General features: G+C 46.1%; 1 protein-coding gene across 1 annotated transcript; it reads left to right on the top strand.

Moving 5' to 3' along the window:
* Positions 1-18,452: 18,452 nt before the first annotated feature.
* GALNT16 (polypeptide N-acetylgalactosaminyltransferase 16) lies at positions 18,453-95,598 on the top strand. Its single transcript, XM_055716791.1, has 15 exons — positions 18,453-19,084; positions 55,727-55,899; positions 58,852-58,950; positions 66,043-66,110; positions 68,616-68,681; positions 69,739-69,860; positions 71,900-71,987; positions 72,896-72,980; positions 74,028-74,131; positions 78,375-78,501; positions 79,457-79,549; positions 81,738-81,821; positions 82,851-82,992; positions 84,373-84,489; positions 91,789-95,598. The coding sequence occupies exons 1-15, from the start codon at positions 18,884-18,886 to the stop codon at positions 91,924-91,926; spliced, it is 1,707 nt and encodes a 568-aa protein (XP_055572766.1). The 5' UTR covers positions 18,453-18,883; the 3' UTR covers positions 91,927-95,598.
* Positions 95,599-110,985: the final 15,387 nt, after the last annotated feature.

The following is a 110,985-nucleotide window of genomic DNA, read 5'->3' as shown; positions in this document are numbered from 1 at the left end:
GTTTCTGCCTTGAACTAGCCAGCATGATACTTCTTGGGGTCTCAGTGGTGTTGGTCGCCAGGAAACAGAGCAAAACCATCTTTCTTTTATTATTCTTCTTTGCAAGCTTTTGGATAAAGTAGTTTCTGAGATGGGAGGAGTAAAGAGAACTGGAAAAAAAAAAGGATGGAAGCTTTTACTGTAGAATAGAGATGTGATCTTCAGATAAGAAACCATTTTATTGTACAGGAAAGATGCCAACTTCGGCTATAGATGATATAAAATATGGCTTCTATCTTTCTTTCCTTAAAAAATGGAAAGACTGTGCAGTGGTTAAGGAGCAAAAAAGAGAAGACATTTATATATCTCAGCACAAATGTGACAAATCTGGGAAAAAGGTACTAGACAGCTGTCAGAAATACAGAGAAAGACATAAGAAAAAAACTTCCTGTCCAAACTCTCTGCAAAAAACCTGCTGCTCTAAGAGCTTTGGAAAAAAATGCAAAAAACCTGCTTTGCATTGTAGTGTGCTCTGTGGGGTTCTGACATGTATCTGTTTCACATGGATTCACAGCAAGTCCTTTCCAATTGATTGTCCTTTGAAAAATGCCAAACAGTACTTTGCATCTGCTGAGCTGTGCCAGTTGCTCTATCCTTTTTCCTCTGTGCCCCAACTCTGTCCAGGACTTCTAACCATAAATAAAAGCAGAGAGACTGACTGCCGGTGGCATGTGAAAATGAGAGTGGGACCCCCTTTCAATGTGCTGTGAATAAAAAAATATCATTATCCCTACTTGTCCAGCAAGGGCTATGGAGAACCCAAATCTGAGCTATGACCGTGTGTATATAGTCAGATTTTTGCTATTCAGGTAATGTTTTCCATATGTTTTAAAAGCATTACATCATCTTTTGTCTCTCTCTTGGTTCTGTGACATGGGTAGAGATACTAGATGTTGTTCAGCTGCGTGTCTCAAATCACTGTGCTGATGTCTTAAAGACCAGCTCTATTTTACAGATATTTTCCTCACACTAGAAGGGGAAGTCATGCCAAGCAGTAAAATTGGAACCTAAGAAATCCTTACAGAGCTCTGGAAAATATGACTGGACTGACCATCTCTTGACAAATCAGTTACGGGGGAGAAAACTGCCTTCAAGTGCATGTTCTGTGGCAACAGCCATAGGTGGTGCTGAATTAGGCTCTCAAGAACACACAAGTGCCTTTTTCTCCCTTTGTTTTGCAAATGGGTATTAGGACTCTTAATGCCACTGGGCTCTGGCCCCATTAACTCCATGTCCCCAGTTCTGCTCTACCATTTTCAAGTTTTCCAGTGTGTAGTGAAATACTGGAGGGTGCTCTTTCTACCAGCAGTGTGGGAGCCCTGCTGCAACATTGGACAAAGAAGCCACGAGGTGAGATAAATACAGGTAGATAGATGTAAGAACCAGAAAAAGTGGGTTATCTTTATTTCACTCAATTGGAATAATCACCAGTTAAAACCAGAAAGACTTCCTCCTTTAGTTGGATGTGTTTCACCACCAACTGTGGCTAGTCAGTGGGTTCATAGCAAAAGCTTATTTCTCCTGATGTGCTGCAGCAGGGGACAAGGAAGAGAAATTGCTGTCTCTAGCAGGTTTGCACCTGGGTGATAACCCCAACCATCTCTTAGCCTGCCTTGCCCTAACCTTGGAGAGAAAGGAGCTGAGGGAAGCCCAGACGGGTCCTTGTCCTCCTCGCTGCCTCTTTTGCTCAGGACCTGTCACTCTGGAAGGTGAGTCTTGTGCTCTGCAGGGGACACCAGCGTGGAAATGTGGCTTATGGGCAAATGCCAGAACTGAGTTTGTCTAGCTCGGGGGAAACAGAGGGACGAGGAGATAGATAAGGAAAATATTGTGGTGAAGAGGAGGGGGATTTTTGTGGTCCTATCTAGACTAGAAAGCAGGCAGGAGGTTATGGACGTAAATGTCAGCAAAGGAGGTTTGGGCTAATCATGAAGAAAAACTTCCTTATGGTACACATTGGTTCATGACACAGGTCACATTGCTTCCTTACAAGCACACGGGCTGGCTCACCAGCTGTAAACCATCTGGGCTGGCCACTGACAAACCTGGAGGTGATAAAACCTAAAATGTTTTAGCTAACTGTCCACGGGCGTCCTGCTCCCATGCGCACTACATGCCCTTCAGTCACCTGCTGCCAAGACTGACACGCAGCACTTCTCTCTGAACTGCTTTAATTAATGTGTGCCTGCTCTGGATTTTTATAGCTCTTAAAAAGTGGCTGTGAGTGGTATCTTATATCAGAGGGAAGTTTTATAGCACTGCTGTGAAGCTTGCCATTGCTACTGCTGAGGAGGTGACCTTGGCACGTGTTCCCTCCCCTTCGCTCCTCTCACTATGTGTTAGCACCATGCTTTGCTCTTCCAGTCAAATACTTCAAAAAAGGGACACATGAGCCAAGTGAGGATTTTCTTGAAAAATTCAACTTAGTCGCTTTCCAAAAATCCCTGCTCCCTCGAGAAGAAATACAAGAGCAGACCTCCAGACCTAAAATAACTTCCTCTTGCTAAATGGGTGCTCATTTTTAAAAATCTCAGAACTTCATTTAGGAGAGAGGATGGAGTCAGTAACCTCACCAGCCTTATTTTTCTGTAAATCCCTGTGAGTGAGTTTGGGGAATTTTTTTGGTGTTTGTTTTTGGATTTTCCCCGGGAAGTTAAATGGAACTGCTGTACAAAGAAGCAAATGGTGCTGGAATCAAGATGGAAAACACATGCTGGTAAAACCAGTGTGGTTTTCTCACTTCTATCTTACAGAACTATACTTGCATCTTGAACAAAGGGTGAAGGTGAACAGGTGAAGCCTGGAAAACACAGTCAACTTGAAGGGGATTCCAAAAGCCACGGGGTGCTGTGTGTTAGGTACACTGCAATAAAATATCCAAATACCCCAAATAATCCATGATGGTGAGGATGGGTGTGTAGGAGTTGCTGTGCTGAACCAAAGCCAAAGTCTAGTTAGTTCAAGACAGTTTCTGTGACTTTAGTGTTCAGTAGTGAGAGCTTGGTTCTCCCTAGATAGTTTGTTTTTTGCACTTCGTATTTTCAGGATGAAAATTTCAGGGTGATTGATATTTCTTGTGGTAGTCTGAGAAGAGCTAGGCAGAGTTTTTCTAGCAAGTCTCCTGTCACCAAGACATGGCAGTGCCTGCCTTGCTGGGGGTGAGCTGTATCATCATCAGGATTTCATGTCACCTTCCCTTCTCTAAATACCCAACAGTGAGTAGACTCTCAATGAGTTGGCTGTCTGAAAAATGTCAGCTAAAGTGGCTGCATGTGTTTCTACCAACAAAAATTTCCAAACTGCATTTCGGGTTTGAGGAGTGGGGAGAAAGACCCTGATTGATATGACACTGCTTTGGTTTGCTTCAGAAAGGCTGCGCAGAGGGGCTGTTTGTTAGGTAACAACACATTTTATAGGGAAGAAATTCCAAGGCTTCACATGGATTGATCTTTGGAGTACTCTGTTCCCTAGATGGCTCTTCGTTTCTTCTAAGGATGGGAGATGCAGGGAGTGATGTTAAACACAGTAAGGGTGTCTGTGGAATGAAGTGCTGGTGTTCAGGCAGATTGGTGCTAAGCTGCACAAGCTATTTTGTATGTTTTAAGCCCAAAGACTTCAATGCTCTAGGTGTGCTGGTTTGATAAGGCAAAAAGAGCTTCCCCACCCTCCTTCCTGTATCTGTCGGTGGATTGTGGTGATAGTGACATAAAAAGGTGTTGGGAAACAGTGTCAGAGTCACATAACCTGACTTCCCAATTACGTGTGGCACAGGAGCAGAATGCTCCCTCTACATGTGTGCTAGCCTTGCTGCTCTGCAAATCTGACGTGGAGAAGACAAGGAATTCAAGCTGCTTTTGCGGTCCTCATTGCTTCTGCTGAAACCATGCCTGCCCATCAACAGCTGCACTGTGCAAACAGAACCCTTGTAAGGTAACTTGATGAGCCAGCTGGGGAGATGGACAATAGTGGTAAGGAGAAAGATGAGCAGATATCATCTGTTGAGGCTTAAGGAACACCATGGATGTGTCTTCAGCAGTGAAGTACTTAAATGTCAGCGGTCCTTACTAGCTATGCCTATTAATGCCTACTGAGATGTATCAAATGACCTATTTTCTAAGCTACTACAGACTGTCTGAAGAGGGCTCTCTGGATGCATGTGTCTCTGCCATCAACAGCCAGAAACTGAGACCTCGCTTATGTGGTGTTAACTATTATTTTGACTGGGGGTGGATTTTTGGATGGTCTTTTTGTTTGTCTAACCGAGATTTGATCTGATGCTGTCAAGGGGAGTGTGAAGATCTGTTCTGTGGCTATAGCTCATTCCCCTGGCAATGCAGGGCTATAAACACCTCGAATCCGGCAGCTGTGTCCATCCTGAGGGAGCTGCACTGGTTTAACACTGTCAGTGTATTAAAGCAGTACTACTTGTATATCAACAAGCTCCTCTTCCTTTGAAGAGTGAAAATGTGTGGTAAGTAAATTACTTTTTTCTGACAACAGAGAATAAAAGGCATTAAATCTGTGTGCCTCCACCTCAGGGTCAGGGCTTGGTGCATTTATGCACTGCTGGCAGCCTGGGCCCCTGCTGTGACCCAGCAGGCTTGTACAACGGACCCTGCTGAGGAGCTGGGCACTGGAGTGTCACTACACTGAGGTGGGATGTTGTTGAAGCCTGGGGGCCGGCCTGCCTCAGGGGCAAAGAAGTAAAAGGTATAAAAGGTAGTCCTGGGGAACAGAGTGCCTCTGATTCCCATTTCAGCCGTTACGACCTCACAATTTCACCTTTGGCACCGGTTTCCTGTTAATTTCACATCAAGGAGACCCAAAACACACATGATGAATGTAGGAAACGTGTCACTGCTCCTTCAGACAGGTCCCATGGGGAAGCTTGTTCTTGTCATTTCTAAAACCTCAAGTCCCTAGAAAGGGCTGCTGGTCCCCAGTAGCTGAGCTCCTGCTCCTGCAGGCTGCTGGTGGTAGGGCATTGCACCTCAAGCACAGCATAGCTGGAAATGGTGTAATGGTGCTGGAAAAAATGGTTCCCAAATGCAGTTTGGTGGATGTGCAGAAATAGAGTGAGAAAGAGAGGGACATTTTTAGGGCACCAAGCTGCTGAACGGGTTTTTCAGAGCTGCAGCTGATCAGTCTTCAGAGAGGGGAGGAAAGTGCTTTTCTGAAGGTGTGTCTGTCCCAGTTCTGGATTTCTGACCTCCCTGGCATCCATAATATATGTTCTGAATCTCACTCAAAGCTGTGAACTCCTGACTTCAATAAATCCACAGCAAAGCATGACATGTGGGCTGAGGTCGAGAAATGACAAAATCATCCGAGGCACAAAATCAGAAGTACCTGCAAACCCTTCCAAATCTCAGTGTGCTGGCTGTAGCTCATTTATTGACTTCTGCTCAGTCTGGGGGCAAAAAAAAAAGGGCACCTGGATGAATGTGCACAGTCTGCCTCAGTTCAGTCCATGGAAGGCAGTGCCAGATCACTGATTCCAGTGTTTTATTAGTGAAATAAATGTATCAAAATGAACTGCAAGTTTTGTTATTTATACTGCAGTGGCTGGTGGCCTAACTATGCATGGAAATTTGGGTGAGCCCCAATTCATGATGAATGCATGGTGACCTAATGGTCTGATGCCATCACAAATAATTTCTGTTGCAGCTGATTTAAAACAACTTCGGATTTAGATGGATATGGTGCTAGCTGCACCCCAGATAACAGCCAGATCTTCTGCCATCCTTACTCCTCTCCCATGGTACCCCAGATTTGCCTGCCCTCAGTTTTGTCCTGCCTTATCTGCAGTAGAGGCTATCCACCGTCTGTTCTCCCTCTTCTTGCTTACCATACACCTAATGTTTGCTTGCTCTGGTAATCAGACTCATTCCTCTTTCCAGCAGGCTTGTCCCAAAGCAGCCAGGGCGGTGCTGAGTGTGCCCGTAAGAGGAACAGCCTCCTGGCTTTTCCTTGCAATGCATGGGACACCTGGCTGAGGAGTTCCTGGCTTTCCCAAAAATCACCCTTCTGGTGGTCTCTTTTGGCTCCCCATGAGGCTCCAGGAGCTTGGACTTGAATTTCCAGATACACTGGATATTTTTCAATGTGATTTCCATTTGTCACTCTCAGCTTTACTGGCTCAGGTCTTTCATTTCTCACTCCTCACATCACAGAAGGCTGTCAAACTGTGATATTTAATGACAGGGCTAGTTTTCTGCTAGCAAGCAGAAAACGCTTCTCTTCCTTCACTGTTGATTACACTTTCACATTGCTGTTAGCTTTTTTTCTTGATCCAGACACTACAAAGAACCACAAAGGACGAGGCAAGAGGAGGGAGATGGGAAGAAGTGGGGTGTTTGCTTCTCCTTGCCCATTAAGGATTGGGGGTTTTTTCTTACCCCAGTGTGGTGATTGTCCTCTGTCTTGTTCTGCAAATCTCCATCCTTCTCCATCTGTTTCTTTTTAACTCAGTTCATCTTCCCCTGCTGTGTTTCACTCCCTCCTCACTGCTCTTCTGCCTCTGGTGCACATATAAGCCACTGAAGAAAACCCGTGTGTTTCTGACAGCATCTCACCTCTGCTCTGCAGGGGGATGCACAAGAGGGATTTGTCCCATAGCCGTCATATCATTTTGCACTTCACCACCATGTGAGCTGGTCACAGATTAGCAAAGGACACCTCCAGGTTCAGGTGAACACTAAGGCTGCAAGGGCAAAGGTGAGATCATGGCTGCACATCTGTACTCAATTCAGTCATGGGGCAGCATTTAAGCTGGTTTCATCTGGTGCTTTCAAATCAATTTAAGACATAGGTCAAAGCAAGAGGCTTGAACTCGCTTAAATTATCCTTGAAACTGCTGTGGGAACCACAGCACTCAGCCTAGGTCTGGAGGAACAAAGTCAGATGCCCAGAAGATGACATGGCTGCCCTGGAGCAGGTCACTGGCTGTAGGTAAGGGGCCTCCAGCAGCCATCACCAGCCTGCCCACGCTGCCCTCCAGCTCCAGTGTTCTACTTGGTGGGCCATTTGCAGTGAGGTGTCCTCAGAGACAGGCAGCTGAAGCCAGGGCATTTCTTGGTGCACCGTGCAGGTTCCATCTCCTGAAGGGCCAGCAGGACAGATAAAAACCATTTTGGGATGCTCCTGGTGGAGCACCTAGCTGGGAGCTGCAAAGAAGGCAGCCCTGACCCAGGCCAGGCTGAGAACTGCTGCCCCTGTCCTTCAAAGCAAGCCTTTGCACCATGCCGTGCAAGGCTCACCTTGCCTCAGGTGATGGAGCCCCCGGGCTGCTCGCGGGGGGCTGTTTGTGATAATGAGACGGCTTTCACCTGTAGGTGGCTGGCAGCATCCTTGCAAATAAATCCATTTTATTTATTTATACGTTTATTTATATGTATTTATATATTTATTTAAAGGGAGCATTTGCCTGTTTGAAGGCTGATGTCTTCAGTGAAAAGAAAGAGTGAGGAGGCTGAGGCTGGCCAAGGACCAAGCCTAGATTTTCAAGCTGGCTTTCACCTGCTGTATTGCAGTAATGCATGGTCCTTCCCCGATCCGTCATTGTGCAAGCTTTTCCCATCCCTTTGGATATGTAAAGAGCCATGCCTGAGAGAGTTCGTAATAAACTTGCGTATGGGATGTGATGAATAGACTAAAAGATTGGGATAGGTCTGCTATGGATGAAACACATAGCCCTCCCCAGGTACAGCTGTCTGAGCTTCTCCTTTCCAGTGAATTAAAATCCATGGGAAAGGCGCAGGTACGCTCCCAAGCCAGGGGGACTCGTGGGTGCTGACACCTCACGTTTGACCCATGGACTCCACATCCCTCACATGAAAGAAAGCTTTGACTCTTTGAAATCTCAGTTCTACCCTCACATCTGACCCCTGCTTCTGTACTGAGTGCAACCATACCCTCCTCAGTCCCAAATCCAAACCCCTGCAATGCCCTGGTGAGCTCATACCTAGCAGGCCCAGCTTTAGTGTATTAGCTCCTCTGCAAGAAAAAGAAAAGCTGGCAAAGGAGGGGAGAGTAGGTGACTTTCTGATTTGCAGATGCTTTTGTTGTAAAGCATGTCAAAAATGACAATTTACAAGGGTAGTTTCTGAGAAACAGAACAAGCCTTTCCCATGCACTGGAAACGTCCATGTTTCATTTTTTTACCATCTCTTCCCATTTTCCCTTTTTGACAAACATTGATATTTATATCCTGTAAGAATAAGCAGCAGGTTTTTCCTTACAAATACCAGAAGGGTTTGATCTCAGGCCGTTCCTTGAAAATGATTAGCTGCAGCACGCTGTGCCCCTGCTGAAAGGTATGAAATGTGGCTCCTCTCCTCGGCACCCCTGCGCAGAGCAGAGCCTAATGAAATGGGATCTTTGCTCTTGAACAACAAGCCATCTTAAATCCGGATCTTGGTCTCGCTGTGAACACTGTCAGAGAAAGAAATGCCCTGGGAAATGCTGTAAAGCCTAGATGTGGGAACTGAATTTTGAAGTTATGCTGCAAAGCTGGCTTTGGCAAGAGTGGCCTTGGGTGGGCCAGAGCTGACGCCGAGGTCTGAGCAGCCACCCATCTTGGGACAGAGCAAATCCCAAACAGAATGAGGCTGCTTGTACAACAGCCTTCAAAGATGTGATGTTTGGAGAGCAGAAGAAAGAAAATGAAAAACAAACCAGATAAAATCTATTTAAAATCTATTTTATCCTGGATTATCTTGGAGAGGTTGCAGAAGTCTCTGAAGGTTGGAAACCTGTCCCAGCAAACCTGCCCTTCAGAGACTGGCAGGGACCAGATGTCCCTATGAGACACAGCTGTCCTCCCACGAGAACCTGGTGCCTCCTTCCTTCTGTGCCTGCTGCCCCGGGAGTGCCAGGTAGGGAAAAAGCTGTCTCCCATCACTGGAGGCATAGGTACAGAGACTGCTGCCACCCAGCCAGGGCAGAAGCATGGCATGTGAGAGCCCAGTGCATGTTTGAGATGATGGGGCCTGGGCTTGCTCTGTGCTGGAGCTGGGACAGAGCCTGCCTGCTGAGCCAGCTGCTTGGAGCAGGAAAGGGCAGTATATGCTTACGCATGGTAGCATAACTGTCTGCAGGCTCAGCCTGCACAGAGCCGTACATGGGTCTTGAAAACTTGGGCTTATCAACATCGTCATTTTTGTCTACGCGGATTTCACTGTGCTAAAATAACCTGTAAGTGGTTTTCGGTATGCTATTAAGCGATACGGTGATAATTGTTGCACAGAGCCTTTTTCGTCCTCTTTTTGTGAGGAAAGGTATGTTGCAGCAGACACATTTGTAGAGGAATTGTATGTGCAAGTAGTTGTATATTTGCTAGAGATGGCACCCTCTTTGACCTTGCTGGGACCTTCAAACAGAAATGGTGAGGCTTGTGATGGCTGTCAGCTCCAGTGGGAGATATTTTCTTCATCTTCAGCCAGCACCAGAGAAAGTAATATCAGCTGCAAACTTGAGTTAGACTTGAAAGTAGCCTAAGAGTGTGAAACACATGTGCACACATGTATGTACATGTAACAATATCTCTGCAGCCGAAAAGGCTGCAGTGATGTGCTGAGCATCTCTGCAGACATGCAAGCATTCAAATGAAAGAGCACCACTTCCACTTGCAGTAGCTTAAGCAGTTTCTCTCATTTCTCAGTCCTTTTTCTGGCTGCTGTGCTCCCACAGTGACAGCGCTTCATTGCCAAGCTGTGCCTTCAGGTACTGGTGACAATTACAAGCAAAAACGAGGGGTCATTTTTTAAATAGTGAAATTTCTTACTTCGTAATTCCTATCCCCACTCCTATGTGAAAGTGGCGGAGGTCATTTTGTTCAGCACTTCCAAAGCATTCACACTTAGGGGGGAAAAAGTGTTTGTCCTAAAATATGAATATCTAAAGAATATGAATCTGACCTTCTATATCATTGTTACAAATGTAATCTATTATGCTTCTCTTTATACAGTGCATGTTATAAAAATGGCTTCGTAATGATGAAACAGCTTGCCTTTCAAGGAGGGACAAGAAGCTTGAGACTCCTCTGTTTGGGGAAGGGAAGGCTGGCTGAGAGGGAGCAGAGGCATCATGGAGGCGGTGGATAGGGTGGATAGAGAAGTGCCATGCACAAACCCCACTGTTCAGGGACGAGGGGGCACTTGGTGACATGTGTAGGAGGTTCTTCTACAACATATAAAAGATAAAGTGTTGTTGTGCAAATGGTCCTATCAAATGGTCTCCAGCAGCAGCCGCAAGAGGTGCTGGGAGAGCTCATAAACCTGGCCCCTTCTTGCAGTCCATGCCTCTGATATTCCCCTGGGATACTTGCCCCTCTTGTACGGGATGCAGTCTTGCTATTCCCTATAGTATCCGTTTATGGCAAGAGAGCCTATACATTTACATAATCACCTTCTTAACCTCTTAATAGGAACTGCTTCAACCACCTCCTGTGACTGCTGCTGGAGACCATTTGATAGGGAAAAATGAACCATTGGTTTCACTCAGTAAAGTGTAACTTTATATTCTTGCCAGCTGTGTCCTAACTGCTAAATTTTCTAGCAGTCCTTTGGGATGTTTTGTAATTGATGGCCCCTGGTGCCAGGTGTGTTCATGGAGAGGCTGTCAGCTCGGGCACGCACACTAGGGAATTTTGGAGGAAAATTCTGTCCTCAGGTTTGCACCCCTGAATCTCCTTTCATGCTGTGGGACCCAATCTGCAGATCAGGGAGCTCCGCGTGCCTGCTGCCTCAGGACTGGAAAGGGCCTGCAAGCACGGGGGTACCAAACATGGATGATGTGACAAACATGGATGATGTGAAGTCAGTTCCCTAAAGCAAATACCCTCAAATCCTCATCACCTTCAGCTGAAGCCAAGTGCTCCCAGCACCTCGCAACATCAGTCTGCCTGGCCTGCTGCCAAGGAGGTTACATGTACCTGCGATGAGATCCCAACTGCCTTCAGCAAGGTGGTTCTTGCCAGTTTTTCTCTCGCCACCCTGACTTTGTCGTACTTCTTGTCCTTCATTAATTTTGGGTTGCGATACAGCACAGGTCAGCCTGGCTTTCTTATCCTCCCGCACTGCCTTGGTGCTTAACCTCAACCGAGGAGAGAAACAATGAATTCTGATGCTGAGATCCTGACAAAATGAATGAGAAGGGCTGAGCCAGGAGGGGTAAGTATGCTGCATGCAGGCTGCTGACCTGCCCCACTGCTGGCAGAGGCTGGGGGCTGGAGCTGTGCGGGCGTTTCATCGACAAGTTTTGCCAGGCAGAGCTGTCACCGCTGGGGGTTTCTCATCCAAAATGGCAGATCTACATGATCCCAGTGCAAGAGGCTCCCACGCTGGATGACTTTTTAAGTCATAAGAGGTGCTCTGTTTCTGCAAAAGCTTCAAAAGAAGTCAGCGGCACGTTGGTGGAAGCTTAGCCATACCTGGATGGTTGCTTAAAGTGATCGCCACGGAAAGGGATGCTGCCAGGGTCAGGCTGTGTACCTTCTTAAATCAGAAATGGTGTCGTATTGATGGAGCTGTCTGCGTGTTGCCCCGTGGAACGCCCTGGTGTCTTCCAGATTGATGTAACCATTTGCTGGCCTGCTGCAGGTCAGCAGTTTTTATTGGTTGCAATTCCACCAGGGCTATCATTCCAGTAAATATCCTTGCCGTCCTTGAAGTCCCTCTTGCCCACCCCCCTAGGAGTAAAGATGTTCCAAGATAACGCTGATGGAAAAGGTACAAAACCGATAAAGCTTTATCACTGTGTTGATCTGCCTGGATCTTGCTCCTGGCGTTATTGGGATGCCTGATGTCCTCTGAACTCCAGCCGCTTCTCTGGCTTTTTTAGCCTCCAGTTGCCACCTAGAGATGGATCTTGATCTTGGCAGCTCACTGCAGGGGCATTGCTGAGCCTCGGCTTGACTGATCCATGGCTCCTATTTCTGGCCTCTCCTCAGCCTGGTGTTTCTCACGCTTAGTGCCAGGGCTGGAATGTTTTGGAAAGTTTTCCATTAATTATCTAGGCTATTTTGAGTGATAAAGCTTCAAAAATAAATACATTGCTGTGACTTTTAGAGAAGTTAAGCATTTTTCATTGCACTCGGCTCAAACCCAGTCTGCTGTGCAGGGTGCAATCCCCTTTTATGGGATGCATGAGAAACTGGGTAGGATATTTTTCACAGGTTTTCCCAGATTGTCGTGTTTTCACATGGAATTCCTCTGTAGTAGTAGACAGGAGTTTCATCATTTTGCCAGATGAGCATTTCAAGCTGCTTCTGCTTTGCAGCCAAGAGGACTGTTATGAGCACTAACCTGGTAGCTACATTGAGCTGTAAAAGCTTTGAATTTCTATGAGGATTAAATTGCAGTTCAGGTCACAGTCGGTGCTGTGATGGGCTGCCAATAAAGGAGAGCAAATTTTCATCAGATTGTAATAAAAAGATTTTATTGTTAATTAATTCTAAGCACCAGGAAAAGTGCTACGTGCTTTATCATAAAGGTGGGAAATAAATCCGTGTCCTAGAAAATATGCAGCAAGGAAGAGAAGCAAATGATTTGGGGTGAGAAAAGGCGGTAAGAAAAGTGGTAAGAGGGAGAGTGAAAACTTATATTAGGATTATAGAGTGAATCAGGTTGATTATAAGTGGATCTTCTAGTTAATAAGTTGTATTAATATGTAATTATTACTACTTAAATATTTGTTCTATTGCTATTGTTCTATTTCTATACTTTTGAAAGAATGTATGATGGGTGTATGAATTTACAGCATTATTTTGTTGCTGTTGATAGCTCCTGCCTGGTTCTGCCATAATTCCAGTCCCCACTAAGGCTGCATCTAGCCTTGTGGTGGCAGGCAGGTGGGTTATCTGGCTCAGAGAGGGTTAATGGCACCGTCTCCTGGGGGGAGAGGAGGTGTCCTGAATCCCTGCTAACCATCTCTGAAGATTTTCCTGGTTCCTCCACACTGTCAAAGGAGATTCAGCTTGCCACTGTTAGCCTTTCAGCAGATGGCTTTCTCTTTGAAGAGCACAAGTGCAGTGTGGAACTGTTAATTACAGCTTATTGGGAATTCTTCTCTATGCTCTCATTTTCATTAAGAAACATGCTCATGAAAATAATGGTAAGGTTACAGTGACCTTAAATAGCATTTAAGACTATGTTTGACTCTACAGTTTAAAGCAACTGAAATCCTGGTTCCCAGTTAACTATATGCTATTTGCCTTAACTTGGCCCTGAGTCACTCCCCTCCGCTACCTTACTGTTTGCACGCTGGCCAGAAACAATGACCCAGAAGGTATTTCTGTCCTGGTCAGCATGCATGCCATCCTAGGCAGTCTTTCTTCTGCTAAATGCAGGACTAATTGGCATCCACCCTCTGTACCTATTCCAATTGGGCATCAGGATATATTAAGGATGGAGCCACTCCTCAGGGGGTGATTTGTCTGTCTGGCCTTTTTACAGTGCCTGTGGCCATGGCGTTGCTGCCAAGGGGCTGGAGACTGCCCGAATGGTATCTGGCTCTAGGCAGGGCATGATCAAGGCAAGCTGTTGGACTTCTGGTGCACCTTGTAGTTTCCCAGTGGTGACTGAGGCCACGGATGTGGTGGGTGATATATGACCTGCGGCACAGCAACATGGATTTTCAGAGACCCCCACCCTCTGACCAGCGTGAGAAAGCTTCTTCAGACAAGGACAGTATTGCAGGCAGTTTAGGAATTTGGCCAGTGTAGATGAGTAATGCAGATAACACTTCTCTTTTCAACAGTCACATGGTGGAGGATGATGGCACACACTTTGCCATCTTGGTGTTATTGTATGGGTAAACATGTCTCAGACGTTTACAGGGGTACGATTCGGATCTGGATGACGAGCACAGTGAGGTGCTGTGGCCAGACCATTAGAGGGGTCTTTCATCCATTATGGATGAATCTCCTGCAGCTGGAGGGACCTAAGGCATGCGCATGTCCTTGTCCTTTTTGGCTTCAAAATATGTGATTTTCTGGATCTTGAGTCCATAGCACTTGCAGTGAGCAGGCAGGAGCCCAGCAGGGTGCATTGGCACTTTCATGCAAGGTGGAGCTCACCTCCCAGCTGGCTGCAGGCAAGCAGAGCTACATTGCCCTGAGCAAGTCCTCTCATCCCAGCAGGATAACATGGTACTGTCGTTTCTCTCTGGAGCATAACCTGCTCCAGTCCCTGAACCCTAATGCTAATTTTCTTTAACTGTTTTTAGCTAAACTCTGGATGACTTCATTCAAACTGTTTCTAGAGTCTAGACAGACCTTATGTTCGTGTTTCAGATGGCACTTCCGTGCCTGAAGGCCGCAAATAAAGCGGACCTGATTTCTCAGATCAGAGTAGTGCTAAGAAAACCCTTTCAGCATTCTCCAGATGTTTCATAGTTGAAATCTCAGCTACATTTTATGTCAGACAACTGCAAAAACATGCACTATGTCTCACCATAAGTATAAAGCAGCCACCCTTCATCTTTTCTAAGACAAATCTGGATGATGCTTGTCTTTTCCTCTGCAACAAAGATCTTCTCAGTTTTATCTGGGCAATTTGGGGCCCCAGACCTGTTCTAGATGTTGTTACCAAGGCTGTCAGCCAAAGCTACAAAAATGGCTTCTCCAGAGCACTTTTTAATATTCATGGTCCTAAGAGATCTCTTTCCATTGAAGGTAATGCTGAATAGGGCCTTACAGATTATAAATAAAAGGAAGTTCTCGGACCCTACATACATGTCCTCTGTGTAGCTGGCCATATTCCTCCCTCCCCATCCTATATCCTAGATTACTCGCCAAATACTTTGTCTATGCTCATGCTAAAGAATCAGCCACCTGGATCGTCAAAGGGGTCCCTTATATTATTCCACTGTACAAAGTTTGTCACAAAATAAGAAAAGACTTACCATGTTTAACATGGAACAGCTGTAGAGGAAACTGAAAAAGAACAAGTGGTAGTAAGGCCCCAGAATTCTGTTGTGAGGTTTGCATAATTTTCATTTGTTTAGTTTATTATGTTTCTCAGGTCACTTCTCTTACAGCATTCGTTGAATTAGCTGATGCTTTTGCAGAGATCAGCGCTGAAGTATTACCACCGTTAATATTCCTCATATGTCTACGTTGCAGGTTGTGTCAAGTAGAAAACTCCATGCCAGACTGCTTCTGGTACTCTTGTTATCTCTGATGGGGCTGGCTCTAATATCTGCATGCAACATTGCAGATTACGGTATAGCTATACTTGAACAACTTTTATTGTCAGAGATCGCTGTAGAAACATCAGGTTAGAAGTGTATCTTTTTTGAAAGGGAGATGAGGTTCTAGAGCAAAGCTCTGCGGTCAGAGGTGAAATCATTGCAAATTCTGGCTGCAGAACATGGGACCTTGGGTACCAATAGCTTGGACCTGGGAGCCAGTCATCCTGCAGTGAGGTATTTGGGCCCTGAAGACGAAACATCACTGTGGAGACACTTTCAAAGCATGTGGAAGCCTGGTGCTGCAGAAGTACATGGCTTTTCTGCTGGAGCTGTGCTGAAGGTCCAGTGTCCTTCAGGTCAGCTGTCTCTAGTGCAACTTGTGTAAGTGGTCAGCAGGCCATGTTACGCAGGTGGTACAAGTAAAATCAGAGTTTCTGGGGTTTCTGTGCTGTTTTCTGAACTGCTGGCAACGCTCTGGGAATAACAGGATGCGATGGGGCCAGAATAGCAAAGAGGGCTTGGCAGCATGTTTTGCAGGCATGAGAAAGTACTGCTGCGAGCTCGGGAGCCTCCTCTCCAGGAGCACGAGCTTGTTAATGGTAAAGAGCACCCACTGGCACGTGGTCGGCTTTCAAGGCTTGTGCTTGGAAGCTTCCAGCGATGAGATGCAGGCGGCTGCCTGCTGACCTCTGTGGCAGGCAGCGCTGCCCTGCCCAGAACAGCCTCTTGCACGTGTGCACAGAGGTGAAGTGCCAACACAGCCCGAGCTCTCCACCGCCACATTCCCCTGGGCAGCGACGGCCACTTTGAAACAGTGGGACCAGATGATTGTGCTCCCTTGCTCATCTGGCAGTGCTTTGCACCCGCTTAGCATAGGGTTTGATGGCTGCTCCAGGCAGGTGGAGGCTTGGGGCCAGCCCTGAGCGTGTGAGCTGGTACTGTGGTATGGACAAGGTGCTGGGACTTACTAGCAGATGGCAAATGTTAGACTTGCAAAAGTGATAATGCCGTGAGAATATAGGGCTCCTCCGGCCCTTGTCCTGCATAGGGAATAAAGTGCAAGGTGTCTTTGCCCAGAAAGTGGTATCTGCTCTAGAAAGGAAAGAGTGCTCAAAACGGTATCTCTGGAGGTTCTGAATCTGAAGATGGGTTTCTTCTGAGCAGAAAAGAGGAGATGCTGGGCTGACCTTGCAGGGGACTCCTAGACTGTTAGAAGCTTGGCTGAGGCTGAGATGCTTATGGGGTGGGAATCATCATCAGGATGATTGGAAGTGGTGAAATGTGGTGTGGGGAGGCAATGGTGACAGTGTGGCAGCTTACAGGGTGTTCTAGCAGGGTGGGCAACCGAAGAAGAAAATGAATGGCTGCAGGGGAAAGGGGAAGCTTGGAAAGGCAGGAGAAGGCGGTCTATTTAGTTCAAGTGTTGGGACAGAGGGTTTCCTCCTGTTTCACACGCATTTCTCCATCACTGTTTGAGTGATTTGTTGTTCTATAGTGAGTCTCACAGGATGGTGAGAAGACTGACTGAGGGAACTGGAGTTGTTTAGTCCAGAGAAAAGGAGTCTCAGGGGAGACATCATTGCTCTCTACAACTACCTGAAAGGAGGCTGTAGTGAGGTGGGGGTCAGTCTCTTCTCCCAGATAACAAGGGACAGGACAAGAGGAAATGGCCTCAGGTTGCACCAGAGGGGCATTTAGATTGGATATTAGGAAAAATTTCTTTACCAAAAAGTTTGTCAAGCGTTGGAACAGGCTGCCCAGGGAAGTGGTTGAGTCACCATTCCTGGAGGCATTTAAAAGGCCTGTAGATGCAATGCTTAGGGACATGGTTTACTGGTGGACTTGGCAGCGTTAGGTTACTAATGGCTGGACTTGATCTCAAAGGTCTTTTCCAACCTGAACAAGCCTATGACTAAGAAGGAATCGAGCAAAGTCTGGTATGATCTGCAGAGTGGTGAAAGAGGAGACAGAGTATGAGACCGGCTCTGCTGTCACAGGGACATGAACACAGCTTTCTCCTGCGCCTTTCCCTTTTCTGAATCGTGGATACAGCTCCGCTGCCTCTCTTCATGTCCCTCTGGAACCCAGGCAGTTGCTGGATCCAAACCCACATAGGAGAGCAGCTGCCCTTTTCCTGTAGGACTGTGAAAGAGACTGAGAGCAGGGAGAGCCCAGCTTGCACAGGTTACTTGTACCACCGGGACAGGTGTGGGCTGGGCAGCTTGGACTGATCATGTTTTTGTTGATCCCTTGGGGGACTTTGGTTTTGCTTTGAATGTCTCAAACTTCCCCTCGCCACAGGCTATGATCAGCTGGCCTGGGAAGCTGCATGTGGTTGATGGGTTATTGGGAAAGGTACCTGGGAGGATGCAAGATGCTTTGTAACACCATTCTACATCAGGAGTGCTGTGTGCTTTGCAGGGAGTTTGGTGTGAAGCCATGCTGCAGCCCCGGGAGGTGGTGGTCCTAGCAATAGCTTTCTACCCCCAGTGCTAGCGCAGTACAGGTCTGGCAGATGAATTTTGCACTGTGCTGTGCTTGAAACAAGTGATGTGCAGGGAAACCTGAAAGGGCCGTTTAGCAGGGCAGGTTGTAATTACATTTAGAGGGATTTGGCTAGGAGGAAGGTGGGCAAAAAGTAATTTAGAAGCCCTGTTGCCATTTTCTGTACTGTAATTCAAATCCTCTAATCCCTTCATCAGGTGCCTTGGAGGCACCCGCCTGCTCTAAGCATGCATCTTCACCGGTAGAGTTTTCTCAGTAGCTCCTCTGCTCTCCCAAACCCTTAAGCCCTCGCTGCACAGCAGCTGCACTGTGCCTAGCTGCAGCTTGCTTGGTTTTACGAGCTGGCTGGTCTGTTGCCTAAGCTGCCCGCAGGGCTGGATTCCGTGAACTTTTTACCACTACAGCTTTGGCAATGCCCTGTAATGTGGGATTGTCATGGTTGCCCCTCCACTGCCAAGCGTCCCCTCCCGCTGGGCCCGAAAGACCTGGTGGCTGCACCGGTGCCCGCATATGCCCGCTGGGATGGGAGCGGGCCCTTGGGCAGCTCCGCTGCCAGCCCCAGAGCCTTGCGCCGGCGGGACGGGCTTCAGTGCGAGATGCTCCCGGCTCCAAGGAGCGGGTGCCTGGATCCCGTGTGTCAGGGGGTGCCAGGGGGCACTCGCCGGCCACCTGCCCTATGACAAAGGGCACCGTGCGGTGCTGGGGCCACCGAGGGCAGGGACGTGGGCTGGCAGCGCAGGAGGGCAGGCTGCTGTCACCCGCGCCCCAGCAGCTGCCCCGCGGGGCTGGGCCCGTGTCACCCGCTCTCCGCCGCGGGGCCCTGCCGCCACACCGGAGCGCCCGTATCTCGGGGCTGCCACCCCCCCTCTTCAGCCGGAGCGCCCAGCGCATCCTCGGCGGCGCCCACGCAGACACCGGCCGGCGCCCAGCCCCGGCCGGCCGCTCCCCGGGCCGGGGGGAGGGGGAGGTGGCGCGGAGCCCTCCGCCCCCTGCGGCGGGGCGGGGGGCCGAGGCGTTAGGACCCGGCGGCGGCTGGGCGGTGCGGGGCCGGAGCGGAGCGGGGGGAGCCGCCGCCTCTCCCCTCCTTCCTCCCGCGGCCGCCCCAGCGCGCCAGGCAGCGCTCCCAGGCTCCCCCGGGGCGCTCGGCATGAGGAGGATCAGGGCCAATGCCATCGCCATCCTGACGGTCGCCTGGATCCTGGGCACTTTCTACTACTTATGGCAGGACAGCAAGCCCCGCTCGGCGGCCGCCGGCAGGTCGGGCGGCAGCGGCGGCGGTAGCGGCGGCGGGCGGAGGGCGGCCGGCAGGCTGGAGCCGCGCCGGGAGCAGCGCACCGTGCCCCGCAGCGTGAGTGAGCCGCGCCGCCCCGCAGCGCCCTGCGGCCGGGGGTCTCGGGGAGCCGGGGGTGCTCAGCGGGCCCGGGGGCTGAGCGGGCCGGGGGGGCTCGGGGAGCCGTGAGCTGAGCGGGCCGGGGGGGCTCGGGGGGCCGGGGGGGCGCGGAGGGCTCCGCGTTGCCTCCGGGTTGCTTTGTGTTTATTTTAGCGTGCGTGCTTGTCGCCATGGCAGCCGGTACGGCCGGGGCGCGGGGTGGGCAGACCCCGGGGACGGGGTAACGCCGTGGGTAAAGTACTTGCGAGCTGCCCCCGCCGGCTCGCCCGGCTGCGCGCCTCCGGCTGCGAGCGGCTGCCCTTGGCCCGGGAAAAGGCGGGGGGGAACAGCTGGAGGGGGCTTGGCTCACCTTCAAGAGGCGCGTAGATAGACGTAACTGTACACACACACGTATGTACGATCACAGTTTTTCCCGATCAGGACGAGATAAGAGCCGTGAGCCCTCACAAGCCCTTCCTCCGCCGGCTGGGCTCTGGGCATCGCGCTGGGGAGGGCTGGGCGGCTGGTACCAGATGGGGGACCTGGGCACAGCTCCTGAGTGTTGCCTGTTTTAAGCCAGAGACGGCAGTCTGCGAGGCAGGCTCCGGCTGGGGTTTGGGCAGGTGGGAGAGGGGGGAGTCCTGGGCTCTCCTTCCTGACCTGAGGGATGGTAGCAGTGCCCTGATGCGCTACTTCAAATCTGCTCTGAAAGCCCCGCACACTGCCCTCCCTGAGTATTTGCAGGCTCAGCAGGGTGATAAAATCGAGCTCCTGGCTTAAGAATGATGAATACTTTTCTGCCCTGCCCATGAAGGAGGTTTGTCCTTCTTCAGCCTGTATAATAGCATCAGTAAAGCTCTCCCAAAGTCTAGGCAGTAGCTTCATAAAAAATAAACCAGCCCCTGGAGCAAAAGTGGCCCAGCAATACCGTTCTCAGGAGTGATCCAGCTGAAGCAGTTCGGGAACTGCACTGCGTGTCACTCTTTGGCTGCAAATCCATATACCAGCCAGTTACGCGCACATGGAAGCTAACAAAAGCAGCTGCCTGATCGGAGTCGGAGCAGGGGCTGGGTGCTGGGGCTCTCCGCTTCCTTCCTTGACTGGCACTGGGATTTTTGGCCTGTCTCTCTTTTCCCCATCTGTAAATTTGGGATAGCGAGCGTGGATGTGGGTGTTTGGAAAGCCTCGTGAATGTTTGGAAAATGCTGTTAGAGCAGCCCCAGCCTTTGGGAAGCAGGGTGGAAGCCCTTCAGCTGAGACCCTCAGCCATTGCTTGCAGCTGCTGAAACTCAAAAGTGAAAACTGAGGCTCCTGGGCAGAGCAAGGATGTTATTTGCTGCTCATTAGGGCCAGTCATCAGGTTGCTCTGCTGTGAGACCCTCTACGGAGCAGGACTGTGGAAATTAATACGGTGCTTCCTGGGGCAAGGAGTTCTGTGCGAGTGCTGTTCTTGCTGTAGCCCTTCATGCGTGCTGGGAAATGCTCTCAGGCTGGCCAGGGCCGAGTTGAACAAACAGAGGATTTAGAGCGCTGCTGCCTGTCAGATTCCACTGTAGTGGTGGGGGAAGCTGCCTCTGAGCCCCTGATTTCTTGCATGTTGTGGGAACATGCTGCTCTGGCAGTTTTCTTTCTCCATTCACCAGTTTATCCCTCCCATTTTTTTATTGCATTTACTTTACTCCCTCTCAGAGGGCTTGTGAGGTTACATGAATCCATATCGTCTGCCAAGCACCTTAAAATCCTCGGGAGAAGGATGCTGTGGCAGTGCCGCACATTGTTATATTGCTGCTGTTTGGAGGGAGGCGGTACGTGCTCGTGGCTAACCACAAAGCTGCTCGTTACAAGCTATAGCGCCGTGCAACAGCAGCTCCAAATCTGGTCCTGCTCACAGAACGACATAAAGCATCCCAGCTCTGCTCCATGCCTGAAATCCCTTAGCAGGGAAAAATGATTACCCTTTGCCTCTCCCGTCCCTCAGCGCCCCTGCCCCTGGGTAAATCCCTGCCCCCCTGGCAGGCAGCAGCTGGGACAAAGGAGAACCCTCTCCAGATGCATCTGACAGTGGGGCACGGTGGAAATACCACATCCTGACCTACCCAAATCGGCTTGCATAGAGAAGGGAAACAGGAGTTAGTGGTGTTTGGGCTTCCCCCTGTGCATGCGGAGCACTTTCCCAAGGGTTTGGTGGGTTGCTGAGGGGCAAGCTGGTAAAACATGATACCTGTGTTGCTGTAACTATGCAGTGGCATGGCTGTTGGAGAGCCTAACGGGCTTCCCTGCAATGGAAGGTGAATAATGAGCTGTCCCAGCCATGGTCTCTGCCTGTGCTGCTGGGGCAGAAGCAGGGAAGCGACTGCAGGTGTGCATGGGGCGGGAAGGTTGGCGAGGGCCTGGGGACAACACCCCTGTGCAGTGGGTGGCATCTAGCTGGGGTCCGAGCAGTTGGTCTCGTGGGCTGAGCCGACCATGTGAGCCCGCGGGGCCGGTTACAGAGGCGCTGTGGCTGAGCAAGCGGTCCTGAGCATGCATCCTTCTCCAGCTCCTGGGTGCACAGTGTGTGGGCTGCAGCACTGCCCACCGCCTTCCCCCAGCCAGCACAGAAAATGTGCCATTTCAGCCACCCCGCTGGAGAAATGATGAATCTAGAGAATCGGCTGTCCTTCTGCAGTGCAGAGCCCTCAACCTCATGAAAATGAGCTCAGGTTCATTTTCCCGGGAAGTCAGATTTCTTGACTTACTATATAGTGGCAGTCTTGCGTAAGAGGGGGCATGCTGGTGCCCCGCCTGCTCCTCGTCCCTTAGCCTTCTGCGGAGCCACTGAAACAAGCTGCCCGTCTTGATCCAGCTGTTGGTTTCCTCTGCTCTGCATGAGTGATGGTGTTGGAGTTCAAGCTGGGGCTCATCCACAAATAAGTGTGACTCATGTGACTTACGGGTCTCTGGAAAACATTTTTTTTTTTTCAGTTTTCTAAAACTGGCTGTTTTTCTGTCTGGGAAAAAGAAAAAAATCTTGGGTTTTGGGTGAGCGAGTCCAAGAGTTCTGCTTTTGCGCCTGTGCTGTGGCATTTCAAATCCTCATCAAATGGAGGTGCATTGCATGGGTCTTAAAAATTGAAGTGCTTTCTGGGCTTATGGTTTTCTTTATTCTCTCCCAATGTGAAGAATAAAAATCACCTCAGGTGAAAACTGTGGTCGATTGCAAGTTTCAGCTTGAAACTGGTTTGTTATTTGTTGACTTCATGTTTATTAACAGAACTTTAAACTTCAAACTCCTGGAGTCAGAAAGGGAAATCTTTGAACATTAAAGTTGGGGGGGGCTGTCAGAGATCAGTGTCCCAGAAATAGCTTGTACATTAATAGCGATCCTCCAGATCCCTGCTTTACATCCAGAAATCTTGGTGTGGGGGCTCTCTGTAATAACCTCTCCCCAAACAGATCCTACAAATGCTTGAAATAAAAATGCAGAAATTGGTAAAGGGCGGGGCTGACTTGGTGGCATGATGAGCCCCTCTGTGTTTCCCCTTCCACCCACCATGGAGGGTGGAAACACAAGTGAGTGCCACAGTCCTAGGAATGTGTTTTTTCTCTGGAGCACAGCATAATTTTGTATCTGTTAGGAGGAGCCCTGGGACCTCTGGCAGCTGGTTTGTGTGTTGGGTGTTTCTGGAGGATGGACATCTTCCCTGGGCTCTTTTCTGTTGTCTCCTGCTCCTTGGAAATTTCCTGGAGGCAGCAGCTGTGCAATGTGCCTTTTGAAAGGGCTTTGGCATCTTTGGAATTATTTCCACACTACATAGGGGCAGTTAATCATTCACCGCATGCTGCTTGTCTGCTTTAGCACAGCGCTGGTGGGCAGAGCCCAGGACTGTTCTCCCACCTCTAAAGATTGCAGCCTGGGAAGCTTGCCCAGCATACCTGTGTCCCACTGAAGGGAGCAAGGCCATTGCTGTCATGTGGGCAAAGCTTGTTAGTCAGAGGGGTGGCGGGTAGGTAGGTTTGAAACAGTTTTGCTGTTGGCTGACTGAGCTGAGGATGCTGCCGTTTCACAGTCAAAACCTGGATGTGAAGCTGCTTGTAGACTTCTCCAGCTTGCTGACTTCTCTGGGGTGGCAGGGAAGCAGCAATGTGCCTGAAAGATGGAGACAGAAGAGTATCATTAGTTAAATGCTCTGAATCATGTTAGGCTGGTGCCCATTTGCTCTCTGGAGCAAGTTTTTTATCTCTAATCTTTGTCCTGCCAACCTGTGACCTGTGTAGCTCCTCTGTGACCCCGCTAGACCCTGTTTGGCAGCTGAGAAAACCCTACATTGTAATAACTGGCTCTGTTGCCTGGCTCAGCTCTCCTGGCTGCCACCTGCCTCTGTGCTCATCCATGTAAAATAACCACCAAGGAGATGAGATCAAGGCATCCTTTTCCCATGTAGCAAAGGGTTTCCAAATGCTTTGCAAATGTTGGTGAACTGGTGTCACCTTCCTGTGGTGAGACAGTGAGCAGGAGACTCCTCTGGGATGCACTGCTGAGAATGGGAGGTGTCTGTAGGTGTTGAGCAAGTTGGTGAGGAAAGATGGCAATTGTTTGATTTCCCTGTCTTGTTTAGCCAGCAGATAGGCAGTGGATGGTGTTTACCTACTTCCCTGAGTAGCCAACTGGCAAGTTTAGCCACGCTTGTATTTGCCACTGTGTAAGACCACCTTGATGGATGCTCTTCAGACCCAGGTAGACTTAACTAACTTGGCCAAACAGTGCACTCTGCTGCATTTGTTTTCTGTTGCCTTTGGCTGTGGGTATCTGGATCCTGTGAAGCAGGTGCTGGCTGATGTTCACTGTTCGTGAATGTTTTTATTCCCATCCCTTCATCACATTCCTTCTGTGTGCATCATTTAGGGGATACTTTCCCTCGTAAGTGGGATAAGCTGCAGCTTTCACAGAATCATAGACTCATTTAGCTTGGAAAAGAACTTTCAGATCATCAAGTCCAACTGTTAACCCAGGACTGCCAAGTCCACCACTAAACCTTGTCCCTAAGCACTGCATCTTGGCACTTTTTAAACACCTCCAGGAATGGTGATTCCACCACCTCCCTGGGCAGCCTGTTCCAATGCTTGACCACCCTTTCAGTGAAGAAATTTTTCCTAATATCCAATGTAAACCTCCCCTGGCACAACTTGAGATGGTTTCTTCTTGTCCTGTTGCTAGTTACCTGGGAGAAGAGTAATGGATCAATAAGTAATACCATTTTTCAGGGACTTGTATACTCTGGGGCTCTGCTCTTCCGAGGTTATTTTGGTGGTGGGGACATGGTGCTTAACACTTGTGGTTTTGTGGCAGCCATTCCTGCTGTGACCAGACCCCTGCAACACTAATTTTTTTTTAATCTGTGGGATCTCTCTTATGGCATATGAGAGGCCTGTGCCAGCTCCCTGGGAAAAGATGACTTGGTAACTCTTTCTTGGGGGGTATTACTGCAAGAGGAAGATTCAATGACAGTTTGACAGCTTCATATTTTTTATTTACTGTGTTTATTTTTTAAGAATGTGGGAATGAATGCTGTTTGCCTAAATGGTAGAAAATTTTTTTATATTTAATTTTTCCCAGTGGCCCATGTGATACATTTAAAAAATAAAACAAAAAGAAGAGAAATGAGTCACAATAATAATATTCATAAAATCCAGTTGGCAGCACGGGCCTTAATTGTTAATGAAGGTGATGAGGTAGCTGCAGTGAAGTAGCTGGGGCTCAGGGAATGTTGGTGGTGGTCTGGGCAGCCTGGGACAGTGTATAGGGGGGGGGTTGTGTGTGTGAAAGTGTAATGGACCTGAAGATGATATTTTTTTACCAGAGCCTTTCCATTAAATTAGTGGGTAAGGCAGCTGCAAGTTGTAGCGAGTGGAAGCGTTCCTTCAGTGTGCAGCTGATTCCCCGGTTAGATTTGTCTTTGCATGTACAAAACTGCCCTAATATTTAAAAGCTAAAAATTTAGCGGTGTTTCTTGGAAAGAGAAGCCTTGGAGAGGCGTCTCAGGTCACTGCCGTGGTGAAACTTGGCCCAGGTGCTTCATCCCGAGGTGGGCAAGTTGGGAGTCCCTTGAAAGGCAAGGGGAGAAGATGTGGTTTTGTTTCAGTGGCACTACCCATGCTGGAGTGCTAAAAATCGACTTAATTTTTCCTGTTAGGAAAACATGCAGCGTAGCACAAAGTCAATGAAATAAGCAGAGGCGAAGGTGCTGGGAATGAAGCCCGTGGGTCAGCAGGGGACTCGGGCTTGCCTGTGTGTCATCTCCCTTCTGCAGGGAAAGCCCCAGGGCAGAGCATGGTGGGGCTCTTGCTCCTCCTCGGCTCTCCCCAGGATGCCTGCTGGTTGTTTCTGTCCCATGGCATTTCAGTGACAGTCCCAGGACCTGGTTCTCTCCTGTTCTGGTGGTGTACTCTGTTCCCTTGTGTTCCTCCAGCTCCTGTAGTAGGGCTGTAGGCTCTTTGGGGTCAGTTGTCAGTTGTCGCTGCTGTTCTGTCTGCGCAGTGCCTAGCACAGAGGCAGTGACCCACAGCATATCCTGTACTATCACATTAAGGTAAAGACATAACTGAAGTGAGACCCGTGGGCTGGGAGTCAAGCTGGCATACTGACTGAGCTGCAAACTCATCCTCTTCAGATTGCTCTGCCTCACAGGCCTTTTGGGAGGCTTAGCTTGCAAGTTGGGTAAAGGGCTGGAGCTAGGTAACAGTAGCAAAACATCTGAGTTGAGTTCACCCTTCGCATACCTTTGAACCAAGAACGCAGATCAGGGATCATCAGCTGCAGGAGGAAGACGTTAAAGGCGCAGCATGAGCTGGCTCTGTGCACTGAGCAACGGGATCTATGAGGAAAGGCTGCTCCTACCTGCTGCTGGCCTTCACTGGATTTTGGTAAGCATGTATTTTTGCAACAAATAAAAGTGATAAAGGACAGGAGGTGGGCTGTCCTCATCAAATTTCCAGGTCCCAGTTGTGCTTGTGGAGACAGTGAGATACATAGGACTACATTAACAAAAAAAAGGTGTGTGTGTGTGTGGTTAAAAAAGAAAAGTGGCCTCTGGGGCCCCGTCTTTGTAGAGAAATTACCTGTGTGGTGATGTGCTTTGAGCATGTGGGTAGTTCCTCGGTGTCGGTAGAGCCTGTGTTTTTGACAGGCAGCTGCGTGCTCCCTTTGGAGCTGCCTTCTTTTGGCTACTTCAGGGCCATGGTCTCTGCAGAGACCTGGCTGAGCTCCTCCTGCAGTGGCAATGCGGGTCCTGCAGCACTGCTGGTTTCCAAGCCCTGGGCAGGGGAGCTGTTTTGGCTGGTCAGATGGTGCTTGGATGCTAGTCCTGCCATGATGGAGCTGTAGGGTTGAATTTGCAGTTCAAGCTTCAAGGCTCCACGGTCAGGCTGGGGTAGTGCTCTAACTTCTGACTCTGTTACAGCCTGGGCATGGATGACATTCAGCTAAAGCTGCAGAAAAAGCAGAAAACTTTAACCTCTTGTTTTCATTCTCCCACTTTCCAAATTTTTTGTCTTGTAAGCTGGAACGTGGTCCTTGTGAGGAGGCTTTGTTTCAAAGTAGCAGGGAGAGAGAGAGCAACTGCATTGAAACCTGCATCAGCTATTTTGTGGGGCTGAGAGGGAAAAAAAAAAAAAAAGAATATTTTTCTTGCCTTTTTATTTTGAATAGGCTGAATCCTGAAACAGCCAGGGCTCAGCTGGAAAAGTGCTCCTACCCAATGAATTTGTCTTCAGAGGTTCTCTGAAAAAGTCTTCCTGCAGGACAAAATGGAAAACACAGATGCTTTCCATCTGCTCACATGCTGAGAGCCCTGGTATTTGGTGCCAGAGAGCGTCATGTTCAGTAATGCCATGCTGTACCTTTGTGCCTTTTGGTATCAAGTATGCAGTAAAAAGCCTAATAAATAAGGAAGAGCATGTAATTGCTGCAAAAAGCAGTGCAGCTCCTTGTGTTTCAGGTGAGTTAGTCTCCAAGTGTGGGAATGGGGATGCAGTGGCAGTGCAAATGGCAGCCATCACATCCACACAATGAAGTGTGCTCTTGATGTAGTTTCCCAAAGTAATTTTAAATTGTAAATGTTAACAGTAACATCAGAGTAACTAATCAGAGTTAGTAAATGTGCATGTTGCAAGCGCACACTGCAGACTCCTTGTGCTCAGTGATGTGGTCATGCTGTATTCCCAAGTGCTATAGCATGCATGTGATGTTTTATTATTTGTTTTTTCCTTTATACCTTTCTGGGAGATTTTCCAGATTGAGTTGTGTGGTAGGAATTACCAGCTATACCAGGCTGCTGATGGAGTAGGCTGTATGTGTTTCCTAACCTTCTGAGATGTCGCAGTTTGGCTGAAGTACCTGTTTTGTGCCTAAAGGTAGGGCACAGCCTCTCAAAGTGATCTCTGGGGAGGGTTGATAGGGACGGTGGCAAACAGGTTGGGTATAACCCTATCCCCAGCATAGGGACACTGAAGCTGCCACATCCACGCTGGTGCTACACCTACTTTTGTAACGCTAAGGTTCTTGGTTTTGTGTTTGGGAACAGCAGAGCTGGCTGCCCGGCAGTGCAAGGTGTAGGCTGGTGTGAGCACAGTCAATGTTTCTCCCATTGCTCGGAGTGCAATGTGATGTTTGTACTGGACTTGGGTTGGCAGCAGAAGGATGTATGCTCTGCAATGAGGTAACCCTTTCAAAAAAATCTGTTGGAGCAAGTCTGAGCGAACTTGGCAGCTGTTTGCATCCTGTCTGCGTTTGGGTGGTCTAAGTCTGGTTGTGCCATGCCCTGGAATGCTGGATTGCAGTGCTGTGCCCGCTAGCTGTGTGGCCCTGTGGGGCATTGCCAATCTGTGCTGAGAAAACTGGACCACACTGGCTGGGCACTCCCAAAGAAATTTAGGAAGGGCTGGGAAATCAGTGTTCCTTCAGGAGCAGCTGTGGATCCATTGGGTCAGGTGATGAAGAGATGCAGTCAAGTGAGATGTAGCCTTGGAGAGGCTGCCCAAGCACCTATCAAAAGCTCCCTTTGGCTGAGTGTGAAGGGGTGTTAAGGCAGCAGGTGGGCAGCTGGCTCAGGTCAGGTTCTTGAACAGAAACTGCTCTCATGCTACACATTAGGTGAGCCATGAGGAGATGGTTTACAGTGAAAGTAAGCGCTGTCCTTATGGTGCAGGTTACAGATTGAGTCACATTGGTTAGCAGGAAGAATCTGCTTATCTGCTTGCATAACTTAGCTTACACCGTTATTAAAAATAATTATTAATTGTAAATTATTTACTCATTAATTTTTTGGGGCCCACAGCCTCACCTCCAGGAAAAATGTGCTGGAGTTGAAGGGAAACATGATGGAATGATACAAAGGACCTTGTGTGGTTGGTACCACTCTGACCTTCGCTGCTCCTTGTACTTGTGAATCAAGGGGGCTGTCCGAGTGCTTCTGCCACTCCCATGGTTTTGGATGCATTGGTCTTGGCATGGCAATGCCAATGGCAGTGGAGTCCTCTTGCCCACTGCTGGCATCCTGGGGGCAGTGGGTGTCACCAGCTCTTGCCTGCACTGAGGAAATGGCAGGGACAGTGTACTGTGGGAACCTTGTTACAGGCATGTGATGTGTGCAAAGCTGAGCCCTTTAAATCTTGGTGCCCTAGTTAACAGGCATTTAGTCTTCCCAACCTGTCACAGCCCATCTTGTTTTTCCTCCTCTTTCATTTTAGTTAGAGGATTATAATTGTCCCTTTGAGCTTAAAGGGGATTGGAATGCTCTGTATCTTTCTTCTGCTTTTCCCCGATAACTCCTAAGAGATGACATAAAGAAGGGCCAGGAATGGATAAATGGGTGTTAGCATCACTACAAGCGCTGAATGAAGGGTGAGAAGACTCCCCCTAACCTGTTGTGCCTGTGTTCTTGCAGGGTCTGCACAAGATACTCTGTGACCTCTGGAGTTACAGCAGCCCCCCCACACACTGGCATCAGTCCATGGCCCCCAGTTGCCTGGTATGCAGGGGCAGGGACTTCTGGCAGTCAGTTGGGCAGGACCAGCAGCTACAGGAGGGGAGAATGCTGATGGGAACTGAGTGCATGAAGGAATCCCCTTCTTATTCTTCTGCACCTCCTGTACCTTAGGAGCGTTGTAAGGGGTTACTGTAGTTCACCAGCTCATGAGTGCACAGAAGGAACTTGCTGCTGCCAGTGGGTTGTACGATCAGGAAACCCGGTATGCAGTTCCTTCAGCTGGGCTTCAGCAGAATCCAGAATGGTAACGTCTAAACTTTAAATGAAATATCTTGAGTTTTTTTGGAGGGGGGCAATGTGGTGCTATTAACCATGCAAGAATCCTTAGAAGTTAGAAAGCAGAAACGCAGGGTAACTGAACTCCCTCATTTATGTAGCAGTGAATCTGAGAAATTAGGAAATAATGCCTTGCATGGCATTTATTAAATGTCCAGGAATTTGCTAAACTGAGTCTTGTGACAGATAGATGAAGACTAAGGAAATTTTGAGGGCTACATGACATCATCAATTTTCTTGTCTAGCTATCTGTTAATGCTTTTATAATTCCACTAGAAATACATTTCCCACTACTATATTTAACTTGCTGTCCCTGTGTGAAGCTTTAATTGTGGTCCTTACCATTCTTTGTGGCAAGGACAGCCATGAAGCCTGTTGCCAGAATGTTATTTTGAATCATTATAGGCAATTCATATCTTTCCAGTCTTAGGTGGGTGAGTTGAATTTGAATAGGAAGATATTTATATTGAGATCAGCATTTGCTCTGAGTTATTGGTTCAATAATTTTCTTCCCAAGGTAAATTCCCATTTCATTGCCCCATATCTGATAGGGGTAAATTTAGACATATTTTGGTCACTGCCTGCCAGTTGGGGACACTTTTGAGAGTCAGATGCTGCTTAGCCTGGAGTAGGCTCAGCACCCCTGCAGCGCAGGGCTCAGGTCTGCACCGGGTTGCAGTCAGGGTGACTCCAGCCATTAGCTGGGTCTGCTTGGCAAGAGCTGGGTGAGTCTTGGCAGTGTGCTGAGGGTTCAGATGCAAAAGGAATGAAGTGGAGAGAAGCTGTTCTGTATGAAAACTCAGCTGGCTCCAGCAGCTGCCAGCCTTTCCCCTGCTCTGGCTGTAACTCTGTATGGCAGGGAACTGCGTAGCCCGGCTCGCAGCCAGATGTGTATCTCCATAGCAGAGTCTGTATGTGAGGGACTTGTTTTGGGGCTCCTCTGGGATGAGAGAGTGAGGCAGGGAGACTTGTTGAGTAATAAATTGTTAGGGACTGCCAGGAGCCTGCCTGGAGTTACCAGTTGCCTTGCCATCCTTTCCTGAGGAATTTGCACATCAAAGTTACGAAGCCTGAGATCTCCCTAACATCTTGCTCCTCCCTCAGACCTCGCATACAGCCTGTGCTGCTGGGTCCCTCCTGGTTGTCTGCAGATCCCTCCTTGTAGGGTGTTTGGGTATCCAGACAGGTATCCTGCTCTTCTGTGCAAGGTGAAATGTGAACAGAAAAGATAGCCTCTGTCCTGGGGAGTTTATAACTGCTGTAGATAAGTAAGATAAAGGGTTGGTAATAGGAAGCATTGTTCCCCCCATTTCCTTCATGTAGAGCTGAGAGTAAGCCTCAGTCTCTGCTGAAAGGAAGAAAAGAAGGCGGGGGGGGGGGGGGGGAATGAAACTGTGTTTGTTATTCAGATCTGCTAACCTCTGGTTATTAACTCTGATTAAAATGCCAGTGAAGCCAAGACAGCTTGGGTATTAACTGTGACCAACATGAACTTAAAGAACTTGGTACTGGATTCCAGCTACTGCCCAGAGATGATTAAAACTCACTTTGTCCCGTGATAGCTGCTGTTGTAACTGGCTGTACCTCATTCTTGTTAGGGTTTTACTCTTCACCTTGGTCATTTATTTGGACCACCTCCCCTCTCCTTGTAATTCCTGCGGTCAGTGATGGGTTGGCCACCTAAAACCACTTTGGCACTTAGTGTAACCTGAGGGGGCTGGGACAGCTTGGGGGGAATAAATTTGTCTTGTGGTTGAGGGGATGTGTTGAGAAATTCTGGCCCACCTTGGTTACTCCAGTTGCCAACTCAGGTTTTGGTGTGCGTTTCTTTCTTCTGTGTGTTCATTTGGGGCATAAGCAGCATTCAAAAATAAGCCGCTGGGAGCAGGAGTGGAGAGACAGGTCAGAAAAAGCTTCTAAATGATTCCTGTGTGTGCAAATGTTAATCATTAAACCTGTTACCGCTTAACAGCATGACTTCGTCATGATAAGCTGCCCCTCCAGGCTGGACAGGAATAAGTCTCAGGGTGTTTGCTGAGCTCTGAGAGCTGGACTTCAGCCTCTCCCACCTCAGCCCTAATACGGAATGGTGTTTAAACACTCCGTAGCAGGCTGTGGTGATGGCTTGCAGGGCAGTGGGGCTCCTTGGGGCTGCTGCTGCTTCTTCAGTCTTAATTCTGCCTTCAGAGAGTTAAATTCTCAACTTAATCAGGGTAAAGTGAGGTTCCCCGTGTTATGTTGTTCTCGATGCTGAGTGACATCCGTAACCAGTGTCTGGATGCTAGTTCTGTGCTCAGACCAGTAGCCTATGTGATTTGCTCTTCTGGGGAAAAAATACACTGTAGGCTCCTTAATCATTCTCTCTGCAGAAGAAGAGCATTTTCATCTGGGAATACGCTCTTGGGGTTTGTAGTATGTACTTGGTTTTTGTCTTGCTACCAAGTTCTTTAAACAGATAGACAACAGCAACGTGAGTGCCGGCATGCTGAAATGCTTATATGCCTGTCCATGGCACGTGGCACAAGTTGTAATGGGCAATACCATCTGACCGGGCAGATGGCCTTTTTGCCACAAGTTATAAATAGTCAAATACAAGCACAAAGAGCAGCATCTACTTTTGTAGGAGCAGAATTTTACAAGGGTGAATTCAGCCAGTTGTACTCATTTCCCTGCAAACAGGAGTCTGAATGTAGGACATCTGCTGCTACTGCACACCCCAGTTTTGTGTCAGGAGTGTTTGTGGGGCAGCAGCAGTATGTCACCTCAAGCTCCTAACAGCCACAAGCAGCTTTAAGTCCCTAGGGAAGTCTGTTCCGTTTGACATAGATTTGCTAATTGCTTCTTGAGCATCTCCGTACAGCGCTATCGGATTGGGGCAGAATTGGTTCTTCAGAATGGATCTGCACTGTAAGCAGAAATGGGCTCTTTGGAGTTACTTAACAGGGAAAAAAATGGCTGAAATAGACTGAAAACGGTGATGATCTGAAGGAAATACCTTTGCTTCTGAGAAGGATGAGTGGAAACTCCCAACTGTTTGGTAGGGCCACTCAGGCTCCCAATAGGCTGAGCTTCTGTAAGAACTATTTGCAATTCTGCTGCCAGTTCAGTACCTCCAGCATTACCAAAGCATGTATGAAAAATAACTGCATGGAAATGTCTTCGATGACATCTAGAAGGCAGCTCAGCTATCTGTCCACCGGACAGACACCAAATCTGGCAAGGAGAAAGGTATGCTGTGCTTTAGTAAGTGTTGACCTAAAAGAACTTGTCACTGCACATTTCTCAAAAAACTGATAGTTTAAAAAGAAATGCCTCTTAGCTTTTAATTAAATACATCTGGTGCATTCCTGAGAGCATGATGGTGATGGGCAATATTCTCCTTGTTTTTTTGAACTAGATTACGTGAACTTCAGGGAGCTTCCTTGGTGCTCCCCATGTGTGAAGAAGCACGAGGTGCAAGGACTTTTGTCTTTAGTGTGTGCTCCTAGTGTAGGGCAGGTGTGGAAGTATTAAAATATGTTTAAAACGTTTGAATGTTTGCTGATATGTAGGCTCTTAATGTTTTATTTCTTATCTTGTCTCTTCAGCTATTTGAGTTTATTAGGAAAGAAGGGTGGTGGTTTTTTGTATTTCCTCTTTACACACATGGTGTTGTTTGCATCAGTCACAGAAAGCAGAGGTGTTAAAATTAACTGTATCATCTAGGCAGCCTTGCTGCAGATAGTGTGGGCTGTTCCCACAGGAGGCACGCAATCTCTTCAGGCCTCTTGCTTGTTTGGGGAGGTACGGAGACCATCCGATAGCTTCCTCCTTCCCTCTGTCCTGTTAAATAGGTTGACAATGTAATATACAGGATGCATAATGCTGTGGTTTTAGTCTGTATTGAGCCAGATTGAATGCTCAGGGTCTGAAACCAGAAGGAGAGATTATTTGAGGATTCTGGGATTATAGAGCAGGATTTAATATCACTGGGCTGGAGGTGGCTGTTCCTTGCTGTAGAGGGAGCTCAGCCACAATACCTCCTTTGAAGATGTGTGGTTTGGGAGGAGGGGACTGCTGTTAGAAAGGCCTGTCTGCTGCTCCAGAGCTAATTTAAGAGCCTGCCTCCCATTCAGGTAAGGGAAATCCCATCAGTGGATTTTTTTCTGTTATGTTAAATGACCTGGCTATATGTCATGGCCTAATAGTGTTACTGCAGAGAGCAGCAGATAGACAATGATTTTCCTTGGACGTTTTCTTTGCTGCATGGGAAAGGGGCTACTTCTATCTGATTCAGCTGCTAGGCAGCCAGATTTCTCTCCACTGGTCAATAAACAGAAACTGCTGTTTTATGCACCAGAAACTGGTGTACTGGCTGCTACAGTTATGACTGAGTTTGTAGTGTCAGATCAGCTGGGACTTGGATGTTGCACCAAGCCAAGGATCTATCTTCTAAAGATGTACAGGCTGAAAGTGGATCTGTATTTCTACGTTGAGCAGATTAGTAGTGACATCTGTTCTGCCCAATCGTTTCTACAGTGAAAACAGCCCATAGACAGTAAGACTGAGACACTTTGATTGGTACTTTTGGTAATAAACACTTTCTGCATTGACATGTCTGGTGCCCTTGACTCCTCAGAAACATGGTAAGTGCCTAGGCATCTTCTTTTTCAGATGAAGAGTCTGAGGGAGACTCAAAAAGGTTAAAGTCTTGATTTACACTGATTGCTCAGGCTCCATTGACTTTCTTTTTGAGCGTCTTTCCCACCGGGCATTTGACTGACATCCTCTTCCCTAGAGCTTCGGTGCATGTGCAAATAGTCATGGTGTTTGAAGCAGGGGAAAGCAATGTATTTTTATGGCCTTTAAAGGGGAGGGGAGGTGGATAAAGGAAAAGCGATGTGAATATACCCCACTAATGCACAGTGCCAGCATACTTTGTCCCCCCAGGATGACGCTTCTCCTCTTGGGGTGTCTTTGGGATGCAGCATTGAGAGTGCTCGGGTCTCAGTTTGCACATGAGATGTCCTGCAGTGCTGCGGGGTGAAGGCTCTTGTAATGAGTGGCTCAAATGAGGCAAACAGTTAACGAGTTGTCCAGGAATGGTTCATTGGCTCCTGCCTAGCAGAAGGAAAAGTGTCACTGTGATTTGTGCTTACCTAGCTATGCAACTGAATTTTATCCTTGAACTGGGTTCCTGGTTTAGACAAAACCCCTCGAGTGAGATGCATGCCATTTGCACAGGGTTCTTAATTAGAAGAATTCATCATAAACATGGGCATCTTTCTCTCATTAATATGGCAGGGGATAGAGATTAATTACATCAGCAGGAATGTGTCTGTTGTTGTTTACTATTTCTATGAAATGTGGCAGTCCTTGGTGTCTGCAGACAGAGATGAGATTCCATATGATATTGCTGTGCTGCCACTGTTATACTTGTAATTATTTAACAAATTACTGACTTTTGAGTTGAGGTAGCTCCACAAGGCTTGCTATCTGCTGATCAGGAGATACTTAAAACTTGCATATGCAAGAATTTCTAGATCTGCAGTGATAAAGGAGGAAAATCATGGCACATTTGAATTTTTTATGGTGCCCTCTCCTAAAATATCTGTTCTCCGCTCTCATACTGCCACTAGCAAAGAAAGGGATGGAGTGGAAGAAGATAATTTACTATGATAACTTTAAAATGAATGGCTTAGTTTGGGGCACAAGTAGATCTTGCATCTCTCTTCTCTCCCCTCTGTCCTCCCTCAGCTGGCCAAGGGATGCCGTTTTGAAAGTGTCCAAAGGTGAGAAAGTCTGTTGGCTATGCGAAGCTCAAGAATCAGAGATTAAAATTGATTATCGTGTTCTTCTATGTGAAGCCTAGCTTCCAGCACCAAAGATTAATTGCTTACATTCAGGTTTTGAAGGGTCTGTATCTTTTGCAGAGAATAATGCAAGAACATCTTGCTGGCTCCAAATCATGTCAGCATTATTGGAAATGCTTGCCAGCGAGGTGCGGCAGGGCTCTCCTCTGAAGCTATGGGAACAATTAGACCACTGGAGAGTTGGTTTTGGTGGGGTTTTTTTGGCCAATAACCTCCATCCAGCTCCTCAGTGAAATTTTCTTTTAGCTGGTTTGTCTTCTTTCTCCCTCTCCAGACAGATGTCATGGTATAAACAGATTACTAAGGAGAACTGTTTCCCCCCACCTAGAAAGGAAGTGACTGAATGGAAGCTGTCACACAGAGACAAGGTTTGACTTTCTTTAACTTGGCAAAGACTTTGCTCTCACCCCAGGAGCCCTGAGGAGCAATGCCAGCGTGGAAGGCAGAGGCAGAAAGGCAAGCCCATGTAGATGGCTTACAAGAAGAATGGACAAAGTGTGTTTTGACGAGATCAGTGTTGTAGCAATTGGGTACCGTAGTGGGCCAAATCCCACTCTGGTTCTCACAGTATGTAAAAGTTGTGACTTTCAGCAGCTTCTGTCCTCTAAGCTCAAAAGCTAGGTGATCAGCGGTATGACTAGAGAGGAGGCAGTGTTTGTGTGTTTAATTAAGATCTGCTCTTCGGTGAGTGCTTTACTGCAGATGCTCTCTGCACGCTTCTTGCGCTTTTCTTTTGGGATTAAAGTGTTAAGCAATTTTCTTTATCCCCTTGTCGTTTGTGCTCTCCTGTCACGAGTTAGGGATGAAAGTGCCTCCTCTGCCAAATATAATTGATAGAAGGTCTTGCCTGGAAGATGTATTTATTTGAGTATGAGGTTTTTCAAGTTTAAGTGGACATTAAGTTGGCATTTGAAGAAATATCTCAAAATGAAGGAGGATAGAACAAGCATTTCTGCCAGCCCTTGTTCTCAAGTGTGCAGCGTCTCACTCCCGGTAGAGGAGGAGACTGCTGTGTAGTTGTTAAGATTCTTGAAGAATCTGTAGGCTATGGTGCCTTCTCTGTCCAGAAAAAAAAAATAAAATCCCAGAATAGTTTCTGTGCAGTTTCTTAAATGTCTAGCTTGCCATCTGGGGGCTCAGACATGAATGATTTTAAGATCTGTCACATGTCTGAGGACAAGAGTTACAGACCCTTAGAACAGATCAGAATTTAGTTAGAATCGGTAGGAATTTACTGACAATCCATAGCTTATTGGATTGCTCTGTGTAAAATCTCATGTAAAGCACCGAGGATTAATTGATTAAACTCTTATCTAGAAAAATTTATTTTTTAAGATGTGAGTAATGTAAAATTGCCTCACTGGCTCACAAAAGAATAAAAATAGAAATTTAAAGTGGCTGTTGCCAGGCAGAGAATACTGTTAATCTGCTTTTAATTGTAGGACAGTATTTTTCTAAAAAAAAAAAAAAAAAGTTAATCCAAGTCTTTTGTATCCTTATGGTGAGTGGAAGCAGTTAAATAAAATAAATGCTTTGGGTTTGAGATTTGCAAGGTCTTTCAGATGAAGGACTTAGGTGGACCTGGAAGTAGGTGTTTTATGAAGCTGTTTCCTGCTTTGCAGCTCTCCCTTTGAGCTGAGATGGAAAGGTGGTGTTAACCACTTCTCAAGGGCTCTGCAATACATTGCTGTGGTCTTGTGATCATCACTGATTGTGTCCTCCAAAAGATCTTGCTGGGGCCATGCAGCTGGAAGAAGAGATGGACAGCTGTGCTAGATCACTGAAAGAAGCCAGAATAATTGATTTGAGACCCTGCAGGCACTTATGACTGCACCTCTTGCTCTGTTAAGTTGTTAATCTTGCATTTTGCTCTGGGAGGTTACCATGAACAACTATGCCATTCCTCCAGATTTTGCCAGCTGCCAGTAGGGACACTGCTTGGCAGGTCAAGAAACACAGGAGAAAGTAGTCTTACCAAGATGTCCCTCCATCTGCAAACAATGCTTGGATTTCCTTGTCCCTGGGTACTGCCTCCGTTTTGGTCTGTGAAAGAGGCAGTGTCTGAGCCAGTACAGCCCTGTACCAGCAGAAGATGGGGGCTCTGCTAGGTCATGAGAGGGCTGGGGGCAGAGGGGTCATCTTCCAGCGACTGGACTGGGAAGACTCTGAAGGATGTGAGGTGTATTTGGAAGGAGTGTAGAGGGAAACAGGAGGAATGAAAGCCAAGCTGGTCTCTGCTGGATGCTGGCTGTGGTCCCTGAGGAAAAGCATTTTTGCTCTGTTGCCACTGTTGTTTGCACTCGAGATTAAAGCGCTTGGGTGGAGGTGAAGACACCATTCTCTAATGTTTTGCTTCAGATGACTTGACTGCAAAGACAGTTCTTGTTGTTAACCTGGTATTAACGAAGGCTTATGAGAAGGATGATTACTTTTCACTTGCCTGGAAGTGGTACATGGAAGTGTGCAGTGAAGGATGGACGACATGATGTCGTTATCAACTAAAAGAAGCTGAGGAGGTTCCTTTCCCTCTTGGTTTCAAACTTGTTGCTTCACACAGGTTAAAGGGGTGAATGCGTGTAGGAAAATGGAGGATGGGGATGGGTGTTCTATATATGCTTTTCTCACTTGCTGCTTCCCTCCAAAATTTATCAGTCATTTGGGAATTGGTTCTGGCATATTGCCCTTTAGGTTATAATAGAAGTCTGTTAAAGGCATACCCAATGGGTGATGAAGTACTTGTATGAGCTTTCATCTGTTAAGATATTACCAGGTTAAAAATGATAGTTTGCTGGAATGGTTGCTGCATCACCAGCTCCAGTTTAGCATTGAGTGGAGGGACTGGGTGGAAAGTTGTTACGGGACCAACTTGTTGTTTCCTTATGCTTTTTCCTCTGTCCTGCAGAGAACAGCAGCTATTTAAACATCCCTGTAGACTTTCCTAAACCGATGTTTTAGGAAACCTGAGGTGTGGCTATGTGCACAGTTTCTGAACTCAGTTGTCTGGGAGATGTGTATGTGTTTGTGTGGGTGTATACTGGCAGCCTTGAGGTTCATGTAGCAGCCCAGCTATGAGTACATGCTGTAATGATATTTTAATTGTGATAATTTCTGGAGACTTTTTTTTTTTTCAGTACAGAGGATTTTCATCATCTTTGTAGTTATATTCATGTTTTATTTGAAGTAGTAATTCAGATCTAGTGTTTCTCCTGCTGCGTTGTGTGGTACAAATGAAATAGTGACAAGCTGTTTCATCTCCTGAATAAAATCACTGGAGGTCAGAGAGAGACCTCCCTGTATCTACCAAGGGAACTGACATACCTACCTAATAAGAGATCAAACCTGATCAGTTTGGCTGGTGCACCTCTGTCCTCACCAAGCAGAGGTCCATCTTGGACGCCTTTAGTTTAAAAGCCCCAGAGCCATCCTGCAGAAAGAGCTGGTGGCTGGTGGCTCCAGGACCCAGCTGCCTGCCTTCCTCTCCAGTTCCTCTTGTCTGGGACATCCTTAAGCAGGCCTTGGGGCATCCAAGAGCTGGGGACAGGCTGGGTAAAAGTCCCCTCCTGTGTGAGGGTGGGCTTGCCCAAGATGGGATGACCCATGCATGTACCCTCTGATGAAGTCACCAGGGCAGCAGTGACTTGCAGCAGGTAGAGCTCTCTTTAGCTGGAGGTGATCTCAGAACCTTGCAGCAGAGGCTCCATCTGCAAGAACTAGTGAACCACTTTCAACTCCGTTGATCAGAACCACGATAAATGAACATTTGCTTGCGACGGCTAAGTGAAGTTGTAGTACCTCGACCCTTGAGATTTTGTTAGAGGTTTCCATGTTCCCAAGTTAATCAGCCTTCTTGAGATAAGTGTCAAGAGAAAAGAGATGCCTATGATTTTATCTCAGACCTGGCACAGTAGGATTTGAACTGTGTGACACTGGTTAATGCAGAGATATAAATTGCTATTGCATTACCTTCACCATGGTGCATGGTCTGTCAGTTGTTCAAGGCAGCTTTTTTTGAAGCGGTTTGTCACATGCTATAATTTCGCTATTGGTGAGGAAGGTCAGGAAGATCATTTACTTTCCTGCAAAGAGAAACATGATTTCTTTCCTAATCTGTGATTAAAGATCAGTGGCCTTTTGAAAGATACCTTTCTATCTTCCTTTAACAAAATCATTCATTCTGTTGTTCCGCATGACTGACAGATGTGTATCAACTCTTGGCCTTCAGCGCTGCAGTACAAACCTTTACTACCTGTGTTTAAGGACTGATCCTTCCTTTGCAGGAACAGTACCAGGCAGTTATCCTCTGTGAACTGGCATATGGAAATGGATAGCATGCATTCCTGGCAAATCAGGAGGATAGATGTGCAAAAATTGCTCTGTTTTATGATGGATATACTCTATAAAGATTTGATGCTGTGAACAGTTTTCTATTCTTTAACTTAACTGCTGGTTTCTAATGAAGAGTGTGCTGCTGTGCTCTTCTCCACCTGGTTGGGATATTGGTTGCTGAAGGGTCGGCTTTCCCAAACTACCCAAATGTACCAAGTGTTTGGCTCTTAAAGTAAAAAAAAAAAAAAAAAAAAGAAAAAGAAAGAAAGAAAAAAAAAGGCTTCTTGCAGAAGGATACCTTTCTTTCTGCTTCTGGAAGGACCCTCCCTTGGGGATCCTTGACTCTGAACGTGCCCTCAGTTAGTTACATTTGAGGGGGTAAATACCTGGCAATCAAGTTGTTTCATCTTTTTCAGATGCTTTGGAGTAGCCCATGAATGGCATGCTGAAAACCAAACTGTTGACCAATGTATGTTGATATGGCAGGTCTGGAAAAGAGTCTTGTGATAGTTTTTTCAAGGTTTCTGTAGATTACCAGGCCCTGGAAGTAGACTTCAGCACTGAAGGAAAAATTGACTTTACATTATTTGCATTGGTCTTGTAAGCTCCTTTTGGCTGAGCTGTTTAGGGCAGAAGCTGGAAGTGGATGCTCATAAACAAGCCGATGATTGTTCTGAGAAAAGTTAATGACAAGAGCTCCCCGAGAAGGTAAGGAGGCGCAGTAGCATGATACTCATCAGCGTGGGTAGGTAGCAACACTGTGCTGGTTGTAGGCATCTGAAATGGCTTTGGTGAATGCAGTGGGCAGAGTCCTGCAATCGCAGTGGGGCATGAGGCAGGAGCTGAGCATCTCCTCTCAGCACCCTGCTCCCAGGTAGCAGGCTCTGCCGTGTCCTGAGTATTAATTTCCTTCTCACATAACTGGGAACTGGCTCTGTTTGCACTGGATAAGAACCTAGCTTTAAAAAACCAAAAGCAACAAAAAACCCTAAAAATTACTGTGGTATTGCTACAGTAACAAACATCTAGAAATGCAGACAGATCTCTGTATCAATTGCAGGCTTAGGCTTTATAGCCTGTGCCCTGGTGGTTGCATATGCAATCACAGATGGAAATGATGCTGTAAAGGGAAACAGCAGTGGGTTTATGATACCTTGGGATCTTTCAAAATATGAGACCTACTGCTCCCTCTGCTTGAGGCATGCTAGGAACAGTTGCAGGCTGTTGGTGCGTATCTGTCATTGCCTGTTTGCTGCCCACCCAGGCAATGAAAGATGAGGGGCCAAATGCACTTCACAGCTGAGCAGAAATGGCTGATATGCGCTGGCATATCCTGTGTTTTGAGTTTAAGAACACCTTGACTTCTCATGGGGTTTTTGAGGGGCTCTGACTAGTTGGAGAAGACAAGTTCATTTTGCATATAGCGTACCATTTGCAGCTTCCAGCAGCACATTCAACGGCAGGCCTGGGAGAAGGCAAATGGAGGCAGCTTCTTCTCTGGCATGGTGTTTAGTTGTGTGTGCAGTGGTTCTGGGTTTTGCTCTGCTTTTTTACTTGTTTTCCATTTTCACTCTGTTACGGGCAGCGTTGATATCAGTGAAGTAGGAGGGGAGAGCTTTCCATCATCATCAGCATAGATTGGAGTTTCTGGCTGAGATGGAGCTGGTTCTTCCAAAGTACCCCTAAAACATCGGGTGTCTTCATAACTCAGATAGCCATCTTACCCTTCACAAGCATCTCCCAAGAAATATGGCAGGACTGCATAACAGGACAGGAGAAGAAGGGGGAAAAAACTTCCACCAGGGCAGTTACGGAGGTGTAGGGGACCCCACTGTAATCATGAAGGCTGATGTTAGAAGAGAAAATGACCTGTCCTGAGAAGGCCTGGTTTTGAAATGGAAACAAGACCTCAAAATGTTGCCTCCTAAAAGAGGTCTTGTTTCCCTGCAGCCCTCCCTGAGGGGTGATCCTGAAAGGACCCCAGCATGTGAAAAGCTGCCTCTTGTAATGCAAGGACTCCTCTGGCTTGCTGCTGCTCTGGCTTCCCTCGGGACCATGTCGCAGGTTGATTCTTCCTGACTGTCATTTCAGGTTTCAAATTTGTTGAAGCTACTGAGTGTGCGATATCACTGGGGACTTGATCTGGATGCTTTTAGCATTCTGCTTGTTTCTGTTCTGCTTTGCATGTGATTGTAGGGAAGCAGGGGAAGAACTCCAGGGAGCTCAGTCTCCTGCGTCAGGGCACATGTTGGCATGTAATTATGTGCTGTCATGCCAATTAATGCTTGTAGTGGACATGCATGGTAGAACTAGCTTTGTGCTGGCACTTGTAGTTCAGGATTGCCCTTTGTGCTGAGCACTCAACTCCACAACTTTAAATACGCATTTTAATATTAGTTTGAGGAGGAAGGGGCAAGGAGGAGAGCTGTATAAAGTAGTATATGTATTGACAGACAGTTAAGAGCCCTTTATCAGCTCATGTTGCTTAAACATCTGTTAATTAGGGAGAAAGATTGAAACATGCTGTCCTGGCAACTGGCTGGATCCTGGGCAGTGAACATTACTCAATGGCTTGCTATGAGAACGTTACTATGAGAGCTGCTGTGCATGCTCTGGCTTTACACCCTGCAGCTGCAGAGATCTTCCTGTCTGCTGCCTTTATGCTAATAAAAAATAAGATTTGAACTGTTAAACCCATTTTATTCAGTATGACCTGCTGCTCTGAAGAGTGTTGCTTTTTATTGATGTTGGGTGTGTTGCTGGTCAGACCACCTCCAGCAGTGGCAGGGATAGACTGTCTGAAATAGGGCATGCAGGTGAATACACTGCCTGCGTGCTGTCAGTCCATAGTTTCATGCCATGTTCAGGCTCATTATATACCTTTTATATTATTCTATATATATGTATATATACACATTATATACCTTTTACATCCAACCACCTACAAAAGGAAATGTTTATTCCAGACTGTGTAATGCAGAATTACAAGCTAATTCCTCCTTCACATTCACCTTTTGTCATTTAAGGATGGGCCTCCCACATCTTGTTCCTTGTCTATAACAGTTCTTTCAAGTTTTTGGGTGGTTTGTTTCTTCTAAGTTTATTTTGTGATATCTTTGGTGCTATCTGTCCCCCACACTTGCAACCACATCTCTGCTTTTGGTTTTATGAATTTTTTTAAACCTACTTTGAACAAACCTGTCAGCACACTTCCTTTGTTCATGTTTGTTCATCTCCATGTTCCCTTCTGGAGCCAGAAATGTTAAAACTCAGCAAGAGCAAGCCAGAAATGTGAAGAATGTCTCAACATCTTTTTCTATTTGGGAGAAAATAAATTGTGTTACAGACTCCGTGTCTCTAACAAGCTGTATTACATTTAACCTTTACCTCGCCACCATAACCTTTCAGCTAGAAATTTATAAATTATTTGTCTTCTGGGTAATTAAGGCTGTTTAGAAATATATTAGTTAAAGTAGTTTCTAGACATAAGCAATTTTCCAGGGCAAATAAAGCTTTGGAAGAAGGGGAATTGCAGTGTGTTAAGCAGTTTGATTTTTCCAATAGATTGTAATAAAATTGCAAGTGCGAATGACTGGAAGGTAGTGGAAAACTGGGGCCTTGATGACTATTCTCTCTGTGTGTGTTTCTCTCTGTTTATATTTTTGTTGTGGCTGAAATCCTGTCCTGTTGATGTCACTGGGAATTTTGCCACTGGATTTCACTACTAATTTACAGCACACTCAGACTTTTACATTGTGTTCTTCAGAACACAAGCCTCTGTGCTTCATGCTGCTTTCTGCGGAGAAGAGGAAGCAGAGCTCGTCCTCGTGAGCAACCCTGTGGTTTTCATGGAGCTGTGACAGGACTGAATGTATCTAGGTTTATTCATCATTCATATTTAGGAAGGCTGGTGAAGGCCCAGGCCAGATTCTTTACCATCACAGGACCAGCATCTTTTTGGAGCTGTGTTCTCTCTTTGGTGAAATAAATGTGTGGGGTGGAAAATGCACCTGGCTGGTGCTCCTAGGCAGTAGGAGGTAGCGAGGCTGTTACGTTGCCCTGAGCCATGAATGGAGGTCACTCAGTCCAACTGGTTATACTCACCTGCCATACTTTGGAAGAGGAAGATTTTTTAAAAAAGTATCCAATGGATCTTGAGATGGGAAAATTATCTTCCTTGACAGCATTGGTTATACTTGCACAACACTCCTCTGGGAAGTAAAAGGTTAGGATCACAGCCTCAGCTATCAGAAACAGACACCCACGTTTTTGTTATGACCCATGCATGAACTTTGAGTTTGAAAACTTTCTCACTGTGGAAACTGCTGAGCTGGTGGCTGGGTTGTGAGCCAGCCAGCTGTGGCGGGGGCAGGCTGTCAGGAGTGCAGTCTTTGTGTGACGTGAGGGAAGCGGGACTGGGCTGCAGGGCTCTGGCAGCTTTCTAAAAAAGAAATTTGGGAAAAAACTCACTAGTTTAATATGTGGAGGAAAATGTCAGACATATCTTTTAATAAACAGTTTAGCCAGACCAAAACCCAGCTAATTGCCCGAGGTTTCTGTAGCAGTGTTATTGCTGACCACAAACATTCAAATATTACTTGATTGGAAAATCAAGTTTTGTGTTCTTTATCTTCACCTTCTGAGTTTTGAATTTTTAGGTATCCACCTTTTTTTCTTCTGCAACTATTAGGGCAAGAAATTATCCTTTCAAAAGAAAAGCCGTGAGCTCCCCTAATATAACCCATGAGTTGCATCTTTATGAAAGGATCTCATGAGACTTGCAACAGAACTGTGAGCACTGTGACAGGAGTCAGGTGGTGGCTGTCCTTTGTACTGGATGGGAATTGATAGAGTAATGGATTTTAAAGATCCTTGCTGGTCTTTGCAATAATTGGCTTTATTTTGCTGCAGTTTGCACCTGCAGAATGAGACAAGTGGCTGTGTGAGGGACTGCAGTGCTTTGTGCAAGGGGAGAACTGTGTTCCCATGAGCAGTGGTTTTAGCCACACTTGTTCTGAGTGTAGTTTTGTGATGCCTGCTTCAATGGTTCCGCTCTTCCTTATATGCCCAGCTCTTTCCTGGCTGTCAGTGGTTAAAGGGCAGAGCAGAGAGGCTGTTGAGGAGGCATCTATTAATAATGTGATTAAAGTCTAGAATGACAGGCCTGCATAGCATAGCACAGGGGTTTTTCATATTTGACAGGCATATATGAGCCCATTGCATGATTCTTCCTTGGTATGCATCCTTGATTAAATTTGCTATTGGGGAGGTGAATTTAATGACTTTGCAAGTGGAGACCCAAGCAGGAGAAGAGCACGGCTCTGAGGGTCTTGTCAGTTCAAATGGATTGCACAGTCCTAGAATTGGAGCAATGCAGTAACTGAAAAATTGATCAGTTAAAATGGAATATCATTTGGCTCCTAAAACAAAACACCAACGACCTGATTTTCTCAAATTTTTCCACTACTAGAAGACAATGCTGCATGCTGCAGGGCTGAATTTGCGGCAGAGAACATATCTGAGTGAACAAAGCCTTGCATGGAAGAACTAATTTTTGTAATAAGTCATGGATGCAAATACACCATCACTATTGTCGCTGCAGAGAGAGTACCAGTACAGACCCTGGGGGTAGATCTTCTGGCTTCGAACCTCCAAAATACAAGTCTGCGTTGTGAGCTGAAGGTCATTCTTGAACTTCTCAAGGAAGCCAGGTCATGGTTCAATGGCAACATGAGGAGTTATGCTAAGTCACTCTGTTAAATGCCAGTTTGTTGGTTGGTTTACAGACAAGTTGCATTTTCATATTGGCCCTGCCTAACTCCCAAACAACAGGGCCTGCCAAGAGCCTTTCTGTGTGATGTTCAAAAGCTAATGTGAGGGAGAATGGTGTGGAGCATCAAGGTAAATTGTCTGACTTGTCAAGGTTGTGTCCTACCCGTGTGTTCTTTCCTGGTAAGACAAGCTCTGTGCAGGCTGTGGGGCTGTGGGCCAGCCTGCAGGAGCAGCATGGTACCCCAGCTAGCCCAAAGGCAGGAGTGTGGCTCCCTGAGGCCAGTCTGCCACTTGACTCGCTCTGCAGGATGTGCCGTGCTTCCCACCTGTGTGGTGCAGCGATCTGTGAGAGGCTGTAACAGGATCTATCTGGTCATTAACATAGGGAAAGAGGAGAGAGGTAGTGTGGAATTGGATAATATTCAGACATGACCCAGTAACAAAAACAAGTTAGGGAAAAATCTTTGCATGCTGGAAGATGGGGAGAAATTCCCATCTCCTGCTGTGGGGCTGGGTTTGTCCCTGGCAGGGGTGTGAAACGTCCCCTTGTCTTTGTGGCTTAGCTCTGCATGTGCACAGTATTTGTGCATTGTGAGTGTTGGCTAGTTGCAAACCCACGCTATTTTGTTCTTAATCTTCTAGTCTCCATTTAAAGCTCTAACTCTTGAGGGTGAATGATTTAAAAGGTACTTCAACATCCTTTCTCTAGCCTTAGCAAAAAGCCCTTACAGCATGATCTTGAAGGCAAAGAAAATGAGCTCCAAGTTTAATACAATAAAATATTGTAATGCTTTGGGTGAGCGGTGCCCACTCCTCAGTGCTAGCTGACCTCTGCTCATCTCTTAGGTAACTAGCTCACTGCTGACTACATTAGCGGCTTATGAAGTCTAAAGTTGCTTTCTCCTTATCTGTGAAAATGTCTGTGGTAGCATCCGTCACCCTAGACAGTTGTGATTAACTGGGAGGAAAAGGCTGTATGTAGGTCGCTTGAGTTCAAAGGGAATAGATTAATACCTCAGCAGGGGAGGCACATAGACATGTTGTGGCTGTGCAGACAGCGTTGGGGGGGGAGTAGGCATAGAGTGATGTGATTTATGTGGCTAATATGTTTAACGAAGACCTAGACCACCCTCATTTGAACTGTTTTATTGGCTTCATGGGTGCTACCAGGTAATCATGAAGATATCATCTGTCTTGATACAGAACGATATATGTCAGTCTGTCATGATACAGATGCTGTAAATCAGGGTTCAGGTAATGCCTAAATGGCCACTGAGTATCTAATACTTCAAAGACAAGTAACAAAGCATTGTTACTTTTTCTTCTTTAATAATTCACAATCACTTGGAAACCCGGGGATGCTCTTTACGTATTTGAATGTCTGTGAAGACTGGGATATTTCTCCAAAAGAAAAAATGCAGCTTCCTATAATGCCTTTTTTACTCTGAAGGACCTCAAAACACATTTTCACGAACTGTGTATGTATAAACTTTAGCAGAGCAATATTCTTATATATAGTAATTAACCTAGATGGCTTTTGCTAAGGAGGTTTGCTGTGTGATGCTGAACAGATGTCTGCGTGCATGTCATGTCCACGTGACCATAATTTCTCTGTACAAAGCCTTCATTCCCAGAGGTACTGTGTCCCCAGCTACCCATTGGGATATCTTCCTGACAATGCTGCTGTTCTGGTGCGGGTGCAATCATAAACTGCCTAGTCCCTTAGGTATTCAAATAGTGTACTGTCATGTCTGTCTTCTCCCTGACAGCACATGTTGTCATGGATATTTACAGATAGAGAGGCGCTTGGAAAACAAGCGCTGTTTCAGGGAAAAACAACCCCACAGACCTCACACTCCTCTCTCATGCTGATACTCTGTAGTTTTGGAGACCATCCCCTCACTATTTTTCAGGGGTTTCTCCACATTGTTTTTCTTCTGGAGAGAAACATAAAAGCATAAAGGTTTCTATCAGCAAAAATGGCAGTGTTCATTCCGTAACAGAATTTGCCAAATAGGGAATAAATGGCTTTATTCCAGAGTATGAGATAAGATTGAATGAACCTAGAAGCCAGATGTATGTGTGTCGGGACATGTGGGTGTTTATACAAAAATCAATATACGTGAATGTCACAAATATATTAAAAACAAATTATAGTATGATTTTTCACTTTTGCATAACAGACATCTGTGTGCATTAGATTTCAAACTGAGGGAAGAAATAGGCCTTGGCAACTGCTTCACCTCATCTGGGGTCTGGATTTCTGTGGTTCTGAGCAGCCTCATTTCCTCAGAGCTGTTTGTAAGAGAGTGCCCTCGGGCATCTACCTTTGAAGCCCTTTTGGCTTCCACTGCTTTGCTTTATTCAAAGCTCCTAAAAACAAAAGACTAGAAGGATGCCCCAGGGCATTGTGTCCCCTCACTCCACTTATGGGCAATATCTTCCTTCCTCTGGGCAGCTGGGCCAGAAACCTCTGTAGGATCCAGCCCTTGCTATCTGCTCAAGGTCGATTCAGGATTACATAGCTGGGTCAAAGATGGACATACTTTACAGAAGTCATCTCCTGCTATATGTGATATCTATATGCTATATCTGTCTTGGCCAGCAGAAGAGTATGATAACCAATAATATCATGCACCTGCCACATGTGAGGTTGATTGTCAATTCCAGCTTCTCAGGTAATCATTCTAAAATGAATATACATCGGGACTGTATTCAGTGGGGAATCCAAGTTGGCATGATTTATGCGAGGATTGCTAGTCTACATGGGGGTGGAGATGGGTTGGTTATTGCTGAAGCCAGTCACTGGGTGTGCAAGTGACTTGTTTGCGTGCGGTGTGATGTGTGGCAGCGAGTAACCCACACTCTTTAGGGCTGCTGTCTGCAAAATGAATGAGACTGATATGTGCAGTACTGCTGGCGCTCATGCACTATGTGTTGCTTTTGTCAGTCCTCTATTGTCAACTCATGCTGCTTTGCATACCTCTGGGACCTGGGCAGAGTGATACAGATGTGCTTCCTGGAAGCATCTCTTCCCTCCTGTAGACAAGGACGTGCAAGATCAGGGTGAAATATCACAAGAAGGATGCTTCTCCACAGAGTCACTAAAGAAATGGCTAAGTGGGATTATTAGGCAGAGGCCACATGGCTGCCTCAGAAGCAAGATTCTCAGACATGAAAGCAAGGAGCTGGAACTGTAATAGGACAGACACCACCTATGCTGAGAAGTTGCATGCAGGTAGTGGTGTGTGAAGCTATCACAGAACCACTGCTCATGATAGAGGTAGTAACTTCATTGCTTTTGGGTTCTGGTTTTTTTTGCTGCTCCCCCTGTAAACTTCCCTTGTACTCTTTTACTCTCATGTTGCATACTTTCTTCCCTGAAACTGGCCAAAAGACCAGCTTGTCAAACAGTCGTAAGTCCGCTTGAAAGTTAGCGGCCAAGCCTTGTCTATCAACACGGTGTTGTGACCTGTAAGTCAGGAACATCCTGTTTACAAACTGTTCACACTAACAACCCATGTCTGCTTGTGACAGACATCATAGGAGAACATGATGTTCACATCATCCAGTCTATAGGCAATAACATGGAAGACATTGTGCTATCTTCTGTGGCTCTTGGAGGAGGCTCTGAAAGCTGCGTCCAAAAATTGGTGAGTGCAGGGAGAACTCTGCTGTAGAAACCAAACGCAGAAAAATAATTGCTTGTCCTTTCTTGCCTTATATAGGATTTCCACCTTTTCAGGCCAGATGCTTGAGGACACTTTCCTTGTCAACAGCTCAATGTCTGACAAACTATGAGGGAAGAAGAGAAGAATGAAATAGAAAATGTTTGGTGGAATCCCATGACTTCCTAGCCATGAGGCATGGACAGAGAGAAAGGGTTTCTCAGGGCTAAAAGAGAAGAGAGCAGAGATGCAGTTTTGCAGAGCTGGCAGAGAATTGCCTCTGCATGCACAGAAGGCAGTAAGTGCCAGAAGACAGTGCAAAAGAATAGGGAAGTGGAGAGGCACTCTGGGCAAGTAGCAGTGCTGGAAAGCAAGCCCCAGCAGATTTTCTTTGCTTCTCACTCCCACCATCCTTGGCAACTACTGCTCTGTCACAAGGCCTGGAGAAACCCTGTGAGCTGGCAACCATGGCCTCTTCCCAGAAGACATTGAAAACGTCCTCTGCTTGGGTCCCACCACTGGTCTTTCTAGCCCAATTTGAACTGGCAGCAGGCCTCAAGATTGTCCAGTGTTGATGGCAGTAGGAAATCTCTTGTGACTAATTAGCTGCTGTGGCAGCTGATCAATTCAAGTAGCTTTGCTGCTTCCATTGTGTTACTGCAGTTTGTGCAAGCTACAAACAAAACATTTAAATCGGTCTCTGAGCTCCTCTGTCAGCACTTGCACTTTTTGAGGAACAGAGATGGTTCTATTTAACTGTGGTAATTTTTATTAATGTTTCATAACAGAAGTTCCATATGTGCATGGTTCCTAAACCACATTTAAAATGCTTTACACAGTTAAACAAAGTATTAATAAAATAGGCCCTGTGCTGTCAGGCATAACCTTTTCTTTTAAAGTATTTTGAGCAGTTTTTCAAAGAAGTGTATGGATTATTTCATGAGATACATAACAAGAGCCTAAACCCAACTGGAAATGCAACATACCCTCTAAAGTAAGTGCTTATGGTAACAGGCGTTCAAGAGAGGCTGTCTTGCAGGTTCAGCCCATCAAGAGTAGCTTGCTCCCTGGGAATTTCTTGGGAGCTGCTGCAGCTTTCAGTCCTGCCCTGTCTGTGCTCTGTGCCATTCATAGCCCATGCATCTGCCAACATATGGGTTACAGAGCTGAGCAGCACCTCTCTCTGTAGCATCCCCAAGCACTGCTGTGCTCCCCAGCATCTGATTGCTGCTGGTGGTGCTGCGTTATACTGTCCTCTTTGGGACTTATCTTCAGGTCGCTGGGACAGCATATGCAGCATGTGGAGTGAGCCCAGGGAGAAAAATTTCATACTATGTGGGCCCCAGCAGCTCTGCCATGGTTTACAGAGGTGACTTGGCCCTGACCTTTGCTCTGAGGGAAGAGGATTTGTTCAGCCAGCAAGGCTGTATCTCAATCCAATGGGTTGAAGCTGGCATTAAGCCAGTTCAGAGGGAAACTTCTGCTGAGAGGACTGGGGGTCATGGCAGTGGCAATATGTGAGGCTGCAGTAGTGGGACAAATCAAAGGGGAGCCTTGAGAGGGCAGGGGGAGGTTTGGTGAGGTTGTTACTCCCTGGCTTGCTTTGGGTCCTTCTTTATTTATTAGGCCTTCCTGGGCAGGTAGTTCTTCCAGGGAAAGATGCTTACTGGGGATGGCTTGTAATTGATGGTTTTCGGTACTGGGATGTGACAGAGCTGACACAATCATGAGAATGACCTTAATGCCTAAGAAAAGCCTGGCAGCCCCCTGCTCCTTTTCTTGTGCTAGCACTAAACACTTGTAAGAAAGAGTGTCCTTGCCCATGGCGGAGGGATTGAAACTAGATCTTTAAGGCCTCTTCCAACCCAAACCATTTTATGCTTCGATGATATGCAAGAGCTGCAAAGTATAAATCCTGTCATATAAAACTGCTGTTGGACTAATTTCACTGTAACTGTAAAATGACTAATTGCACTTACCTTTCAGAGTTTTGCATACCTTACTCTAGGTAATGCTTTTTCATGACCTCTGGGGTATGGTTATCCTTTCTGAATTTGGCTGAACCTGCTGTTATAAAAACTGTATCTTGGGACCCTGAAGTCCCGAGGTGCACTGGTTTCAGTGGCTGTTTGCACAATGTTGGAGCTGGTGTGCCTGTGTCTGGTGGCAGACAGTGACAACACATGGGAGTGAGTGGCACTGTCTGTGTTACAGTCTTGCTATTTCACAAGTGATCAGGCCTTGAGGAATATCACTGTGCTAGTTGAAAAATGAGGTTCTTCAGTTTTCCTAGATGTGCATGGCATTAAGTCCTTTCCCTTAATCCCTTGTTTACAAAGTTTCTTTCACTACTAAAGTGGTTTCTGGTCTCTTAAACCATGTCAAAACACAAATAAGATTGTGCTTTCAGCAGCAGAAGAGCATCTCAGTCCATTCTGTCACTGAAAGGTAAAAGGATATGTGAAAATGAGATTGTAAAATGAGATTAGATTTACAGTACTTCCTGAGATTTGAATTGTGTTGGAGGTCTCAGCAATGTTTGGGACAAACCTGAATTTGCGCAAACTAGTTTGCTAATCCCTAGTCTAGACACTCACATTTCCAGTGCCTATTCATCTTTATTTCTGCTTTCATGTTGCAAATATCCAGAGCATCAGTCAAAAGGAACATGCCAGGAACTTTTCTGCTCCTGTAACTCTCACTCCTAGTTCCAGCCTCAAACGTGGGGATACAGAGTGTGTAACTACGTAAAGAACTTAGGGGTATGAACTGTGCTGCTGATGTGGTAGAAGACTTGACTCTGCAGTCAGCTGTACATACTGTGCCTTTAATATAACCCAAAGCTCACATTTGCGTATATTGACTTCTTCCTGAATTGAGAGGTGTTAACGTGAAAGGAGAGGACAGAGGGGGTGGGCATCAGTCCACCCTCCTCAGAGAGTTTGGCAGGGAACTGACTGCTTATTTCTTAGAGAACCTATGCTGCTCCTATAAAGTATGCTTTGAATTAACGGTGATAAATGTTCTGTAGTCAAACACCTGTATTCTAGGAAAATAATCTGATAAAGCAAGTCAATCCTTAAAGGTAAGATTTATATTTGCTTTGCCAGGCTTGTTCACAGCTGTCTGGGCTCCACTCAGGATAGAGCTTGCTCTCCTCTCTTGATCTGACTTTGCTGTTGTGTGGTTTGTAAGTAGCTGTAATATCTAGGGCTTTTCTAAGGAACTGCTACCTTGCTGTTTCTGGTATGTTTTGTGTTAGCACAGACCTGGTGAACTGTAGAGGTCTGTGGTGCCCGTATTAAATTGCATTGATTGTTTTCAGACTTTTTTTAAAACGTGTGTTGAGATAATTTTGAGCTCTAATCCTGTTCTGCAACCTGTTTAACATTTTTGCTGGAATTCCTATGGATTTGACAAACCTACTGTGTCTCAGTATTCAAGGTACTTACGAAAATACTGAATAGCACTAGATCCAGAACAAACCCCCGAGACCTGCTCTCACCACAGCCCCTCTGCTCTGGCAGTAGCTTTCCAAACAGTTTCACCCATTCTGCAGTAGTTTCATCTAGACTATTATTTCTCTAGCTTGCTAATGACAAAGCCTTACCAGGCCCTATCAAAAACCTTACCAAAGTCATGTATCTATCTCCTGCTTCTCCACACCCTTAAGGCTGATAACTCCATCGCAGGAGAAAATTAGATTGGTCTGACATGATGTGGTCTTGTTGGCTCCTATTTACTACCTTGTTTTCGTGGTGCTCACAGATCAGATGTTCGATTACTTGTTCATTAGCTGTCTTTCTCAAGCTGAAGCTAGGCCCTCTGAGCTATCAACCCTGAATCCTCCCTTTTCCCTGTTTGAAGAGAGCACAGAGAGACACTGGCTGAGATAAAAATGAGAAATGTTCGTAACTGACAATTAATCCCCAGTGCTCTTTTACGACTGTTAAAATTTGATGTAGAAGTAATTTGGGAACCATAGCATCTAAAGGAATTAACCTAATATTTCAAGTTTAAATGTGCCGTGGCCCAGAGGTAACTAATGGGCCCTTCCTGTCCCTGCCCGCTCCTCATGGCCCCCCAACCCTGCCCCACCTGTGCCACAGCAGGGCCGGCCTGCAGCTCCCCACAGCCCTGCCCTGCCTGGCCACGGGCCGCGCCGAGGTGGGCCCGTACCCCATCCCGTCCACAGAGAGATGCCCGATGCCCAGGGCTGGGGCTGCCCCACTCCTGGCTGGGGCGTGCGGTGGTCTCTAGCTGCCAGGCCCTGCCCTGAGCCCTGCCACGGCAAGCCCCTGGTCCTCGCAGTGCCCTGACAAAATGGCTCCTGAAGGCTTGTTGCTGCTTCCAGCATTGTGCAAGAGGTTCCTGGCAATGCAAACCAAAACCAGCTGTTGCTTTTCCAGGGATTGGATAGACAGAGATAAGTAGCAAAGTGCAAAATATTTAAAGGAGTGTGATAAGCAGCGCTTTTGCTACAAACCAGTGTTGTTTTCTAGGGCAAGAGGAAAAAGAGAAATGGAAGCCAAGTTTGATAAAACTCCTAGTATGAATTAAAGGAGGAAAGCTTTTCAATTTTGAGAGGTACGAAAGTAATTACTTCCCTCATCATACTGAAAATCCAATTTCAAGGGTGAGTCTAGGCAGCAGGCTGTGAAACCAGCCGTGCGGATAACGGAGCTGTTGCCCTCACTCAGCGATGTGCCCGCCAGTGCTGTGGCGGTGGGCGTGGGAGGGGTGCGGGGAACCACGGCATCCCTCATGGAGGGCGGCAGGGCAGGGCGCTCGCTGCCTGGAGGGGTGGAATGGAGGCAGAATGATCTTCCGAAGTGTGCCTGTGTGGGTCCTGCGCTAGGGTAAATCCATACCTAGCAGCTTGGTTGTGCAGTGGTGGAGTAAGTTTCTTTGTGTTGAAAATAGTAGTGCCTTTTTTTTTTTCCTCTCTCCTGTGAGAAGACGTATGCCTTGTTCTTGTATGGTAAGAAAGGGAAATCTGGGCATCAGGCTCACCTTGGCTGTATCATGGGCCCAAATTTTATGGACCACCTTCTTTTTTTTTTCTCACTTCATTCATCTTCTCTCCAAATGGAACGATCCTAACCTTTAATTTCTCTTCATCCTCCAGTAGCTTCTTTCCAGAGACTGGTTTGACAAAACTTGTGCTCTGGCCATGGCTGCTGAGCTGTCACTAATTTCATATAATAGTGTTCACAAGGGTTTCAGTTTTCTCTGTGTGTACTTGATTTGCTGTATTTCCCATCTCAGTGGACCGAGTGCAGGCTTTCATTGAGCTGTCCATGGAGACACTCAGATCTGTAACCCAAGTGGTCACAGTTCATTTGAAATCCATCAGTGTGTGTGAGTAGTTCAATTAGTTTCTTGCAATGCTCATTATCTTGCACTTGTCTACACTGAATTTCATTTGCCATCATCTCATCCAACTGTCTGGTTGTCCTAGAGCTGTCTGCACTGCAGGGTAGCCCTTCCTGGAGAAAGGTGCAGAGATCTTTGTTCTTCCAAGTGCTCTCCTGCTTAAGGAGTTTGCCATGATGCTGGGTCTCTTGAGTTGTTTCCCAGCCCACTAAGATGGCTCAACCAAAATGCTGTGTGATACTGGGGACCACTCCCTGGTCTCTCGCCTTTTAAAACTCCTAAAAGGGGCCTTATAGCAGAGGGAGAAACATGGTCAAGCCTAGTATTGGAGGGTATCCAAACTGTTTTATACAGAAGGATCTCGAGGTCTGGGGATTATCCAGCACTTTGGATGAGATGTGGATGTGCCAGAATCTACCTTTTCCAGAAGTTTTGGGGAGCTCCAGCACTCCTTCATACAAGGTTGGGAGCATTTTACAGCTTCTTTGTAATTTGGTATATCATATGGCTACTATATAGATAATTTGTTAAACTACTTCTATTTTATAAACAATCCTGGTTGATTTATAAGCTGATATTTTACAGTTTCTAGGTTGTTTCCAACCAAAATCATATATCGAAGAGTTCAACATAGGCTAGAACTGTGCCTGTCCTCTCTCCTGGTGCCTCTAAGGAGTTGTCTTCAGGTGCTGGCATTGCACTGACTCCGTGGCCTAGGAAAGCTAGAGGAAAACTAGGAGAGGGATGGCCCGGGTGTTCTAGCTCTTGCATGGGACTGCAGACAGTCGCATGCAGCTTCCAACTTTATCATGGACTTCCATGACATTGGGCAAAGCTGGGCAAGGCACAGAAGGGAACCTGTTAGATCAGCTGCCTCTGTGTTCGTATGTGATAGTGATTACCAAAAGGCTGAAACTGTTTTTCCTCAAAATACTGTCTTTCAGCCACATTGGCTGGAGGGTGCTCTCAAACCTGCGTTGCCTGGAAGGGTTTCCAGATGCCTGCAGTCTTGAATGTTCTGAGTAACAAGTGCTGAAAAGCACAGGCAGAGCCAAAGTCCATCAGGAACAGCAGCTTTCATCTCGAGCTTAGTCAGGATAGCGAGGCCTGCAATTTTCCTCGGAGAGGCAGTTAAACACAGTATCTGTAAGGGTTTCCTGCTTTCCTTTCAAAGCTCTTGACTGTCCTGCCTTCCCCCACACCTGAGCCACTTCTAGATGTGTGGCAAACAACCTGCCTTTGTGTACATGTGTCTGAACTTACTATCTGTGTCTAAACATGAGTCAGCTGCCCTCCCTGATGCTCTGATGCTTGTCTCTGCTCTAGATGACAAGGGCTCCCCCAGGAGAGAACAGCCGGAGGGGTTTTGACGAAAAGGCTTACTTGTCCTCAAAGCTGCTGAAGGCCGGAGAAGACCCCTACCGCCAGCATGCTTTTAATCAGCTAGAGAGCGACAAACTCGGCAGCGATCGGCCCATTCGGGACACCAGGCACTACAGGTACTGGGCAGCCCTTGCTCCAAGCCGTGGCTGCTGCTTGGTGTGGGGAGTCCGCTGCCCTTGTGTGTTTTCTGCAATGTTGACAAAGGATGGTTTGGGTTTTTCTTTGCCAGAATCAGTCTGTTACTTCACTGTATTTCACGGTTAATCTGGAAAGCTCTCAAATGTGCGGAGACCCTTGACTAATTCAGCTCCAGCTTGTTATTTTTCTAGCATCTCTTCTTGTGGGTCCAACCATCATCTTGTTTCAGCACAGCCCCTCCACTGCAGCTCAAATTGCTCATTTAACCGTTGTTTTTTGCACAGCTCCTCTCACACTGATGGCTTCTCTCAGTGACCCTTTGTCCTGGCTGTGAAATATGTCATTGTTGCAGCCTTGCTTTACTCTAGTGTTCCTCACCTGCTGTGCTCTGGCTGTCTGAAGCTGGTTTGGTGCCTTCTTTCTAGCCTGAGCGTTATGGTTTGGATTAAGGCTGTTGGGGTGGGGATGAAGCTAGTGTGCAAATACAGTGAGTATTTTGTGGCTTGGAAAGTGCTCATCATTCTGTCCTTGTTTCACTGGGGATGAATTTATTCTACTGACTAAATTCATCCTTGAATTGCTAATAGGGCTCAGGTAACTATTCTGTAGTTTCTGGAATATGAAAATATAATGTTGTGCCTTGAAAACTGTAGGTTTCATAGTGATAGGATAGTGTAAAAACAGCCTACTTAATGAATAAAAGAACAGAAGCGAACTAGCCATTTCTGAAATGCTTGTCTGTCTGGGCTGGAACCTAGACCCTGCCTGGGGTTGCAAAGCAACATTTCACAGTTGCTGGGAATGGGAAACCGGGCATCTGACTCGATGGGATGTCAGAAGACATGGAGCTTTGTGAGCCTGCCAGCACTGACAGCCATCAGGGTGCTTTCTAAAGGCAAGCAGTTGGGACCTTGGTTGTGAGATCAGTCTTGTGCTCCTGTTCCCCAGCATAGTACTCAGGATTGGCTTGCTAGTGACTTGGAGGCAGTAGTGCCATGTCCTGCATTACTGGCAAGTCTCCCTGCCATGCAGAACTGCTGTTTTCTGTTGATCTGCTGTCATGCCTGGCTAAAACCAGGTGATGCCATCATGTTCTGGCTAAAACCAGCTCACTCCAACAGTGAATTGTTTATTTTGATCTGTGGTAGCATGCAGAGCGTGCTCTTTGTGAAAAGACTCATGCACACGCTTCAGTCTGAAGAACAACATATATGTGATTCCTTGGAAATGTGTGGCCACTTCGGCCCCAGCATTGCAAGGATTCCCTTCAGGAATGGAGAGTCCAAAGTAGTGTATAATCAGAGCAGATAAACATACTTCCATGTTCCTGCTGTTTGCAGTGGTGGCAGTTTGGCAGTGAGGGAGCTGTGTTTGAGTACCTTGTCACTAACAATATCGGAATGGTTGCTGGGATGGCAACTTAGAGTGAGGACTTATTTCAGCTGATACAAGTTAGATTGTGGTTTGAGGAAAGCATATCTTGTGTCACAAATGGACCTGGCTCCCCATTTAAGGAGCGGGTGTCAACAGGTCACTAACATGTCACTTTTTTCTTCAGACACCCAAGCAGAGCTTGGACATACTTGACTCCACATCCCACAAGCTCCTTCTGACCTAGCATGTTGCTGTGGTTTTTATTCAAAGCAAAGAGAGGGTCAACTGTCAAGCACAAACTTTGTCCTTGTCCTCTGCGATGCTGTAATAATGCTGAGATCTTGGGAAGACTTCCCCAAATAACACATACACTAACCTCTTCTGTCTTTCTACTTCCTGATGCCGTAATACATTTTATATGCATTACATCATGGAGTTATTTTGAAACAATAATAAATGTGGTATGTCTCCTGTCTGGTCTCAGGTTTTCCACTTTAGTCTTTATCAAGGTTTCTTTATATGTTTGAAAATTGCTATAAGAAGCTGCTGTCCTCTTAATAAAATATTGCAATGGAGAAGTCATAAATTAGTAGGATTGGATGTGATGATAAAACCAGTAACAATTTAGTAATAGGCACAAAAAATTAGTAAGTAAATGTGGAAGTACATGTAGCGGCTGTAAGAACTGAATTGTATTCCTTCCCAGAATGGATTCAGTCTGTGTATGGCCTTGAGTTGTTAAACACACTAGGCCACCGTTTCAGGTGTGGACTCTTCATTGGGCAGGGAATTAGTGCTGACTGACAGCTGTTTGACACTGGCTGGAAGTTAGGAGCAAGTCAGCCCCAACCTGCCATTCTTAGTATCTGCTAGAATTGGATCCAGGATTCACATCTGTGAGTTGTTCTCCTCCAAGAATCCTTGTTCTCCACAGGGTATGAGCAGCCCTTGTGCAAGCTGATCCTTGGTTCTGAGTATGAGAATGCATGTATGTACCTAACATTACAAAGTCAGATGAGAAGATGGGAGGAATCGCTTTTCATTGCCAGCTGAGGTGTTAGTGTTGAACCTCAGCAACTCTCTGATGCAGATCACAGCACTAGTTAGTGTTTTCCTGTCAGTAAAGCCCAATGCCCAAAGAATTTGAAATGCTTTATACAGTGATGCCTGGGTGTACCAGCTCCATGCACCCTTAGCATGTGCATGTCCTGTGCATGAATAAACAAGATTTTATGTGAATCACAGGCAAATCTGGGGAGTAGAGTCCATGATGCTGAAACTTTGTTCCCCATAAAACCCACATGCCCTCCTCAGCATGCAGCAGCATGAGTTTAGGTATCATGGCCTCAAAACTTTGTCTTTCAACATGCACAGTTCTTTTTAAGCCGTGCCAGCCTTGGGGCAGGGGCTGCTGAGGCTTTCCTTGCTGCAGCAAAACTGTGCTGTCTCTGATTTTGGCATGTTACTCTCTTCTCCTTTAGAAATTCTAAGTACATTGTTGCAGTGGCTGCTGCTGAGTGATGTTTGGCTTACAGTTCTGCTCTCCCATGTTGCAGGTGCACTTCTGTGCGCTATGACACAGACTTGCCAGCTACCAGCCTCATCATCACCTTCCACAATGAGGCGCGCTCTACCCTGCTCCGCACGGTGAAGAGGTGAGTTCAGCAAGGGGTGCTGGGCCCAAATGATCATGCCTGGAAGGGCACTGGTGGAGAGTTAGGCATTTCCCAGCAGTTAGACAAGCAGGGTGGCTGCGGTTCCCTAAGTGCTTGTAATCTGCCCTCAAGGTGACCCGTTAGGACAAGTCAGGGGCTTGGATTGGCAGTGTCTTCAAAGACAGAGCATGTCTGCGGTTGCCCCTGTGGGAGATACCATCAGTAGCAGGAAAGTGGGCCTGCATCTGCAGGTGGGAACAGTCTGTATGAGCTTAGTATAGAAGAGTGAGGGGAGGTCAAAGGGGACACTGTGTATTGCTAGATGCAACTGAGGGATGGGCTTGAGAAGGGTCTGTGTTCCATAAATGGGAATAAGCAGCCAGTTCCCTGCTTGTGCATGTTACAGGAGCTGGGGCTGGCTCAGTGAGGGCAGAGGACACAGCTCACAAGCCTTTCAAGCAGAAGGTGATGAACTCAGTCTTACAGAGACTTACAGAGAGCTCAGAGTCACTTGCTGGTAAACAGTTGCTGAACATGATGGCTCAACAGATCCTCCCCAGGTCTTTGCACACAGACCCTGCTGAACCTGCAGGAAACTTGCTGTCCTTAGCAGTGTCTCCTCATATCTGTGTATTAGCAGTGGACAAATCTAACCAAGTAAATAGTTGGCATAGGGCCTGTCAGCACCCCCAGGTAGGTAGAAGTATGGAGTTATCTGTACCACAAAGCAATGTTCCAGCTGCTCCTTCACTCTGCCTTCCATCACCCCCGCAGAACCCAGGAAGGCTCTTTTCCTTTTAACTTTTACACAAAAAATGCCCTTTTCCCTCTCTGACTTATCAAGTCTTTTCTCAAAGGGTCTCTGAAGCCTGCAAAGCAGGTCCAGGAACAGCTTGTGGAGGCTGAAGGAAGAGTGAATCGTTGGGGTAGAAGGTTGAGCTGATAGTATCACTAACAAGAATGTATTATTCATCATTTCCACTTCTTCCCCTGATAGATCCTGTGGGCTTAGAGAAATGTGCTTTGTGAATAAATAACAGGCTTTTTCAAGTTGGCCTCGTGGCTAGGAGGCTGGGTTTCTGTCTGCCAGGTTTGCTGCTACTCTGTTTCCAGAGACCTGAGTATATTGCATTAACTCATTTTGCTTTTTTACCTGTATAATTTCCTTTTCATTTGAACCATAAAATGAGTTCTGCAGAGCCACTGTTCAGAAAATGAGCAGATTTGTTTGGAACCATGGGGCTGCTAGGGTAACAGGAGGAGATCTCTGCCGATTACATCATAGGTCAGACAAATGGTTAGATGCTCAGAAACCATGGTGGTAGGATACTTAAGAAGATCTCAAGGCAGCTAATCAAATAGCCGGGTGCCACAATACTTGAAGAGAAGATGATATTCAGAGCAGCAGTTAATGCATAGAGAGAGAAACTGATACCCAGATCCTGTGGAGGTGGTGTGTACTGATGAGCAGATGAATTTGCCAATGCACTAACAGGCCAGGTTTGCTCAAAGCAAGGTCAGCTAGACTATGTTTCTCAGGGCTATGCCTGGTCAGTTTTTAGTGCCTCTATGGACAAAGACTCTGCAACCTCCCTGAGCATTCTCTTCTCAAGGCTAGACAACCCCAGCTCTTTCAACCTCACTTTACACATCTGGTGCTCCAATCCCTTATCTTAATGGTTATTCACTCGACCTGCTTCAGCATGTCCTGGGAAGCCCAGAACTGTACACGGCACTCAAGATGTGCTATTACCAGTATCCTAGATGTGGTGTCCTGGAGCCCAGAGCCCCCACAAAGACCATGAAAAATGGATGACCTATCTGTTCAGGTTGGTCCCTGCAATCCTGCTACCATGGGAGGAGTGCTGTTGTGAGGAACTGGCTGCACTTTGCTATGAATAGTGGGATGAATTGTTTCTTCCCAGATCTCTGACTACAGCTGGAGTCTTCGTTGCCAGATGATTTACAGCCAGTGCACGTGATTGATCTATTCCTTGCTTACATCAAATGTCAGAATGTGTCCATGATTTATCCCTTTCTGACAAGGGATCCTGAAGGCTGAATTCTTCTTGGTCTTTACAGTATTTACAGTGTCACACAACCAAGCATTGGCCAGTAGCCTTGTCTTTGAGGCACGGGAGGTCTGACAACCATACACAGAGGTGAAGGCTCAGGTCATGGCTGCACTGTTAGAAAAGGCATAGAGCTAAGGGCCACTTGCAGGTTGGCACTGGTGTTATAGAGGGAGTTGAAGATTTCACAGTGCTCTTCAAGACCTCTTCTGCAACCTGCGAGTCCTGTCTTTCAGCAAAATGCATCTGAATGTACCAGGCTGAGTTACTGCTGTGACTATAATTCTTGCTCAGTTCGTATAGTCAGTGCACTAAATACTATGTAATTACTTCACAGCACCTTGGGGTAAGTCAAGTGTTAAAGGGACAGGACTGTTCTGTTCTGTTTGGTTTATGACCTGGCGATGCATCTGCAGAGGACCACAGTGATACTAAGCAACAGGAGGCATAAAATTGCACTACCTGCTGACCAGTCAGGCTTGCAGCCTGTCATTATGTCTATATTCATAAGAACTTTCTTAAGCCAGTAGACATGATTATTTAGCTAATTAGAATTAACCATTTGAAATGTTCCTGGTGAAAGTTAAATATGATTCCACTATTATTATGGGCCTTTTCACAAGTTATGTTATCATCATTTCACTATGGGGATGCAGTAAGAGAAGTGTGGGGGTGGAAGTGGACAACTGATGGAAATGAGCAGTACTAAGAGCAAAATTTTCTGTGGCTGAAAACCTTTTTAGAGGTGAATAGAATACGTACTACCAGTTGAAATTTTCATACCTGAGATCTTTGCAAGCCTGGCTTTTGAGTGCCTGAGTTTGGGCACTCAAAAATCAGTTGTAAAACTTCGGGAGATTCTAGGAAAAGTATATGAAAAAGGTACTGGGTTTGAACTGATCTTAACTTAGAACTAGAGGGAGCCTAAATTCACTCCCCTGAGCTAGATAATGCCTTACTGTGTTATTCTGACAGCTCTGCAAGGTAACTCAGCTAAGCAGCAATGCTGGTACCAAAAGGTCTTGAGAAATGACCTCCTGCGTTACAGCTTATTTCAGGGTGATCTAAACATGGCAGCTGTAGGGGCCAGATCCTGACCTGTATACCCTTCTTGCTAAGCCCACCTGCATGTGTGGACACAGGCACTCGCACAAGCACCTCTGGCAACTCAGCGGTTGCCAGCCTCTCGCTGCTGCCCTGGGATCTCTGCTGCTTGGTGGAAGCAATGAGAATGGTGTGTTGTTGTTGCCATGTGAGGGTGGGAGAAATGTTTGTATATGAGGGAGAGGCAGAAACAGAGGAGTGACGGTGTGGATGAATAATTTCTTCCCTCTAGCGCCCTGTCTCTTGTCCCTCCTGGTTCTCAGAGGCAGCATGGGCTGCATGCCTGCCTTCTGCTGTGGGCTCCAGCCATTTTCCTACGCCGCCCTAGGTAAAGGTAACAGGCAGCTGGACCTGTTGCCCAGCCTGCAGGCTGCCAGAAGGACCAGACCAGCTCACCAATAGGTCATGCTGCCCCAGATCCTACTGGTCCTGTGCAGAGAGTCCTTCAGAAAAATTTTGTTCATTTATTTTCAGTGTAGGGGAAAGCAACTGCTTAAAAATACCCAGCAAGAGACTAAGAAGGGAAGTAGGGGGGAAAAAAGTAGGAAATGAACTATTCACCAGAACCTTTGAACATGCCAGTTCAAGTGTCTTGTTGCTGGCATCCTCAGTCCTGCAAGAGGTGTGTGTTAGTCAAGAGCTACTCGGCTGCGTGGTATCTCTTCCTCAGCAGGGCTTAGCTGACACTCTCAAACCAGTTACTTCCTTGGCATCCTGTTCTCTTTCAGATATAACTGTCACTCAGAAGTGTTTTGTGTGGTTGATGCCTCTGCCTGATTAGTCATTAAGTGATACCATCAATTCTGCTGTGGTGACCATTCTTGCAAAAGGAAAAATCAACCTCTTTGTTGTCTGGTCCCTTTCTTTCTCTTTATTTCTGATTTCAGTCAGTATTGCAGGGACTGATTGGTTTTGGTGCATATGTAAAGCTGAATAGTCAGTCTTTCTATGGATCTGAACAGCTGTCAGTGGTTTGGTGTGTATGCAGAAAGCCTGTATAAATTCTGATTAAAAGGATGCTGTTGTAATGCTAGGGCATTTGGTATAGCAACTCATTACAAGGACAATTTAAATAATGGCAAAAGAGGTGATTATTTTAGAGCAAAGGAAAAAAGATGCTCCTCAACATCTGGAGTAAACGAGATTATCTGTAAGCTGGTGAGGGATGGATGTATCAGTAGAGGAGAGAAACTAATTGACAATGCTGATGTGGTGTCATGCAAGAGCGTAAGGACACTGATACTGAAAGAAGGAAGCTGTGAGAAAAAAATCAAGGAGGTAGGGAATCCATGAGATAAGGGGAGAATAGTCTGTGTTTCTGCTGTAAAAGGCAATTGTCATTTGGGTTTTGAAATTGTAGTAATACATTTTGTGCCTAAAATTAATTGATTGTCATGCCACTCTTTGCACCTCACTGAAGGGAAATACTAGAATTACTGTGTTCCTAGTTAAAAAGGCAGGCAAGACGAAGTGCAAAAGATTAAGTACCTTTCCTAAGGATCCACAGCAAATTATTGCAGATCTGAGAGAGGAACTGGGCATTGAACAATGAGCTGTGAACTCCTTGTGGAGTGTTTTCTCTCTGCTGAGGAATTGGTGGACAGGGGAGAAAGAGACAAAAAGGCGTTTACTTTTCTTTTTTCTCAGTTATGTTGAGTTGGAAGACCTGAAAGTTGTGGAGAAAATGGGAATATTGCTAACAGTCAGGCTAAGGGGAGAAGGTGTAGAATACCATTTTACAGCCATTATACTGCAGGATGCAGCCTGTCTCGATTGGTTATGTTTTGCATTGAGTTCACACAGACAATAATTTCAGTGCAGGGAACCTTGTCTGTAAGATATGCAGATGATGGCTATGCTGGGAGAAGCTGCCCTTATAAATGCAAAGAGGAACATCCCCCACGTCCCACCCCACCATGCTAGAGGATCCAGAGAGGCATGAGCCAAGAGAAGGAAATGAGATTAATCTTTGAAAAATGCAAGCTCAGTCATCTAGGGACACATAAGCTCAAAATACAAATACTCTGAGACATCTGAAGCAGCACAAATCTGAAATAGAGTGGGATGTGATACTGAGCAGCAGAGCAGTCAGGATTTTGCTGTACGAGACAGCAGCAGACTCTCCCAAACTGAGGAAACTTTGGCTCTGTATGCAAAGCCATCAGTGTTGCTACTTGGCAGGGTGGTAATTTATTTCTTTACAGTCCCATTCCTGGGAGTATGGGATTACTCGTGTCTGTTTCCTGTATAAAACAAAACAAAAACAACAACAACAAAAAAAGCCAACAATCTTTCTCCAGAATTGCTCAAAATCAGAGGAGCAGGTGTCACTGAAATGAGATGGGTTGCTATAACTAGGAAGACAGTGTTTCCCTCTGATTTTGGTATTAAAGTTTGCATAACTGTCCTCTTCATTGGGGCGCCTAAGTGTTACTGAGCAGTCCTGTTGAAGGCAACAAGGACCTGCCTGTGTGTAGAGGCACTGGAGGAGGCTCGAAGTGGGAACATGCTGTGTGATTGTAGTAAAGTCAGGGGGTGGACTTGAAGAAGGTTGTGGAAAATTAGTTCAGGTGTTTTAAACAAATGAGAGGGACAAAGAGGTCAGAATCAAACAGCTCTGACTCCAAGGTACCAGAGTGCATTGACCTCTGAGGAGGGCAGCAGCTTTTATCCCTTGTCCTTGTGCGTGAAAGCCCCTGTGTCCTGCAGATGCAAATGCGCTGCAGTCCTGAGAGTATTGCAGGGTATAGTGCAAGCAGCCTGAGGAAGGTGAGGTGCACTCAGCAAGTGTGGGGCTGGTTTGAAAGAAGAACAGGTAACAAATTGTGCTGGTTTTGGCTGTAATACAGTTAATTTTCTTCATAGTAGCTAGTATGGGCTATATTTTGGGTTTCTGCTGAATACAGCGTTGATAACAGAGATGTTTCAGTTAGTGTTGAGCAGTGCTTACGGAGAGCTAAGGCGTTTTCTGCTTCTCACCCCACCAGCGAGTGGGCTTGGGGTGCACAAGGGCCTGGGAGGGGGCACAGCCGGGACAGCTGGCCCCAGCTGACCAGAGGGATATTCCATACCATATGGTGTCATGCCCAGCATATAAAGATGGGGGAAGAAGAAGGAAGGGGATTTCAAGTAACGGCTGCCTGTGATGGAGCCCTGCTTTTCTGGAGGTGTCTGAACACCTGTCTGCCAATGGGAAGTAATGAATGAATTCCTTGTTTTGCTTTGGTTGCCCATGTGGCTTTTGCTTTACTTCTTAGATTGTCTTTATCTCAGTCTACAAGTTTTCTCACTTTTACTCTTCCAGTTCTTTCCTCTGTTCCAGCTGGGGGGAGTGAGCGTGTGGCTGTGTGGAGCTTAGTTGTCAGCTGGGGTTAAACCACCACACAAGCAAAAGAGGAAAAAAGATTGCAAATCCAGAATGTTGCCAAAGAAAATTGCCTTCCTTCTGAAGAAGGGAATTGGCGAGAAAGCTCCAGCAGGCCTCGTCTGTGGCATTGAGACAGAGCTCTTGAAGTGGCAGCTCTTTGCTCCCCAGCAGTAATGAGCTCTACTCAGAGCCTGGCAGATGGGAATGGCGTCCTGGCTACCTCGGGGCAGGTAGCGCTCTCCTCTTTGCCTCCCTGTTTAGTCAGAGAGCATGCTGCAGCATCCTCTGCTAGCTGCCCCCAGCAGGTCCCTCAGTCAGCTTACTGGCTGTGGGTCCAGCTGACATGCCATAGCTCTCTGGGATATTCCTGCTTGCAGTTTGCCTCCTGCCAATGAACCCTGGTACAAGAGCAAGGTTACCTCTTCCATGTTACAAGGCTTTGGTATTCCTGCTGTAATGCATAGTGTAGCAGATTTGTATCAGTCCTACCGTTGTTGTTATTAATGGCAGCTCACAAACACTGTCTTTTTCCTCCCTGGCTCCCTGCAGTGTTCTGAACCGAACCCCTCCCAGCCTCATCCAGGAGATCATTTTGGTAGATGACTTCAGCTCAGATCGTAAGTATGAACCTATTTCCCTTGCACTTATTTCTTCTCTTCTTTTTTCCCCTCTTTTTGTTTGCTCTGTTCAGTCCCCCTCCTTCACAGAGATTCCCTCTTTTCTTTTTCTCTTGTATACAGACAAGGGAAGAAGTTCTTCTGTCTTTAGTTTATGTCTGCATCCGGCAGAGGCCAGAGCTTCTTCCTTTTTTTTCTTTCCATTGGGTTTTGCCTTTCTGTCAGCTTGGCAATTTTGGCCAGATTGCCGGAGATCTCTGTCTAGTTTCATTAGGCACTGTTTTGTGAGCTGTTTAGCACAGCTATGTATGTAGCAATGGTGTGCATGAACAGGGGAATTACAAATCGAGAGAGAGCAAGAGGGTGCAACGGAGCCTACGGAAGGTTGCTGCCTGGGGTCCTGCAGGCAGACTGGGGCGAGGCTGCCTGCCTGTCTCCATGTGTCTGGGATCCCAGGTGTCCCTGTGGGAGGGCATGGAAGGGGTTATTGCTTTGGCAGCACCATACTTTCTCCTGCAGTTTGGCACAACGATGGAGTATCTTCTGCATGAGTCCCACCAGACCTGCAGACTGGAGGCTACGGACTCTTTCCATCTGTACAGTTGTTTTTGCTCCTGGCTGTTGTGTAGTAATGGTGAAGTGGTGGGGACAGCAGACTTCTTGCTTCTCGCATGATGTGCGCTAGATTCAGGGGCAATCTAGTTGTGTGCCACATATCGTGATTAATAATTACTCCTTCAGGACACTTTACAGATAGCTGAGAACGCCCACTTTGGCCTGCTGAGGTATGGAAGCATTGCTCTCTTGATTTTGCAGTTAAATACTTATGTAGTTTTGGCCAAAAGAAAATAAATAAAATAAATTTAAAGGTGGATGCTGAGATTAGGGATTTATGTTTCTGAGGGCCTTGGAGTGTGATTTGGATAAAGACGGAGCTGTACCCTGCTGTTGGAGTTGGGTGTTTCTGAGCACTTCAAAAAACAATCCTAAGTGTTCCACCATTCAGCAGGTAAAAATTCAATTCTTGATGGCCAAAGTGTTCCACATCAAAAGGGATGGATTTTTGGTACCTGTCCTGCACAGGGCTCAACCAGAAACTCTTGTTTAGGTTCCTAGGTAAATAGAAAGATTATTAAAAAGCTCCATCCTATGACAGCTCTCATTTATTTTTTTTTCTGAGAGCTGGATATTTGTGGATACAGCTACTCCTCTGAGGCACCTGCATAGAGACACTTTAGCACAAGTTTGAGGTCTGATGCTTTGCTTTAATATCTGTCTTGGTTTCTCCCAAAGACACAGAGAGTCTGTCAGCTCTGGCAAGTAGTTAGAGTGATGTGCTCCACTCTTGGAGAGTGAATGACTTAATAAGGATTCTGATACCTGAAACTGTGACTTGGCCAAGATGAGTGTTTCCTTCCCATGTGGTAGATGTCCAGCAAATTCTCGATACTCTGTAATTACAAGCACCTGCCACTTCACTCGGATGATGCAGCAGCTGCCAAAGTGCCCACACAAGAGCAGTATTTCAGACTGCATACGTCCTTGAGAATGGAAATGCTTGTGCAGGAACATGCCAAGAGATGCACTTTGGCTAATGGCCTTTGTGTTCTCTCCAGAGTGCTCAGTCTGTGGGAGTATGACAGCGGGGAAAAAGGGTGGGGGGTGAGACATGAAAAGGAACATGGAATAAACATGGTAACTGGAGTGAACTTTGTGGAGCAAGGAAAAAGAGCAAGTTAGAAATTGTTATTCCTATGAAGTCTGCTAGGGCAGGAATAGAGAGTGGATAATAGACCTATAGCTCTATAATATATCTATTGTTACACTATATAGTGTACCAATAGCTCAATTGGTACAGCTGGGCTGGAGCTGATAGCTGCTTCTGTCTGTCGTCTTCCCTGGGCAGTGTAAATAGGGGATGCCATGAGCTTCTGGCAAGCTGCCAGCAAGGCCCTGGGTTAGGCATCCATGTGTTAATGTAATGGTGTCTCCAAGGAAACGAGTGACATCCCTGTGGCCTTTATTAAATAAAATCAAGCAGAAACTGCCCTGAGAACAAATGGTGGGAAACGCCCAGGGAAGCCGCTGATAGCAAACAGAGCAGACAAGATCACTTTATATGACAGGACTCTCTTTTGCTTGGCACTTCGGTGATTCGCAGCCCTGGCTCCCTGTGGTCCCTGTGTTTCATCAGTGCTTGGTGCCATGTTGCCAGCGCATGCTCCATTGTTCTTGTGAAATGCTGAGCATGGGAGGGCAAAGGCCTGGCTCCTCAGAGTATCAAGAAACACAGGCTCAGCTGTCCAAGGAGGACAGCAAGCAAGCAATGTTCTTCTGTGTACTCTTTAGGCAACAGGATTAAGGCCATCGGGCTGATTGATGTGATGTTAAGTGAAAGCAGAATTTCTCCTCCCATGGAAAAGCAGGAGAAAGTTAATTGGAGCTCTTTGTTGAAGCCAAATCATTCATGCATGTGTGCCAAATGTTTTTTTTGCCTTCCCTAAGCTGATGACTGCCAACTCCTTACCAAGATCCCAAAGGTCAAATGTCTACGAAACACCCGGCGAGAAGGTGAGTGTGGAAAACTTTGTAGGTACAAAGATTTTGCAAGTTTTTCCAGCTGGCCCTGTTTGCCTGCCAACTGCTTACAAGTTGTTTCTTAGAGTTTGGTTTTTTCAGTATAAGGGTTTGGTATCCTAGTTTGGAGGCTCTGTGAAAGGAGAACCTGGCTTATCAACTCCCAGGCTTCAGGACTCTCATTTCATACTTTAAATAATGAGAAGTTGTGTCCAGAAACCCTGGCTAGAACAAGGACCACATTTTAAAGTCTTTATGAACATAGATGCAGATGTAAGTCATATCCTTTTAATCTCAGAGTGCAAGATAACAAGCCATCTAGGAAATGTGGGAAAAGGAAAAGCAACCATATCTATCATAAAGAGATACCATTAAGTAAAGTTTTTTCTCATACAATCTCCTGTGTGCATAAATGGTAACACTGACTTTCCCAGCTCTTCTTTAGTTTGAATTTCATGTACTGGCTTATTTCTGTGCTGTCAGTGCACAGCAGGCCTGAAGCAAGGATCTGGAAGGGGAGACGGGAATCACTTAGTCCATGAAGAGCATCCCAGCTGGTGGTATGGTCTGTAGGGAAGTAAGGAGACATCTGAGAGCCAGGTTGATATCTTTGACTGCAGGGCAGAATAAAGGAAAAACGGGAATAAAGCAGCTAAGCAGTAAGAAAGGCAACAAGGGGAGTAGGACTTGGTCCTGAGAGAGGCAGCAGGGTGCTCTAATGGGAGAGACACTGAGCAGATAGCAGCAAGTTATCTGTAGGGAGGGCTGGAAGGGAAGGGGGATGTCATCACAGCATGAAACAGATGAAAGCTCAGTGGCATGGACAGAAGTAACAGGCGAGGTCATTCTTTGTGTGCTGGGAGGGCTCAGCTGACAATGTCCCCCAGGGGATGCCCTGCTAAAGCTGCTTTCTGCTCCTGGTGGAGGTGTGATACAGGAGAACCACCTGCTTTTTCCCCGTAATGGCCACACAAAGTATTTTTTCTGAAGGAGGCTCAGCTGTTTTCCTTCCTAACCTTTCTGCTCCTCTGCTGTCCTTTCATCGTTGTAGGGCTGATTCGCTCTCGGGTGCGAGGAGCTGAAGTGGCTACTGCTGACATCCTCACCTTCTTGGACAGTCACTGTGAAGTCAACAGTGAGTGGCTGCAGCCAATGCTTCAGAGAGTAAAAGAGGTGAGCACCATGTCCCCTTCTGGGATGGATGGAGCTGGCCTGTCTTGTGCTGGTGGATCCTCTGCTTTCACATGCCATCAGCAGCACCGGTGAGGAAAAAGTCTGCTCAGGTACTCCGCAGGCAAGCTGTTACAGAGAAATGTACGACCTGAGCTAGATGGGCAAGAGATCCCTGATGGGCTTCTACGTTCTCCTGCCACTGTGGCAGGGCAGGGGGTGCTGAGTGGTGGGATGCACTGGTGAATGCTTGAACCACCGACTTGTACCTCATGTCTTCTGCAAGTGCTGTGCTCCCTAGTCCCATCAACCTGTACATAGGATAGCCACTTTGGCAGCATGCACTGTGCAACTTTTCCATGGTTGCCATCTCCCTTCTTGCTTCTGGACCCTGCCCTCTGCCTTGTCACTGCCAAAATTTTCCTTCGTTGATGCTCCTGCTGAGCTGCCAACACACACCACCTGTATGCAGGTGTCTTCCTAGCACAGAGGAGCTGCTTGTGAGTGCACAGATGTCCCTTTGCTGGTTCACTTGGCAAAGGATCGATGTGAGGCTGGAAGAGTGAAAATGAGACAGGAGTGTTAGTAGCTGTCACCCTGACTGCACTGTAGGGCTGGAGGGGGAGACCTACAGCTCTGCTGTAAGAGCAGAGTGTGGAGAGGTGATGGGAGAAGTCACAGCCGTGCTTGCAAGTGGCTGGGGTTGATCCCATGGAGTAATGGGCCCCTGGAGAGTGGTGAAGGCTTTAATGCTGCCTTGTATTCATGTCTGGTTGGCTTAATATGAGGGAGCAGAAGAAGGTGAAACTTCAGAACTGATGATTTAAAAGCTCTGCTTTTTATTCCTGCTCAATAAATCCTCCATCTTGGAAGCCCATAGATGTTCACTTTACTAATGCTCTTAAGTCAAGCTGCAGCAGCAGCAGCAAAAGGTCCTTAGGCAGAAAGGACCTCAGTAGTTTCTTCAGGGAAGGATCTAAGCTGCAAAAGCTTGGGTGCTGACTCCTGTATTATTTAGTGAGAAGATTTCAAGTCAGCCTATTTCTGACCTACTTCCTATGTTTCTGATGTGCATCGTAGTTCAGATTTCAGTCTTGCCCTACCCAGTCCTAGCATTGACTGGCTGGAGCAGTGGCTGGAGCACCAGGCTGTAGGTGGGTGCTGGGGGTGCTCAGGCTGGGCAGACATGCTCTCACTGTGCAGCCATCACAGCACGAAGGGCAATAAACATGAATGAGAGCTCTCGCCTGGGATGTACTGTCCTGGCCAAGTGTGCTACAGCAGCAGGAACTGTTGCAAAGCATAAAATGAAGGTTTGATAGGAAGGCCATTGAGACTGAAGCTGTCTGATAACAAGATGTTGCTTCTGGCATTGCTGGCTGTGTTTCATCATATATTTCAGTTATCACAAGACTGTCTTTAATGCCCTGTCTTGTGATGTTGAAAAATTGTTATAATCTCAACTTCTACTTACTAAAAGGATTGCAAAGGAAACCTGTAAATATCTATACCTCTTAATGGCAATAAAGCTTGGTATTATAATATTTTTTCAGTTTACACTATGTTTTTTAAGTGTGGGGTCTTGATTCATAGCACTTGTTAGGAATATGCTTTATTAGGGGATTCATAATTTCTGGCTGATGATAATTAGTTAATTCAAGGATGGCTGAGCAGAAGGTATGCTGTCAGTAGACAGCAAAAGGAAGCACAAAACCTTTGGGACAGTGATTCATGCCCTGTGACTTGGGCAGGAAATAAAGGCCTGTTTCTTAGCAGCACCCCTGGGTGTTGGCCTCCCAAGCTCTGTTCCCCACATTCATGGCGTGCAGTTGGCTAGTACCCACCATCTCCGTGTTTGGATGCAGTGGCCAGGGTTCCCTTGCTCAGCTACCAGAACTTTACTGGAGAAGCCAAATGGAGATTTACATGTGCAACTTTCTGTTTTCTGATCTCTGGCAGCTTTGGCAACTTTCAAAAAAAGCAGAAAAGCCTGACTCCCACCCCTTCCCTCCCCCACTCCCCACTTTCTTTCTTTCTCTCAGGATTATACACGCGTGGTGAGTCCAATCATTGATGTTATCAGCCTGGATAATTTTGCCTACCTGGCAGCATCAGCAGATCTGAGGGGAGGTGGGTATAATGAATGGCTTGTGTAAGTTAGGTCTGAGGGATGGTGTGTGAAAAATAATTGATGTTCTCTTCAGCTTCCCAAGAAAACAGAGTGATGATCTTTCCTGATGGGTTTTCTGTCCTCTTTTTCCTGCAACTTGAAAAGTCAGATCTTTTGTAAATTTAAAACAAAACCCAAGTAGTGTTTTTCTCTTGAGCTTGCATTGCTCTCACAACATTTTGAAATTTCAGTTAACGGATTAAAAATATCACCATGCCCTCCCTGCACTACATGTACACTGGAATCTGACAGGCATGGCATCTGAAAAGCATTTTCACCTCTCTCCTTGCAGATGAACCCCCTGCAGCTGCTCCTGTGGTGACCCACAGTGCCTGGTGCTCTTCTCCCTCTTCTGTGGCTGGGGTTCACTACTGCACTGCTTGCCCGCCAAAGACTACTTGTTCTGAGGCTACCCTTAGCAATGGCATTTTGTTAGTGACTGTGCTGTGCTCAGCTGTCCACTACAGGCCAACTATAAGTAAATGGTAGTCTTGAAAGAGGTGATGGTGACAATGATTGCAGGCCTTTGTTCCCAGAATGCATCACATCCCACAAAGTCCTTTGATTAAAGCCTCATAACTTTGGCAGACAGGGAAGTGTAAGACAGACTGGCCAAAATGCAATTACGTCTCATATTGACAACACTTCCCTGGAGATGTGGAGTGAAATTAAGCAGAGATCTGTAATGCTAAGGGATGAGGAAGCCAAGACAGAAGCTGGTGACTTCTACATTAAGATAGATCCTTGTCATTTTGGGTAGTCTATAAGGGTGGTCAGGGAAGGAAAGTAGGGATAGCTTATGATGTAAAGGTGGAGACTATTGCTGAAGCTAGTGGAAAGACATCTGACGTGTATTTTTTCTTCTCAGGGTTTGACTGGAGCCTTCACTTTAAGTGGGAGCAGATTCCTATAGAGCAGAAGATGTCCAGAACAGATCCAACTCAGTCTATAAGGTAGCTGTATCCGATGAACTGTGTATAGCCCTCCAAATGCCTTTACTAAACCTTAACCTGTATGGCAAGGAGTGCACAAGGACTGCCACGCTGAGGACAAAAAGCCATAGTATTCACTTAATGATGATAAACTCTTCATGTTATTTTCTGAATGCATTGAGGTCTACCTACCCTAATTCTGAGAATATTACTCTCTGAATATTTTAAGAATATCAATTACATACTATCATAGGCTTGCAGGCATGCCATCTCTACAAGCCACCTCTTCTCCTTTATGTTTGTTTTTGTGATCTCCCTCACTCAACACTCTGAATGCCTCAGAAATCCCTTTGGGATTATTTAATCACCTCTATCTTCCAGGTGAAGAATTAAGGAATGAAGCAGCTAAACAGTCACCCAGCAAGTGTAAAGCAGACCTGGGAACTGAATCTTGCCTAGTAATTTGGACACAGAATTGGACACAGAATTATCCTCCCCTCCTTAAATATGTGTGTCCAAAACCAGACTTTGTTGCCTGAAGTGCCAGCCTTGCTGCGGTCTGCATGACTCTGATGAATGTAGAATGTGACAAATCCTGGTATAAAAAGTTACAGTGCTTGTCTATATAGCCAGACAGCTCCCTGTTTGTAGCATAAAAGTATCACTAAATTCCTCCTTTGTGAGTCTCTGTTTTGTACTCCAGAAGCAACCAGCTTGCTAACAGCAGAGCAGTACATGCAGCAGAGTCTCTCACACTGTGTCTAGCTGGTAAACAGTCATCAGACAGTGCCCCTGTCATTCCTTCACACTGTGCATATTTGTATCAATTAAAAAGATAGCATTACTTATGTAGTGCTTGCAGGACCATCTAACAAAAGGCAGGATGATGATCTAGCGAGGGGGATCTCAGAAGGCTGCTGCAGGTTCACATCCCAGCTCAACTATTTTTCTCTTTTAAATGAGGTATAATTTGTCAGGCCTGGACAAATTGTTCCCCCTCTGAAATGAAGATGGTGGTGTTACATACATGTGTGAATATTGTGCATGGGCTTGTGTTTTCTTTTCCAGAACCCCTGTCATAGCAGGAGGCATCTTTGTGATCAACAAGTCCTGGTTTAACCACCTGGGAAAATATGATATTCAAATGGACATCTGGGGAGGAGAAAATTTTGGTAAGTTTAGGATGTTTGAGGGGAGTGACACACTAATGCAGAACCACTCCCCAGTCTTCATTGCCTGTCTTTTGAGAGATCTGATCTGCATGTTGATATAAGGCTAAGGACATGGTCAGGTAATCCCCATGTCGGTCAGAATTTTATCACTGTCAGCTTTGTCCAAAGTAAATGGAGGCTTTTTGCGATCAGGGCTATCGCTCTCTTACAGGCATAAGCACTATTATACAGGTGCTCCAGCAGTACAAGTAAGAAAGAGGAACCTCCTGATAGTTAAATTCCTGTTTGTTTTTGGAGAATATTCCTCCGGTCCTTCACATGACAATCTGTGTTGCCCCAGCTCTGAAGTCGACAGTCACTCCTATGTTCTCTTCTTATGCCTGTTCCTCTTTCCCAGATAAGTCTGAATTACTTTCCCAGCTTGATAGGTCAGAAGGATATTTTTCTTAATAAAACAACCCTCTTTGTAAGTGGAATTTGGGTACAAAGAGTTTCAGAATGCAAACATTTAGAAGCAGACTAGGACATCATAAACATCTGAGGAATTCAGAGGCCAAGGGTAGTCTGTCCACTCAAGTGCTGTTATCTTACAGGACATGGTACTTGTACTTAATGGTGGCACAGATATTCCAGGCATCTCTCTTTGCCCTGTGTGAAGGGATGCTTCAATGTCACCAGATGTTAGTGGCGAAAGTAAGGAGAGTATTGAGAAGAGGTTCATGGACACCTCACATATTTGGCACATTTGTTTAGAAATGATGCAGGTGGAGCCAAAGAGATAAATGCCTTACTCTGTTTTGCAGTCAACCTAAATAGACTTTTCTTGGCTAGCACTGTCAAAAAAATTATTCTGTTTCTACAGCTTCCATAAATGTCACAATTTGTACATAAAACCCATTAAAGAAGAATTTATATGGTGTTTTCTAGCACCTGGAGGACCAATTAGAAAGAAAGAAACAGTCAGGAAGAGGAAACTTTTGTTTCTCTGAATACAGCAGGGACAGCTGCCTCTTTCAGAAATGCTCTCTGAAACCAGGAGATAATGTTTTTGACTGATAACAGAATATCAAGGTACCACTTTTTAAAAACAAAATATCTAATAATGAGTGCTTGTGTTCTCTGTGTTCTGAGGTCTTGCTTCAGGTTAATGATATTCATGATATTAAAAAGAGATATTTAGTGGGGCTGGCTGTGCTAGTAGCATCATCTAAGCACTGTAGGCAGAAGTAACAGGCAGCCTTTACCCAGGCATGAAGATCCCCTGTCCTGTGTCCCTCAGACTCCTCTGCACAGCCACACTCAGCTCTTTGCTGTTACCAGCCCTGCTCCAGCTGCAGAACCAGCCACTTGGCCATCCTGCCAGCCTCTGAGCTGCAACGGTGTAAAAGCTGTAAACCCCAAATACAGAGAAAGAATATTTCTTCAGGCTTTTGGTTGTTTGCTTCTGCCCACCTTGAAGCCCAGTGTTGTCATTTGGTGCATATGTTTAGCTTGATGCTAAGCAGAGCTCTCTGCTGTACGTGGCAGTAAGTCACCTGTGCACCCACAGCCATTCCTGCACACATAGCTGATCACAGCCTCCACAGAACTGTTTCATTCTCCTTCATGTTGCTCTTGTAAAGCCTGTCAGTGGCCAGGTACACGGGGCTTGCCAGTTCTGTCTTGCGTGGTTTCCCTGTAAATTTGTTGTCTCGCATCACTTGTCCCTTGTCCTGCACCTCCACTCTTCACTGAGAGAGCAAAGCTAAGTGCACAATGCTCTGTTTAATGCAGCCTGTCCCTGAGCCACATTGCCACACCACCACTACGAGCATGGCAATGGGAAGGTATTTTAAAACCAGAATGTACTACTTCTCTTTTTTAGAGCTAATTTTTTTTCAGCTCTTCAGCATAATGTGAGGCAGTAAATCAACCAGTGGCTTCTACATTGATCCTGTTGCTGTTGCATGTCAGAGGGGTAGAAACCAACCTGTATTTGACAACTAAAAATATTAATTTTCCTTGAAATATCCAGAATGGTTAATTTACCCTCTTAAAATCCAAAAACTTTTCCATACTTAATTTTAATATAGATTTTGTTATTAAGGAAAAATGTTTATAATGTTCTGAAACACTATTTTTACTACAAATTGCAATTCTGAGTGGAAAGGAACTGTTTGGATAAGGTCACCATTTGGAAGAGTGGTTCTGACTAATTTGGGTGGGTGAGATGGGACATTCCCTGCCCATTAAGGCAATTTTTAATAAACTACTTCTTTGAAACTTTTTTCCTGTGAGGAAATAGGATAAAAGAATGTATGGGAAGGGCACAGAGCCAGGCAAGCTCTACACACACAGCAGGTACATAGAAATGATCAGGCAGCAATTACCAGCTGCCTAAATATCCTTCCAGCTGGATGTGAGCTGGTAAACCCCTTTTTTTCCACTGTGACAGGGAAAAGCCACAGTGATTAAGTAATTTAAAACACATATGGACTAGGTCATGTCCTGGAAAATACACAGCAAAAAGTTCTGCTATGCTTTTCATCATAGGGTGGATGAAAGTCCTTAATAAGCTGTTTGATCTCCATTTTCTCTTCTGTGCCCAAAGCCTGCATTTTTTTGCCCCTTCTTTAAGGAATTCTGTCACTTACAAACCTGGACATGCAGTCTGTCTGTGTGCCTAAGATACCAATATGGCATGAGGAATCCTTTCCTGGGAAATGGGCATCGTTTGAAGTTACACATGCTAGATTGAGAGTTTTGGTTTTTGTTATGGGCTGGAGTGAGTCAGAACCTCATTCCAGGAGAGCAAATACCAGCAGGACACACCACCAGACAGAAACTTAAGTCTTGGCCTTTTTCTGTTGTTGTTTTTAAAGTCCTTCCTCTCTTGGAAGCTGGAACTCCCTGTTGAAAAGAGATTGAAATAAAAACCTCTAGGGAAGAGTCAGGGACAGACAAGAGCTAGTAAGAAATGCCCCAAAATACAGTCTAATAAAATGGGGGTTTACTTAGAAGCTAGATTAAATACAGCATCTTCCCCCTCCCCCAAAACACATCATTTAAACAGCCTTTCCCAGGAGCTAGAGAGGAAAGCTATGGAGAAAGATGAAGGTTGGGAAGATGTTAGTGTGTGTACATGCTTTGAAACAGCTATTAGATCTGAATACCGTTTTTTTTTTTTAATTTCTAAACATCAGAGTCCCATGATTTAAGCATTACTGGAGGGAGATCTCAACTGAGTAAAGTTTTTGAAGTAATTAGTCTACACAATCTGAAGCCTTTTTGGTAAGGACTACCAAACTACTCAGCTAATTTTCATTTTTCTTCTTCCTTCTCTTCTCACTACCACGTGACACACAAGTGGAAAACCCCTCCTCCAGTGTGGAAGTGATTAAATTTGCGAGGACGGACCTGTAAGCTTGAGCAAGGTCATATCTCTTCCGTAATACAAATAAGTGCCTGTACATCAAAGCTTCTGTTCTTCTAATCCTTTAACAAAATGTTAAGTTAAGCTTCAGGACCAGCGGGATTTCTTCAAGTAGCAGGATTCTCTCCGTATTTTTGTAGTCACACTATTAGACTGATATCTGCTTTCAGTAGCTCCTGCAGCAGAGGCAAGTGGTGACAAACTAACCCAGTCATCCACTTTTTTTTTTTTTTTTTATTAACAGAGCTAAGCAGAACAAGAATTACAAGATATTGTAGGGTAGATAACATGGAGGTATGAGGTAGAGGACTGTGCTCTAGACATTGAGTTACTCCCTATGTCCTCATCTTGTCCTCTTCTTTCTCATTGTCTCCTAAATTCCTTTTCTTCCTCATGATTTGCTTTACACAGTAAATTCTTCTCCATTTTTTTTTTCCCATCCTTGTGTGGGGATGTAGTGTTACAGCAGTCCAAAACAAGGTGGGAGTGGGGGTGATCTCAGCGTTGCCAAATGCCATCCTGAAGGCCTGACAGCAACCACAAAGATCTGGTCAAAGGGAAAGGTGTCTCACTGAGATGCTCAGGTGACCAAAGAGAGGAGTGGGACTGGAGGAGGCTAGGAAGCCTCCAAGCCACAAGGGTTGCCTCCATTTTAACGAAGGGAGAACAGTTTTTCTGCTCTCACCATGGCATCACTCCTCCTGGTTTTGTTATTGCAGGCGATACATGTAGAGCAGAGGAGCAGAGTTTTCAGGCACACTGCTGAAGTTGCCCTTCTTGGAAATGCTTCTAATCTGCCTGCATCTGTGTGACTCTTGGGGTCTCTTCCAGAACTCTCTTTCCGAGTGTGGATGTGCGGTGGCAGCTTGGAGATTGTTCCCTGCAGTCGAGTGGGACACGTGTTCAGGAAGCGTCATCCCTATGACTTCCCTGAGGGCAATGCATTGACTTACATCAAGTAGGTGTTTGGTAGTGCCTGGTGGCAGCCAGGTCACCTTGATGTTGGGCATGTCTAAATAAGCCTGAATTCTTTGTTGTCTTTCTGCCTGATGACAGAGAACAGCTTGTGGCTGAGCATTTGTTCTCAAGGGAAGGATGAATTGCTTTTTTCTGTGAACCGAACTTGTTCCCTTCTCTGTTGTTTCTATTGGTGCATCTTCTTCTTTCTCAGTCTGCAATGGAGGCAGGGAGCAGTACCCCAGAGCGACCCTGGCCATTTGTGGATAGTGCCCTATGACATGTGCCTGTGTATCAGCAGTCCTCAGTCATCTCTGTTGTCTCTGAGCTGCTTCTGAGTCCAGAGGTCCTACTGAGCTGTATGTGCTCTGAGACAAGCCCTAAGGACAACTTCCACTGCTGGACAGATGGGAAGAAAAAAACCAGATGAGACAAAGTGCTTCACAGTGAGAGTGGTTAAGCACTGGCGCAGGGCCCCAGAGGGTGGTGAACTCTCCATCCCTGGAGATTTCAGAACTCGACCAGACAAGACCCTGAATGACATGACCTAACCTGAAGCTAGTCTGCTTTGGGCAGGAGGTTGGATCAGGTGATACCTGGAGGTGTTCGCCAAGCTGAATTATTCCATGGTGTTATGCTAATCTGGTGAAGGGGATACTGTAAAGTAGGATGATGGTGACAGTCAGTCCAGGTGTCTCTGCAGAGGGAGTAAATGTGAAAAAATCATGGTAAACTATAGCTGTTAAAATTTTAACTTCTGAACTGAACTATCCTTGCAAGGCTTTGTAGACTTTCAATCTATATCCATCCGTGTTGAACATTGTGTTTCATGTTTGAGACTGCCCCCCACTCCCCCCTGGCAGACAGGCCTTGGGTCTGCCCAGCCAGTGCCTACTTGCTGGGAGGGCAGGTTCTCCAGCAGCACTCAGCAAAGCATCTCCTCAATGCCCATGCAGGAACACCAAGCGCACAGCAGAGGTGTGGATGGATGAATACAAGCAGTACTACTATGAGGCCCGGCCATCTGCCATTGGGAAGTCATTTGGAAGGTAAGCTGCCCCCAAACCTTGGTAGGAGGGCTCTGGTGAGCCCCTTGATAGCAATAAATAGGTTTGGGATCTTCTCTGGTGCTAAGTGTGGGAAACAGAGATGCTCTGAATATAGCTGGCTTGCCAGGGATGTTGCAGCTTGAGTGTCTGGCTAACAAAGTTTGATTCTAATTCACTTTATTTTTCCCCAAGTAACCCTGCATAGATCATTTGTGAGCAGAAGGCTGAAGGGATCTGTAATGAGTCAATTACAGATTTATTAATCCATTACAGAATTAAAATCTACCATTTTAAGTGGGTAGATAAGAATATTTTCTAACACCACATGCAGCTGCTCTGAAAATGTGAACTATGCATAGCAGAGCTTGATCCAAAGTTCCTGTGTGGATACAGAATCCTGGGGCAAGCGTAGCTACCTGGCAGATGGGGCAGGTTGCACTTGGTGCACTCCCCTCCTTCCTGATGAGGAATGGGTGGTTTGCCTGGTTTGTAGGGCAGGAGAGAGCATGGCCAATAGGGAGACATCTCATTTAGAAACACAGTCTGATTGTGACTTGTCTCCAGCACCTGCTGAGCCCACTTCTGTGCAGAACTGTGCTCCTTACAGCACCTTTGCTAAAGCTGTCTCCAGTCCACGTGGGATTCACTGTTACAGGCTTAAACATTCTTTGTGACCCAGGAATCAGTGATGGACACCAGAACCTGGGATGAGGGAAGAGCTTGCTTTCTGTGCTAACAAACCCCTATGACTCCCAAATAAATGTAAAAAATCCCAGGAATGATATGTATCTGTGGATTTTATCTGCCTGTGAACAAGCAACTATTGCTGTATCAGCGTAAGGACTTGGCAAATGCAGTTGTATCTCAAATGTATAGCTATGGGCACTGGTTAATGATGCGTCTCCTGGTTATTTGATGACAAGCAGGTTTGGTCTGACCCACACACACTTTTTTTTGTTGTATATTGTGCTTTATTATCATGATGCATTACATATTTTAGTACAAATAGCTTTGCCTACTTAGTTTATCTGTCCTTGAGCTGACTGCAGCAGCTGAGCTGGGGCCAAATAGCAAGTAACCCTGCTGCTTGCAAAGGAAACCAGACCATTGCATATTGGACACAGATAAATTGCTCATGTATTTTAGGGGCAAAACCTGCAGTTCTTGTTCACCCAGACTTCCTAGCAGCTTTACTGGTAGCATTGGCTGAATAAGAGCTGGAGCAGAGCTGTAGGGTTTTATTTCAGGTAATTTCCTGACCTGTAGTAACAGCCCTGTGAACCTGCATTAAAACCAGAGTTTAGAATGCAAATGCCTTTGACGCCATCACTGTCAACTGGGCCTAAAATGGAACCTCCTTCCCCACAATTTTGATGTGAATATAGGATCTAAGTACATTCTCCTGAGGGTATGGGCAGTATGATGGCCTCTGTGGGCTGAGGGTGGCAAGGAGCATGGGTACAGTTGAAAGTGCTTCCCAACAGACCCATATAGTGTTATAGCTTGAAGAGGAGAGTCCCTAGTGTCACTGCTCAGCAGGACTCCTTGAGGTAAGTCCTCTTCTTCAGCCAGCTAAAGCCAAGCAGATCAGCAGTGGGAGGACTGCTGCAGCAGTTGCTCAGACGTTAATTTTCTCCTATACCCCTCCCATTTCCCAAAACTGCTTAAGAGCAAATAATTATGTCCTTTAGGTCTGAAACCCCACCTGAACCTAGAGCTGCTGCCATGAGCTAGAGATGCACTCTAGCACACACAGATTAACTGTTTGTATATACCCGAGCACAAACACTTTCTAGGCCTTTTCAGGAGCTGGTTGTTGTGCAGATTTCATGGTATGCCTCTACAGGGGCACCCAGAGGCAGAAACGCTTTCCTGGTCCTGCAGTAGTTTTACTGCAATGTATTATCTAACACTGTAGGACCTGGGCCCTGCCGTCATTCTGAGCCAAAGGAAGTGCAAGGTTTGCTTGCTGAAGGTGTTTGTCTTCCTTCTCTATTTCCTGCCACTTGCCTCTCTCCTCCTTTTCACCTCAGGTCACTGTTAGTGCTCTGAAACCAGCAACAGCTACGTGGGAGAATGAGTAATGGGAAAAAGTCATATAGTCTCCCTCAAACCTCCTGGCCAATCTTCACTGTTCCCCTCCCTTCTATTCACTGCCTTATCCTCAACAACCTGCCTGTGTTTCCAGTGTTGCAGACCGAGTGGAGCAGCGACGCAAACTGAACTGTAAATCCTTCCAGTGGTATCTGGAGAACGTCTACCCCGAGCTCAAGTGAGTCAGTTCTCTGCTTGTAGAAACGAAGTATCTGGGAGGTGGGTCACAATGAGAAGCCGATCCGTGGTGGCAGCGGGCAAAAGAGACTTATGCCTGGAAAAGGCTTTCCTCTGTTCTTTTTGGTGAGAAATCTCCTGTGATTTCCTGGCTTGTATCATCACACCTCTGCAAAAGGTTGTTGCTCCTGCCTCTAGGAGCCCTGTGCTCTGCCCTACACAGTTGTGCCTCAGAGATGTGCAACAGTGGTGTTTTCAGAGGTGCGGGGTGTAGACAAGTGCCAGAGCATTACATCCCTCCCAGTTATGGCTTGGTCTCTGCCTGTTGGGTGCTCTGCCTGGAGGTACTTGGGCCAAGTAGAGCTGGACAGCCCCAGTGCAGAGGTGTGGGCGTTTCAGAGAAAGCCCTGATAGATGTGAGAACCAGCTGTGCCTGTGGCTTCCCCTGCCCTGGCTCAGGGTGCAGTAGCATCATATCATTGCTCTGCTGGGAGGTAGCCTGGGTAGAGCTGTGGTGTTAGCACTTGCTAGCTAACACACCCTGGCAACACGTCTTTACATCTCAGTCAAACAAAGTCTGTAACTAACGTGGGTCAAGGCTAAAACATCCAGCTGTAGTCTGCCCTTGACAGATCTTTCCTCTGTTGCTACCAATGAGACAGTGAATATGTGCTAGCACGGGGGGGCAAACTCTGGAAAAGGGGGAGGCAGAAACAGCATATATCAGTGTGAATATGGCTTTTTACTGGCAATGATCTTTTCCAGAAGAGACATCACACTAAACTGCTTGGGGTATACCAAAAAATCCTGTTATACCTCCTGAAACAAAAGGGTACCAGCCCTCTGACCAAGTTCTCCCTTGACTTCTGCCTCCTCCAGACGTTTCCAGTGGATAGCATGATATTGTTCATTTTCTGTCAAATAAAGGGGACTGTGTTACAGTGAGGGGCCAGTTATGCCCTTGTATGTGTGAAAGTGCTTTGGACATTTCTGTCTATGAAGCACCATGCAACTGTCATTTTACTTTAAGGATTCCTGAAAAGGAGTTGATTCCAGGAATAATTAAACAAGGAGGAAAATGCCTGGAGTCTCGGGCACAGGATACCACAGGGAATACGTTGGCTGGCATGGGAAACTGTAAAGGGACAGCGAGCAATCCACCTGTCACTCAGGTAAGGCAAGCTTCAGTTCGGTGCTTTGCTCCTGCTTCTGCCCTTTTTATTACTTGAGAATGAAGAGGCATCCCTGGCCTTGGTGGGTTTGTACAGAGGTGAATGAACAAAGAATTTGGCCATGGCAATGATTTTAATGGTAAGCAGAAAAAGAAGCTATGCCCATCTCTGAGTTCTGTTGGCTCAACAGACCTAGCAGTCAGGCATAGAGTAGGAAGATTTTCATCATTCAAAAGCAACAGTAGTGCTTGAATGCTCAGGGGTGTGACTAGGCCGTGCAGTAGGTGTGCAGCCAGGGTTTGAGTCACGTAGCTGTTCCCGCTCAGATCACTGCTTGGGTGTACTCTGCTTCATTGGCCAACCCACGAGAACTGGTCCTGGGGTATGTTTGGCTAGTACCCTGGCATGTAGTTAAGAGATTTTCCCAGGATCAGAAAGGTGCCTTGGTCTGCCAGTTCAGCTGTAGCTGCGGATGGCTTGAATTGTGCTGTTTTGCAGATGCATTTCAGTATATAGCCCAAACAGAGTTTAAATAGCCAAGACCCAGCTGCAGTAATTTGGTGCAGCTCTCCTAACTGCAGCGGAGCTGTGCTAGTTTGTACCAGCTGAAGATCTGCACTCAGCCTCTTCTTTTGGTGACTGAAAGCAGCAGGGAAGCAGCCTGAGAAAGTTAAGGGTCACAGTAGGATATTTTATGCCAGAAAATACATATTCACATCTGTTAACGGTTAGAAACTAGTTTGCAGCCAGCATTCAACATGCCATTTAATCTGACTCATTGTTCCATGTCATTACTGTCTGAAATCTCTGAAACTGATTGCATTTTATATTTCTTCCTTGGGGCAAGTATAACAATAATAGTTGATAGGGTTGAGTATCCGTCTAGTGAGAGGAGGGAAAAATGAAGTGGCTTGTGCTTTACGTGTGCTGGTGATACATGTGAGTCCATGAGTATGCTTGCATGTGTTTTGCTTCGCTTGACAATCTGTGGGTCCCAGATACCTATTACAGAACATGTCCACTATGTAAAATATGCAGAAGCAATTGCATGCCATGTAAATCAGGGCTTGGGGCCCCCCCTGCTCTGTATGCCTGAATCTGTAAAGCTGCAGATCAGGGAGTTGCACGGGATCCAGGGTTAATCAGACAGCTCAGATGGTCAAGGGAGACAGCTGCAGGCTTTGTAGTAGTCATGATGCACCAAGCCTGAGCATAAACTTCTGATCAGGTGAAGACTTGCTGTAGTCTTCCCAGGGAGCCTTTGGTAAAGAGCTGAAGAAAGGATACAGGTTTTTGAAATATCTGATAGAAAAAACTCTTTCTCCCTCATCTGCTCACTCTTATGATCCTAATGGAACCTTTCTTTTTCTTATGCCAAAGGAGTGGGTTTTCAGTGACCCTTTAATTAGACAGCAGGACAAGTGTCTTTCCATTACCTCCTTCTCCACTGGCTCTCAAATCACACTGGAAGCCTGCAATCAGAAAGATGGCAGACAGGTAGGTACCTGTGCACCTGTTTTTAATCCCTTCATTGCCACATACCAGTGTTCCTACGTCAGTGTAGCCTGCAGGGGAAAACCTAGTACTGTCAAAGTCCCGTCTGTATTCTGCGTCTCCTCTGGTGTGTTTCATAAGCTCGGATGTATGAAATTGCCGCGACCAAAGTGGGAAGTGCAGACCACACTAGTGTATGGGTGTCTGCTCTGCCTGGGCCCTCAGCAGCGTGGTTAGCTCTAGCTCAGTAGCACCCTGACTTTGCTCCTTGGGTACATTTATGTTCAACCAGACTGGTGCATGGGTGGAGCACAGCATCAGGGAGGGGTAGATAAGCAGCAAATGCTTTGAGATACCCAAGGGAAGGGTGGTGAGTGCTGTCTTTTGTTTACTTATTTAGAAGTGAGAGAACTGTGCTCTTTGTGCTGTCTTTGGACATGTGAAAAGACCTTTAAAACTGGGTGGGTGCAACTCATATGAGAAATACCAGCTGACATAAAGCGCTGTATGTTCTACACAAACTGCTCCCTGAGGAAAAATACACAGCAACAGTGTTCCCAACAAAATGCAGCTCTGTGACTCTTATGCTGTCTCTAAGATGGACATGCCTGATCTGTCAGGACACATAAGTCATTTTACCTTACAGCACTAGGTAAGAGATGGCCTCTGCAATGGCCCCAGTGCCCTCAAAGAGATGCGATGTGCCTTTTTATCAGAACTGGGCAAAACACAACAGGTGACAGCACAGCACTAGCAGACAGTGGACTGGGCTTGTTTCATCTCTAGTTCCTGTGCTTCCCTCTAAACCAAGAAAGAACAAGTCTTCTGTCATCTAAGGCTATGCTGTGACTCTGTGTTTTCTGGCACTTCTATTTTTTTGATAGCCCAAAGCCAGGAGACAGCTCAGCTTGCTACCAGTCATCAACCAGGATCCTCTTCTGTTGGGTACTTTTTAATGCTACATGAATCTCTGAATTTAGTTCTTCCTGAAGGAAAGCACTGAAATCCAGTCTTGCGTGTTTATGGAAAGCCTGTGTAAACTTTCCTCTGGAGGGCTGGTTAGTGCAGAAATGTCCTGAAGAGTTGTCACCATGAATATGCTGGGAAAACTCTTGAGTTCATATTAGCCTTGCAAGGATATCCTAGGTAGGCTGTGCTTGCCTGCTCCTTTTTCTTGTTAGTAATCACTCACCCCCTTGCTGTGTAATTAGGTCACTTCGCTTCCCCTTAGATGCCTTGCAGCATTTTCTTCCCTGGCAGCAGGGAGGATGCTAGCAGCTGCCAAAATCAGCTGTCTTTCACAGCCTCCCCTGTCATGGAAGGAAAAGGGTCTCCTGAAGCAGGGAGGAGTCCAAGCCCTACTAGCCAGAAGAGAGATTAATCCACGCTAACACAACCAAGCCCATTCTGCTGCTGGAACAGGATTTATTGAGCCTTGATGTGTTGATTATATATAAGCTCATTTATAAAGACATGCACGCACACTTAAGGATGTGAGCTGTTGTTTTCCATTACCTTATGTGAACAAACTGCACTTAAATCAAGGACTTGACCTAGCAGATGATTTAGCCAACTGACTGTGAGCAAGGATTTTGTTTAAGCATTTCAAATAATTAAGAGACTGATTTGAATCACAGCTGCCATTCCAAACTGCCTTGTGGCTGAAGGGATGAGGTGGGAGAAGTACATTTGAATTTTAATCTAATTTGCATTTAAATCCTCTGAAATGTTGGGGGGTTTTTTGAAGTCCTGAACTCTCTTTTCAGATTTCTAAAGCCAGTTCTACTTGCAATGCTCAAGTTTGCTGTGTTCTTGAGGAATGTTGTTATGGTCCCTTCTTTCTATAAACACACCAGTAATTGTTAATACTGATGTTGGATTTTAATTAGCTAGAAGTCAGTCATCTTTGCAAACTATGCCATTCCTTCTCCTGATATTTGGGAGGTTGAGTTTTAAGGAGATAGCCACTACTGTAGAAACTTTAAAGAGTGAAATGAAAGAGTAAAGCTGGAAAGAACAAATTCTCCCAGCTGCCCTACAACTTGCCTGTCTCCCTGTGGGTACTGACAGCCCAAAGTGCGAGTGCTGTGGGGAGAGCAGTGTTTTCAAACTACTCGTGGGTGTAGCCACTCCTCAGTTCAAGGAGGCTTCTCAGAAAGTCGGACGAGCTGAGTGGGATTGGAGGAAGCAGGGGGAGTTGAGCTACTTCAGAGAGGTGGAAGTGACAAGTGGGAACCCCGAGTAGGTGGTCTGGGTGGAAGGGAGTCAGCCTGGGCAGCATGCATCATACCTCTTCTCCTGAGAGGAGATGGTGGCATGATGAAAGCCCAGCTTGGGACATCTCTGGTGTCACTGTCATCAGAGGTCTGTGGTGGAAGACATTTGGACTTTTCTGATCCTGGATTTCATGTCTATGAGTGATGAAAAAATAAGATTTCTGACAAAAGATGGGGCACGTGATGGCTTTTGTTTTAGTGTCACCAGATTGGATTGGTTAGATCCTTACGACAGCACCATTACAGTGCTTAAAGTTGCTTTCCACTTTCAAACATACTGAATTTGTGCCCATGCTGCACAGCTGTTGTGTATTAAGTGTGTCTACAGGGTAGATAATTTTGTATCTATATGTAATACTCTAGCAGCAGCTTTACAGTATTATGAGCTGTGTCTAGCGTATTAATTCAAAACAAGTCTAGAAGTTTGCAAGTAGGAAGATGTGAGACAATAGTAAAAATATAGATAGTTTTTGGTTCTGTCAGACCATTCTCCCATGGGTTTAAAGGAACCAGGAACAAAATCTATTTGGCACCATGATCCCATTGATCATTCAACAACAACAGCTGGCACTGCTAGCAGAAGACCAGCCAAGAGCTATTCTGCATAATCAGAACTAGATTTCAAACCAGATGGATGTTATCCATAATGTTATTTGGAGAACAGCATTTTTTAGTTGAATGCACAATAAATTATTGCCTTTAGCTTTCGTTTTGGCTCTGACTGACAGTGGGAGTGGTATTTTAATTTGTATTGTAGTGAGGACAAATAGAAGGCAAAGTGAGAGTCAGACACTAAAACAAGAGAAAGAAAATGAGAAACATTGGCACAGTATTTCCCAACAGAACAAGAAGCATGCTGAGAAATCCTATTAAACAGCCATATTTCATTAAAATGTGCTGAAGGAATGTGACCCGAGCCTGAAAATGAGGACAAGTTTTCTTGTGAGACAAAGAGTATTTGAAATCCAGTGTGCCTTTGAATGTGATTGGGAAATTTTTCCCACCTTGCTTCTCAGTGTATCATATTGCCTGAAGTGCAGACAAATGCAACTTTATATACACTATCAGAAAAGAGGAGGAATGAAAACCTGTCTGTTCTGGAAGCACTTGACTCGGCATATTCATGACAATAACTAGGTAAAACAATATGGCAGTGTGCCGTAGCTTGAAAGGAATTTTCAGGAGACAAGAGTTTCTCTCAGTTGTGATTCTTAGTTTTACAAATTTCAGTGCTCAAAGGGAGACAGTACTTGCTGAATGGTGTTGTGAGCTTTTCCACCACAGTCTGTCTGCTCATGTGTTTGAAAGTTAGTGTTTGACACCTTCAACACCAGCTACAGGCTGCCCATGGCTCTGCAAATACATTCAATTACAACTTGCAGCATCCTTGGCCATTCTGGTTATCAGCTCTCCATACATATCTGTCCGAAGCATCTCAGTCCTAGTCAACAAAATCTGCTCTTCTCAGCTGTATTCCCTGAGCTTGGCCAACTCCACTACATTTTCAGTGTTACATCCTATTGTTAGGATCTTGAGATAAACCTTTAACTGATTGGATTGCTGGGGTTAAAAGAAAACTTTTGATTACCTTGAAGAATTACAGGGTAATTACTAGTGTAAACACCTTCAGCTCTTGTATATATTGGGTAGAAAAGAACTGGCTATTTCTGACTTTTCTCTTAGTAACTGTATGTGGAGTACTTCTATCCAGCCACCTCAAAGTACTCAGCAATGATAGATAATAAAGATGGGAAAAGAGCTTTACAAAAAAGTGGGGAGAAATTTGGTTAACATTGGGGAAGAGGATCAAGACACAACATTTTAAAGGAAATGTGCATTCTTTTTTTTTTTTTTTTCCGTCTCTACTCCAAACCTGTTGTGACCAGTACACTGTATTATCTCCATCTGCACAAGAAATAGAGACCAAGAAGGATTTTAAAGCCAAAATTTTTCAGATTGTGCAATGCTTATATCTTCGAAAAGCTTTCCTTCCAAGTACAGGCAAGTCATAAATCTGGGCGTAGGAGAGGAGAGGACTCCCTGTCATGTTTGGCTGTGTATGCAGAAGGTCTGCTGTGTTTGTTTTTCCTAAAGATGGGAATCATAATTGTCATTTAAAAGTTAGCTGTCCAGGCTCCCCTTGTGGTCTGTGGAGAAAGCTGAGCTCTCCCAGGTGCTTGTACCTTGCACCCCTCCATAAGTATGTCACCAGGTGACTGGTTTAGACCAAGTTGTCCAGCTCTGAGATGGCTGATGTTGGGAGATGAGCATCTTATCTCCTGTTCCCACCCATTCCTACTGCCCACCCTCCTCAAGGCTCGGAGATATGGTGTGTCCCTGCAGGGCTAGGTGTTGGACTCTCCTTGGTAATCCTGTGGCCTGACAGTCAGGCAGGGTGATCTTGTGAAAGGTTCAGGTGAATTCAGGGGAGTTGCTCTGGTATCTCATGGAGGGCAGCAAAAGAAAGGGTAGATCCCATCATTCCAAAAATATGATTTCCATTGAGATGAGGAGCCCTACTTCGGCTTTTATTGTCAGTGCAGTTTATAATAGCTCCGTACACGGTACCTCCCTGCAGCCTGGATGAGCCTTACATTTGACTCTTGTCACCTTCTCAGTGTTCCTTCTGCCTCTTCCCCATCCTTGCCCCACTTTCTTTTGATCATAGGGATCTGGGGTGATGAAATGCTGGGCTTTCCAGTGGTGTGGCTCACTGGGAAGCTGATTGATTTGGTGTAGTTTGTCAGCAGCAGAAAATGTGCTCTGGTAAATCTTTGCTGGTGTTCTGCTGTGTCTGTTGCTGTAGGCCCTCCCTACAGACATCACAGTGGGTACCTGCTCAGCATGGAGAGATGACATGGCAGCAGGTCTCTGATCTGGAGGAATTAACATGAGCGAGCCTCCCAGTGGTGCTAGTTTTCTCCTGAACAGCTAGGGGGGAGAAGAAAAGCAGTGTCTCTTGGTAATTGCACTGGTCCTCCATTTCAAATCTCTTAACAGCATACTCCTTTACAGCAGGGTCTGCTGGTGGGCTATGAGGTGTGTGGAAGAGACAAATGGCAGCTGTTCTGTAGCACACATGCAGGGGAAGGTGAAGTCTGGGAATTCACAAGTGCAGAGAGGCAGGGAGAGGGTGGAGGGCAAGGAAGAGTTTCCCTTTGCACAGTAGGTGTGCTTTGGAGAAAGCCAGGAGGCTCTCTGCTGGAGTGCCTTTGACCCTGGGACACAGTGGTGGGGAGACTTGTGCAGATGGCACACCAGCTAGGCACAGTATGCTGCTTTCCAGTGGAGACAACCTCCTGCTTTCCACTCCATATCTTACAGCTGCTGCTTTATGGTATTAACTCTTCCTCAGCTCTTTGTGGAGAGACTTCTGCCAGATGAGAGCCAGGTGGCTCTGAGACCTGTGTAGGCAGTGGATCACAGCAGCTGGTGAGGGCATTGCAGTGCACAGACTGCTTTATATCTTCTTCTCCATCATCACTACATTCCTCTGCCTCCTTACCTATTAAAACCAGCTTCTTCCTGCTGCTCAAACAGTGGTGCACCTTCAGTGGTATCCTGTCAGGCAGGGCGAGCAGTGCTGGCACAGTGGTCCTGCCTCTGGTTATTTAGTCTTGAAGGAATATGTGACACAGGAGCAACAGATTACTCCGGACTTTGCAACCGCCCTGCCCTCCAAGAAACATAACTAGCACACAGATCTAGAGGAGAGCTGCCAGCAATTTTTGCACAGAACTGGATATCTTAAACCACACAGCATATGACAATATTTGCTGTGTCACCCAAGGATTAAAACGTTGGTAGGTTTTGATGCTGTCCAAATATTACAGGATATTTTTTATTCCTTTTGCACATAATTTCTGCAGTAGCCTTTTGGTCCATGAGTGTGTCAAGCTGTTTCTTTTTCTTCATCGGTCTCATGGGTTAGCCAAAACATCCTCATAATATTCCTTAGCTTTTTACTGACTGAGCACCCAGACCCTAATTCTAACTGGGTCATCAGTGTGACTGAAGAGGGTGATGGGAAAGTCTCCGGGTCTGGAGCACTCCATCCAATAACTAGCTGTGCCCCACTGGAGGGAAGTGGCACAGCCTCACCTGGGAGATCCCAAGTCCACAGACCCATTTCTGCTTTTTTCTCTTCACTAGTAGCCACAATGGGCCCAGTTCTGTCCAGCAGGGATGGAAGGTACAGCCCTTTCCCAACAGATTTTACAATTCAAAGTTAGGACATATGTTTTGTTTCCCGGAAAGCAGCACAGCCAAAGTGGACCTTTAGGAAAGGGTTGTATCTGGGACCTTGTAGATATGCTCGGAGGGGAGCAGACCCGGAGGACAGCACTGCAGGAAGCAGAGCAATATGTACAGAGAAGCTATCAAATGGACACTTGCAAACTGAAATGGTGACGGGGCAGATAAGATTATGAAGAAGGACCAGCTGAGAAGGGTGCAGCGCTATGAGGAGCTTTCAGCGTAGTGCTGATAAAAGTATTGAATTTGATGAAAGAAGAGATGAGGAGATGTGGAAGAGAGATAGATATGATCTAATCAAGCAGCAAGGAGTGTGATTTTTGCTTTCTGTGGATGTATTGCTTTCCACATTGGGAGAGCTTTCAATGTTTTGCTTTATGTGGATTGGAAAGAAACCATAGAAGAGTTTCAGGTTTTGACAGTATCTGGGTGCCTAGAGAAGCAGGACAAAGAATGGCAGGGAAACTGCGAACATAATATGCTTTTGAAAATGCTACTATTTGCTGATTTTTTGTGATGTTTGCCTTCTAGATGTTCCTGAATATCTAGCCTTATAATTCAACTAAACTCAGACTCCAGGTATCGTTACTGTTAATACAAGAAACCAGTGCTTTGGAGATATTGCCCATACCCAGATTTTCAGTCTTCCCAGTTGCTGGAGTTTACTTCAGGTTTATGCTCAACGTTTCTCCTTCAGGCAGTTCCTGAAGGAGAGGCACAATTTCATGGTTAAATGGAAGTAATAGCATGTTTCTTCTTTGTCTTCTCACAGAAGTGGAAGATGAAAGGCAGTTTCATTCAACACTTCGTCAGCGGTCTCTGCCTGGAAAACCAGACCAGGAGAGTGGTGACCAACCCTTGCCAAGCAGGTGTACCTGGCCAGCAGTGGGAGCTGCTACAAGCAACATGATGGTAGCACAGAGATCTCCTTGTTTCTCTGTGCATGAGACTTTGGGAACAGAGGGGGATTGGGAAGGGAGGAATGATTTTATATGTCTGACCCTAAGTGTTTTCATTGTGCCCATCAGCAAGCCACCATTTCAGCTGAGCACTTGGTGTTTTTGAGCTTTTCAAAGAAGCTGGGGGTGAGAGGGAGATGAGGAGAGTTGTTGAAATCTTCCCATCTGTTGTCTTAAGTTCTCCTTTGTAGCTGATGTCCATGCACAGCTGCACCTAGAGAGGAGGGAGGACCCAGCCCAATACCTGGAGTGACCTGAACTGCCTTGCAGCTCTCCCCATCCATTCCTTTCTCTGCACCCAGAGTCCACGACGATGCTTGTACAAACATTGGTAGCTCTTTGGCTTTCCTGGCTTTTCCCTCTAACATCATGCATCATTTATGCATGTGTGTGTCTCGGTGAGGACTGGCCAGAAGAAGAGTCACCATGATGAGTGAAAGGGCTGGAAAGGAACTAGCAGACCCCAGGAGCAGGTTTGTAACCTCTTTGTGGTGGGCCCGTTCCTTCATCTGCCTGCAGTAGCCACCCCACAGCCACATGGGCTGAGGTTTGCACAATGCTGACAAGAGAGCTGGAAAAGGAACAATTATGTTTTATCAGCATAAACCAGGGGTTGTTTAGGGGACTATTCCCTGCAGAATTCCTGCTTTCAGTTTTTCACAAGTGGAAGGCCAGCCCTGCCTCCACAAGTGATCCAAGCCTGCAGGCAGCGCAGCTGGACCTGGGTTCAGGGTACCACACTCCTGAAGAGCTGGTCAGAGATGGATGCCTACAGTTTGGGGTGCTGGGGAAGCTGGGACCATTCTCTGGCTGCTCTTTCTCTGGTGCTACCAGACACTGCCCACTGCATCCCACACTGAAGGTGATGCACAGAGCTGTGTGGGCAACGCACACTGACAGTGCCGCTGCACTTGTCTCAGGCCTGTGGCAGGAGCCCTCCCAGTTCCTGGCTGTGAAAGGCAGAAGGGCACAGCCCCTATGTCATTGCAGGCTTCCCGCTGCCGGCTAGGCAAGAGCACAGGCCTCTTGCTGGCTCTGCAGGCCCTTGTGAACACAGGGTGGCATGACAAGCCACCCAATCCTGCTGTCTAGTTGCTTTTTACCTGCTCTTAGAAAGAGGAGGCAAAAAGGCCTGGGACTGCTCCCATTGCAACACCCAGCTCTCCTCCCTGTAGGCACCCTGGGGAGGTTAGCTGGTGAAGCTGAAACTGCCCCCTGCACAAATGCTGTCACAGTACAGGCCTGCCCTGAGAGATTGCTCCTTTGTGTTCTGGAGATACCAAAGACAGCTCTAGCTAGCATCCCAGTCCTGCTCCCAGTTACCAGTTGGCTGTAGCTGAGTGTGGGTTTTCAGACTTGCCAGGGTAAGTTTACCTATTCAAATTAAAAAAAAAAAAAAATCCCACAACCTTACCTTTTCCTACTAGGTCTGTTAAATTCCCCTCTTGGACTGGGTTTTGTAAACCAGTCCTCTTCTCCAAGAGCCTAGCAGGGGAGCCAGATGTGGGGCCACCTTCAGGAGGCAATTGATTGCCTGGATTCTTTCTGATCTGGTGTAGAAGAAACAGGATGTTCATTTGGATTCTAACAGCTGGCTGCTTTTGATCATGTCTCTATCCCTTTTTAATTCTCTTTCCTAGCTTGGTATTAGCCCAAACAGTTGACAAAAGAACAGATACTGTTCTTCAAATGTTGCATGCACTCAGAAGTGTTTGTGTGAGAACTGGAGGATTTGTTTTCTGTCCTCGGTTCTTTATTTAAAAACTAAATCATTCATATGGCAGGAGCTCTTTTCCTGTTTCCCCCTTCACTCTGACATCAGCTCACTATCTTGACACCAATTAACCAGATGAATGACCTGCCCAATCTGTGAAAACTCAGGAGGCAATTCCCTTTGGTCCCAAGCGTACAGCATGGTGCAGCCACACTTCTGTGTGGCAACAGGGGCACTGACTCTGCAGAGATTTCTCTTTTCCTGTATAGAATTGCTTTGGGCCTGAATGACTGAGGCCAGGAAAGAGCAGAGAAGGAAAGAAAATAGTAGGAACAGAAAGAGGGCAGGAAAGACAAATCCACTGGGGGAGAGATGCCATCCTGCTAGCAATTGCTTTTCTATACAACAATATGCAGGAGATGCTGCTTCCAGAACAGCATCATTAGGCAGTGGGAGACAGGAACATTCAAGTTCTCACATACTTAGCTTGAAAAAAGTTGATGCAAAGACAGATGAAAGGCCGTTGAGCAGGTACTGTACATAAGCTCTGTATACGATGAAGTGCTGAAGGGTTATGTATTTTCATCGAAATGCATCGTAAGTGCATGATCTGAGCTTCCTCCGTTTCACTCACCAGCAGCTTAAGGGTTGCATCTAACAGCATGTTCACTCCACCACCAGGTACTGCTTCCTTCCTCCTTGCTCCCACTGTGTGCGCAGCTTTCTTGCAGTTCCTTCTTCAAAACTGTGCTAGGAGTAGGACCCAGCTCCTCTACAAACAATTCTCATGACTGCTGCAGACCACGGAAGCTTTGCTCTCCGAGCTGTGGGCCAGCCCTGGTTCAGAGGGCTCGTGTCAGCACACTGGCTACTGCCCTTGACTTTGTGTTGGCTCCAGTGCTGGAGGCACCTCCAACGCAGTGGAGGTACCTGGACTAGCTGTGCTGATCTGTGCCTCTCTTCCTACTGCTTACCGCCTGGCAGAGTGCGAGCTGGCCTCCGTTTGGGGCTGTGAGCTGGGGCAGCTGAAGACTGGACACTCTCCTTCTTCAGGTGCCCCAGCCTGGGGGAGAGAAGGGGAAAGGTAGACATATGCTAGATGTCAATAACTGAAAGTGCTCCTGGAGTTGGGGGCTACCAGAGTCCTAAGTCTGTGGTTTTGGACATGTTCTCCTGAGGTCACTTCCCCACTGCTTACTCTGCTGTCAGCTAAAGCACTGCTCACAGGACCTCCCCGTAGGCCCAGTGCTGACATCCCCCCACATCATCTTCTGGAAGCCATTGGTTTTCAATGGATTTTAGCAGTTGCTGACAGGGAGGTGCATTACAAAAGGTTTTTTTCAAGTGTGGGCAAACTAAGCTCCTCAGAACAAACAAAGTCTTGTCCAGATTCATTATTAACATACTTTCCACTTCCCCTGCACTGAAGAGAAGGAGGAACTGTGTTAATCTGCGGGTTTTTCCCCCAGGGTCCACGCAGTGCTGTGTTTTGGAACAGGACTCCAGTGGGGTTTTTGGAAGCAAACTGGCTGAGCCCTCAAATTTGGCCCAATGATTTGTGTCTTTAGCAGTCAGAAGAAGCAGCTGCTCGCCCTTGTTTCCCTGTTTACTTTAAACAGCCCCCTTGACTGTCAAGACAGAGCATTTGCATTGGTAATACCTTTCAAGAAAACTGTTACTGTATCAGATGTTTTTTCATGTGCTGTGAAACGGTGGGGGTTTATTTAAGGGGAGCTGAAACTGCTGTTGTAAGAAATAAATTTCAAAAGGTTTATTTTCCCCACTCACTTGTAAGTTGCACTTTGCCAGATGTAATTTATGTGGAGCCCAGATTTGTTTTCCCTTTTCTTGAAGAAAGCATGTGCCAGAATCTGTTTAATGCCTGGAATAAAATCCACTTTGAAACAAGTGTTTCAGCCTGGTTTTATTCCCCATTACTTCCTATCGGAAAAGAGACTCCATCCTTTCTTGCCTGTTCCCTGTCTCTGTCTTTCACTGGGTTTGTCTCCCCAAGACATACATGCCCCAGTTCTTTGCACGGGTTCCTGGGTTGCTTCTAGGGGGATACTGCAGGAGCTGGTGGAGAGATTTCTAGGATACAGTGGCATATCAGTTGAAAACGACTGAAGAATCCCTCCTCAGCTGGCTAGGTGGGAAGGCATCCTTTCTGGCCAAAGTTAAGAACAGTTAATGGACTGGCTTTTACATGCTGAAAGAAATAGCTGGGAGTGGAGGGGTTTAATTCATCCCGTTACTCTCTCCTTGATCTTTTCTTCAGGCTATTGGCCTGCCTATTCCTTACCAAGCCTCCCCCAACGGGCTGTCTTCTGCCCCTAGCTTGAGAGCAGGGAAGCATCACCACCCACAGATGTCTCCTAGCATATGTGATGCTAGGCATCAAATACTGTCACTCCCCAGGCAGGCTGGTAGGCTTTCCTAATTTCACCTTACTTAAAAAAAAAAAAAAAAAAAAAAAAAAGACCAGCCAGCAATGTCAATTTGGAGGCTTTGAGTTTAAAATACAGGCTTAACTGCCTGCTAGTTCACCTATAGAGCCTTCTTCAAACTAGGCTTGCCTAGGTCTGCCTCTACCGAAAGTAGCTGTGCCAGGGTCTCCACCTAGGGAAGGAGGGGGAACTAGGGCTTCCCTGTGTTGCCTGGTCATGTATCTGATGTTCGACGGCTATGGGAACTCAATAAAAAGGAAAAGAGTTGGGGCTTTTCTCTTAGTGCTACTTCCGTAGCAGGACATCAGTTGGGCTGTGTCCCTGGAGTCCTGCCATGCAGGCGCTGAGTGATGACTGCCAAAGTGCCCTAGAAGCCAGGAGATTCTCAGGCTGTAATGATGGCTCGGAAGATTTTAATTAGTCCTGTCTAGGAAAATGAAATACTGATCTTCTGAAGAGCCAAACTGTGGGGGTTGGGGGCGGGGGGAAGGAGAAATGGGTGAGGGATGGGTTACCCTCCAAGGAGGACAGGGATAGATACGCAGTGATCTGGCACTTAAATGAGGTAGAGAAGAGTTTGGAATAGAAATACTTGCATCAGAGGGGACAAGAACCAAGTGTGGGGAAATTATAGGGGAGTAATTTCTTTGCAGAAGGTTGAAAACATGGAAGCACGCAGTTGGGTCAAATTCAGTAAATGCTTTGTCTCAAAAGGCAAATCAAGCATTGTTTGGATTTGTTGTGTTTTGTTTGTTGGTTTTTTTTTTTTCAAAGTACTCAAATAGTTCATTTTAGCACTCACAAAGCAGACTATTTTCTTAGAAACAGATATTCTCCAGGCTACATTCGGTCAGACAGGTGCTAGGCGATACCATTTTTCTGCAGTCTGTTAAAAGGGACTTGCCTGATACAGAGACCTTATGTGATTGTCTTCATTCTCAAAACCCTCTGCTGTTGGGCTGCCAGGTGTGTTGAGGTGGCTATCCCTATCCCTCTGATTGGACTTTTTCAGTGTTTTAGAAGTACGTACTAATTGCAGAAGCCCCTGGAAACCTGACTGCTGCCCTTCCCTCAGGCAAGCGTCCTAACACGCTTCTTGCATCCTTACTCTTTCGATCTGGTACTGCTTGGCCCACACAGCTGAAGAGCTCCTGATTCCCTCCCTCTTAGAGAACCTAAGATTCATTCCTTCATTTTGACTTGTGAGCATTTTAAGCACAAACGAAGAAGCCCCAGAGAACTGCAAATGCTGAAATTAGATGTTTAGATCTACCTGAAACTAAACCTGTTTTCAGGCCAGAATGAGGGAGCATTTCTGTGCTGGAAATGACACTGGGTAAGTTAGTAAGTATTCAGACCTGCCTATTTTTGAGTCAGGGATGTCCCATTTGAATGGAAATAGTGGCTTCTGCCTGACATATCAATGAAACTTGTGCTTTACGAGTCATTAAAATAGATCCCACTTCATCTGTACTGCATGGTGCAAAAAAACCCCAGAAGATAAATAATACACTTGGGACAAAATTGTGTTATAATGTGATTTTGGTGGAAACCAGCTTACGTGGTTTTGATTTCCATGGAAACTAGTACAGCAATGCTGCTTACCGCTGCCTGCACTGGGGCTGAGCCTGGCAGTAACAACAGTAGTGGTGTGTGGGTGATGAGGTGACCAGCGCCTAGAGGGATGCACAAATTCATGAGCGTGAACTGAACAAAACAGGGTCACTGACCTAAAAAGCCCCCCATGGGTCCCTCAGCACCTCCTCATCTGTCTCAAGTTTCTTTTCCCAAGGGCTCTTCTCCCTGAATTTTGTGGTCAGAGCCCAGGGCTGCTGTGCCTTCTCCCCATCTCCATCTCAGCTGATGGGTGGATCTCAGTACCACCTTCTCTGCAGCAGCCTGAGCTTCCTGCAAGCGTGCTGGCTGCTGGCTCCTAGGGTGGTTGTGAGCTCTCACAGGCTTCACCTCAGCTCTGGAGATCTCCACGTCACACCTTGGCATGTCATGTCACTGCCCCATGGGGCTGCCATGGCGTCTCCTGATGGTTATTTAGTTTTAACCTGTAGACCTGCTGCTGTCTTACGTTGGTTTCCCTTTAGCAGCTGGGTGACCAGAACTGGCCCTGCGGTATAGCTGTATTTAGGAAGAAATCACAAAGGTTTTGAAGTAGTGGGGCAGCTGCATGCAAAATAGAGAAAACAGCTTATTTGAAGAGGTGAATTGCACCAGTGTGTGTGTGAATTTCTTTACCCACCAAAACACCTTGTTTTGCAGTCCTCCCAACATATAATGGGGACAAACCAGAAATCGTGTCAATGCTGGTATATTTTGAAGGTGATGATTTGCATTTTGACCTTGCTAAAGAGAAGCAGCATTGTTCCCCATGCTGTGCCAGGCAGAAAAGCAGTGGCAGGGGAAGCGCTGAAATAGGTATGAGGGCACTCAAATGTGGCCATAGTTTCCAGAGTATAAAAAATGGGAAGGCAGCTGGTGAATGCTTTTCAGCTCACACAGGAGTAGTGCAACAGGGTAAAGAAGAAAAGGGTGTGAAAGGAGGAGGAGTCTTCCTTTGATGGCTGGAGGTGTTTCTAAGACAAGACGACTGTGGGTCAGACTCTGAGGACAGCAGAGACCTGTCTCTTGTTTCTAATCCCTGCTGCCCCCAGCCCTTCAGGGGACAGCGTGGCCTGTGCTGGGTAGCCAGCAAGGCTTGGAAGAAGTGTGAATTCCAAGCCTTGCTCCCACCAGAGGGATGCTATGTGGCTGGCAGCGGGGCTGCAGCAGAAAGTGGGGCACCAGGGTGAGTTGAGGTTGATGGCCCATCCCAGATGTTGGACCCAGTTGCACCCACCTGCTTCTCTCCTTGGATCTTTCTGAAACAGGTCTCCTGAGTCTTGTTTCTCAGGATCTCAGTGAGGATCAGACAGTCCAAGACTGGCCAGGCCTGAACTAGAAGATCTTTTCCTCCCCTCGTCCCAGTGATTCCTTCCCTTTTTAAATAAACACAGGAGCCACCAGTGCTACATCTGGAAATTCAGTGGAGAACACATAGCAGGGACAGTTAATCCTGAGTTTTACCTCATCTTACCAAGGGACAGAGGAAAAAGGATATGTTCTGCTGTCAACTGTGTTTCTCAGTGACTGCAGACCAGTCACATCAGTTCCCAGTACTCCTTTCCCTTCTCCAAACTGGGAATGGTTCCATCTGGCTGCCTCTTTAATTCAGCCACCTTAGAAAAGCACTTTCTACCAGGCAAAGAGGAACCATTTCTGTTATTGGTGTTGCCTCATAAATCTTCTCCCGCAGGTTGTTTAATTCTTTGTGGAGTCCTTCCCTTGCTCGAGCAGCCGGAGTGTGCGGCGCTGGCGGCGATGCTGCGAGATGCCAGCCCTCGCTCGGGCGCCAGCTCAGCAAGCAGCACAAGGTGCCGCTCGGGGTGGCTGCCCCGGTGCCTCAGCCCCTGTGCCCCTGCTGGGGCAGTTTGCCCCTGCTGATCTCCGTGCTGTGCTGACTGCAGCAGCGACCTGCCCTGCGGCTGCTGCGTGCCCACATCCTGCCAGCCAGGCAGGAAAGCAAAGGTGACATTCTTGCTCCATTTAGTCTGTGTGTCTTTTGCCATCATCTTCACTAACGTCTGCTTTTCTCCTTTCTGGTCTTAAAACAGACTTTATGAGTGAGGAGACAGAACAGAGAAACATTTTTCTTACCAGAAATTGATGGTAGGCTTTCCCCTCACCGCTGCATTTTTCCTTCTCTTTTTGCAGGATTGGGGGGGAGTGTTACTCACTAGCGTGTGCACTTGTCAGATTTGGGAAACAGATACAGTCTGATCATTGTTTTGGTTTGGATTAAATTTCTGATTGAGCATTTTAATGCTGTTGGCTTTAAGAAATGCAAGTGGCTGGGAGAATGGCGTGGATCAGCATTTGCTGGTTTTGTGGCAGAAGCAGCAGTAGAGATCTGCCCCAAGGCAGGTGAGACTGAGCGGGCTAGAGGGGAGCTCGGCAGTTATGCTGCCTGGCATTTCTTCAACAACAGACACAGGGAAACTAGTACTAAAACATCTAAATCTTGAAGTGGCTACAAGGAAGGAGAGAAACACCTAATTCTTGGAGCAGGTCTACCTTCTGTACTGACAGTGTTCAGGGGATGCTCTATACAGATCCTTCCTCAGTGTCCAGCATCAGCTCTCTTCCCCCTTGAAATGCCCTACCTGTCTCTGTTTAGCTGCGTTGCTGCTCAATACACTGATGTTTCTCCCCATTGAAGTCATCTTCATGACAGTTGCTGTGTTGAAGGCTTGATTGACTATGTGGGCTTTATAACATCATCTGGACTGTCTCTGCTGCTGAACATGCTGCAGGTTGGGAAGCATGTAAATGGTGTTTCAGCCACCCCAGACACAGGGGGACCACTTTGAGGCAGAAGTAATTTTTTTCTAGGTTGTTTCTCAGATTTTTGAGGGAAAATAGCAAGCTGTAGCAGAGACTTGATTCCAAATGGCTGGATTTGCTCAGCCTAGTGTCTTAGTCTTGCAGGCTGCTTATCCTTTTGGCCAACCCTGAATAGCTTTAAACCATCCCCTAGACCAGGCTTATTGGCACAGGCTAGCACAGCGCAGCCCGACTGAGGGCTGAGATAGTCCACTGCCACAGAAGAGTTCAGTCCCTTGCTTAGCAATTGCTCTTACTCCTGCCATCTCTGGGATTTTCATGTGAGCCTTCACCTCCAAGAGTCACTCAGCCTGTGAGAGCTGATGCTGCTGCAGCCGTAAATGTCTGTTGATGAAAACAGGTATTAAATATGCAGCAGATGTAGCCAAGTCCAAAAGCATACCAAGGGGTCTTCTGCTTGGCGTTAAATTACAGAGTGCAAATGTTCAGGCTGCTTCTTTCACAGCTCCTCTCAAGGCTCAGTGCAGCATGTTGTAGCGTTTTGTATTTTAACTCCCTTAAATGCTATTGTGCGAGATTTGTTGTGTGTGTTTGTTTAACTAGAGGCTACGTGTTATAATGCTGTTGACAAGGACAAGCAAATGATGTCAAAGTCCCTCTAATTATCCCAGGCTGAAGTGTCACCTCTGCTTTCTGTCTGAGTAGATGAAAGCAACGTTCAAAGAGACCCACTTAATACCGGAGCATTTTTCAAGGCAATCAACTGCTCCAAGCTCTTTCCCCCCAGGCAATCTAAATGCTAAATAGATCTTTAAAATAATTACAATATCTAAGATGAAGAGCCATTTTCCCCTGCAAACACCTGATGCTCATTAGCAATGTTTAACGTGTCACACATCACCTCTGTTCAAACATTTTTGGCAGGACTTTGTCAGGTGTCTGCAAGTGCTGAGCCTGTCTATGCTGAAGAACTTGGGGAAGCCTCCTGAGCACAAATCCTTTTTCCTGAGGGAAAAGGGGTCTGGACTTCTATGAAACTCTTCCCTTCCCCCCTCTCCCCCAGCTTAATTTGGATCTTATTAAAAATAAATATTGTCAGTGAACACCACCAACCTGGCATCAGCCTAGGTCGGGTCCACGGATCAGAGGTGAGCTTAGCCCTGAGGAGCAGGGTGGCAGACAAGCTGGCTTTAACCTGCCTTCGCAGCCTCTCTTTCCCAGGTCAGAACAGGACACAGGCAGGTCACTGGTGGCTGCCTGCAGCATCCGAGAGCCCTTGGCAGGACCCGCAGCTGCCAGCGAAGCCATAGCCCCTTTGCCCAGGAACATCCGTCGCACAGGTGGAACTATGAATCCCGCGGGGCTGCCGCAGGGCTATTCCAGGGGCTTTCCCAAGAGAAGCAGAGCCTCCTGCTAGGGGCAATCCATAGGAGGGGTCTGCTCGCTGCACCTCATATGGCTGCCAGGAATCACTCCCACCCTTGTACCAACGCAATCTATCAATGAAGGAACAGACCCTCTGGGAAACTGGGGTTGCTCAAAGTGGAGTTTTGGAAGGCATTCTTAGCTCTGCCTGCTAAACCTGCTCTGTCTTATGCCTCACCTTATAATAAAGATTAATTTGGACAAAGGATGCACGATGCTAGCCTGGTGGTTCAAGAGCTTTCTGTCTCTGGAGCAAGGCCTGGAGCCTGAGATTGCTTCAGGAATTACTTTGCATTTTTATTCTGTAACCATTTAATTTCAAGTTCATAAACAGCCTTTGGAGCAGTGCCTGGAATGCAGGCTCTTCCTGCCATGCAAATGCCCCAGCTGCTGCTAGAAAAGTGTAATTACTTTCCCCCTGGTGCAGGTCATCTTCAGATATTCCATACCAAGGGTTTCCAAAGAGCCTCACCATAAGATGTTCAGTGTTTTGCCTCTTAATCCCTCCTGCCAGCTCCAGACAAGTCTATACAGCTTAGTGAAATAGAGCAAGCAGTGGCTGTTGTTTTATTTTTACATTTATTTGCAATGGCTGGGCTCTGAAAAGGCTCACCAAATCAAGGGAAATGGAGCAACACCGTGTTTATGAGTTCCTTTAGCACTTATGCACAGAGATGGTCTGAACACAGCTGAGACTAAAACACTTCTGTAGGTGTTGGAGCAGGTCATGAATTGTTAAGTCTGAGACATACATGTTGGAGGTAAACCCAGCTTTGGACAACAGCTGAATAGAGGATTTTGGATTCCAGTGTGAGATCTAATAATTAAAATCCCACTCTTTGGATCTGAGCTTCTGGACACTATCATCCAGGGTACAGCCTGGAAGAGTTTGAAATCATCTGACTTTGAGCCCTATATTTTGGCTGGGATGCCATACATCACTCTTAATGCACGTGTCTCAAGGTTCTTATTCAAATGTCTCATTTGACTAATGTGCGCTTCATTACCGCAGGGGTTCTTTATCCTGTAATACACTGCAAACAAGGCTGAAGGTCTTGAGTCAGTGGGGTTGATGGGACCCTTTTGTGGGTTTGCATGGTAATGCTATCATCTGTGACCCCTGCGAACTCAGAGCCTCTAGGCACCATGCCCATCAGTAAAACACATTACAAAGTCTCAACGGGGTTTTTTTGGCATTGCTCAGAGGAAAAGCAAGCACTGCTGTAGAAACCTCCTCTGAACTAGGCAGCAGTAAAACCTGACCCAGAGGACTGTGAGTATATGTGAGAAGGGTTATTTGGGGGCTCTCCCTCATACCCCAGGGCCCCCACCAGATAATCTGTTCAATCACATCTTAATCTGGCCATAATCCCAGTAAACTAAGGAAAAGGAACTGGCAGGAAAAGCTTGGTGCCTGCTGTAGCCATGAGTGACCAAGCAGTTCCTGAAAGCTGTGAAAGGTTTTAAGGGGATCAATATTCTCTGTGCTCTTATTTCTAATTGAGCTTTATTGTAGGGCTCTGATTCATGTAGTTCATTAAATGGACTCAGATGGACTTTCTATAACCCAGTTTATGCTCCTACGGCACAGGATCAAAATAGCAGCAGCAAGCAATTGCCAAGGCCCCTAGAACTCATCTGGAGAAATAACTGCAGGAGTGCTAAAGCATTAGACTTCAAAGAAACACGGATGTGGCTAAATCAGTATTATTAATTGCATTTAAGTTTACAAAGAAAGTTATCTGCCATGTTAAGGGTCACTTTAAAAACCACTCAGTGCCATGAAGTAGGTATTTCAACTAATTTGTAGTACCACTTGCACTCTGGGGCAAGTATTTTCTGTGTCTTCATGGAGCCTGTGAGTAAACAGCTCCTAAACATCAACTGTGTCAGCTAGAGTTACACCATCTCCAGTTCTCTCATTCTCATGACACCTCCAAAACACCAACCTTGTGGAAACGATGAGGAAAATACTTGGGAAATGCATGAAGAAAAATGCCACCTATTGCAACTCCTTATCTACCTTAGGTCTGCACAGACAGTTTCATCTTCCCTGCAAAACATCTGTGGAAAACATTAGTCAAGTAAAAAAAAAAAAAAATCCAACACAAAACCTCAACATAGAGCACTTATGTGTATCTGATCGGATAAAAGTGCCACCTGGTCCATTAGCCTGTTTCTGTCAGTGACCCATGCCAGGTGTCTAAGGGAAGATGTAAGGACAGGGCAGTGGGAAGGTCCTACTCTCCCAAAATGCTCTCAGGGCCCTCAGTAACTCCTGATGCATTGACATCCTGAACTAGGGAGAACATCCTTGCATTTAACAACCATTGATGGGTTTTTCTTTATGGGGCTTACCTAAGTAAGTAGGAAGCAGGGTGTGTTTCAATTGTCAGAGGATCTCCTGCATTAACTAATTAGCACCACCTGTTACTAGTTGGGCTGAGTGTCAGCTTTTGATGGAAGGTAGGGCAAAAGATATCAGTTAGGTCAATGCATGTGTGAGGAGGGAAAGGAAGAATTGGACCAAAGTGCTTGGCATTAAGCTGCTCAACTGGTACTGGGCTGGGACCTGCATTTTACTTGTACGTTACTTCAGGAGCCACAAGAGAGCCTGGGTAAGTCACATGGGTTGTTTTTTCAATCTGCATTATGTGTCAACCACCTTTGAGGCTGGATCTCCATTCTCCTTGTGACTAGATTTAAGTGATATCTAACTTCTAATGACAACATCCCCGGAGGTAGTCATGAATTTTCTACAGCAATTATTTAAATGGAGAAATCAGATTTATGGAGCTTAAAATATTTTACTTGAGGTGTCTTGGGGAAAGGAGGGGATTGATAAAAATTCTACTGGCTGCTGTTCCCCCGCAGGAGGAATCTGGGTCTCCAAGTGAGATGCCTGGGCTTCCCGTACCCAGGGGGAACGGGGTCTGAGGAGTAAGGAAGGCAGGCAGAAGCTGGTGTGCTGAGCAGAGAGCTGCCTAGGTTATGCAATATGCTAACAAGACTATTAGCCCATGGAGGGAGGTGCCTGGTTTTCCTTGGGATTTTTAGATGGGAAATACTTCCTGGAGCTATGACTGACCTGATTTGGGTGCCTTTCTGCTAAGAAATAGAGCAGCACAGTTTTGTGGTTAATGTAGCCCCTGCTTTGCTCTCTTCAGACAGGCTTTGAGTTCTCTGCAATATCTGACGTGACTGTCCTCATTAAGATGAAATGCTTGGCTATTCTCGTGTGTCTCTTTCTCAAGCTTTCTAGCTGAAGTTGTTTCATTTTGTAGGAATAATGAGTGCTTTTACTTGGAGATGATAGAGGGTGCACTGTGTGATCACTGAACAATTGTGCTGTAAGCACAAAAACAACACGTTTAATTTTAGGAGTCATTAAATGATTCATTCTTGGTAAAGACTAAAGAGGTATCGTTAGCATGGTATGAAAGATTGGTAAACTTCATTAAGAGCTGCAGGTGCTGAGAATGATAACTATGTTCAATGAAAGACAAACTTAAGACAGGAAAAGCTGCAGAAAACTGCTAGGATGAGCAGGAGAAAAAGCAACTTCTTGTACAAGAAGAAACTATCAATCACAAGTTACTCAACAAAACTGAGATGGGAATGATTGCTTTTCCTGGGTGGTGAAGGGAGAAGTACTTGGAGAAAAAATACTAAAAGATGCTACTAGCACAAAGTGGATAAAAATTGAAATTAAACTTACTTGGCCCAGAATCTAGAAGGATACTAATGAGCTGAGAAGTGTGTTCTAGAAGAGCGTTACAAGCCAGGCAAGGAAAGCTGCATTCATTTGGCACTGGCTTGAGATGATGGGGATGGAGAAGAAACAATTCTGGGTTTGAGAAACGCACTTCTTGGAAGAGGAGGCTTGAATGCTGACTCTGCTTGCTACACTCTGTTTACGTCTCTTCTGCTTCTGCTTGTGCTTCTGCTCCATTCCAGTGTTACAGTGGAGTAGATGTACAAGCTAGGAATTCCCTCAAAGATCAAGTTAATGTATTAAGAGAGAAAAGACGCCTCTCTTCCCCACACACGCTTCCTTCCTGCTCAGAACCTGAGTAGGCATAAGTGAAAATGAAATGTGGAGCAAGGTCTACTTCTAGTCCTAGTGGCATTGATTTTCCTCTTTCCCCTGCAAGTACATTGCTGGATGCTGCATTAGGATGTCTTTGCCTCCCGGTGGGATTAGCGGATGGGGTGGAGGCAGGGGCACAGGTGTGATTGCTTGTCTCTCCATTGTCATGCATGGCCTGTTTCTTACCTTCCCCTGGCCCTTTGCAGTGTCCTTGAGCTTTCCCTATTAGTACATCACTTTTTATCTCTTTTATCTCTTAAACAGATATTTTTTTTTAACCTGTTGAAGGATGGAAAGGGGCAGTGCAGGGGGCTGCATCTGGGTGGCAGGTCTGGTGACCTCTCAGGACTAAATCTCTATGACAAGGCATTATTCTCAGTGTCCCATGTGCACCTTCATCCATACAAAGAGAGCATCAGAACAAGATCAAATCTGACTGTTCTGGACCCTGTCTTTGTCAATGGGGGCTAGCTGCGCTTTCTGTAGCCTCGTGAAGACTACTGCTGTGTTGCACAAACCCACTCCCAAGCACTTGACAGCCTGTCCTATTTGCAGCAATATCCATTTGCAGCACTGTCTTACAAGGCCTGGGGAACACAGGGTTCAAATGCTTGCATGACATTGGTCAGAGTAGAGATTCAAAGCTTAGGTTTCCTCTTTTTCATGATATGGGATATTCCAGTAGTGAGTTCAATAGAATGGTGGATAATTTAGGTTGGAAGAAAGCTCCAGAAGTCACGTAGCCAAACCCTGCTCGGAGCAGGACTAACCAGATCAGGTTGCTCGGTGCTGTATCCAGTCAGTCTTGCACATCTCGAAGGATGGGTGTTCCCCACCCTCTCAGGGCAACGGGTTTGTGTTGGGAGTATGTGAAACCAAATCCCCTAGGTAACTAAGGACGTCATCATTCGAACTTTGGAGGCTGTTTCCTGCACAGTCAATGGAGCAGCTGTCTGAACAGCAATTCAACGTGCTAGATGGAAGCACTGGTGCGTTAGAGATCTGGGCTGTACAAGTGTCACATTTAGCTGGTGGTAGAATCCAGACACAGCCAAATTTTTCTCTTCTCCAGGTCTTGTTGACTTACACGGCACAAACACAAGGCTTGCAGCAGCTGCGCAGAGTTCCAGAAGCTGTGTGCATGTCCCATGCGATGGCTGAGGCTCAGGCAGCAGTGCATGCCAGCCGTCTTAGCTGGAAGGACTGTGGAGACACTGCAGGGCTTACAGCACCAGACTGACTATGGTGTGCACAGATTTGTTAACAAAACCCTTGCTAATGCTTCACCAGGGATGGCACTGAGCTGGGATAAGCAGCGTGCAAGCTTTACTTGCGTGTCATACGCACACTCAGCACAAATAGTAGGAATAAAATCTATAAATTGCAGCTATACCCAAATCTCATCCAGATAAACTGTTCATACAGCCATAGCTCAGATTACAGCATTGAGAAAACGAATTGCTAGAATCTGATGTTTTCCTGTAACAAATCCAGATAGGTCTACCTCAATTTTAATCCTTTTTGGACACATCCTAGTGAAGATGAAGCATTTATTATGGGTCAGAATAGAATGCTGCCTTGTACCACGCAAAACCAAACATCTCCGCTTGATGCATTTCAGTGGCAAATTCATTCCCCTGCTGTTTCAGTGAATGGTATGTTATATTCAGTCAACACCAAGTAACCTTACAGCAGGCAAGACACTCAGTGTAGAAAACCTGAGAGTACTGACAAATATGGCAGAGCTCTAAGACAACGTTCTATTTCAACAGATTTACTCTTGTGGTTTATGTATAGCTAGTACAACTTATTTATCCTTTTATCTTGAGACAAATACTGAAGTCGGCACTCCTAGACCTCAAGGGAAAGTGGATACCTGTAAGGTGAGTGGCTCAGATGCTCAGTGAGGCTGAAAATCTCAGACTCGGTTACTAGCCTCAGCCATAACCCATCTCCTGCTGAGGAATTGCTAAATTATGCTCCCCCACCCCCCACTCCACCCGAACTTATGATGATGGTAAGACAGAGGATTTATAATTTTTTTGTTTTAATGCTCTCTAGGGTCTAGGAGACACTTAACAGTCTCATAGCAGCTGAAAAACAGGAGCTTGAAATTACTTTGTACTTGTAATCCAGCTACTCTTCATTTTTCTGTTTGTTAGCTTTCCTGATGGATTGAGTTTCTAATATAGCTGAGTTTAAGTACAATCAGGTCATTATTCAGTGTGAATTGCAAATTTATATAACTGTTCATTTACTCTAAAGCAAAGTAGCTGGAGCATTCTCTTCCTCCCTCTCAGAGTAAAGTGTCTTAAGAAGCATCTTCGCTTTCAGTGCATCACGAACTAGCGCATTGCTTGGCATATGGTAATGAGATCACAACCAATAACTCTCCAACTTTCTTACCTCTTTCTAATGGAAGTGAAAAATCTAGTGGTTCTTCTAACCTAAAAAATACTATAACTGGTTAAGTCTCCTCTTGCTGTAAACAAGTTTTTCTAAAGCGCATACATTAGCTACTAACAAAGGTAACAAGGTATTCTTGGCTACTACTATTCTTTTCTTTCCTCCACTGTACGTGACAGTGGTGTTAAGCATGAGAACAGACTGATGTAACGATGGGGATGCTACTGTCCTGCTGTGCTTATGATGTATTGTTATGGATGTCGTGATTTCAGTCTATTTTAAAAGAATGTGATGATGAAAGAAACTGCAGACTGGTATTTTAATAACCTAGCTTATTTCACCTTCATAGCAGGAATACAAACTCAGTTTTGCTTTTCACAATCCCCCTTCAGCATATGGAAGGAGACTGCAAAGTGGGATTCCTCTAAAAGAGTGATCCTGTTTATTACTGTGGTGTCAAATACACTCGCTCTAATCCTACTGGGGTTCCCCCCTGCCTCAGTGCGTTACAGACTGGCAGGAGCATGCAATGGTAGATAAACTGGTCCTTACATATATAAATGACAATTTAGCTACTGTTTTCTGCAACAGCATCTACCATGCTTGACTTTGTTCTCAGCATCTCAGATACGATTATTTTTTCTTTAAAGTGATGATCTACTCTGCTTGTTGGTACCGACTGGCAGTCTGGCTCTCCCCTTCCTCACAGCACCCAGTGTCTCTTTCACAGGTTGCATGCACCCAAACCGTTCTATGATTATGCCTTTCAACAGCAATGAACTGTTAGATCAGCTCCCGCCACATCACAAAACTTCACCTTACTATTTACTTAGTGAATAGCCATGTCAATAAATGAGTTGTACGTTCTGGCCATGCCTCAACCTGAAATTAGCAGCAGGCAGTCCAGAGACTGTGCGAGGACTTGTGTATTCTGCGATTAGAAAAGACGCAGCATGGCTCGTGCCTCCACAAGCCAAGGAGAAGTCAGGCCAGCACCTCAGTTGCTCTGTACCCCTGGCAAGTGGATGAGGGCTCACGCATGTCCCTGGACTGAGGCTAGGCTTGCTTAATGGACTTGCTTTTAAAAAAAAAACCAAAAAAACCAATCAAGTGTTTCCAAGTGTGGAAATACTAGGTCTCTGGACTCCATTCTTTACCCCTGTTTTTATAATACCATACCTGTTTTATAATACTCCTGTAGAAACAGACAATATAATTTATTTTATCATTTACTTGTACACTGTACCAGGCATGACCAGCACTGCTACTTGTATCTCTCTTTTATTCAAGAGGCACCAATCTGCCACAGGCAAAGCATGCACGGGATGACAGATTCTTTCCTAACATACATCCTGCAATTATGTCACTTTTTCATGGCTTTCATTGCAAAATGCTGCTGGCCAACCTCGCTTTTAAGGCAGCTGAATTTCTGCAAATGCTTGATACCTCTCAGCAGAAACGCTGCCTTAGGCCTATAAGGACAGGTGCGACTGGAGGAAGTCCTAAACTCTGTTACCATCCTTCACTGGAAAGGAGTGAGGGAGCAAACTGGAGTAGTTTTTCACCTGGCCTGCTACAACAGACTACATCACTAGAGTGCCAGTCTACTAGCACATTACAGGTTTCAAAGTGCACGTAACCCTCTTTACTGTATTTCTGAAGGTGGTGGTTAGTCGGAGACAGCTTTCCAGATTCTTCTTTCTAACCAGTTGTGCATCAGGTAGATGCTGCAGCATTTATTTTTTTTCCTTCCAGTGTATTTGGTCAGCTGCCCAGTTGAGCAACAAATCTGTTGTTTTGTGAATAGTTGATCAAGTAAAAGGCAAGTCTAAAGGAGTATGGAGAACAGCAGCTCAAGAACTATGCACCAGTTTTAACTAGTAGCTTATTTCAGGGGGAGGGAAAAAAAAAAAAAAAAGACTTCTACCTGGGTGACAATGGGGAAAAGAGGAATGATGCCCAAGTCCCTTCTCTTAACGTGTACTACAGACCATGGTGGAAGGCTGTCTAGGCTCCAGAGGTATAAAAGGAATATCTACTTGCATTTGCTAATTCCGTGAAAACTTCAATTACTGAGATGATGACAGAGGTGCATTAACCTTAAAGCTTGTTTACCTCCTACTTTCCAAAATATTTACCTTCACAAAGTCCCTTTCATAAAGAAGAAATGTTTATTATCACATGCTTTAAAGTGCCTTCTTCCCATTTTTTTGCTCTAGTACGAGAAACTATTTTGTACTTCTTTACTGGTCTTACTTTGCACAGTTACTGTACTAGAGCCAAAACCAAGAGGAAAGTATTTATCTTTATCAGACCAAACTTTAGGTTATCTTTGAAGAAAAAGCTGTGTTATGTTCCAAGTTCCTGATTAATACAGATTCAGCATACTCCTTGCCCTCTTCACAATAAGGAAAGAGCCCACATTGCTGTTTTTTCTTAAAATGAAAACGAGCTCAGAGAATGAGGAAAATATTAAATCCCTATTTGCAATGTGATGGGAAGTGAGAAGGGATGGTTATTTGGCTTCATGTAA

This window comes from Falco cherrug, chromosome 7 (assembly GCF_023634085.1).
Source record: "Falco cherrug isolate bFalChe1 chromosome 7, bFalChe1.pri, whole genome shotgun sequence".
Lineage (NCBI taxonomy): Eukaryota > Metazoa > Chordata > Aves > Falconiformes > Falconidae > Falco > Falco cherrug.
This window is presented reverse-complemented; position numbering and strand designations above follow the sequence as displayed.

Coding starts and splice junctions, on each gene's coding strand:
- GALNT16 (XM_055716791.1), top strand. CDS start 18,884: ATGAGGAGGATCAGGGCCAATGCCATCGCCATCCTGACGGTCGCCTGG. Junction 19,085..55,726: donor AGCGCACCGTGCCCCGCAGC/GTGAGTGAGCCG, acceptor TCTCTGCTCTAG/ATGACAAGGGCTCCCCCAGG. Junction 81,822..82,850: donor AACGTCTACCCCGAGCTCAA/GTGAGTCAGTTC, acceptor TTTTACTTTAAG/GATTCCTGAAAAGGAGTTGA.